General features: G+C 40.9%; 1 protein-coding gene across 2 annotated transcripts; it reads left to right on the top strand.

The window, feature by feature from the left end:
* The first annotated feature begins 13,580 nt into the window (after nucleotides 1-13,580).
* ppp1r16b (protein phosphatase 1, regulatory subunit 16B) lies at nucleotides 13,581-114,025 on the top strand. Of its 2 annotated transcripts, none has more exons than XM_080461691.1 (11): nucleotides 13,581-13,724; nucleotides 48,340-48,756; nucleotides 77,821-77,891; nucleotides 89,305-89,450; nucleotides 92,058-92,161; nucleotides 102,114-102,238; nucleotides 109,766-109,891; nucleotides 109,987-110,062; nucleotides 110,456-110,585; nucleotides 110,904-111,051; nucleotides 111,562-114,025. In XM_080461691.1, the coding sequence occupies exons 2-11, from the start codon at nucleotides 48,486-48,488 to the stop codon at nucleotides 112,030-112,032; spliced, it is 1,668 nt and encodes a 555-aa protein (XP_080317817.1). In that variant the 5' UTR covers nucleotides 13,581-13,724; nucleotides 48,340-48,485; the 3' UTR covers nucleotides 112,033-114,025. The 2 variants fall into 2 exon arrangements, with proteins under 2 accessions (XP_080317817.1, XP_080317818.1); XM_080461692.1 differs by lacking the exon at nucleotides 13,581-13,724 and adding an exon at nucleotides 45,797-45,962.
* The last annotated feature ends 5,462 nt before the right edge of the window (nucleotides 114,026-119,487 follow it).

Here is a 119,487-nt window from a genome sequence, read left to right as displayed (position 1 = left end):
AAAAAAATCTATGTCTGATGTTTTGCACTTCAGAGTTATTTTACTTTTGGTTATGCGGTTTTGGCTCTTTTTGCATAGATTTTTGCTTTTTTGCTGACATTTCACATTTTAGCCTTTCTCAAAAATCCCATAGTGGTCACTTGGTGTGTCTCACTTTGTCTTTATGTGCATGACTTTTTCTGTATAGCGATTTCATGTTTTTTTTGGTTGCAAACTCCACACACCATCACGTCACTGTATCAATCTTATGATTTGAGTTGACAGTTAAATCAAAAAAAATAGGCTCCAAGTGTTCTGTGGCCAAACTTAGCTTTCTGGAAATTTCATTGACGTTCACCATCACATGTATGTCATCCGTGAAATTGGCAAAAAAAATATCCTCTATGCTGTGTGACACATTTGACACATTTTCTGTCTGTCTTCTATTTCCATGGTCAAAAATGAACTTTCAAGCACTCATTCAATGTGTCATCTGTTTAACAAGGCCGTCTGACCCAGATTTAGACCACAACTTCCTTAAACACAATCGCAGCTGGATAAAAATGAACAATGTTTGTTATTCTAAGTCACGCTCGCTCCATGACTCCAGGGAACGCTGATCTTTTTGGTCTCGCTGTCTGGCCGCTGAGCCGTGGGTCCAGACTAAAATATCTGACCACCTGCTAATGGGATTAAGATGAAACTTTATACTAGCGTTCACCCCCAGAGGTTAACACTTTGGCTTCTGGGATCACACCTGCAAAAACCTAATACTGCTGATACTCTTCACTTTTTGTTTTATTCTTTAAAATGTCAATAAAAACGCTCAATCACTGCAATAAGTACACAGTAATCTGAATGTATTCTTCACTTCTACCTTCTCTTACCTTTGTTGCCAGAGCAATTAATCACCCGCTCAATCGACACAGTAATGCTGCATGAGCAGTTTATTTATCGCATTCCCAACATAACCCAGCGTGAGTCATTCGCGCCGCCTCTGCATTGTAGCTGCAAGCAGGTTTGAGGTGGAAGATCACTCCTCCTGGACAGATAAAATTCATCTTGCATCCTGTTTTTGTTTTACTGACCTCTCAGCTTTCGTCGGGACAGTCTGCCTCATTACAGGACTGTGAATGTGTGTGTGTGTGTGTGTGTGAGTTTGATCTAGATAGAGAGCGAAGATCTGCATAGCAATAGAGAGCACAGAGGTCTCGTAAAGCATCCCGCTCTCTTCCTGCCATTGTTTCGTCTCAGGGAGCAACATGAGTCTGAGCTGGGCTGCCCCTCCTGGACGTCAGCTCGCCCACCCCCCCCCCTCCATGACTGCTGTGCGTCTCCATGGAGACGGAGAATATGCCTGCAGATGATTGCGTCCCCTGCTGAAAGGCATCCCAGCAGACAATAATACGCTGCACATCTTGAAATTGTGACTGTTCAAGAGACGGCAAGGAGATGATTGCCATGTGGATTCAGGAGAAAAAGCAACTATTCAATTTTACATGTATGAAGGGGAAATTATGGCCATTATTCACTGTGTAATGTCCTGCCATACCTATGTCACTAACTATCTTACTGACTTTTCTTGAAATTGTGAGGACAAAATGTTGAAAGTGGGTTTACTATGAACTGGTTTACTTTCAAACGGTCAGTCCCATCGCTGACCACTATATAGAGGAGTGTTGAGACATTAATAAGGCTGAAGCCTCGAGCCTGTAGAAACAAGCCTGTGATGATTAAATGCAGATTAGTCATTTCTGTCATTTTTTAACGTAACTATGTAACATGTAACAATTAACCAACAGTTTATTACAGAAGTAATTCAATTTCATGTTAAACAAAAGCCCCGCTGACAATAATATCAATACATGTGAATATCCATAAATATCCATCTATCTTCTTAACCTGCTTGAGGCAACTGTTGTGGGGTGCTCAAAGCCGATCCCAACTCACAATAAGGGAAGAGAGGTACATTCTGGACATTTTACATGTCCATCACAGGGTAGACAGAAAGTAAACAGACACTCACACACGCTCACGTTCTCAACTCTGGTAATTTAATGTTAGGGCAACTAACCTCACATGGATATTTTTGGACTTTTCAAGAAAACTAGACTAACCGGAGAAAGACGCATGCACACGCATCTGTTTGATATTATATCGTAGTTTATTCTCGTGTCTAACCCTTTTTGGCATGCATTGTATTTGTTCATCAGAATGAGATTAAGTCACTGTTCAATGATTTGCTCATAATTAGTACCGAGCAAAGGGTGACATGCCTTGCGGTGTTGGTTTTGAAGGATTGTGAACATGCTGGCATGCTGGCCATGTTGATGCACATAGCCGCCCCGCAGAGCTGCTGTGTGGTCGCATTTGAATGACAAGGCCTCAAAAATATGTTTCCACAGTTTCGGTGTTTACAAATCCTGGCCTGTCTCCCGCATGCAATTACACTGCACGTGTGCACACGTGCCTGGCCTCGTTACAAGTGTGAGAAATGACTGAAACACGATCTGGACTGAGGAACTTAACCTGTGTTAATGATCACACCAGCGTCCACTACAAGCCACATTAGCTGTACTTTCCCAACAGATAATAAAGTGCATGTTTGTTGCTCTGTACACGCACAGAATAATTCTTAATATCAGTGGTTCATTCTGATATGAGTGCATTATGCTGGATTCCTAAAATGATTTACGGCCTTTAGCTTCGTCCCAGGAAAAGTGCCAGGCATCTGACATGTTGGTAACAGTGTCTCATGCCACAGCAGCACGTGACGGCTGCCCTGTTTACAGTATCTTGACCATAATGAATTGTCCTGTAAATGCACGGCAAAAGGACATGTTATACTGTATGAAGTAGTTATAGTAGACGTGTGCAATTAAAGGATATCATTGTGTCCTCTCTATCTATTCTGACATATAGGAACATACCTTGCAATGTACGGTGTTGCAACTCATCAAGGAGCAAAAACAACTGACATTTCTGAAACTAACACTCCCAATAATGGACATTTTTGGGGGTTTGATAGAGCCAAACATATTCCTTCGCTGCTGTTACTCAGTTGAAATGATTATTCTTTCTGCTTTTGGATTACAATTAGGAGGTTCAGTGAATCTGGTGTGATTACATAAACGTTAAGACAATGGTAGCCATTCAAGTACAGCTCAAATCGCCTGCTATATTTAACTAACCCCTTCGTTCATTCGTGGTAATATCCTGCTTTGGGATTAACTCTGATTTGAACTGGACAACAAAGCAACATTGGTGAGCAGTGAGCTCAGCAGCACGAGTTGTGACGATTTTCGGCAGGAGAATTCGGTGACGTGAACGTGGGAAAGAATGATAATAAACAGTCCATGTAAACACGCTTACATGAACCTACAAAGTAATCTCTGTGAATGTGTCATAACTCACAACTCAGACTCAGATGCTCTTGTTTGTCATCAAGTTGCCACCGAGGTGGTTTATGTTTTGCAGCTGCAGATTGTGATGACAGTTGCTATAGCTACTCCTTTTTCCTATATTACCCAAAGAGCAATATCAAATATAGAAATAGTTCTCATTTGTGAGATCTGTCACTCCTCTCGAGTGAAACTGTACGGTGCCGTATAAATAATACATAATCAGCTTCAAAGTTTAGCTAAATATGACCTTAATCAAACCTTGACACAAACTCAATGCAGATGGATTTAAAACTCATTTTATAATAGAAGAGGAAGTGCCAAAGACAGAAAGGACATGACCATACTTGGAAAATGACACATTACTTCTTTTCTACCAAACCGACCATTAAAAGTGGATGACCGTTTGAAAAGACAGATGAAATAGGGTTTGATAAGTTACATGTCAAGCATTTTTGCAAAGTCAAGAATTTTAGAACGAGTGAAAATGAAAAAAATGCAAAAGACTTCTGCTTCGCTTTTGCATCACGGATGTATTCATACATCGAACAATGAACACATTGTTGTGCCTTTTCTTTTTTCTATCAAGTTGATATTTGATTCTATTTTCTATATATATATAAATGAGGTGCTTCTTCTGTTGGAAAAAAATAGCAGCAACTCCACACACCTTTTGAGGATAATTCCACCAAGTCCATTTTTTCTTAACTTTTCCACCTTTGTCCCCCCAAGGCTTTAGAAATTAGTGGCTGATAGTGCACTTTGACTGTTGCCCTCCAACGAGTCCAGATGAAGTGTCCCAGTTGTTTGATGATCACAGTGTTGTGCAGCAGAGCATGTCCTTCTCACCCTTTAAAATGGCCATCGGTCCCTCAAGCATCAACATCTGGGAGAGCAAAAGCTAAAAATGACCTGAGCGTATAAATCACAATGAACTGTCCAAATAACATGTCTTCCATTTGTGGCTTGTATCTTCTCTTTGAATTTTGTTGCATCCAGAAATACAGCAAACTGACCTGACTTTGGCAAATCTGCCCAAAAAAATCTGAAATCCTATCTGGCACAGTGTTTCCCCTCAAATTACAGCTGGCAAAATCTGTCAATAGTGTTTCTCTTCTCACTGCAGATGATTTCTGTAAACCTCAACATCCACATTTTAACAGTTTCCCCTCACAGTATGACTTTAGTGCTGATGCTCCTTCTCTAGAAATGTAGTAGCTCACTTCAATCGTCACTGATCTCTTAGTTCAGGTCTCAGTATTTTCTTTGGTCTGCTCCTGCTATAACAGTGAATACAGGGTAAATGAATAGTTCATTTATCTTGAAAAAAGTCAATTTAACTTGTTGCTTTTAATGTTAAAATCTTGCAAAGTTATACCAGCGGCAGGGTCGGACCCTATGAAGAGCCAGTTTTAGGCCGATGGCCTTATGTTTTTACACCCTGCTTCTATAGAGACAGCACAAGTGGTGCTGACTTCAATTCATTCTTCAGCATTCTGTTTATTTGTTGTTTTTTCTTTTAATTGTCGATGCAAGATACCGAAACGGTGCAGGCTTCCTTATTCAGCAGCTTATTAAAGCTGCTGCTCATTTGTTGCTGAGCTCAGTAGAAACTCTCCCACATGATATCTGCAATGCTTTGGTGTGCATGGCAAAAAGCCACAGCAGCACCACCATGTGTCGCAATGTGGCTACTGCAGAGATTTTGGAAACTGGTGCATTTTAAGCAACAATTCTGCTCGCAAAAGGACACATAGATAGTGATCGATCGTGAAATTATATGCATGTAAAAAAACCCCAGTCAAATGTATGTTTATTTTTCTGCACCATTTACTGTCGTTGTGACAATTGGGTCTGATTGTGTGTTTTTGACGTAACCACTAGAGGGCGCTCTTACCTTTCTGTACACAAAGATGCACAGTATTTGAAGGGGAAATAAGCATAACTTGCAATATTACTTTTTACCTGCAACGGGGGTCTTTCAAGAAAGATTTTTCGAGATTCGTTCAATACAAAATATCAACATTCAAACTGATGAATTAGAATTGTTTTTCAAAAATCAATTCAAAACGGAGAGCGATGAAATTCATTGAGATAGAACTTGTCTGTCATATTTCCCCCAGACACATAGATTGTCTACTGCACCTCTGATATATAGGAGCATCAACAAAAGAAAAGGAATATTGCACAAGATCGACTTCCTTTTTTTTTTTTTTTTGCTTCAGAGAACTTTAAAACTTGTTCATTGTGGGTGGAAAATAAGGATCTTTTTTTTATTTTTACTTTTTTTATTTCATTGTTGCCAATCTTGGGCTTTTTTTTTATCCAGGGTATGGTTGTTGAGCTGTGGTCAGAAAAGGACTTCCTTCACATTTCAGTGGTCAATCAAAACTCAGGAAAAGAATTCTCAAAGCTTTACTAAAAGTGGCCCGTCAGTGTCTGCACACTATCTAAAAACCTCAGTGGCACTTCCCAGCTTTGCTGCGGAGTCAGACCGCACCAGGCCTCCAGCAGAGAGGGAATTACCCCTCTGCTGTTATTGCTGGCGGCTGTTTCGAGATCTGGAAAGCTGCTGTGTCATTTTCGTCTATGCTGAGATAGAAAGCAGCAAGTTTTTTCGTTGTGCAATTTCTAAGAAACGTAAGAACTTCTTTGTCCTGAGAAGAACACAGGTTTACATCTAGAGTATTACCAGTTACTGGCATAACATGCAAGAGACAACCATTCAATGCCAAGAAGTGAAAAGACGCCAGAGGAAGAATGACTGTTATTGCTGGCAATGCAGATGAAAGAGAAAGAGACCTTGTCGCCAAAAAGGAATCACACAATTTTCTGGTCTGGGTTCAAATCCTTTGAAAGGAACACTCGGGCCTTGAGGTCTTTCTTCAAAACCATGTTGTTTGTTTCATTATGACATATGTGTGGAGGAGTGAACTGGTGTGACAGGATAAAAAAGGATTCATTTTCAGCTTAGATATTTAAATCTGACAGATGCAAACCGAATATAGAGATAGACTGACCCATCAACACTGTCCGTCAATCTGTCGTTGACCCTCACTTTATTAATTCAGGGGCTGCAGGGAGCTGAATGGAGGCGTACACTGTGGACACTGTGACAGTCTTCTGCAGGTTCAATGCAAAGAGACACACAATCATTCAAGTCTATAGGACTACCGATTGTCTACCTAAAGCCTACTGTCTCATCCTAATCATCTATTGTAAGATTTTTCTTTTTTTTTTTTTTATCATTATCATCAGAAGTGATGTGTTTGTCTGTCTGTGAATTGTTTTTTACTTTTTAACATTTAGTTTTGACAAGTCAAGAAAAAACGGACACAATTACTATTTGTCCTGAATCGAGGTACTCTGGAGCCCTTGAGCGTGATTTTCACTTTCAGAACTGCTTTAATCATAACCAAATCATAGCCAGAGAGGAAGCTGATCAAGCAATAACTGTTCATGGATCGTGGATTCATGACTGGCTGCATGGTCGAGTGGCGATTAGCGCTCACATGCCACATATAGAATTCCTGGTTTGAGTCGGACCTTGGAGGCCTTTCTGAAAGGGTTTGCATGTTCTCCCTGTGTGTGTGGGTATTCTGTGTGGGCACTCTGGTGCTTCATACAGTCCAAAAAACATGCATTTATTTTGAATTTGTGAGTCTCGATTGTGTGATTGTGTATGGCTGACTGTCTTTCTGTGTTTATCCTGTAATGGGCTGGCGACTTGTTCAGGTTGGCTTGATTCATAATCGGTTACGATCCTTGGTTGTATAGTATAATACTGTACAGAAGATGGATGGATGGATTCACGACTATAATTCTGTCTTTTAAATGATCAGAGAATTTATTTTTAATTTGAGATTGGGGCCAAAAATAGAATGAAAGACTATTAAAACATCTACACTTTTGTTCAATCTATTTGAGAGACCTTGGTTTTTGTTTTTCGTGATGATCTTTATGGGTTGAAGTGGCTCAGATGGAAAAGAGTCATTTCTATTTCCATTTATGATCATATTAGTCTGTGTCTAACAGCGCTCAGAGACATATTTGGCGGTCAGACAAATGTAATGAAATCACACCCACACAGTCCTGCTGATGAGATTCTTGAACTCCAACCGCACCTCAAGTGACGTCCAGTGACTCCCAGTCCTTTCTGCTCTTTTTCTGTCTGAATGTTTCTATTGACGCACTCAACATAGTGCTGTCTTCACAGAGTCATTCTTTTATCTTTTAAGAGGTTTAGACCTTAAACTATAGTTATTGGGTTTTACACATATTGGTAGCATTCATATATACTAATATTGTACAAGTTGACCGAGAAAATGTTGTGTATTTGAATTGAATTATATATTTATTATTATATATATTAGATATATTAGATATAAATTAAGATGAGATTTTCAAAAGTTCCTCCATAATAATGATACAATTAAAAAACATGATCACCATGGTGTGTTTTAGGTGATGAAATTTGGAACTCAGTTATGTTTGTCTGGTGAGAAAATGTTGTTCACTCCTGCTTGTATTTTCTTTACTGATGTGAGAAATGCAAGATCAAGGACAGATTCGGCTTGTTTTAATTACATTTTCTCACAAATGTGAAAAAAATGTTAAATGACACCCCCCCAAAACCCCCCCCAAAACAACCATACCTAAACTACATTATAGAAATGCTCTTAAGACTGACAGCATTTTAGATAATGATTCATAAGTGTTTTGAGGATGTATGCATTGATGTCGCGACCACATGAAACATTTTATCTGCTAAAAATATGGATAAAAGGAAAAAAAAAAAACCCAGAGAAATACTGCATCCAGCTCAATATTTTTGTATCTGAGTGTAAAGCCCATTATGGCATTGACGGCCGTGTTTGTTCAGTCAGAGCTGTAAACCACAAGAGGCAGCTCGATACTGTAAGCCGCAACGTCCTTCAAAAAACGGGGCAGAGCCCCAATTCTGAAGGTAGATTTTGATTGATGATGGTCTGATTGAAATACAATTGATTGCAAGAAAATAAAGTGGTTGATAATAAGCGCATACTCCACCCTAGATGATGTGTTAATATCTTAATGGGGCCTTTCAGCAGTATGGACTCACTGTGGCAGTTACTTGGCGTTGATCCAGTCCTCACAAGAGAAAAGAGACAAGACCGTGACAAACATAGGCACACACACGGGTCACTGCGAAGCGGGAACACATGCTGTGTACCGATTTATAATGTCGGATTTAACAGCGTCGCATGAAAAAAGATTGTCTTCTCCAGGCGTTCTGCTGCAGTGTTTTCAGTGTTTTCTCGAGTGTGTCTCTTTATCACCTGCTGATGTAAATCACCCAAAAAAAGTGATGATGGAAGGCCTCAAGCTACAAAACTGACTTTTCAGTCTGCTGCCTAATGATCAAATTAATCATTTCCAAGCACATTGGAGTCGACAGACTCTCTTCATCATGGCAAAAGGAATAGATCAACGTTTTTGGCATGTTCTTTAAGAGGCTTGGATGAAAACATTGAAACCCCAGTCATGCGTGCACACCTATGGTAATTAGAGTCAAGTTATCATAACAAGCAAGTCTTGGGATTGCTGGATGAAACCGTCACAGGCAGAGAGAGAACATGCAAACTGCACATGTAAAGGACCCGAATTGAACCCATGACTGACAAAATCTCAGTTTTTATCCATTTTGGTTAACAGGTTTTTTTCTTGCCAAGAAAGTTGCAAATTCAGATGTCATGAGGTAGATAGTGTGTAAACACTGACAGGGCACTCTTAGGCAGTACGCTGGGTGAAAAGAGGATGAAAAATCAAAAGACGGTTAACTTTGGATTTTGGGTGGAAGATGGGATAACAATGACATTGATTGAGTAACACGTGCAAATTTTAATCTGTCCATTTATTTTTTCAATCTCCAAGTCTATTTCAGTCTTGATTTGCTCAAAGAATCAGTGTGTCAACTGAAAATTGAACAAAAACCTATTGGCTGGTATCTTTCACAGTCCAATAGTGTCTTTGATAACAGCCTACAGGGACAAATAAAAACTAAATATGAGGCCTTTTGGACCACATCAACCGTATAGAAAAAACCTTACAAAGAAATGACAGCAGCCATTGAATTGGTGTGACGCCATGCATAGCGCCAAAAAAAAAAAAAAAGAATAAAAGCTGAGAAGATGAGCTATTATTTTATAGACTCCAGGGAATCAGAATGTTTACCCGAAGAACTCAAAGGAAAATTTATAATCCTCTGATGCCACAATTGGCCGTGAGTTTTGTTTTATGCCACCATTAACTAAACAGCCAAGTCGTTCTGCTCCGCGGGAGAAGTGGGCCAAGTGCAAATCCATGAAATATGTAAAGAGCAAAGTCTTTAGCCTGCACACCATTTTCAACTGTCATGGGACCAGGAAGATTGGGGTTAGGATGGGGAAAAGGGGGGGGGGGGGGGGGGGGGGCACGTATGAACCAATACTTGACTCCATCAGTGAGAACTGCTGACCCAGATCCCTGCTCACAGTGTATGATGTTTAAACTTTTAGCCCCCAGCATGTGTTTTTATCAATGTGTGTGTGTGCTTCAAAACATATTTACACATAAAACTTTTGGCACGAGCCCATAAATATTTATGATTGTAATAATGTTTTCCCAATATGGACAATATGTGCGACCTTCGGTTAAGTGTCATCAGTCGCTTGGTAAAGTTTGCATTTTACACTTAAAGAAACGCGTGACTGACAAATATTCCTGCTAACAGCAGCAGAGTCACATGACGTCTGCAAGGCAGAACAGTGGTTTTGTCTTGTGGGCAGCAATGATAACCAACACACTGAAGGATTAATAATTTAAAAAAATGAATTAATAAATAAAACACCCAGACAGACATTCTGACTCTCTGTGGATACACATCTTAACAGAGGGGGGTCAAATCCTAACAGGACCTTGAAGGACTGCAGAGTCAGATCATAGTCCCCCCCCCCCCCCCCGCCCATGTTTGAGATTTGTGTACACCAGGAGATTAGGTCAAAATCTTCTAATCTCTGTATATCCTCAGTCTAATCTGCCTCATCATGCATGATGTTATCAGGAAACGTATGGCTCCGTGTTTCAATACAGAAGCATCTGCTGGTGCTGAACAGTCATGTATTAACGCGCTCTACAGCATATCTTAAGCACCAACCTCCATGTGCACATAAAGGTTTTTATTTCTAATATTCATTTTACTTTATGCTAAATATTTGATTTCCCATATATTTTAACACTTTATCCATCATGCTTATTTCTCACTTTGGGTTTTCATGTCAAACCAGAGGACAAATATTCCACAGATTTCTTCTTGTGTGTGCCTGAGGTTTGATCAATGAGGGACAGGACACAAGGGGGATGTTATTAAGGCAAATATACAGAGCAGAGGAATGAAAAAGAGGAATAGTTGGGGCGGAATCCGATGGTTAAATTGTTCCTGTGCTACACAGGTCTCTTCTTCTGTCTCCCGTCTCACCAGTGGGGCGGTGCACACAGAGCACAAATTTTTCAGCTGAACTGTATTTCTCACACCTCAAGAGCATTGAGACAAGTGAAAATAGCACTAAATAAAACATTAAGACGCAAAAACAAAAAAAAAAGTTGTGTGTGTTTGGAAACACTGTGAATTTGAAATGAGCTCTACTAAACAGCAGTTCTTGAATCATTAACGTCTGGCTGATATACAGCCTGGTGACATAGTTGAGAAACATCATAACCTTATTTTAATTCAGAAATAGTACAAAGCCCCCCCCCCCAAAAAAAATAAAAATAAATACTGAAAAATTTAAATCAGCATTAGCATACATTTCAAAATATGATTATTATTATTCTTACAGTTGCTATATTTTATGTTGCCTTTATATTATTTACAGTAACATTTGGAGTTCAAATGGTTTGTGCATTAACATATTCAGTTTTTATTCTACTTTTAAAAGAACGTCCCAATTCTGGGGGGAACCGGAGTTGTAAGTTAAGGAAACTAGCTGTACGCTTTTTCCCCCCAAACTTTGTTTAAACAGAAACTTCATGGTTGAGTTAGTGTTGACAGATAAGAAGGAGAACTGCAAAGGTTTGACATCAGCTTACACATGCACGACTGTAATTAGTTTTTTTCCAGCTGGGTGCAGTAGAGAGCAAAGTACAAAGCTGGACCTTGGATAAAAGTTTAACTAAGCAACATGCCAGATTTTTAAAAGTTCTTAAAGTCCAAGATTGATGCATCTGATGTGCGGCTGATCAAAAGGTGGAATAGGAGGCACGGGACCACACAGTGGTTCAAGCAAGAGGATGCAGAGAGGATTGAACTGCATCCTGCACCCAAAGCACTCATTAGCAGAAGCCGTCATTTTACTGCTGAAGAGCCACCCTGAAGGCAGGACGACACGGAGCCTATTTAAGCCATTTTATTTGTTTAAGTAACCCTTCGGGACTTTGGTAAACCACCGTCTCCACTGACCATCTGTCGTGACTGGGATATCATCTTAACCACTAAACTACAGAGAAGCACTAAACTGAAATGTTTTCTTTGGGGGGGGGGGGGGGGGGGGGGGGGGGGGGGGGCAGATTCATTCACTTATTTAAATAATCTAAAGTAGAGGTAGACTCTCTTGGAAGTGAAAGACCACCGTCCCTCATTTTTTCATTGGCTTCCTGCTCTAATGCGACCAGATTTTACGGACGTGTTATCGTAAAAAAAAAAAACCTTGACAATGAGCCACTTCATAATCAGGTGTGCTACGTTCAGCATATCTGTTGGTTCGACCCAATCATTGTTCACACTTTGAACCCAAATTTTAATTGACATGACTCACGAAATAAAGAAGTGGTTCCTTTTAAAAAATGTCCTCATTTCTTTTCCTCTTCATTGATCTCCGGTTGAAAAGAACTGCAGTTCCTTTTTACCGGCTGAAATACCTTCAAAAGGGTGACTGCAGGATAGAAATGTCACATTTCCATTCCAAAAAGTAATAGCTGTGCCCATCTTCTCAAATAAAGAGTTTACCTCCGGACAAGATGGCTTGATTTGATTCTAATTGTTATGTTTTATACATAATAGCTCCATCAGATCATTGTAGCAGTAGTAAAAGAGACAATACAACCTGAATCCCAGACTTCTTTTCCATACAAAACTGGATTGCTGCTCATAGATTCTTACTAAAAGGTTCTTTTTAGACTCAAGACGTCTCAAATCTGCCTTGAAACATTTTATTTCCCATACAGAGTGTAATTTCTTCTTCTTCTTCTTCTTCTTCTTAAAAAAAAATAAAATAAATTTTAAGCAGCAAAAACAAAAAAGAATCTGAGAAGCCACTTCTTGAGATGACTCAAAGCAAGATAATAACCTGAGAATTACCCTAAATGCACGTGAGAGGAAATAATGGGGCCCGTTTACACATGGCGTTAATGTGGGTGATCCAATTGGGTGATCCGATCGCATGTGGCGAGCCCTCAAGACAAATGTGAACAGGCACCAAAGAGCTTTCAATCAAAGCACCTCTCAAGGTGGTCAGGGACGCGTCTGACCACATAGGCTGTGTCTTGTGAACAGCATGCGTCGCAAATGCGTTCCGGGACGGCGGCGGAAAATGATACGCATTAAAAATACGCCAATACGTCAATACATAGACATCATTAGTGCGTGAAGCGTTTTTGTTTAAGGGACTGAGCTGGTCTGAGTTATAGAGGCTTTAAAACTTTCCAAAGAAACTATGGAGAAGAACATCGACGTCCACGCCTCAAGTGGTTAACCCACAGCGCATGATGCTGACAAGTGTGAAGTCTGCATCGGGGCTCACCACATGTGAGCTGATCATTCAAAGTGCATGTTAATGACGGGTGTAAATAAGTCCATCATCTTAGGAAGAAAGACAAAAGGGTAAAAAAAAAAAAGACGCAAGACCACCCCTGTATCCTCCACCACCGGCCCTTGTGTGCGCGCCCACCTCACGCAAAACTCGTTTGTGCTGCGTCAGTGCTGAAAATTCCTTTGTTTGTGCTGCTTTGATTTTCAAGATATAAAAATTTTCATGGAGTTTCGCGTGGGGTGGTGGGGGCCAGCTTTGCCCCTGCCCCTCTGTGCGCCCTGCGCCTCGTCCCTTCTGTGCGCGCCCCTGCGGTCCGCCGTGTCTGTGTCTCCTCCTCCTCCCCTTCAGCCCCGCCCCCGAGAGAGAGAGAGAGAGAGAGAGAGAGAGAGAGAGAGAGAGACTCACAGTGAGGTTTTCTTCGCAGCCTGCCGTGTCTCTCCACTAACGGAACAAGTTTCAGCCTCCTGGATATCTCCACCTTTCCTCTCACCTCCACGTGAACACTTCCACCCGGACTGAGGTGAGTGCACACATCTGCACATGTTGCCAGTTTCTTCTTTCTTTCTTTTTTAAAAACATTTTTGGAGGGGGAGCTGCGGACCAGAGAGGAGGAGGAGGAGGAGGAGGAGGAGGAGAAGGAGAAGGAGAAGGAGAAGAAGAAGAAGAAGAAGAAGAAGAAGAAGGGGGATTTTTCTCAGCAGCAGACAGGAGGAGGAGGAGGAGGAGGAGGAGGAAGAGGAAGAGGAAGAGGGGCATGTCCGTCCGGCTCCTTTTGGAGCTCCTTTACCGGCTTTTCTGTGTTTCCAGTAAATGTTTTGAATGAAGCGGAGAAAAAGGCGTCGTTTCCGCCCCCGGGAGCCCGAGAATGCAGCCAGAGTGTGAGGGGAGCGGGGCGGCTGGAACATCCCCTGGATGTTGCCATTACGCCGCATGGCTTCTCCTGCGGCTCCCGGTCTCTCCGCTCCAACAGTGGATCCTCCGACAAACTGTTGAAGCTGCGGGGATTCAACAACAACCAGCTGACCCAGGTCCCCAAAGGCGGAGAAAGCTGAAAATCAGGAGTTTGTGGAAGGGGGGGTCTCCATGGGAGTAGCAGTGTCTGATCTCTCAACTTTTCACTGAGAATTACGCGTGAGCGCGCACTTCTTGCAGATCAGTTATTTCATGGCTTTTTCATTCCTCCAACTAAATACAGAGGAATGTGAACGGTGCACACTGTGGCTCAATTTAAACCCCGTAAAGTGGATTTTCTGGCCGCAATCACGAGAAATGCCCAGTGCATACGCCCAGATAGAATTTTGAAATAACATATATCCTTCATTCATAATTGATAAATGTGTTTTTGTTTTTTATTTTAGTTGTTGGTGATGCTGCATTGTGGCCTAGTGGTTAACTGCTGAAGCTTTCATGTTGTTCTTGTGCTTTCCTCCAGGTACTTGTGCAAAAGAATCATGGGAATCAGTTGTTGACTCTAGTTTGACTGTATGTGTTTTGCCTGCCATGGACTGTCAACCTGTCCAAGGGGTACACTGCCTTCAGCCTGGATCAGGTCCCCTGTGTCCTGATAAAGTGGTCAACAAATGGATGGTGATCCTAGACTGGCCATAGATATGTGTGTGTGTGTTTGTGTGTGACTGTGTTTGCCCACGCTCCTTCTCCTGTCTATGACAAAACGGGGCTTAAACAAAGAGTGATGTTTTTTCAAGTTCTTTCTATTACACATGAGTTAAAATCCTTACATTTTTCTGAATTGACATACAGTCCACAGATATTTAACTTTTTCTCTCACATTTATCTAAAACTCTAAACATTCCACATATAATACGGAAGGAAGTAGCAAGTCCTCCCAATTTGAACAACTGGAAGTCGGATAATTATTCAATTATCAAACTCTCGATGATCAAATATTAATTTGAGCATTTGTTCCGGCTCTGCAGTGGGTATTAAATTAGCTGTTATCTCATCCCACACAGTAGGATAACAGCAACAAGGTTTTCAAAGTCATTTATTGCCACTGAGACACAGTTTGAGATTTCTGGAAAACCAATGGTTCGAAGCCTAATAAGGTTCATTTTATGATGAGACGAGACGGACGAGAGCTGGTATATTATACAATGGCACCTCAAACCAGAATAAGAATCATAGATAAATGATGTTCTGCCGCTAAACAAGGGTCAGCAATAGAGTTTGTAACTGTAATTGTTTGCTACCAATGGTAAATGCACCAGAAATTTCACTTTTGTGTCCCAGCGCGCCGTCTCATGTTCCACCTCACCGGTGGTTGGTTCCATTTAGTGCCACATGTACGCTCTTTGTTCAGGCTGATGAGATCCTGGCCCGAATCTGCTGGTATTTCAAAAGTGTTTCATGTGCGGAGACGTCCTGAACGCTTTCCCCTGCTGCTCCTCTCGGCATCTGTCGGCTCGTGTTAGAGAGATGATACAATCTGCCCTCATGCGTGCACATTTAGTGTAAATACATGCAAGTACAAACCAGCAATGAAACATATCCATGCATGCAAACATGTAAATACCTGAAAGTGGCCTGCAGGTCCGCTCCAGATTGTCATATTTGATTACATAGAGGTGCCTCCTGCTATGGTTTCACATCTTGTGTCGTATTCTTGAGGCTTGACTTAATGCTGTGTAGTTTCAGCTGACATGTGATGTTCACATGTGGAGCAGCTTTCACTGCAGAGAGGAGAAAGGAAATCATCAAAAAGCTCAAGTGGTACAAGGTGTACCAACTCAGAGTAATGGTGTATATTTCCTTCTCCAATCTATGAAAGGGAGCAGGAAGGAATCTCAAATACAGACTGATTCAAGCAAAGAAGGTAGTGGTCCTCATTTAAACATGAGTCAAAACTAATGAGTTTGACTTTGAGCAACGAAAACTGCACTTTATTTTCAGATTTATTTATTGCTATTTCAGGGTCTGTCTTTTTGTGTCACATTTTAATCATTCAAATTTGGCTAAGTGGTTAACAAATGTGCCTTTTTTCCGATTTAACAAACTCAAACCAGATTCATCACTGCTTTTCATAAAGATATTTTACCATTAGAGTGAGAGTCTAGTGATGTGGTTGAGGACTGAAATATTAACTGTCCAGCCAGCCATCTCCACCCTGGGTGTAACTCAGGCTATCTCAGTCAAGACTGGTGGAGGAGGGTGGATCACAGAGAGACGGACAACCACACAAAAATCAACTTTCAAAACATCTCTGACAATAAAGACAAACTACCGACAGTAGCTTTTCATTGACCTTCAATTTATATATTCTATTGATTGATCAGGGGTGATGTGGTGCTGTAGTGTTGGCACAGTTGCCTCACTGTTTATACAAGAGTTCCTAGTTTGAGCTTAAGCTACTTAGCTTGCAAGTGCCTGTGTGGGTTTTTTTCTGCAGTTTGATTGACTTCTTCTCTTGCTGTAATGAGAATAGATTAAAAACACTGCCACCTAGCTGCAGATGAGAGTGAACACTCATTTTTCAATGATGAGTAGCAGCTGGTTTCGTGTTACATGTAGTCATGTTACTATTGGATATTTTTGTGCGATCAGATCGTTTGGTTTTGCTTGAATATCAATGTTGTGCTATTTAATTATAATTTTTTTAAATAAATTGTTAATAAATGAATTGACTCAACCTTGAGCGAAGTTTATGTACTTTGTGGCTTTGGACCGTCTACATTTACTTCTTTCAAGAAAGAGCTCTAAAATATTCTGGGAAGTGACTGGATGTAGTTTTTCGATTCAGACTAAATGGAAAAGAGAGATTTGTGGGTGCATTGCACAATTTGAAACTTGAGGACACTTTCAAGGAGCCACTTGTCGTTTCCTGGACCGCGGCATAATTTGTACTATTCACCACCAAACGGAGCAGAAAAAAACCCTAATTTGATACAGAAATTGATACAGAGTTGGAAATGAGTTTCTCCTTCTGAAGTCAAAGTCATTTGCAGATTCGAGGTCTTCTCTCCAAACAACAGCCAGGCTGCGTGTTGTGTGCTGTAACTGATGCTTTTTTCATTATGTCACAGATGACAATAATCCAATCTTCTCTTGTTTAGCGCGCAGATAAACAAGCCCCGGCCCATCAGGGTTGCACTCCTCCACATTTTAGCCAGCCGTGGCTCTGTTATTTCAGGTGATAAATCATGAGGCTGTGTACAGTGTAATGGTACTTTCCGTGTTTGAGCGAGCCATCTCTGATCTAAGAGGAGCCCCGCTGCTCCCCGTCGTTGCTCCCGCTGCACTGATGAGCCTCCTCTGTAGTTCTGTACCCTAACTGATGTTTAATTATTTCAACGCGGTGATTTGGTTGTTGCTCATGAAATATTGAAACGCGAGTGGCCCTGAAGGCAAACTGTGAGACACCAGCCTCTTTATCCTTGATGCCGGAGTGGAGCCGGGCATCAAGGCAAGTCAACATAGACGCACATGAAACGAGATGTTTGATGACGTTTTTGCTCCAGAAATACAGATTTCCTCTCTCCCCGTCCCCGCAGGATGCCTGTTTCTTTGTATGAACTGGAAATCCGTTATTCTGACCCCCCGCTGCTTAAGATGTCTTCCCCGGAGTTGAGCCTGAAGCCAATGTGCCTCCCTACTATCGAAAAGCGATTATGCAAGATCAGCTTTCTGATTACAGCACGCGGCCGGGCACCGCCTGCTAATCTGTGCTCCTTATACTGACACAGGCAAATCTCTGGGCAGCTATCAAGATTTCTTACAAGTACTCCGTTTACAGCACAGTTTGATACGCGGGTGTTGATTTTGTCTCCGTCTCAGTGATGATTTTGGAGTGAGTTCAGTTCAGAGTGAGTACTTTTCTATTGTATTAAGTTAGAGCTATCAGGGGTGGTTCGATTCTCTTTGCCAGTGACTGATGTGTGTGATTTTCAGCCTGTTTGGATCATAACTCGATTCATTGTTTGAGGCATGTTTATCTTTTTTGCAAGTGCTCATTATAAAGTAGAAGATACGGCATGCAGATGTCTAGTTGTGTCTGAGTCGCAGCCCTAAACCCAGAATATATTCAGCTTGAACATAAATATTCAAGATGTGGTTAAATTGCAACACTTGAAACTATTTTTGGATTAAAAAAAAAAAAAAACCCACCCACCAACACGTAAATGGTCATTTATTTAAAATTGAGCAGCTTCTGCATATACAGTGATTATGCTATATTCATCTTCATTCTAATTCTGAAATCATGGTTTTTTTTTAGGCTGAGTACAGACTTAAATGATCAGTGGGCCTAATGGTGGCTCCCCTGCTGATGGGTGCTGGGATAACTGAACCACTCGCTGTGAGGATAAAACTACAAACATCAATGTTTTTTTGGAGCCGAGCTTCAGCCGCTTTAGCGCCATGCGCTCCAGAACCATCTAGGCCACGTGTGCAGATTTGGTCTGCCAAGGCCTTATCTTGCAAACAGACTCTGTCCAGTTAAAACATGATCCGATTAGAGTCGAGTTCACTTGTGCAAAGTTGATTATTTTTTGAGCTGGTTATCAATAACATGCATGAAAGGAATCAGCAGTGTCTCTCATCTCGACAGCCGCTGAGTTACCAGGAATCTTTTTTGCGACGCTTTCAGGTGTAGTTTTGGTAAACCGGCAGCAGCTGGTCTGTGCTAAACTATCCTAATGTTTAAAACTTTCCCCAAAGCAAAGACAAGGAATAAAATAAGCTTTTAAATCTCTTTAATAGTGCAGCTTTCTCTTGTATCGTACATGTCTTATTTATATCCACTGTTTATTCCCATGTAGAAAAACAACTTGCTGGTGCTGGACAGTATGTGTGCTGGGAAAGACTCCAGTCTGACGGTTGTATCTCATGGCTGGTTAGTGCTGATTTCTGCTTCTACCTCGCGGCCGTCCCAGACAAAAGATAACAGTGGTGAGAGAATTGTGGTGATAACTTTAGTCTAGGCTCTAATTTGGTGGTCGTACATCACATTTCTCTCCAAACACATGAAACGCCACAAGGGCAAAGGCTCCATTCATGCGTGGCTTTTTCTTTTTGTGGATGGATGCCACACACTCGTGACGTTTTATGATTTATGTTGACGTTTATTCTTGCTTAATCCCGTTGACTCGCGTACATAGTACGGTAAGCTGCGATTCAGCTTGAGTGTTGGCACACTGGAAACTTCACGTCGTGCCCAAAGTTATTGGATTCATGCCGTATATAGTAGCTCGCTGTGAATTTATGACATTGTTAAAATCGCACAGTTTGTTGTCGGCCTAACACACAGTCATCGAATGTGTCTCTCACAGTGTGTTGCCATGAGACCTCAGGTTTTTTTTTTTTTTTCCTCCCCTAGAAATGTTGTTTCATCTGGTGTTGAAGCAAAACCCGTGACCCATCAGGTCTGTCACTGACGGTCATCACCTTACCCATCTATCTTCTTCCATTTCGATCTTTCTCCTCCGCTCTCCTTCCTCATACCGACCATGTCCTCCCTCACTGGCCTCCTTGTCAACGTTGTTTTCCTGACACAGCCATCATCTCTGCTATATTCACGACCAAACCATCTCAACCGCGTCTCTCACTCTCCCAACAAACTGTCCCAACACGAGCTGCTGTTTTTTTTTTTCAACCACCCTCTTAGTCTTTATCACACTTGTTTGAATTATTTCTACTCATGTTTTCCAGCTGCAAGAGACGCTCCTCATGTCATCGATTGTCTTCTGACGGGCTTGATAATGACTCTGAGCATGGCAATGAAAGAGTTGGGCTTGCTGCTTTTGTGGACAGCAGAGAAAGTGTCTGCAGGCTCATAGTGAATTGTTGTTGAAGGTGCCAAATCCATCCAGACGTTGATTAAAAATGCATTAAAAATGTATAAATCCTTATTGCTTTGACTTGGCAGAAGCGCCGGCTTGCAGGAGACTGGCAGCCACTGTGGCCTTTCCTCCGATACTCATTACTGTCTCGCTCCATTGTTCTCTTTTTATTAAGCTTGCAGGTGGAGCGAGGTTCAGCAGAACCTGGAGGTGTATTTAGTGCGTGAAATGCAACTTCAGCAAGTTCATAACAAAGCCGCGTTTCTCAGCGTTCCGCACCGCTGACGTCCACGCAGCACCGCGTGCGTTGTCTTTTAAATCCAGAGTGAAACTCGCCTTTATAGGCCGTCGTGCTCCGCCGGTGTCCTCTATGACTCGCAGTGTGTTTGCACCTTCTTGTCATCTGATTTTGTATTTGAAGCTGATTGCACGTTTTTCTGTGTGTGAAGCGCGTGCGGCTCGGCGCGTCTTAAGAAACGGAGCCAGCAGTCGGCACCAGTGAAGCAAGTCCACGAAGAGGAAGTGAGCTCATGCCGTTTGTGGCTCGCTCTCTGTTCAGGAAGGCGTTAGACTGAAGGGGGGGCGGTGGGAGGTTGTAAAGGTTTTTCCTCGTATTGTTGTGTAAAGCACAGCAAAGCTCTCTGGTCCAGTTTCACTCCAGTACGGCGGTCTGCTCATATACACGTGAGATGTCGTAGAATTTTCAGCACGGTGCTTGTGAATGTACAGAAACCACGAGCGATTCTTCTGCTCGATTGCAGTATTGTTTATTTTCATGCGTCAGTATTAGATGCAGCATTTGAAGTAAAAAATCCCCCCCTATCTAAAGAGTCCTGCTTCTCTTCTGCTCTCCTCATGAGCACAAGGCCTCTCAGATTAGACGAACACAGCTGCTGAACTTCAAAGGCAGATTTCAGCCGGCGCTGAACGTGTTCTCCATGTGTGCGTTCACGCTTTTTGATGGCCTCTTATTTATTTATTTTAAACATGAATTCTCCCTGCACTGTTTGAGAGATGGGCCCTTTAATGTCTGGTTTGCTCTGTCTTTGCCTCTCTCTTGTCTGCGCTCTGCACCCATTGGTCTCACACTGTGACCGCGTGCTCGGGTGCTTGGCTGTGCCTGGCCGTGCCCAGGCTGCAGTTGCAGGGTGTTTGTGTGTGTGTGTGTGTGTGTGTGTGTGTGTGTGTCTCAGTCCTTTGTGGTTTGTGCTCATGTGTTGTTCTGTTTCTGTCGGCCCTGTACATGCAGGAGTGTGCAGTAAAGTGTTATGCTGCGGTCTCTTTCTTCAGAGCATGGCAGCTCGTTGCACACAATGTTTTGCCCAGCAGTGTTTTGTGGGCTTGAAGACTGATGAGAACTGGTTGGTGTTATTTCACCTTTTTTTTTTTTTTTTTTTTTTAAAGTGCAGCATTCCTTATATATGTTAACAGTTGTATCTGTTTAATTATTGATGGGTGAGCACATTTTTTTTTTTTTTAAACCGCTTCCTTTTGAGGAAATCTCTAAAGGAACCAAATGGTAGAAAGTGAATTAGTGTCTAGACATGATGATCCCTGTACGTCTCATTCACAGCAGCAGGGGCAGACATTTTCAGAGCCACAGGTTCATTTCTCTTTCACTGGAGTTCAGACTCTGCAGAGCTTCGGGCCAGTGATCCAATCACCTCCACGAGGGATGTTATGTTTTTCTGTCCTGCTTTGACGGATGTCTTAAATCATTTCACAGACTTTAAAAACACTTCGATAGAGTTAAGTGTTTAAACTTTACTGTGCCTCCACTTTCTGAAAGCCCATTGCAGCATTTAAAACATTACTTTTTTAATTCTTGTTCTGTTGTTAAGTATAACCACAGTAATACTTTAAATCTGTGATTTATATCTCATTAATATAAGTGACTTCTCTATATTATATTCCATGCCACATTATTCAACTCGGGGCCGTAGAGGGATGGCGCTGATCCAAACTGAATATGAGCAATTATAGAGCCACCAATTAATGTCAAACCCATATTTTTGGACTGTATGCACAGGGACAACATGCAAACTCCACACAGAAAGTCTCCTAAACTCAGACCACTGATATTCCCTGTGAGCAGAGCGGGGCAACCACTACTACACCATCCAGCTTTAGATGGGAGAAAAAAAAAATCCAAATATTTACTCACATGGAAATGATAAATTTAGAGCAACACTGCACATACTTTGCTGATGTGTGTTCTCTGAATGCCCTCTACGCTGACATTGATGAATATTTAGCTGTTGGTCTCACGGATGCATGAAATACATGTGAGTCGGTGATATTGTTGCTGTCTTCAAAGCAAGTTCGTGTGCAACCAAGAGTTGCCCCTCGCCGCCCCTGTTCCACTCTGTAGCGTGTTTACTTTGCTCTGCCTCCATAAAAGTGCAAGTTTCCATTACCAGAATATGTCCGAACTCTTTGAGATATGTGCATGGAAAAATCCCAAGAATGTACAGGTCAGGCTCTTCTCCCTTTTGAAGCATTGCCCAGTGTTACTTCAAGATGGGCTCTTTTGCTTTAACAGTGCGTTGGGTTAATTTTATTGTTTACTAGAAGATTGTTTTCACTCACAAAAGGTTTCAGTGGCTTATTATCACCCCAGATTTCACCACCAGAAGAGCGGCAGAGAAGTTTAGGACGACCCATAAAGCTACAGGATCCACATAAATGGGACAAAAACTAGTTTGAAATAAAACGCGAATTATCCTTTAACAAACCCCGAGGCGACCCATGAGCTCACTCATCTGACAGTGACTGCAGAGCATCAAACTGGCCAGCAGGAAAAACAGATTGCGGAGATCAGCAGCTTCTTCCACCCTTTATTTCTCTGCCTCAGCTCGCCTGAATCTAACTCATGCAGACAGATCTTTGCTTTGTGGAGACGCAAAATAAGAGATCAGCGTGTGCAGCTATTTCTTGTACTCAATCCATGCCTGCAGTCCCTGGGACTGTGCGGACAAACTGCGCAGTCGTCTTGGTTTAGCAGTGGATTAGAAGTGACACTTACTGCAGGCTGGCTGATTCTAAGCCTTGTTTACGCTGCCTGAGTCTCAGCCAGGGAATCAAACCATCATTAGGCAGTGAAGTGACTCAGTGGTGGGACAGAACGCCACAAAGGCAGGGAACAAAGAGGACTAAAAAAGGTGGACAAAAGGATTAAAAGGAACTTTTCAGAAAAGGAGGAGAAACTTAAAAACTGAAGATACTTCCTGAATTGGAGTAAACCGGATGGCTGCAGCGGGGGGAGGCGGAGGGGGGCAGATTGAACCTCTAGACCAGGGTGTGGAGTGGTCAAACCCTTTTACAAATAAATAGACAGACTGTCCTAAAATAAACACCAATCACTCATGTCAGTGTGGAGCAGATGGACGAATAACCCCACCCAGGACCGGGACAGGACAGTGGGCTGTAAACACAGGGAGGTCAAGTTTTCCCTACTTTGGTGTGAGGCCGTTTTCTTTTTTCTTTTTTTTTTTTCTCAAACGCCTGCACCAGAAAGCAAATTCTCCATTCCAGACAGTTAGCCTGTTCAGAACTGAGGTAAAGGAAGGAAAATCAATGGGATGTTTTCTCAGAAGAAATTCGAGGGTGGACTTTCTCTCTCCGGTACCTAGAAACACTGTTGGTAGTCATTATAGTGCAGCCTCAGATCTGCATCCGGCAGATGAAAGTGTGGAGTATCCTGCACAAGGAGAACATGCAAACGCCACACAGGATGGATCCCATGACTAGACTTGAACTGTGGATTTTCTTGCTCGCAGGCATTAGAGTGCAACACTACACACAGTGCAGCCCTGTGTATTCATATAGGAGAGGGTTTAAAAACAAAGTCTATAAGTATATGCAACGTTCATGACAACGAAACTAAGTAAGAAGCATAATCAAACTTTTTTTTGGGACATGGTTGGACATAATAATCTTTAATGAAAATTGCCTTTTGATGAAACGAGGTGAATTGTAACCCTTCAAAGTTGGCCTAATGGACTGTAAGACAAGAATATAGATGGCGCTCCCCGCAACTTTCATAAAATTCTGTGCAAATACAAATTTTTATACTGTTTCTATTGTATTTGCACACCAGGTGATTTCAATAGATTTCCTACCTCCTAACTGAAAAAACATATATTAAAAAAGGTTGCTAAAATAGGTAAAAGTGCTTAAGACTGCAAAACCGTTAATACATTATCTGTTGTGTTATTCTCATTTTAAAGATGAAACCTGACTTGTTGCTCCAGCCATTTTTTTATTTTTGTTTGATATAATGGGTAACTTTTGCTCTTTTGGCCATTAAGGTTCCAGATCCCTGTCTAAAGAAAAAAAGATGTTCAATTCATACCAAGTGGTAAAGAAACCATGTTAAGCTGCACAGATGAGCTTGAGCCAGACAGGAAGTGCCCACATAAAAGGCATAGTTCTTCCATCTCCTATACTGATTCATCCAGTTCAGGGGCACGAGGTGCCGGAGCCAATCTCGGCTGACTGTGTGCGAAGGGTACACCCCGGACATGTCATCTGTCCTTCACAGAGCAAACACAAAGAGCAAACACAAAGAGAAAGAGACAGTCGCGCATACACATTTACAGCTTTACACCTTTAGAGTCCCAGATTGGGAGGAAACCAGAGGACCTTGAAAAGCAAAGCACTCAGGGGTAGAACAGGTAAACTCCACACAGAAAGTTCTCCACTGGACTCAAAGCAGTGAGGAAAGACCACAAACCGCGGCACCACCTGTGGCCCAACAGGCATGGTATTTATTTATTTTTTTCTTTCTTTTTAGATGAACATCCCGTGTTGAATGTTAGTATTTCGCTCTGTTCATTAAACAAATATCTGAGACAGGTCAGACATCAGAGGCACAAAAAGCAGTTAGTTTGTGACAGTCTCTTTACAATTCAGTGAAATGTGTGAGGCTATCATGAATGTTCAACTGTCAGTAATAAAGACATGTTTAAAAACATTTCTAAGGTATGTAAATGTATAGTTCAGTGATCTTCTTAGTACTTGCTATGTAATTAAATATAAGTACTCAATGCTACAAAAAAGTGTTATTGGTGCCTTTTTAACCCACACACACACAGAGGGAGAAGTCACAAAGACTCATACAGTACAGGAGTGTGTGTGTGTGTGTGTGTGTGTGTGTGTGTGTGTACAAGATGTGACATGAGGCCCGTGAGACAAGGTAATCAAAGACGTCGAACTTATTCGCAGAAGTTTTTGACCACTAATGGTTCAGTGGAGCAACTTTCCCTGGAGTGGGTTTCTATGTTTGTGTAACGCACAAGGACGAGCGTGCAGGTACACGGTGAGGCAGAATTATGGGTAAAGCGTCTTTCAACACCAGGGTAATTGAGGGTGTTGCGTAATAAAAAGTCACATGCAGTACAGAAGATTTCAAGCCTGAAAATGGTTGAAAAATGGAAACATTTTATTATTACAATTTTATTTTATTATAATGTGAAAAGCATTTCACTTGTAAAGATTAGTTCAGAAAATTCCCAGAAAGCAGTTTTGTTGACTGATTTGATTTAAAAAAAAAAAAAAAAAAAAAAAAAAGATTGGTTTCTAGCTCCAGCCAGAGCAAGCAATTGGATGAATAGACAATTATATATAATTTAGATTTCCTTGTGCTTTCACTGTAAATATAATTCACCCATTCAACCATCAGCGGTGACGTGGCTGCAATGCAGGGTGCTGGACGTCTTGTCTGTGGACTGTTGGCAAATGAACAGAAGGATCTGCAAATCGAACTGCTGACTATGCACTGCATAGATAACTGACTCTAAGACTTGAGCCTCACACGCCTTCAGTTGCTCAGAAATTACAGTTGTAATTTTTTTTCCCACTGATTTCACAAAGTTTCTGAACTGGATAAACAATATGAATCTATAATTAAAATAATCTCCCAACAGTTTTCCAAAGCTTTTGTGACGAAAGCAAAACTGAAGGCTGATGCCCTTCTTAGCTGGCAACACACTCTGTAAAGTGATCATGGGGAAAAAAATGCACACATTCATCACCTTGTGTCATTTATAACCGCTGTTTACCATAAATACGAATGTAGCTGATAAAGCGTATTTAAATAATTGACAAATTTCGCTTTAGACTTTCAAATTTGAGTATATTTAAACTATGCTTCAATTGATAATAGAAACAATATCAATGAATACTCAACTAACTCCAGTAATACTGATGCACAAAGTTGGAAAAAAAAAAAGGCCTTTTCAGAATTTTAAGTGGTAAAATATTGTACTTTTTGAATTGTGCTACAGTGATGGCTGTAGAGACCTCTGTAATAGAGGGCAACAGAATAGTAACATCATTATTATTATTAGATATAGGAAGGAACAAATCTCGATCCTGCTGGCTTTGTATGGAGGCAGTAATTGACAAAATAAATTAGTTTTCATCCATTTTGTAATTGATCATTGTCCATGTTGTTGATTTATTTATCTATTTTCTTCCTGAAGGCATAAATGAAAATAAAACACTGGGCAGGTTAGAGTGGAAAAGGAATGGCATTGAAATAAACAAAAAAATGTCATTAAATGTTTATATCATACTAATTTGATATTGTTACTGCCTTTTTCCACACACAGTGGTGTAGCGGCTATCGCTCTCGGCTCATGGTAGGAATATCCTCAGAATTGAGTCCAGGTCCTGGGTCCTCTCTGTGACGTGTCTGCATGTTCTTCCTGTGCCTGTGTGAGTTTTCTTCAGGTACTCTGGTTTGCTCAAACAGTCCAAAAGCCTGCTTTTTAAGTATAACTGACTGTAAAATTGTGAGAGGTGTGAATATGAGTTTGTTGGTCCCGTGATGAACTGGTGACCGCTCCACAGTTTACTCTGCCTTTGCCTTGCTGGCTCCGCCCCCCCTGCAACCTTGAGTTGGATAAATGCAGGATAGAGATTGATGGATGGATGGGCGTTGCCTCTTTGTAATTGAATTAGTCTGCTGAGTTATCACAACTGATCCTGACCCCTCGCGTCCTCTCTGAAGTATCTTTATTGAATCCATAACCCGATAAAAGTACTGCTGGAATAAAAAAAAAGAAAAGATAAAAGGTGGAATTCATTTTGAAGCTTGCAGTTGCAGATCTGACTCTCGTAAACAGCGGCGAAGATAAAACAAGGAGCTTATGAGTCGTTCTGTTCGAGTGCTCTAAATCCGTCAGTTTACACACTTGTCTGCGGGGCAATCTGAGGCTTCAGCCTTCCTCTGACTGTGACTCTTTGGTGGCCTTGAGCACGGAGGGAAAATCTTTTTCTCTTGCTTGTCTCAGTCTCGGCTGACTCAAAGTCAAATGGTGAAACGGTTTTTGTGCTAATAGTATTTGGATGACTTCAAATTTGAATAACTGATTCAATTGTAAAAAGAAATTAAATAAATTCGGGGTTATTCAAATTCTTTTTTTTTGGGGGGGAGGGGGCTTAAATAAATCTACAGTTCTGTGATGAAGTTACCTGCATTTCAGTCATTTAGATTCCGAACAATCCTGCTGAACTGTCAGGGAGTCGTCAGGCTGATCCCAGATTCATTCAGCATGAGGTCACTGGCTCTAAACATTCTTCCAGAGTTGTAAAGATTGATTTGTCGCAACAGGAAATAAAAACTCCTGCTGCAGATTGTACATTTACCTCAGTATCTCCATCGTGACGCTACAGAATCTCGTCTGTGACAGAGGAGACGGAAGGTTACATGTCAGCCTATGATCAACCCACCGACCACGTCCCTGTCTGCATTGATAAACTCAGCCGAGTGTAGCGAGCAGAACTGCTCCTGTTTTAATGGCAAATACTATTTTTTTTCTGTTTGCTCCTCTTCCTGTGACATTGAGTGATAAATAAACAACTCTTCACGGATCCCCACTTTCATGTTGGTGCTTATAGAAGCTTCACAAAGTGCTGTATGAATATGAGATTCAGGATATGACCTTGGTAAAGAATGGCAAGTTATTAAAAAAAAATTTTGTTGAGGTGGTTCACACACACTTTAGCAGGATCAAAAGCTCAGATTAAATAAGAAGCAAGACATTTTATAGAGCCTATGCTTGATTAAAGCTGCGTGGGGATGTATTGCTTTGTACATTCACCTCACAGCTAAAACGTCAGCTCACTGAATCCATGTTGTATACCTTTCTATCCAGTTTATTGTTGAGGGGTGCTCTGCAGCCGAACCCAGTGGGTGAAGGCAGGGTACATCTTGGACAGGTCGCAAATCCATCACATGACAAGCAAAGGCTGAACTCATTCTCACGCCTACGGGCAATTTTAGAGTGACGAAATAGCCTGAAACAAATGCTTCTGGACGGTGGGAGGAAACTACAAAACTCTCAGATGCAAATGTAGAACTTGCAAACTCAGAGCATCAAGGCTGTGATTGTAACAGGGATTAATCTTTCTGCATTACCATGGAGTCCACTGCAAGACCCTCCAGGTTGTCATGTTCTTTCCTTGTATACATCGTTTTTTCACCAGGCGCCCCGCAGTTATCATCAGGAGTACAGCAGACCTCTCACATTGGGCTTCTGTTTACATGATGTTTATTTGTATCCTCAACTGTCACATTTCGATGGTGGGTAGACGGATGATTGGTGAGAGGAAGATAAAACGGTGTGAGCTGAGAATTTGAGAACAGTCAAACTCCGACTAAACCGGGAATGCACAAAGACATTTTAAGAGTTTTCTCTTGTTTTTTCATTTCACATCAAACGGCTTCATATTGATTCGCAAAGCACATACGACACTGATCAGTGCAGCTCCGTATTTAAGCAAGAGGTTTGCTCGTCTGTGCAGAACGTTTGGCTCTCATACTGACTGAAGACAGTGAGTGGTTCTGGTGTTTGGGTTGCAGGTCTGAATGCCCGTCTCAGTAATGACTGCTGACACCTGCACGTGTTGAGATATGAGATTGTCAGACATTCGCAGGCTGTCTGAGATCTGATGTACGTGCGGCGTGTCCCGGTTTGTTTGGATTTTTCTGTGGAAACGCGTGTTGCATTATTTGTTGGTTGTTCTGTTCTACTGTTGCTCTAAATGGCAAAGAATCTCAAGGCAGGACATTTTTATAGTCTTGTGTTTTATTGCATGAAAGATAGTTTGAAGAAAATGTGGAATTAACCTCGACTATATGGACAGTGAAATCCATCATGTAACAAGTATTGCTCAGTGTTGTTTCCAGACGTTATCGTTGTATATACCCGACATACTGTACAAAGGTGCCAATCCCAAAAATGAACTGCAGTTGTTTTACTGTGAGACACTGGTACAATCATGTTTGACTCACACAAAAGTACTTAAAGTCGATGAACCCTCCTAAATTGATGCTTCCAGTTTGGCTTTGCTCTATTCCTGCTTTCAGGATTTGTCCATGAGGAGAAAATACCTCTCCAACCTTTTTGCTTTTGGAATCTGAGACAAGTTCTGGTTCTGATCTGGTTCTTGACCTGTTGCTGCAAATGCAGGATTGAATGAACTGCTGATGCAGCGCTGACCTGGCTGTATCAGGAGGGACCAAGAACAAGCATGAATTAGGTTAGCGGGTATTATAATGTGGTACTTAGCATGAGTTTGTTGCCAGCAGTGTTGTCCTGCTGTGATTAAATATGTTGGTCAGTAGGCCCTGAGGGGTCAGCCCTCGCAGAAAAACCATGATTTACTGGAGGATTTGCAGCTTAGCTTTTGGACATTGCATAAACCGCTGATGTGGACAGAAGCTAATGTAAGTTGGGTTCATATGAGTAGAGTTGATGTTTTTTCGCCTCTCTGTTCTGTTTGCAGCCGGTTAGTCGATGCATCCCGCAGCACCTCAACACCTCGCTTTTATGGATGTGCTGTGTGCCGTCTACCTCTGCCCTGGTTCATTACAACAAGGGAGACAACGACCCAGAATCGAGTTGACCTGAGCGCTTTAAATCAAGGCTCCACCGGAGGAAATAAATTCTCTCCCCAGCAGCGCGCCCAGCGCCAACTAGGACAAGTAATCCAGACAGAATAAAAACGTCCTCTTGGAGGACGCCGAGGGAGAGAGAGAGGGATGAAGGAGGGAAGACATAAGTCCAAAGGAGAGAGAGGAGCTGGACTATTGACTGGATGGATGGAGAGGTTGTAGATTGTTTCAGTGGCTCACTTTTCCGTATGACATGAACACGGGTTATGGTACTGGACATTGATCAGAGCGTGTCTATAAGAAGTGGGTTAAACAACAAAACTGTTTCACAAAATTAGAATTAGGTAATTTGATGTCCAACCTCAAGACTCGGTACTGAAAACTGTATGACCACGTCTTGTCACACCAACAATACTGTTTACTGCTTGTTTGATCAGACATTGCCTCATTTGAATATCTAATTTCAAACAGCATTTTATCAAACAGTGTCATGTTGTAGGCCTCTCCGTCAAGACTAAGAATGAACCAGCCTCTAATCATGTTCAGGTTTAAGCTGCTACGTTGATGCATGTTTATAGATTAACCCATTTAATGCGAGATCAACTGGATTTATTTCGATTTCATGGCTGTTGAAGCGTCAAAAAATACACGACGAGTGAGGGCTTCCGTTTCTTTTTCTGAGATAACTTCAGCTTTCAATGCCTGGAAGTTCTTCAATATTACTTCGTTCTCGATGGTACTCGGAAGCTCATTTCGCAAACGTGTGACACGCTGGTGGAATTCTGGTGATTGCGTTGTCGTGCTGTGGAAGTCCAATGAGCGTGTGAATGGGGTGCAAAGCTCTTTTTCACTGCTTCCTGGCATCTTTTGAACTTTGGAGATAATGTAAGGGTTTTTTGAGTTTGCATGCCAAATCCTGTCAATGGTGACACGATAGGAGTGGAAATGTTAACGAAAAAATTAAACAATATATGTTAAGACGATTCCTGTTGATGCTTCTTTGACTTACTCGATAAGCAGTCCTGTGGCGCAAACCTGCATTGTGAGACTAAATGGACACAGGCAAAATTGAATTACTTGCTGATTTTGTTAGATTCCTAAAATGACTTGCTCTTGGAAGATGTTTCTTCCCTTACGTTGTTTCATTGCTTCATGTCATTATTGAAGGCAGAAATATAGCAGCGGTGAGCGCTGTGGCTTCGAAGTTGGAAGATAACTGCTTCATTTCGGGTCTCAACTGGTTTTTCAGTGTGGAGTTTGCATGGCAGTCCAAAAAGCATGCGTACTCGGTAAAAACCTTGTGTCAAAATTTCTTTTAAGTGTAAATGTGAGTGTGTGTGGTTGTGTATCTTTCGGTTTTTGTTCTGTGTTGGACTGAAAGTCCACCCAGGCTTTGTGCTGCCTTTACCAAAAGTCTGGTGGGATTGGCTCCTTTTAACTTAATACCAACTTGGGTAAAGCAGATATAAGATGTCGATGTCTGTTGCGGGTTCTTTCTGAATGCTGTCGCAGTCCAAAATGTTGTTGAGTGATTATACATTTTGACTAGATGCAGATGTTGTCTGTGGTAGATCTGCCATGGATTGTCAATGGTGGGCCCCTCTTTTCACGAGATTTTGTGCACCCCCCTCCCCCCACCACCACCCCCAATGATCCTGTACAGGGTAGAATAGTAGAATAGGTGTAGGTGATGACTGGGTTTTATTGAAGGCAGCAGAATTTCAGCCAGCTGCAGCTAAAAACCACCTGTTGCTGTATTTTGCTCAAAACATCCATTAGGGCCTCCTCATCCCAGTTTAAGCTCCGAATAGATCTTAAGGAGCCTTAAAACCAGACTTGTGTGTGTGCATGTCTGTGTGTGAGTGTTTGTGGATATCCATGTGGCTCTCCATGCCTCGCTGAAGCCTGTTCATCTTTGTGTTTATCTGTTTACATTCAGCAGCAGCTGCTCCTCAGATTCTTCTTTCCACTCCTCTGCTCTTCTCTGCCTCTGCAAAAGGAGCTTTTCTTACTCTTTTTTTTTTTTTTTTTTTTTTTTTACTGTCCTGTTCCAAATTGCTGTTGTTGCTACTGAGGGAGCCCAAACAGATGTCCAGTATACAACACAAAATAAAATGTGTATGAATGGGTTCATCCAATCAGAATCACTCTTTAATAATTCAATAAAAGCGCAAAACAATTTGGTCAACTTCAAGATGTCATATTGCTTCTTGATTGTCTTTATCATTGAAGAATCGGAACAGAAGAATCGGCACCTAAACACATTTTAAAATGACAGTGTCAGATCAACTGCATAGTACTAATTCTTGCACAGTATTTTTTTGTAAGTAGAGGTCGGTCTCAATCAAAAGTGGTCCAATAAAGGCAACAGGATCATGGGTGCCCCTAGACTCATTGTTACACTTGTTGCTTGAAGGCCATCCCTTGTGGTCCAATACAACAGATGAGTTACTGTCGCCCAGATTGCTGCAGAGCTTTGCTTCCTCTGACAGAAAAGGTGTGAGAATACACAATTCATCACAGTTTGTTGTGCAAAGGGTGCATAAGACTCATGTGGTCATAATGTCAATGCTGATTGGAGTATGTTCTATGTATCAGTGACTTTTCAGTGGTCAGTTGTGTTTTTGTACTGGAAGAATGTTTCCAATGTTTCTGCAGGCTGATGGAGCTTGTTTGATTGGGAGTTTGCATTTCCTACATCCGACTTTCTTAGTTTTTTTAATTCTGCTGTCCTCTACAGTCAAAAGACATGCTTTTTGGGTGAATTGGTGAGTGTAAGTCCCATTTCAGATGTCTTATAGGAATACACAGGACTCTGAAATCTGCTTCTTTCTTTGTGTTCTATAATCAAATAAAACAATCTCTTTCATGACGAGATCTCTGCTGCTTATTAATTGGGGTTGGACAGTGCCTCCCCCTGTCTTTGAAGGTGTGACACTGTGCGTATGGGGGGAGGTTTCCAGGTTCCTGTCTGTCCAAACACGCCTGCTTTCTGTCACTTTGACTTCACTGACCTTGGTTTGACACGGCCAAGGGGTCGTGTTTCTGCTAATGAATGCGGCTGTCTGAAAGGTCAGATGTCATATCTCAGTGTAGCAGTCAAAGCCAACTGCTTCTTGTTTTAATGGCCATGTGCTGTGTCATTAGCAGTGTGTGTAGTGTTTCTTCAACACGGTCCGGGGCCCCGGAGTAATGGGTCTTGTGTTATAATGAGGCCTTTAAGGTGAAACTAAAATCTCAAAAAAAAAATGAAGTCTAAACACCGGTGTGACTGATTATTAAAAAAAAATAAAAAAAATGAATGAGCTTTTTTTCTTTTGCCTGCTGTGCCATCACATATCCGCTAACATTTTATTGTGGCCATTTACATTATTTTGTATAATGCAGCCAAACAATGGACAAAAGACATTTTATTAAATACTTACTGAATAGGGCTTTGTAGCTCACAGCAGCAGCTTGGATTTTGATCTGCTCCATATTTTATTTTTTATATTTTTGCAGTTTGAGGCGCATTTAAATCATTTGAGAAAACTTGAGCTGCAACACAAGACATAATTCATTTGGACTAATTTGCCCAGTTATATGTGATTAACTACACTCCGTGTTTACGGGACTCATAATGCTTTTCTTCTATGCTCCTCGCACAGTCCTTAAAGAATGTGCCTAGAATCTCAGCTGGTATATGTGGCTCATGCTAAGATAAATTATGTTGATGACCATCCCTGTTATGAATTATTTAGATTTTAATGCTGTAAAATTGCCAAAAGATGTTCCAAGATACCGTTAACTATTAATATCGGGTAGTTAGATCATATTACTGTGGTTTGTTTGCTCATGTTAGAAATATTGCATGAAATTGGAGTGTGCAGAAATTCTGTGGGCCAATGGATGGATGGGAGGCATATGGATATTGATGAAAAGCTCTATTTCACTGTTTGCTGGTGGTTTATGAATTTAGAAGTAATAAACTGTCTCTGACAGTTTGTTCAATAAGTGCCAGATTTGATCAAGTGTAAATGCCTGTTAGTAAACAGTCCTTGCTTACAATATTTGAGAAACTAACATTTTTTTCCTCATAACATGTGATCATAATTCTTCGGTTCGTCATGCCAATGTGATCCGAACAAAGTGTATCTCCATAAGACAAAGCCTTGGGCAAATGCAATGCAAACTTTAAAGTCTGTGATTTGTCCACACGTCACAAAACTCACACAGCCCATCTGCCAACTTGGAATTAGATGTTGCATTATTTTTATTTTGTTTGTGCCTCCAAAATATATCATTTTAGGATGGAGGATGCAGTCTGTGAAAACTCTTTAGGAACTTCTGGTCCAGGATACATGGGTTTGAATTTTCCATTCTCAGTAGACCCTTTCAATTTTGCAAATATCACAACTAGTTTCGGAAAGTAGTTTTTCCTTCTATTCTATTCTATTCTATTCTATTCAATATTCCCCTTGATCCCAGGTTTGAGTGAGGATGGTGTATGAATAGCTGAATTTCTCCATAATACAAAGTCCACTGTAATTTCTGTAGAGGAGTCTCTCCAGACAGACCAAGTTGACTGAGAGGTCAAACATTTACATTAGACTGTAAAAATGGTATTTCTTAACACATAAAGAAGTTCAAACTTCTACAGTGAACCTGCACAGTGGAGACAATGCGTTAAGAGTAGCATGAGCTATTGTGTAATCTACAAACAATATTTACATGGCCTGTCGTATCAGGAGCTTTTCCAGGTTTGCCGTCTGGAAGCGTTGCAGTAACAACCTGATGATGGAGGGTGAGCAGAGGCACGGATGTGAGGACTGGATCCTGCACGTCTGTGGAGGAAACCTCCAAGCGAACCTATCTCAATTTATAGTGGTGGTCAAATGTGGAGAGATTGTTGGCAGCCAAAACCAAGATAGTGCGGGTCATCATGACAATGACGTCAAGATCTACTTCCACGGCTTTGTGGAAGAAAAAAAGCTTCGGGAAATAGATTGAATATAATTACACTGGCTCCCGACATAAAATTCTGTTTTCTGGCAATTTTTTTTGCGTAGTCAACAGAGAAATCAGTTGCCAGGAACGTCTTTGTTTGTTACACTTTAATACTCAGCCCATGCGTGTTCTCGCGCTTCAGAAATGTGGAACAACCAATGAATAGCCGATAGAGGTGTGGGTGAAAGCTTTGAATCCTTTGAATATAAAGTGGCGTTTGCGATTTTCAACTCACTACCTGAGAGTTACAACTCAAAGGTAATCTTTCGAACGGTGAAGAGCATATGATGAAACATATTTTTTCTTATCTTGTTTCTATCTACCTGTGCCAATGGCAGATGCAGTTTGCTTCCAGGGATTGCTCAGTCCCATGTTCAGGCTTTGTTTAAATGCTTCTCTAATGCCTATAATTCTTTTGTATGGCTCAGTGATGCAGCCGGAGCAGACGATCGCTTTGTTGCTCATCTAAATCACGAATAGAGTAAACGTAATTTTATTTCTCTCCATGCGGCTGTCTTGCTCATTTCAAACATGGAATTGGATTCGGCTCTTAACGGCGCAAATGCCCTCACAAAGAAATAGCATTACACTTTTCCAAAAGTGGTGCACAAAAAAAAGTCGACACCTATTGAAGGAGAAGCTTTCAACGGCTGTAACACACTCAATTCTTCATTTCACGTTAAGGCTCGCACAAATCCTGTAATAAATATTCCCATTTTTTTCTGTAATTATTAGCGAAATTGCTTCTTTCGCTTCGTGACCCTGAAACCCAGTCGGTCGCGGATGGAGGACCTGTGGCGAGACCTACGGCGTCTGTAGGAAAATGCTTGTATCAGTTCAGTGACTGTCACTCCCATAACACTGCTGAAGTCCTGCTGATGTCTTGCTACGTGGTCTGGTGGGCTTTTTTAATCAGCTTGGCCCACCTGCAGCATTAGTAGGTGATTAAAAGAATTAGCCCAACCGGGAGACGCCAGAAGTGGCCTGGAACAGAGGGTCTGTGGGATTCAGGGGGGGCCACAACGTCAATAAGAGGCGAGGGGGGTGTTTAAGCATATCACCACAACCCCCTCGTCCTTCTGCTCAGACCCCCGATTCACAAGCATGTGAACACAGTGTACACACACAGACACACGCACACACACACACACTTTTTCCTCATGACATAGGGAGGTTTGTACAACTTGCATGAACACACGCACACGTAGATAAAACGACGACAGACACACACTCTGTCAGACACACTGGGCTATTGTGTGTGTGACAGTGTCGCCTCTGTGTCTCAGCGTCCCGACACAGCACATGCCTCCTTGCTGCTAAATGTCATGCAATGGTACTTTATTGGTGAAGCGGGCGAGTGTCTGTGTGTGTGTGCCTTTGTGTGTCAGCTGTGCATTACTTCAAATTGTTGTTCTCTAAAGACGACAAAACTAATCTGAACCTCAAAGCTATTTACTCGGATTCACTGGATGTTTTTGTATTTTATCCAAGTGGCTTGGTCATCTCTAGCCTATTTATTTATTCATTGACTTATCTATCTATCTTTTTTTCTTTATATGTACTCCATATCTGATTTTTTATTTTTTTTTCTGACAATCTTGAGGAACACAATCTGAATCTTTTTCCAATCAAATCCAGGCCAGTGTCACATGTGGTTCTAAATCGCACAAATCTAAATCCAACGTTTCTTTAATGTTTGAGCATCCTCAAAGCCCCATGTGAAGTGAGTCGCCACATCCCTCTTACCTCCCACACATTCAAATTGTGTTCTTGTTCTTCTTTCTCTATTAATCACTCGGTTTTTAGTTTTGTCATCTCGGATTGTACAGAAACGTCCATTCGTGCTTCCTTTGCGAGTGTAAATTTGTTCAAGCATTTCAAACCTTGTCATTTGTCACTGTCTTCATACCCTCGTATGTTTCTTACTGTGGTGTGGTTGATAAACAACAACGAACGTAATGAGTGCAGAATACGGATAAAAGGCTCCATCCATGGTTTTTAGTGTCTCGGGTGTTGAGCATACAGTAAATGGACCTTTAATTGAAGCTGTTACGTCTATCTTCCATTGTTACATGAACACAGCGCTCTGTGTTTGATGCCATGTCTTCTTCTGCTCATGTGGCTCCGGTCAGTTCCGTAGACTTAATGTGATGTGTCATCAGTGTTATTCATCTTCATCAATTCATTGTTATCATGAGGGCATGTTGAGTTCCACTAATGGTATTTCATCTTCATATTATATCCATGACTGGTGATCAACAGCCTGCAAAACCGATAAAATATTTATCTAAGAATCGATGTGTTGTCTTTAAATTGCTCATTTTGGTTCAAAGAATACGGAGCTCAAAATGGTACATACGATCTGGAAAAGTTTCCAAGATTTAAAGCTGTCATTTTATTAAATGTAGGCTATTTTAAAGAGTGAAATTACTCAAAGACCTGATGGCACCTCATTTCTTATTAGAAAAACTGTTGTAGTTTCACTGGAAATTTGTCTCTCGTGAACTTTACAACTTCAACAGTCAAATCTTAGTTACACACAAAACCTAAAAAAAACAGATTCAGTTATGCTTATATTGATGGCTGCTGAAATCCAAGACATTTTTTACTGGGTGTCTTTTTTTTTTTGGTAGTTACTGTGTAACAACAACCCCGACTTTGGAATGAACTCCCACTCGACCTGCGCTCTCTGGACTCAGCGGACATCTTTAAAAAGTGCCTGAAAACATATTTGTTTGCCAAAGCATTCTAGTCTAATCGACCCACGCTGCCACTGACTCTCGGCATTTGTTGTGTTTTTTCTCTTATCTGTTTTTATTTGTTTTTACTGTGAAGCACTTTGTGACTCCGTGTCTGTGAAAAGCACTATAGAAATAAAATTTACTTACTTACTTACTTACTTACAACTACCTGAAGGTAGGTGTAGAGATGAATTTTAGCGTTGATGAGAAGGGTCACGTATGATAGTGTTGGATTCAGTGTGGAAACCTGAGTGACAACGGTTTACATTTACCTTTGACCGAGGGAAATGTGTACCCGTCATAGACGACCTGTTTTATGATGGACTGAGGGGCTGTGAAAGGACCTTTTTCAACATGTCAGTTTTTAATTTAGTTAGGTATATTTAATTTTATTTTAGCAGATCATATCCTATTAAACTTTAAGTATTAAAAACTTAATTAAAACTGCCTCTATAGCTTGGTTTTTAGTAAAAAAAAAAATATGTATCTGAGGTTCCATTTGCTTGTTTCCTTTTTATTGAGGTGTTTTTAGTGTCTTCTTTTCGTATTCTAGTCTTATCTTATTTTTGATATCAGTTCTAACTTTCCTTTGTCACATTAATACTGCATCATCTTAAGATTGTTCTTTAAATCAATTTTTTCAATTTGTTCTTAAATATTTTTTGGTTTGATTTAGTTTTCATCTAAGATTTTCTATATTGGGCACCTCCAAAGAGTGATCTTTTGAAAGGCTTTAGATTATCTCATTTGGTCAATCTTCTTGTAAAGAACTTTAATAAGTTCTAAACTGTACGAAAGTTTGTCATGTGAAAAAGTTCCTTTAACTGTACCATGAAAAACCAAAAAAAAGAGAGGTCATATTTACGTTTTCTCTTGCTGGTGCCAGGCATAGACGGACAGCATCAAAAGCCGGTCTCATTAGAGAGACGAGGAGATGATGTATAGCGGGATTCACATGAACACAATGATGGACTTCTTTGTATGGCGATGTGTTGGTTGACGAGGTTGTGGCCGCGGTGGGCGGAGCCTACGTCTTTCAGGCCGCAGCTTGTTTCTTCAATACGGCCCCCAAAAAGTTGTGCCTCTTTTTTTTTTTTTTCGAATTGATAAGCTGAACAGGAGAAGTAAAGATAATCTGTTAACTATCTGAGAAATGACGATTGTAGTTCTGTTATGTGTTATTCTTGAAAGAGCTCATTTTCTAAAGCTATGTCATGATGGAGGATACCTGCTGAAAGTGAGACCATTAAAGTCCATCAGCTGAATAGAGAGGTGCCTGATTAAAACTAAATCGTGTGTTTTCAATACAAAAAACATAGCCTCCGCTGATTCTGTAGCCGTCCAGCATCCTGTCATTTGGTCTTCTTTCAAAAATGAATTAGAAAGAAACGATGAGCCTAATTCATCAGGATGTTTTAATGAGGCGTTGAGGATGAAGGCGGAGAGGCGGTAGAAGAGAGGAAAGCCTTTCTTAGTGGTCTACCTGTGGACTTCATTTCTTTAAGCCTCGGATTCATTATTTGACTGTCTCTGAAGACGTCTGTACGAGGACACTGATGATGGTGGTGCTCGGACCAGAATATTCAGTGCGGATGATTGACTTCCGCTTAAAAATTCAAATAGATTCACTTGGAACTTTAATATAAATGCGAGTTCTGTCTTTTCCCTGCACAGTGAATTAATTCATGTTTTACTCTGCTTGAACTTTTCTTTTTTTTCTCTTTTTTTTTCTCCCCCACAACACTCACAATGACTGTGGTGGGTGTATTTAGGTGGGTGGGAGGTGGAGGACTTTCATACAATTAGAGGAAGCAGAGCCTTTAATTACAGATAAAACATTCAGCTGGCTCCAGCCTGCTGCGTCTGCTCACTGGAAGTTTCTGTTGTCACTTACAATGTTTTAGGAGCTGTTACTGGATCAGCACTGATAGTCTCTGTGCTTTTCTTCCAAGTTGGTAAAACTGTAATGCTACAGATTGGAGCTCTGCTCCTGTTCATGCCTGCAGTTTGCTTTTGGTAACAGCAGCGTGGTTTTAAGGACAATAAACACTCATCGAGCTGTGGGTTTGTCAGGATTACAAAAGGACGAGAGACAATGCTTTTGCTTATAGTGAAGCCATAACAACCCAAGCAAGTTGTTTTAAATACAGACAATAAAAATAGAAGCAGCTGGATCTGATTTCATGTTGCTTATTTTGCAAGTTTTCCCATTTAATGACACGGCTCGATAAAATGTGTTGCTGCAAAACATGAAAACAAAGTTTTCTTTGGTTTGTATATACATATATATATATATATGTATAAGTAAATTGCTGGAAGTAGTAGTAGTAGTTCGATTTACATATTCACTCGCACACTAGTAGTGATTGGCTGCCAAGCATATTGCTTGCACCGTTATCTCATGTTACTAATGTGACTAATGTGACATGGTGAATGTTGTCCTTGATTGGACAGTCAGATTCAGGGTCTGCTCGGGGCACGGTAAAGATGAATAAATGGATGTTCTTTTTGGATGATCGCGATAACAAAAGTTGATCAAAAAAAAACCCCCAGAAAAATGGAATGACTTTACCGTTTTTGACAGAACTAATGTCACAGCAAAATGGAATGTCGAATCTGTGTGAATGACTTTTCTTCCTTTAACATCACTCACTGAAATCTGTCGTATAAAAAAACAGTTGACGCTTCTCTATTAGGTGTATCATAAAGCCAATTTTGGTGTTAAAAAATAGAACTGTAGGCACAGTAAAGTTTTTAATCATTCACACATCACGCACATTGATTCAACCGAGACGCAAACAAAACATGATGAAGGTCCTCCGGACTTATGTTGTTCATTTTCTTGTATTGGTAGTGGTTGGAGAACACACACTTTAAATATTAAGCAACTTATTGATTGCTTCGCAGCATATTATATGATATTTCTCAGGATAGAGGTGTCCCGTCATGTTTTATTACACTACTTTCGTGTGCGTTGGAGTTCAATAATGATTTTTCTCAGTCATTAATTAAATATATCAGCGACCTGAACTTGTTGTAGCTCCTGTAAGTCTGATCTCTATTTTGATTTCTCGTTAGTGGGTCTCGAGTCATATCTCTTTGTTAAATTAATTAGAACAAATGTTCGTTTCTCCCGGCTGCTTGCACCAAGACAACAGATGCGGACAAAATTCCGGCAGGACATTTAATATATATAAAAAATTGACGGGGAATCTTGCCTGTGGTGCATTTGTCCTGTACTGCCAAGGTCTATACGTCTGTAGTACATCGCTCAGTGCCAAATCACTTTCATAATGATGATGGAGAGCACAGAATGACCTCAATCCAGCTGGTTTGTTGTGATATTAGTGATTTAAAGCTGATGTCAGCACCGCACGCACGCACGCACGCACGCACGCACGCACGCACGCACGCACGCACGCACGCACGCACGCACGCACGCACGCACGCACGCACGCGATGGTTGAAGATGTCCAGGCTTTAGTTTTGCGCAACACTGGAAAATGTGCAGATTCATGGAGGGCGACATAACCTAAACTTAAAGCCTGATCCATCGCAACGGAAACTCATTTTATCCCCGTCTTTTGGACAAGCCTTCAGATTGAACTGTTTTAAAAGTAAAAGGCTCCCACGTGGTTGTTAAAAGAAATTCTCACATGCACAGAATGTGTCTTTAATACCTTCTGGGGACAATGTCTTAACCTTCAGTGAACATAGTGTTAACTAGTACGTGCTAAAGCCTGAATTTATCTTACTTTCCAACTAACACCCATACGAAAGTGTCTTCAATTAAAACAGGAGGTTTTCGTCAGGGGAACTTATGTCCCTACGAGGAGGACAAGTCCTTGTATTGTGAGTGTACAAACATATTTTAGGTTTAATGTGCCTCCATAAACACAAAAGTTTATTTAGTGCTATTTGTTAGGCCTACTCATTGATGCAATGCCTCAATTAAGAGCCAACCCCGAATACAAAGCAATGCCCAGTTCTCACATATTAAATTGGATACACAAGCATACATGCACTCACAGCTTCAGAAACTAAATGTACCTCTGATTCCAATCCACCACATGAAGTATGGAAACCTTTTTTCTCACACACAATATCACAGTCTGTGCTCTAAAGACAGAATTGGATCGCAGGGCTCAGTGACCCAGACTCCGACGTACAGATGAAATGGTTTATGGTAAGCTGTTGAAAATTTTATGATGGTTGTTATAACCTTTTTAAGTTTAGAAGGCCGTTAAAAATCATGTTTGAATATGGTAATCTAAGTGAGAGGCGAAGACGGTCCAGGCTCAAGCTAAATCTCATAATAATCCCGTTTATTAGTCGATCCTAGTTCAAATAAGAATACCAAGGTTTTCGCCTGATATTATTGATGTAAAATATTTATGCAGCGTCATGCTGCACTGTTCATTTTGTCTTGTTCCAGTTTGTTATATGAAAACAAACTGTTTGATCAAATCTTATCCTATATTCCTACTTATTTCTTATCCACAAACATACGCAGGTCTCCCCAGGTTCCTATTGCAGTTCACGATGCGCATCCGAACCAAAAAAATGAAACACTGAATGTTGGAAAATGTTTTGATGGCGTATAGTATTTTTGCCATTCAAGATATACTTGTTTCTAAAATTTTGCTTCAGCAGATCAACAGAAGATGGATCGTTTGAGGTGAACTAGTGAATCCACTTCAGAGCAGGACAGAAGTTGTCTGTTGTTTTCCTCCAGCAAAAGAAAAAGAGTTTTGATGAATCCAGAACATTCAGATTTGATTCAGGGAGTATGAATGGTGTCATTTGCATATTTGTGACCTTATAATTGGAACAAAAGTGGGTCCTTTGTTGTAGAAACTGCCAATTTATCAAAACAACAGCCTGAATAAATTCCGAGGCAGAACCGAGTGTAAAGCTGTTTGTAATTGTCACTCTATTCTGGGAGTTTGCTCTGGGCATAAACAGTTTGCTGATAACAGCAGCTGTTTGATGTTCATTGTCTGACCTGCTTTTTATCAGTTAATCGGTATGAAATTCAGGCTGCGCTTTCCTCTTTCCACAACAATATTAAACACAAAGTGAGTGTTACATTGGTTCCTGCAGCCGGGGGGGTGGAGGGGGCGGGGGTGATTGAGGTCAATCTGTGATTTGCTGCCTTGGCCTCGGGGACCGGCTGTGAGATCACCGGAGGGCTTACAGTTCCCTCACAGCTTCCCGTCTCTCACGTATCTTCACTTTGTCTTCGCCTCACGTTATGACATCGCTGCAACTACAAGTGTTGCCTTGTGGGCAAGAACCCCCCCACCCCCACCCCCTCAGGGCGACACATGATTTATTCTCTTCCATCTTCAGCTGCTTATAAAATGCACTGACATGTATTTCATCTTCACCTGCTTTTAATCTTACAGCAACAAAACCGGCATGTGGGCCAAATTTGGAAATTTCACAGTTTGTCTCGTCTGTCAGAGAGCCGTCAGTCAGACTATGGGATGGAAAACTTGTTCATTGCCTCTGTGTGGCGGCGTTCAGGATGAAGCGTGGTAAAATAGAAGCTGTCAGCATGTGATGCACAGTGAAACTCGCCGAGCGCTTCAGGCACTTGTTTCCCCATCGTTGTTGCCCAGCAGCTCGTCAGACGAGTCCCTCCTGTGGTTTTTGGGGGTATTTGGGTTGGAAATGTGGTTTATTATTTTTGAATTAATCTGCAGTATTCTTGGAAAAAATGCATCATTTATTCTGGCAGCATCGCCTTTGCTTATATTTTCCGTGAGTAGGTAGTAATCAGGATGTTGAACTAGAGCAAGAAAGCAAAGAAATGTCACCATGATTGAAGGAGTAGATTATTATTTATTAATTTGTTTTACAGCTGTCTCTGTGATAATGTTCATTATCAAGACTGAAAGGAAGATTAAGGAAGTTTCAACTCTAATCTGCAATTACTGATGGATACCTGCAGATAATATGAGCCATATTGATCTGCAAGTCAAGATTTTTATTTTATTCTTTATTGATTTTCTCTGCGATTTTTATCTTCAGCTGTCCATCATTTATTCTGTTTTTCCGCTTTATCCCCTTCACGGTTGCTGGACCTGATCCTGGCGGACTATGAGCTGAGGCAAATGCACAGAGAGACGCATGCACAGTTTTGTACTGTGGGAGAAAACTCAAGAACCTGGAGAAAAACCCAACTGCACCAAGATAGGAGATATTCTTACTTTGCGGCCATGTTTGTATAATATACATAACTATTTGCGTAAAATATGTCAAATGTTTTCCATCTTGACTCAATCAGAAAAGTTAATATTTCTTTTTACATATAAGAAAACCTGCGGACTTCACTCTATGGAAGCCTTCGAAGCCATTCTGCTGTTTGGAGTTAGTGAGTTTGAAAAGCAGCCAAGATTAGTGTAAAGCCACTGAGGGCTGCAGTTTTGTCTTACTTTTACAGATATTCATTGAACTTCGTACAGACAAATAGAGCTTTTGTATTACCAATATTGACAATAATAATACATGACAGAGGACCTCGGGACACAACCATGTTAAACATTCCTGATATGAGCATCTCGGAACCACCAAACATGCACAGTAATATTTGAAGCTTCTAAGATATCTAAAGTAAGTTACATTATGTTATGCGCTCATTCTTGGCACGTTTTTTGTTCATGACAATTTTACAACCATAAATCTAAAACAAATCAATTCAGTCCAGTACTTAAAGGATTGCTGTCGGCGCCAGACAATCACTGAACATCAGGTGTCTGTTTGACTGCAGCTGAGCACATCTCTGATGAGAACTTCCCCACCGAACAAATGTCACGAAACGCTTATTCAAATGTGTAGGAACTGAGAATGACGCAGAGATACTGAAGTCAGATTTTAATAGATTTGTGCCGTGAGAATCATCAGATAGACATCAGATGTTTTGTGTATCGCTGACCGGTGGAGTCGTCGTGGGGCTTCTTCGTTATGCTGCCTGTGTCATTTCTGTGATTCTCTGCTTTACTGTTCGGTCGGTACATACGTGTAACATCGTTACCTCCAAAGTGATTTGATCACCGGTACCTCCTGGGTTTCATATTCCCTGTGCTAATGCTATTTACCATCAAAGACACTAAAGAAAACATTGGATGTTGTTTGTCACATGTCCTGTGTGAAGATAATTCACTTTGCCTGCTGCACTCGCATCTCAAAGGGAGAGGGTGTGCCGCGTGACATCAAAACGGAACATTGTAATATGAAGCGTGTTGTAAAGTAAATTGGCTCGTGTAAAAAAAAAAAACCCAAAACAATATAGGTCTTTAGTTCATATTTGTTTTTAGGTATGCATTGCTTGTTGTAAAACTTTATCACACTTTATTTATACCTAGTTGCTTCAAATAATGAAATCTTTAACAGCAGTTATGTCAAGCCAAAAGTGAAATAAAGAGTTCACCCAAAAACGGTCCACTATATGAGTTTATTACCATCCCAGGGTAAATGCACACTCGTACGCACGCATGCATAAATGCATTTCAACAGTATATTTAGAGTCACCAACTTACCTCAAACCTACGTGTTTGGGCTGTTAGAGGAAATCACAGTACATGAAGAAAGCCTTTTTAACAATAACAATTAGAAGCCCTGATTCTATTAAAAATCTCATATTTATGTAAATTTAAAAAAATCTAAATTAAGTTACCTGTGGTGGAGGCTGTCTTGGCTAACTTTTCACAGAAGACAAATGGCAAGTTGTTGGCTCACACGCACGCACGCACGCACGCACGCACGCACGCACGCACGCACGCACGCACGCACGCACGCACGCACGCACGCACGCACGCACGCACGCAAACGGCAAATAGCTTTTGCAAACTGGAGGAAGACCTCTGACTTAAAAAGATAAAAGAACATTTTGTGGTTTAATGAGCGAGTTTTAGTGTCACTGATAAAATGAGGCTGTAAACTCAGGAATCTTTATTCACCGTAAACCATAAATTTGAACATTAGCGACCTCATTAAGGCCGCAGTGTATTATGATTTTATATAATTATTCTGAGATGAGGTTTGAGGGTCTTTACACATCATCTGTCTTCTGCCCAGCGTGATGCTCTTCCTGCTGAAGCACTGACGCTGCATTAAGATGAACTCAAGAGTTTTGTTTGTTTTCTCGAGTGGATTTGCTCCTGTGAGGAGGAGCAGCGTGTCGGCAACAGATGATACTGACAGCGATAACAATACCACCATATTCATGTAATGCTCTCACAGTGCTGTGTGGATCACCTGTGGTGCACTGGAACATGTTTACATGCACGGCTTTCTGAGGAATTAACCACAGCATGATGCCTATAAAGGTAGATATAATCCATTTATTATTGCTCTTTTACATGTTTTTCCTGTTTATCTCACATGTGAAGTGGGGAGAATATGATAATATACCATTATCAAGTTGGATGTTTTTTTATTATAGCACATAAAGGTTTTTTTTTAATAATTTTTTTTATATATATAATTGTGATAATCTTATTGATTTCTTCAATTGAGTGTTCTGAGTATATCGATTTTGCCCCTAAAATAAAGGCAGGTCTTTTAGTCATGTAAATAAATATGCACATTTTTCTTTTTATTCATGATTTTGACTCAAACTGTATTGTCATACCACAACAATTGCCTTTTCTCAGTTTATTTGCGAAACCTTGACCACAGCCTGCGTTTCTGCATCTGCTGTCTGTTTTTCCTCGAAGGACTTAACGGGGAGGGAAAAGTTGCTGACGGCACCGGTTTGAAAATCCTGCTGAATAGTTTGAAACTCTGCTGTTAATCCTCTTGTGATCAACCTGCTGGGTCCCGACCCGGTCTTTACAAATCTCTCGCTGTAAACCATTTGGCTGTGTTGGAAATATTCCCATTCACACTGAGTATACGGTCTCATTCGCCACTCGTAAATATTTTGAAATACGTATTTGTTTTAAAGAAAACTGAAGTTTTCTGTCCTGGAAGCAGTCGCTTAACCGTAATCTCTGTTTTGGATGTTACACAGAAGCTATACTGAAACTAATGCTGTCGGAAACGATGATGCTTCTTGTTTCCTGTCCATGTTTTGGTGGCTGCTCGCAAAGGAAACGTAGAATGAGGTCGGTGGCAGACTGACTAGACGCAGCAGCAGGCTGTGCCGTAGAACCAATCGGTTTCATCAGTGTCAGGCTGCAGCCAGGAAGACAGATTCATCATTGCTTGTCAAATAGCGAGTACCAGGAGGTTTCATGCATAAAATATATTGATTTCAAAGCTGCTGAAATCTTACAGACTGTCATTTACTTTAATGTTTATGTTTGTGATTAGAAAAGGGCCGGACTTTCATCAGGGGGAGGTTTTTTTTTTGGCTCCGGTGTCCAAATGTCCGCACATTGTTAAAGAGTGCTGTTTCAAGGAAGTAGACTGAATAATCACCGCAGGCTTTCAGCCACTCTCTGTGTGTATTTATGCCAAATCCAGCATTTTCCATCCCATTTCAAACTGTTGTGGCCCTGCTGTTGATCATTAGATCCTAACAAAGCAATATTTTCAACTTTTGAGGTGATTATTTTGGAGTGTTTTCATACACTCGCTGAGCGAATCGGCTCTCCCTGCTGGTCCCTGAAAATGAAAACAAACTGAGGTTCTGGCTTTGTTGGCTGACTAATGGTGTTGCTTTCAATTGTCAGAGAAAAAGACGCTGTTGTGCATGTTTGCAGCCAGAGAGAGGCAACATCATCGGAAAAAAAAATCCCCGCTTCAGCTTGCTGCCCCACTACTTTTTCTTCTTCTCTGTATCAGTTGCTCATTATGTCAAACGTTTTCTTCATAGCAAAGAGGAAGTGGTTAACCTTGTCGGAGCCTGGCAGACGCGGCTCTGCAACGGCTCACAGAGTGAATGGAAACAAGAGACCGCAGCCCATGCTCAGCCATTTAGGTGAAAATTGAAAAAGTGACCCCCATTCTCATAGGGGTTCATTTATCCCACCGTTTACCTCCCGCGTTCATACTTTTGGTGAGGAAACCATATGAAGCACAATGATGGGCGGAAATTGAATGTATGGGAAAAAAAACAACCAAAAAACAAGGTTGCTCTTATTGTTGTTTCACCTTTATGATAACCTCAGACTAATGATATTTATATTTTCATGATAGTAGAAATACACAAACAATTGAAATGCAGTTACTCAGCACTTTGTGGATGTGATCTTTGGTTGGTGTAACTAGGCCACCGAAATGCGGCTCTATGCATTTTGTTGTTGTGCATCAAACCTAAGCTCATTTTCAGACGCCAGCATTTCCTGGAAAGACTTCAGCAAACAGCAAAGTGAATTTACTTGAAATGACATTTTGCAATTTCCACTTTTTGCTCACTGGCCTGTTTTATTTAAGTTCCAGTTAGTAGAAGTTAGGTTTATGTCAACTGAAGTTTTTTTTTTATTTAATTTTTTTTATATATTTCATTCTTTGAAAATGCATTATTGGGCAACACGTTGGTCCAGCAGATCATCTGCTTCAAACAGCTTCTGTCTCCTGTTTCCTCCTCCCATCAACCACATGTCAATGTTCATGATCTTCACTGGTTTTTCTCTTCTCTTATTTGGAAGCTTCATCCCTCCCTATGAAGCCATCTTCTCTCCTACATACATGACATACATTTCTGCTCACTCCCAGTGAAAAACTTGAACCGACTCTCTATCTCGTCTTCTCCCTCAGGCTGTTTGCTGCTACTAAAAGGATGATGATGACGATAATGGAAGGAGGCCTTCGCCGAAGGTGCAGCCCACGCTAAAGTCTCGACTCACGACCACTCCTGCTACTGCCGTCCCCCCCCCCCCCCCCCCCCCCCTCCCCCTGCCACCATGGCCAACCACCTGGAGCTGATCCAGGAGCTGCAGCAGCTGGACAAGGTGCCCAGTCTGGAGAGGCTGCGGGCTGCCCAGAAGCGGCGCACTCAGCAGCTGAAGAGATGGGCCGTGTACGAGAAGGAGATGCAAAACAAGAAGCGGAAGGCCGACAAGAAGGGACGCAACGCCAACAACCTCCTGCAGTCCCACGAGTCCAAGAGGCACGTGTCGTTCGCCGCCAGCGTGGCGCTCCTGGAGGCGTCGGCCAGGAACGATCCAGATGAAGGTAAGAGCTGGACATCCGCGATGCGTTCAAGTTCAGCTCATACTTTTAACAGTTAACAGACAATTAGAATGCTGCCACTTTGGATTCTTACCAACTATAATGAGGCAGCACTTTGAAAGTCAGTGCGGGTGTTTAGTTGGGTAGTTCAGAGTTAAAGTCGACTTAAAGCTCGGTGTCGCCACATTTGAATAATTACTCCAATTCCAGCCTCACCTCACTACTTCAGCTTGATATCAAAATGCCAAGGTCAGGAAAACGATTAACTGGGCCTGCCCACTTAAACTGCCAGCGGAAGTCACTCCATTTGAATTGAATTTGTTCTGCTAGGAGACTGGTTTATCATTGGGAAATAATGGAGTTGTCACACTGAGATGAAACTCTGCCAGTCTTTTAATTAAAATTTCTACGGATGGTGCCCCCCTATTTGGAGATAATAATTGTTTTCCTGCAGTACAGGCAGTCCCACAATGCTGCGGCAGTGCTAACAGCGTGTCCGCGATGCGGGGATGATAACACGCTGCTATCTTTCAGATATGGCATCTAATTTAACGTCACTTTAACCTGAAATTGGATTGAACTCTACATAATAAGCAATACAGCCCACAGCAGCACTACTGTACATCCTCCGCTGGTGCAAGCTGTCTGCACAGATAGGAAACACACCACGAAGCTGATGTATTTCCATGGTAATACTCACAAGGCAGAGGCTCTGCAATGCACACACACACACACACACACACATACTGAGATGTGCACACACCTGCACTTTGAGCTGTCTTGCATTAGCTTCTGCAGGAATGAGAGACAGTAGAAGTCTTGGGACTTGTAATGTGCACACAGCCTGTTGGATTTTACTATAATACTTAACCTTAATGAAGCTTTAATAGAGCGGACATGCACTGCAGGGATTTTAATTGAGTGACAGGATATGCTGGCTTCGACTGGCTTCCGATTGAAAAGCATTTGTTATGAGCTGCTGTGTGTGTGTGTGTGTGTGTGACCCCCAGAAAGACTTTTTGGAGCAAAATACTCCTAAAAGATGTGATCTTTTAAAATCTTCAAATCCTCTGATTAAAGCTTGATTTAATAACGAGACATTTATCATCATCCGAAAACTATTAGTAAGGGCCCCTCAAAGGCCAAATTGACATTCATTATGTAGTCAAGGCATTTAGAAAAAAAAAAAAAAGTGTGAATGTCAGTGAGTTCACTCAGTTTTTAGAGGACAGACATAACAAAAAGAAGTGTTACGCTGCTTGAGTACAACTTTTTTTATTTTTTTATTTCACCTTGAAGAACAGTTTTAATGGAACAGGGTTTGAGGACCATCTGGCCTCCAGATACACACATTTGCAGCTTGTAAAATAGAAATAACATTGCTGATTTAAGCAAGTACCTGAAGTTTAATTCATGCTTGGTTGAATAACAGATTACAATTGTGTGTATGTGGAGGAATTTGTAGGGGTTGATGCTGCAGAATGAATATATATATATATATATATTTAAGCACTTTGTATTTTGGATTAACTTGTGGGTAAAGTCCTTCGAGTGCAACAGAACTGTGTGAACAGGATTTCAAGGTTCTCCTTAAAAAATAAATAAATAAATCTAATTAGTTTCCCGATGTTCAGATATTTCCAGAAGCACCATCACTGTCAACAGATTTTGTAAATATGAAAATGTTTGGATGCTGATGCATGGCCAAACAGTGGAGTAAACACATTTCGACAACAATCCCAGTAAGAATTGAACTGCATGTCCTTCATCGAGGATTCACTTCATCTGTATTGGACTGCGTTCGTTTCAAATGCGTGTGTGTAGTTAAACACCTGAGAGCAGAGGATACTGTAGGTGGTAACGTAGAATCATATTATATTCATGTTATTATATGAGCTGAGATTGAGTTGAAGACAGTAATATTATATTTGGATTTAGGTTCAGCCTCTTAAAAGTCTTCAATTGAGTACAATGTTTGCATCTGGAAAATGACTGGACGGTTGAAACGGCTCTGTTATTTTCCTTCTGCCACTCAGTTGCCATATCCATATTACTGGGCTTCAGCCATGGGATTTTTATTATTATTATTTTTTTTTTTTCATTTTATTTCTAAAACTTGTTTGACATTTTGTATTGGTGTCATGATTTTGAGCCGAAGAAAACTTCACTTTAAGAAGATTTCTGTTAAAAACATGGGGGGGCAACTTTGATCATTGTGAAAGCCACAAACACCAATTTCACATTTCCCAGAAGGACTGATATGGATGATAGCAGCTAATTCAATAAAAGCAATTTATTGTGTATTCTTTCATTTTACTCTAACTTATATAGAACATTATGAATATTTTTGACAGAAAGTGTCATACATTGTATAGACGTCATGGCCAGACACGCCAAGACTAATAGTCTTCCTCCTCTTATTAACGAGTACTAACCACTCCACAGCCGGGCCAACACGCTCAGCTTCACTACTGAAGATTATTTAACAAAATAGTTGTTGTGTTAAAAAAAAAAAAAAAAATGCAATCATCACAATGGTGATCTGAAAATCTTTGACGACTTGACAACTATTGTGATGTTCAGTTTGCTCGTGTGGTGGCAGTGTAATGTGTTGATGAGCATGTTGCCTCCGCGAGAAGATGATCCTAGTTTGAGTTGCGTGGTCCTTCCTGTGACAATGTTGGATGTTCTCCCTGTGCCTCTGTAAGTTAAAGTCCAAAGACATGATTGTTTACTTAATTGGAAAAAGTCCAGCTCCTTACCTTAGTTCTGGATGGAACAGGTGTAGAAGATGAGTGCTACTGGTCTTATTCCCCTGTCCATACTGTCCATACTCTATCTCAGAAGCTTTCTATCCTACCTGACAATGCCAGAGCATGGATGGCTATTCGCGTGGCAATAGGATTTATTTTGATTTATCTTTCGATCTGTAACATCAATGGTAATAAGGTAGTTTCACACCTCCTCTTCCAGAGCCATTCCTGTAAATAATGAACTTTGCCTGTCAGCTCAAGCCGTATGTTCTCACCTCATCTATTTTTCACACACCATAATAAATGTGCCACGCTGTATTTCTTCAATCCGCAACATTGGATGCAATGAGAGCACTTCTCTTTGCTTTATTTTGAGTGTTTTCTGATGTTAAAGGCTCTGCCAGTTCTCCTTACCTCTGACAGTGCCTGGGCAAGAAAACATTTGCTATCACCGCTGTTTAATGAGGGTGACCATGAAAGCCGTTGCAGAGATAAAAAGGGAAAGGAGGGCCGGGATGTAGTGGTGCCCACACAGCTCCAGTGGCAGCTGGCGAGCTCAGGAGCCTGATAATCTCCTCTCTCATCCCCTCTGGTCCCCAAATGCTCGTTCGGGCGTCATGACTCCACACGCCGTGTAGTAGACTGCTCGCAGGCTGCGGGCATCTTGCACAGAAATACTACGTGACAGCGATGTGGATTTTAGTTGTATATTCGTTTTACACAGAGTTATATAAAAGGCAGGAAGTGGATTTATGGGGGAAATGATTCTGAGCGTCTTTGACAACATGGAGTGACTTTTGGGTTGCCTATTAAAACTCGCGCTAATGTGCATATCTGCAAAACGGATGACTAAATCTGAGTAATGCAGTGCAAGGTTTGTGATAAACATAAGCAGTCAGTGTCGGTGAACAAGCAGGATTGAGATGCAACGACGACAACACAGAGATTGACTCTGACCTGAGGCTGACTCTGCCGGCCTCCAGGCCATAATAAGATGAGAGGTTGGATCCGCTGCTCGAATTACCCTCATTGGCTGAAGTGGGCGATTGGTTTTCCTGTGTTTCTTCTCTTTTTCTTTATTCGTCTCCTTCACTGCAGAAGCAGCCAGAGCTGCAGTCGGTTGACCGGAGGCGATGACTCTGTGCTCAGGCCTGTAAACATCCACGGGATTATTGGTATGCAGGTTTCATGTGTGCAGGTCTCACCGTTTCGTCTGCATTTTGTGACTTTTTTTCTTTCTCTCATAAGCAGCAAAGTTTATACATTTGTTTGGGACGCACTCATACGTGTATTTGTACGCGTGTATGAGTTCATTTGAATATTTCGGGTTTCATGAATGTAAATAAAGTTGTTAGCATGCACCTCCGGTTGGAGAAAAGCAGGTCTCTGTGCGTGCGCTTGTCTAAAGGGATGAGAAAGCTTGAGAATAGTATTTAGGAGAGGGCTGAGTGGAAAGGGACGCATCCCGGAGCCCCGGGCCCATTTCTCTCCGCCCCACGCCTGCCACTATCCCGAACCTTCTGCCCCCTCACGGTGATGAGGCTTGATGGCTGTGAAATTACGGTGAAGCACCTCGGTGGCTTTGCCTGCGTCTCTCTGGCCATTGAGACTGATAGGATTTCTCTCCTCCAGAGAACCGATATCCTACAGAGGAGCAGCGAGTGGGGTCACAGAGGACACCACACACACACTGACCTGACATTTCCTTTTAACTCGCTGCGTTATCTGATGAGGTCGTCAAACAACCCAGATGTGATTGAGGCAGTCGAGACTTTCTGACAGAGTGAACCTGAAGCGACTCGGGTTAAAAAGCTGAACACTGTGAAAAATGTACCGTTTCTCCATAAATGAAATGGTTGCTTACGATTGCCAACTGCAAGGAGAGTTTATCGAAACTTGCTTGCAAAAATGCCCTGTGGCTGTGAGATATTTAACAAGGTCAGAATGTCACTGAATGAGGGTTTGATTATTTGAATTTCTCTGAGAAAAAAAAAATCTTTTTCAAGACATAAAACTCCTTAACACGATTCATATGTTCTCAGCTCACAATGCACTTTCCAGTCGTTCTCTCTTGTGAATGATAGAACACAATTTTGATTTGTCAATCAGTATACCCCTCGAAATTTCCATCCAATCAGAATACGTCTGATACAGGTGTCCCACCTCCTCCTCCGAAGCAACTGTTTGTCAACTAGCTGTCAATAAAACATTTGCATAGTCCACCAGATTAAAAGTATTCGAGTACTGCATATATAAGTTAGTTAATATTATTTTTCGAGTGTTTTTCTCTGTAAATTGCCCTGTTTTTTTGCTACAGTATCGTTCCGTTTCACAGCTTTTGAAAGAATAAAGTTGAAAATATTCAAGAAGACGATGTGGACGTGCTTGTGCATAATATTCGATTTTCTCAATAAAGACATTTTTTAAGCACTTCTTCATGGAAAGTATCCATGTAAGTAAATCTTGCTAAACACGAGTAGCTCTGCATCAATTTCTTTTTGTAAAAGAAGCTCCCGGGAGATAAGATGTTGGGGAACCCCATCCTAAACACCGCAATGTTGAATGGAAAGCTCCTGATGCTGGGGTCAAATTACAAACCAAGTGTAGACGGGCTCACAGCTTGTTGAACACTTTGTCATTGTGAACTAAATGTAATTTCAGGCCGTAACTGAACTGAAGCTGAAAAGAATTTGTTTCAGAAAGAAATGTGATGGAAAAAAATGGGTTTTTTAAAAAAAAATTGTAAATCATAAAAACCATCATCCAGAGGAGTTAACATATAAAGATAATCGTATCCTTGAGGTGATTAGATGATTAAAAGTGCATAAAAATAATGGATGTTCAGTAAAATTCTTTCGAAGTGTCTCTGAGGAAAGCAGTAAATCCTCCGTGAAGATCTGCTCTCTTGTTTTTGCCAAAGTTTGAGAGATTTATTCTTTTTTTTTTCATGTGACGCGGTATCTAACCTCGTCTGAAGGCAAAAGTGTTCATAGTAAAGATTGAAGAGCACACGCTGGCAGAGAAGGACATGATGATTGTGGATCTCATGAAAGAAGTTCAGAGTTCAACCCATCTCCCTGTATCTCTTGGACATGCGGCTGTCTCAGGTGTTGGAATTACATGTTTGTCAAGCTGTTTGATCGTCTCGGAGAAGCCAGCAGATACCGCTGACGCTTCGGAATGGTTTTGGTTTAGTTTTACTGCATTTTCTATTTTCACAATTGAATACATTCATACTGTTTTAAAATTTCAACGTTCAAATTTGATATAACCTTGTTCTATTGTAGTGGTGAAGAATCAAAAAGCTCAATGAGATTTTTTTTTTAATATTGTTTTTATTACTCAAACAACTACATGCTTTGAATTGATGGTTGGATTAAGGTTATGGTGTGATGACTTGTTTATTAGCTTTACTTGCTTATTTCTTCCCTGGACAAAATGAATTACTTAATTCCATATTACTACCTGTTATTGTGCATCTATTATTTGTTAATAACATAAATATTTTAAAACTAGTGTATAATGAAGCAAAAATTAGGAGAAAAAAAGGCCTAATTTGTTCTTTCTAAAGGTCCAAATGCTCCGCTTCGGTCATGTGACTGCAGAGATCTACAGTTGTGATCATGGGATTGGAAGCAGCGACAGAGGCGGCTGTATTTTGCCTCTCTGTGAACCCACTCTGTGTTTTCATGTCACTTTCCCTCCCTCCCCTGAACTCCATTCAATCCCCCGCTCACGTGGCAACAACCGGCTCTCTAATTACCACGTATCCCCCACCTAAAATCACAACTTGTAGCGCCGTGTTTGAGAAGCCGCATTCAAAATCCACGCTCCACATTTAGCCCTGCGGCTGCTGCTTCTGGTTCACCACCTTTTTAAATTTTTTAACATTTTTTTTTTTGCCATTTCATCACCGTCAAAGTGCAGGCGAGGAAAACGTTGAGGTTCCAGGACAGAAGCTAAATACACTTCCAGCGGGTAACGCCTGTTGAAGGCAGGATTCACATGTGGATTTATGTTTTTTTTTTTTTTTTTTCTCTGACTCATTATTTATTTGCAAATGAGGTCTCAGAAGAGCGTTTGTCTTCCTCTACTGCCTTATTAAAGTGGTGCGGCTTTCCCTTCAGAGGCCCAAGATAGGCTTCGCTGCTCTCGGGCATATGGTTGTAAATAAGTGACATTAATATAATCAGTTAAGGGAGGAGTGGGGAGACGGCACATGCTTTAATGTATCATAAGTAAATATTGACTTTTGACAGTGATATGCTACTTTTATTTTAAGTGTTTCTTCCATGTATACTCCAGGTTTTCAGTTTAATCTTTAAAGAGTAATTCGATAAACTGTGCAGAGGTTTTGCCAAAGTTTATTTGACTTTCATAAAAATTACAAGAGCTGAGGCACTTAATGGGATTATCACGTTGAATTTTTACAGTCCGCGACCTTCTCTGTGTGAAAGAACGAGATTCTAAATATTTTCAAAGTGATAAGACTTCTGGCAGAGTACTGCTGGGATAGAAAATGTGAGGCGAAATGGACACTTTAACATACTGAAATGACGAAAAAGAATGAATTCCACCAACGAAAGAAAGATATGATACTGCACTGATGTGTCATTATACCGCAACAAAACTTTGCGACATCTAATTGCAACAGAATGATCTAACGCAGCGAGGGTTTTACAGGTTATTACATCACGGTGTCGAGATTCAACACATTCCTCAGGATGGGACTATTTAGATTTTAGTTTCATTTGTGTGCTAATTCAACTCAGTTATGTTTAGGTGGGAAAACAAATCATTTTAAAATGACATAATTAGTGGTACCTTATTGTATAATTGTAAATGAAAGCAGGACTTTAACCATCTGGGTTCTGGATGAAGGTTTATTCAGCTGCTTTTCAACCAACATGCTGCAGAAAAATCATGCATTGACCCTATTTTATTCACTACAGGAGGATGCGATAAAATAAATGTATTGCTTTTGTCGCTTCAGTAATCTACTTAATAGAGGTTAGCGGGTGCACAGCAGTCTGAACATCGCTGGTTTAATTCAGATTTTTTTTTTTGTTTGTGTGGTTTGTGCTCTCTTTGTACGTGTACACAGGTTTTTGTTCGGCTACTCCCACTCTAAAGTCCTGCTCACCAATTGAATTAGTTTCTCTAAAATGAATGTAGCTGTGAATTTTTGTTGTCTTTTGTCGATAGACTTGCAGCCGTTCTTTGTTGCACACACACAGTTGTAATCAGGGGCCTGTGCAAGCCTCCTCATGACTCTTTTTGACATAGTAATAAATATAGAAGATGGATGTAAAGATGAATACAATCTGTTTATCTCATTCCCAACCGTTTTAAATCATAGTCTCCAATATAAAAACTTATTATGTGTTGTTGTGTTATTTGGTGAAATTTCCTGAAAAGTTCAAACTTCCTTTTCAGATTTGCTTCTAAATGTCGGCTGAAGTTCATCCCTCACTGTTGTACCGCAGACGCAAAACATTTGTGGCTCATAAGAGTTGTAATTTCCGTCCACGGTCCATAATCTGTAATGTGAGTTGGTCAGTCCCCACTTTCTTTCATACCCCCCCCCCCACCTGTCTGACTGCCGTGACCCCCTGACATTTACTGACGCCGTCATGATGTTGACATTTATAGTTTCCAGAGCACGTCTCAGGAACTATTCAATGGATTGCTGAGATAATGATTTCAACTTCTCAGCTAATTGAAGTTTTTAGGAAGTCTCTCCAGCTTTGCTAATTTCTGTTCAGCTGTTAGGCTCTATTCAGGCTCTGTGGCGTCCATTTGGTTCCTAATAACTCTGGCAGTACAATGAGAGCAATTTTCTTCGTAAATTCAACAATGCACTCATATTTAATGACATCATCTGCACATATCAGCAAAACGATTGTCATTTTTTAGAAACATTTCTGAGAAATCAAAGGAAGTTAACAGCAAAAAAGACAATATTAGAGTTTAGTTTGAATCTTTATTGATAAAATATTTTTCATTAGACTTTCACTCAGCACAAACACATATTTGATAAGTGTTGTTACAAATAGAAGAAAGTAAACAAGGTGTCAGGGTCCATTTAAAGCATGAAAACAAACTAAACAACAACACAAAGTTACTAATATTTAAATATCTAAAACGTCTGTGTGTTTTATCTTGACAAAATATAAACAAAGAAATTGCTAGAAAATATGATTAACACTATGTGTTGTTTAAGAAGATGTCCCATATGACAGAAGATTGACTTTACTAATTAAGAGCAGCGTCATCAGAGCTTATTATAAACAGATCATTTCTTTAGCTATCCCAGTTTACGCCATCTTTACCCCTTTTCACTTGAAAATGTTGTTGTGTAAACGGGGCCTTAGAATCGTTTTTATTGAGCACAAAACGTGAGACGATCCATCTTTTTTTTGTGAGTAAAATCTATAAAAGGACAAAAAGCCAGTTCTTTGCTCAGTTCGTGGTCACGTGTGCCTCTTGTCTCTGTGGTGTTTGAACCCAAATCCTGTCAGGGGTTATATCCACTAAATGACAGCATGCAACAGTAGAATAAAAAAAAAAACCTCCAGAACAGGCGGACTTCACGCTGCTCGTCAGATGCTGTCATTAATATGTGTTTTTCATGAAGATGAAAGCCTAATGAGTGCAGCACATGAAAGAAAACTGGGATGATAAACAAATGGGGCCGAGCCGGGCTGATGTAAGCTGCGCTGTAACATGGTGAGTGTTGCTGCTCCGTGTCAGATCGCGTTGCCATAATGTTGGACCAAGACAAAAGAGGACTGGTAATCTTCAGACGATTTGCACTCACAGACATTAAAGTATGGACTTTTGAACCAGATCTACCCGCCTTTGAGAGCTGCCTCAAGCTTGTTATCCATCGCCTCCTTTCAAATGCGTTCAAACGCTGTAAAGCTGTGGCTCTGCGACGCAGGGTTCATTTTAGGCAAACAGTAAATGTGTCCTTCATCTCTTTGTTGTACATTTGCTTTCCTTCTTTTCTCTTGCAACGCGTTTCCTCTGCAAATAATATACCTAAAAACACACGCACCTCCTTATTTAAAATCAAAGTCCTTCAAATGCAGCTTCTTTTTTTTCCTTTCTGATGGCTGGTAAATAATCGGCTTGCCTGCTCAGCACAAACTACCGAGCCATTACAAGACGTTGTTTATTCACCTGTTGGGTTAATCTGCGGTGACCTTTGACAACTGCCGTGTAAGCTGGTTGGTGCCTGTCGTGCCTCATATGTAGTGACACAGCTCACTGCAAGTGTGTAACAACTTCACCCTGAATAACTCCACTCAATCTACCTGCCTCTGTTATTGAAGTAGCTTCTAAAACCAGACCTTTTTTATGTGTGTGCGAGAGAGAGGGTGTAATTATATCTTGGAAATCTTAATTAGTGGGTAAATAAGAAAATATAATTAGTTCTTTGAAGTTATTTTGATGATAAAATTGAAATAACAAGAATTTATTGGATTTTAATCCTTACATGTGGGAAAAAAAACAACAAAACTAACAAAAAGAGGACTGTTATAATTGCTGAGGAGATTTTTCCTTTTCTTTTCAGGTCATTTTGGATAACGTTATAAATAAATGGATAGATAAGATCTTTAAATCGCCTTTATATTGTAAATGAAAGCCCAAACGGTTGTTCATGGTGCACCAACCTTCACTTATCGTCAACGGCTTTATTAACATTATCAACATTAAGATTAACTGGGGACTTGGAGTATTGTCATTATAATCTTTTGACATGCCTGTATATTTAGTATATTTAGCATGTGGAGAGCAGGAATGCAGCTGAACGCTAAAAGCAATAAAATAATATAATGGTACCAACAGGACCAAGTAAAAACCTGAATAAGTTCCTAGGTAAGCTGAAATGTCCCCAGTAAAACAATGAAGGGCATTTTTCTTGCCATATCATTGCTGCCTGTTGCTGTTTGAGTCCATTTACTTTTGATTTGTGTTGTTAAGCTTAAACTCCGGAACAAAGGGGAATAATAAATCTTCTGAAGAAGCAGTGCAGTGTCTGTGTGTGCTCTTCTCAGAGCTTTTGAATTAGTCATCTCTCTGTTAAATCTGTCAAGCAAACATTTTGCATTAATTGCATCTCATATCCCAACGTTGTAACGCACCATATGGTGTCTCCCCCCCCCCCCCCCCCCCCCCCCCCCCCCTCGTTTATTTTTCATTTTTGGGAGATTCATCGATTCATTGACTGCAGTGAGTGTCATCACTTTTACTGCGTTTCATCTCATCTGATGACAAAATTAGGCCACTTCACTTCAGGCCAAATCAAAGCTCCTTCACTGCCAACTCTTTACATTTTGCCCTTTTCCCCTTCGTCGTCTTCATCACCGTTGATTTTATGTGACATTCAGAGCGGGTTGATTACTCAAGTGGGAGTTGGCATTTCATTTCCCTGAGCAATGCTGCGACGGAGACTGGTGCTCTTGTGCGGGAGGCTTCTGTCGAATGCTCCTCTGATTAGGAGGGCGAGTCTCACTCCCCTGACATCAGTGCATTTGAGAAGCTGTCTCTTTATTTTGCTCTCACCATCACTACAGCTGGACTCTGAGGTTTTGGGCTTTTTCTTTTGTCTGTTCCTGTCAGCCCCATTTGTGATTAAAGTAGCTTTCAAGAAGTCTCAGGCAGCCTTCAGGTCAACAAAACTCTTTCTCTGTTCTCTCTGTTGATCTCCCTGACTGCCCCTCTCTACTTCTGATCCTCCTAAATTGAGAATCCTCTTTGGGTGCCGTCAGGCAGAGTTCCTCCAGCCTGACACACACTGGCACCGCCGTCTGCTCCCCGCCACGCTGGCTCACGTGCCTGAACCGACGACTGACTCACCAGTGTGACTTAATTCAGGATTAACGATCTCAAAGTAGGAGCAATGTAACATTGCAAACTATCAATGTTTGGCCTGCAGTAGACCAAGAAACTATTCAGAAATTGCTTTGTTTCACATTTCTTGGCTTTGTAATGATATCATAACACAACACAACCCCGGCATCATTGGATGGTTCATTTTATCCACAGCCACACTTTCACTGAGTTTCTTTGAATCCCTTAAAAAAAAACAAAAAAATGCTCTAAGATCAAAAATTGCGGGATTATTATTATTGTTCTTTGCCGGTTTGAGAGCAGCTTAAGTGAGCCGTTCTGTAATAAGTGGTGGTCTGCCAACAGGCTTGCTGAGATCTTCCTTTCCTCCCTACTTTCACATCAGTCAACTCCCCGGGGAGAGCCCCGACTCTCAAGTTAACTCCTATTTCCATGGTAACTGTGGCAGACAGAGAGGTCCAGGCCGCCGTGGCCCAGAGATACTCAGCTGCAAAGGCACGATTAGTGCATCATCACTGCTGCCCCTGCTGCTTCCCCTGTTGCCCCTGCTGCAGCTGCCTTTCCTCATGCTCTTGCTGACCAGACTGTTGTCGCTTTTGCCCTTGTTTGTGCCACTTCTGCTTCTGCTGGCCCTGCAGCTGCAGCCAAACATTAATGACCCTGTTTGTACCGATTTTGTTGCCCTTGCTTCTTCCACTACTGCTGCTTGTGTAGCTGTTGCCACTCCTGCGGCCCCCGGCTTCTAGTGTCTGCTGCCCCTCCTGTAAACACTTCTACTGCCTGCTGCTTCCTCTGCGGCTGCAGCCAGTATTGCTGCCCCTGCTGCTGTTGCCCTGCTGATGCCTCTGTTGCAGCTCCTGTCACCGCTGCTTGATGTAGTTATGAGAGACCCCATCACTACTCCTCAAGTAAAACTGCCATAGGTGATTTGATCACTAAACTCTGAACACTAACCCTAAAACAAGATGTTTAGGGTTTAGGGATGTTTTAAACAAATAGATTATTTTGTATTTGAGATAGTTATTGACTGTTAACCCTAACCCATCTGGTACTGGTGTGGAATCAGAAAATGTTTCATTTCATAGGGGAAATATTTTGGTCTTTTTGTGGAAGACTTGGAATTGATGAAAAATCTAGTAGTTGTCGAAAACTCTTGATGGAAAAGCTGCCTCGTGCTGTGAGACTGCAGGAAGCACGACTGGAAACAAAATAAAGCATAAAAATAAACATTACACAAGAGTGAAAATGGTGACTGAAAGTAGCTAAATCCATCAGCAGGACTGAGTCTCATCAGCTGCTGAGATTGAAGCCCACCTGCCTGAATGCCAGCCCGGCCGAGGGAACAGTGTGAGTCGAGTTTGATCCACTGCCACCTATCCCCAAAATGCTTGTTCAGCACCCTGCTGCTCTGCTACTTTTTTTCTAATGTGTCTCATACCATCTTCTAGTGTCTCTCCACCAGCGCACTGACCCATCGCATGACCAGCAGCCCATCATTAATCCTGCAAAAGGAGTCTGGATTACCCAGAAAGGAATTGATCTCAACAAACAAACTGGAAAGATTACAACACTTAGAATGTTTGATTGTGTGCCTTCAAATTTTACAGTTACATTATTTTCAATTGATTGGGATCTTTTGATGTGACTATACCTACGTATATATATATTTTTTGACTTTAAAACCTTCACAGATCAGAGAAAATATTGGATTTGAGTTTCTGATTTGATAAAATACTATTATTAGATATTGCTGAAGCCATAAAACCCAAACTAAGGCAGTGGAGCAAATCTGAACAGCCAATAGGAACTCCTGCTGCCCGTTTCAGCTTGAGAAGCTTTCTATCAAACAACAAATGCAAAATATACAGTCTTTAATCCTGCGACGCTTTCAGTGGACCAATTATAGACAGTTTATCCTTTAGCTGTAATACAACCCAAAGTATTTTACGGTGCCTTTGAATGAACTGCAATCAAGTTCATTCATCTTCCATCCTGCTTCATTCAACCACGCTGGAGCCAATCACAGACAGACAAACAATCACATGCTCTTGCCAACAGGCAAATATCGAGTCATCAATTAACCTCATATGTATATTTTTTTTAATAGTTTTCATACTTTGGGTTTAAATCAGTCCCAACACAGAAAGATGCCAAACCAAACTCGAACAGAGGATTTTCTCACTGTGAGGATGGAGTGCCGACCACTACGTCACTGTACAGCTCTCTCCAGCCTCTCTACTTTAGAGGCACACATGTCGGTAGGCTTGTATAATTTCCATTAGATTATAGGAGTCTATAATGCTTTCTATACTGCTTCATCCTCAAGTTGGATGAAGCAGAATAGAAAAGGGATAGTAGGTCTAATATTGCTGTAAATAACACGTGCAGCATATAAATAATTGCATTTGGTTCAGGTAATTTCTTGCAGGACAACAGTCATGTCTGCAGATTTGGACCTTTGTCTTCAAACAATGGTTCAGTGTCCCCCAGTCAAAAGAATGGGGCCAAAACTTATTGCATTATACTTAAAATGACTTTTTTTTAGCTTTTGTTATTCTCATTCTATTAGTAGATTTTAGTCTACATTCACATTTATTTTTGCAGGCTAAAATACAGAGCCAGACTCTTGGCGATGCCATAGTGAAATAACTTGATAAACCTCAAAGCTTATTATAGACTAAATCTAAGTTTGTCTTGATGTGAATTAGATTTTCTCTTTGAGCCGGTGAATATTTGCAAGCCAGAGAATGTCTCCTGAGGTCTTTCTGTCTGTCTGCATTGTCAGCCCACCACCTGAAGCTCTGTCTTATTATACCTTCCTGTCATGTTTCTAAATCAAAACGGGATCAGCAGCACATCTTATATTCCTCCTGCTTTCACAGTTTGTTCCCGTTGACCTATAGTGCACCCGTCGTATTAAAATACACAGTTTGTTGTGCTTTCCAATTGCCTCTCTTGCAATGCTGTCTGACTACATCAAATGAAGCGGTGAAACATACAATTAAAACCCTTTAATAGCTCATCATGTGGAGGATAATTATAACACAGCAGAATGCTAATTATATCAATGATCTCCTCTTCTAGCGTCCTACTAAAACCAATGTCATTTAGCTGCTACTTATGGATGTGCCGAGTGGCCTACTTTGTGCACAGCCGGTATGAAGGCAGTACAGGCTGCGTTGCCTGGAGAGTATTTGGGACACAACCGTGTTATTTTGTGTATTTTGCTCTGACATTGTTTTGGGCTATTTGGTAACTCTGAAATTCGGGTATCTCATTTGTGGAAACTGGTGCGCACCGATGAGTTCGTGCACAACATCAGCTTCTCCCCATTTGCTGTAAATTAGTGAAAAATAATGGAAATGGGGACATTGCGAAACCTAATGAATGTAGAAAAAAATGAGTTGCCATTTTTCTTTCAATTAGCAGAGTACTGGGAACTGAATGTACTTGGACAGAAACATTTGCACGACGTAATCACATATATTTTTTTTTAACCCAGCTGAATGTAAAAAAAAACAAAAAAAAAAAACATTCCAAGTTTAATCATGAGCTAAGGAAAAAAAAAATGTTATTTGGTTTTAAATGGACCTATTCAGTTTAAAACTCTGGAGCCTTAGTTACCCAAAGTCTCAAGCAGCCACTTAATTGAGACAAACGTGCTTTATACGACGTACAAGCGGTAAATAAATAGATAAAGGCTGGAATAAGACCACCTATACTGAGAACATAAATACTCAAGTAAAGTGATATCAAATATATAACTAGTAATGCGTCATAAGAGCATAAGTCAGGAATTAGTCAAACAGCTCTACAAACAGAAACAACACACAGTTTATAAAGGCAGTAGAGCAAAGGAGCGTGAACAATTAAGACGAGGAGCTGTTTTTTTTCTTCTGCTCGTCTTCCACATCATCGCGGTTATAAAAGTAACCTACTGCTGCATTCACAAACTAATCTTTGATCAAGGCTGGCCAGATAAATCAAACACATGGTGGAAATAGCTCATTCATTTTAAAGGTGTCATCACCTGGTTTTCTCGCGTATCCACTCTCACTTAAATTGTCTTTAAATAAATTCTTAAAATGGATCAGAAAAAAAGAAAAAGGGAAACACATTGCTTGTTCATACCGCGTTTCATATCCCAGAAGTGGGCTTTTCATATTAGCCTCCAGTGTTGACCATAACAGGAGCACAATCAAAATCTCCCGTTTAGGGGTGAACATTGTTGTACGATTCTGGTTTGAATAAAAAGACCAAACCAAAAAAAAAAACAAAAAAAAACAGCCACTTTCAAACTCCACATTTTCAGGCAAGTTTCAGCTGAGATCTAAAACCAGTATACATGTTTTAATAAGGAAAAATGGGATTTCCGCCTGATGACTCCTTTAATATTTCACTGTCATCGATTTGAATTAAAATGGAAAAAAATCAACCCACAAAAGCAACAAACAAGGAATTTGATAAAGTTTGTCACATCATAATGATATTCTTCAAGTACCCCCTGCTTCCTGTGTCTTTCTTTTGATTTTGTGGCACTAATATACACGTTTTGTGGGTTCTACGTCGCCAGATTGGCTAGTTTTTCACGACAAAAGATATCAACTGAGTCAGAGTTCCTGGGAAAATGAAAGAGAAATGAAATAGAAACAACATTTGTTATCTTCGCTATCAAGGTTTTATGATACAATACAGAGAATGACATCGCTTTAGGTTTGCCCGAGAATCTTTGGCCTTTTGTCTTTAAGAATTTAAGTCAATGGACGTAACCTCGTGTGCACACTGTGTTGGTGTTCCTCCTGAACCGTTCCACTCTGTTTTACTCTGCACTTTGTGCTGCGAAACATTGCTGTGTTCATTACATTCTGCTTCCCAGTATATCCCAGTTTTAGAGGTGTTATAAACCACTCAGGCATGTCAGGTATATCACATAAACCACACTCTAATCGCTATCGGCACCTCAGCCTGATTTAAGAGCCCCTGTGGCAACTATTATAACAGGACAACAAATATTTGTCTCCTCAATATGACAGAGATACACTGGAAGAAAAAAAATAAAAATAAAAAATCAATCCTTCACATCGACTCCGCTGCACCTGAAGTCACGCGGCGCGTCTCATATCATAATCTTTACTTGATCTTCACTCCACCGGTGATTTCCGACTTATCACTGATGGGCGGCTGTGAGATATGAGCCCTCAGGGAGACCAGTGTGAGTCAGCTGAACCCGGCAGCATCCCTGCTATCAGCTGCACTGTACACATCCTGCAAGGGGACTGTTTGTCAGCACAGAGCTTTGAAGGTGACATGTACCATGTTTCCTCTGTCTGCTGGAGAATTTAAAGGCTCCATCTGATATGCATTTTGTATGAGGCCCACCCGTCGTAAGACGAATCCTAAAATGAACCCGGAGAGAATCCTAATCGGTGCAGTCGCAGAGCTGGACGGATGTTCAAGAGATTCACGGTGTAATCTGATTTGATTTGTGAGACCACCTCCTTGCAACCTTGTGACAACACAGCCGAGCCCCGTGGAGGCGTTAAATCTCTGAACCTGCTGCAGTGAATGAACTGCTACTTATCAACTGGTTGACACTGACGTTTGAAAATATGTGACAGAGCCACTTTTTTAAACACCGCTCTGCTCTGTCATGGTAAATGAATGTGGGGGGAAACCGGAGGAATCTGAGAGAACCCAAGCAGACATGGAACATGCAAACTCCACACAGAATCTAATCTCACTGTGTCTCACTGTCGCATTGCAGCTTACAAAGGTGTGATCACTTCCAACACACAAATGATCAGTGCTTTTCTCCGAATGCCTCTTGCGGACTTGCCTGGAGACTCGCAGATGAGAGAAAGAGAGGGCGAGCGTGTTTTCAATGCTCCCTTCCAGGGTCGTCGCAGCCGACCATGTGATCTGCATGTTTGATTTGGCAAATGTTTTACGCGGGGATGATGTTCCTCACAAATCCTCAGCAGTTGGGGCTTAAGGGCCTTGCTCAGGGACCCACAGCAGTGACTCTGTCGGCTTCAGTTACAAGCTGGCTTCCCGAACCTCTGGTTCATCGCTGCTCCGCACACTGCGTAAAGATCATCACATTTTTAACCAAGAACCCGGCAAAATCTGTTTCCTGTCATAGTTTGCTCATACTAATCCTAATATTGATCTTTACACAGCATGTATCAGGATTAATTGTTGAGATTGCAAGAGGTGCTTATAGTTCCTCAAAAAAGACACTTAAACCTACAGACCCTGCTATGGCATGGAACTGATATCAGCTTGTTTTCTGCCGTCCAAGAGGAGAGTATGAGAATACTATTATAAATGATAATGACTTTAGGAAAGTACCAACAAACCTGACTTTACTTTTATCCACACAGAAGCATGTGGTTCAAAGCAACATGTTGTATTCGTGGAAAAAATATATTTCATTTATTCTACATGTTCTTTATTCTTGTATCTTTCAATACACTTTATTCCTTCTTTTATGTTTATTTGAAGTGGATCGTGTGCGTGCGTGCGTGCGTGCGTGCGTGCGTGCGTGCGTGCGTGCGTGCGTGCGTGCGTGCGTGCGTGCGTGCGACTGGGCTCAACTCCAGCAAACCATGACACGGAATTGACTAAAGCTGTGTCGAGGATGGATTGATTCATGGCTCTTTTGTTTGTCTACATCCACACTGCTGATGAATATTGATCAAAATGCTCATATTGTAATTATTGTGTTAAAGCACCAACAGTCTTCAGTATTCGTATTAATTTATTTTAAAAGAAATGTGACATTTCATTTCATTTCATCCATCACTGTTGCGTGTTTTGCATGTCTTTAGTTTGCCTTTATCGATCTTACCCTGCCCTGTCCCGTCTGCACTGAAGGACCTTTAGTGCAGGTATACAATGAAATATCTGCTCCACTTCCAGATGTACCACACCACTAACTGTTGGGACCTTTTGCTAGTGAAGAATGTCTCTCTGTTTCACCTAGAAATCTGCATTCCTACTGCTAATGTCTCCTCCAAAGGTCGGTGTCACTGTGTTGTTACAACGAAGAGGATTTACAATTTTAATTAGAGGCACCTTAGAAAACTAAAGAGTCCTAACATTAGTATTCATGACTCTGGTTCCACTTCAGTGTTCACTGTTGAACAACTTCTTAATAACAATCAACATTTGGGGAAGTTATGACCCCCCTCGGAAAAGCTGCAGGAATCGTTGCAATCTCTAACATACAACTAAACACTGACGCACGCTGTGTTGTTGAGGCACAGCATGATAACAGGAAGGAAGGGTGGGCTTCTCTTCCCGTGGCGTTATTTGTTGATGGATCTTTTATCTTTTTGGAGGCATCTCGTCCAGCTCCAGCTCCTCCCTCACTGGGAATTTATGGGACCTGCCCAGGAAGGCATGCATGAGATTTTGTGCAGCGTGGTGCTGTTGGATTGTGAGGCGGCAGATAATCACCATGGTGATTCCTGGTTGTAATGCGCTGCTTTTTTTTTTAAAAGATTCGCGTGTTTGCGTGTTTGTTCGGTCCCACAGGGTGTTGGCACAGACAGATAGGGATCACATTCATGCTTTATGTCGCCAGCGCTATTTTGCTTTCTGACAGTTTTCGTTTTGGTACAGTTCTCGCCATCTGTATAATTTGCAACTGCACTTTATAGCCATTCTCTGCTTTTCGGGGTTTTACAAGGCATATTGTTCACATTTCTCTTTACTTTGCAATTTCATAACGTGTGAAAGGTAGGATTTCTAATGATAAATATATATTTTTAGCTGCTGTGGGGCTTTAAATCTGACTCCACTTGATAGTTGCTACTCCCTGTTGTCACGGAGACGACGTTCAACAATAAATCGAGGGTGGTGTCGGGGGACACGATTGGAGGGGTACGATTTTCAAAGTCAGACATGATCCTCATTAGCTGTCATCGACATTCCCGGAAGGATGAGCTGAAAGATGATGATCGTCAGAGGATTTGTGTTGTTTACCCTTTTACTCCACTCCTATTACCAGCGACATGATTTGGCATGCATACTTCTCATAATTCAAAAGTTTTGTGTCCATATATTATAGTTGGTCGCACAACTTCCTCAGTCGGTCCAACACAGAAAGGAGAGAAAAATTTGTGGGGGTGTCTTCATTTTGTAGCACAAGCTTCGTGGTAGTGTTAAAAACACAGTAAGAACTGCCATGCATGGGAAGTTGAACTTACCTTCGAATAGGATAGAGTAGAAAAACATTATCGATCCCAGAGAAGAGTTCTTCAAAAAGAATGAAAAAGAGGCCGGAGTTCTCACTGATACATTTTATAAATCTACAACCATTAAATCAAATTGAATCCATTACACTCAAAGAACCAGAAATACAAAGCATTGGAGCCTATATTTTGTTCCTTAAAACTTTTTCACAACGACTTTGTTACGTGTCGTAAGTTTTTTGCATGAAGTCCATTGTGTGTATTCGAGGATCAGACCACTTCCAAACTGCAGTTGACCGACAATCAGTTCCGTACCCGAACCAATCCTCTGTTGAAACACTGAGGAAGAGCCACAGCTGTTGTTAAGTACGCAAGCATAACACAATCGGCATCTTAAACAAGTACCTCGTTGACTTGAGCCGTTTGGGACGTATTGGAAGTGACAAGCTCACCACAGCTGCTAATGAACTTTTAACTGTTTGCAATTGTAATTATTTGAATAAACTTTCAATTATGAGGTTTTTGACCATATTATGTTGGCTCTTAAGATTATTTATTGACTTGCTATTAATGTTTGTGCCCGTTTGTTGTTTTGATCTTATTGCACACTTTCTCCGTTTTTCTTTCGAGAAGATAAAATGCCAGTAATCAGTCGATCTTCCGAAAAGGTTTGAGCTCATCCAAGTTTTTGTAACAAATCCCTCGATAGCGGTTTGGACAAACCAACAACAAATTGTCAACAGATCTCACATGATTATTTACCGTGTCTGCCAAAACCAAGTAAAATGAAGAAAAATGTTTACGCAAATGCATTCAAACAGATGACTTTACACTGTGAATACACTATTTGAAAATGTAATTTGATTCTGTTTGAAGTTTCAGAAGTGCAGCGCATGTTCCAAGTCTTTGAATAGAAAAACAAATTCTGAGTATTGATACATTTCTATTTGTGTCTGCGCGTCGCTGTTCTGACATGATAAAGGAGTCTGTCACCGCTGTGTTATTACCCTGCGTACACAATGCACCTCCGCGCTATGGTTCGCTGCAAAAGAGATGGAGAATCTGAATTTCATGAGCTTTTTATTGAATGCTGTTTACCCAAATTGAGTTGGACGGACCAAAGATTGAAAACAAAATAAAACAAATATTCCAGCCCGACATGTAAAAAGACGAACAAACAAACCGTGGCATAGAATATGCATTAAACGAGTGTTGAAACAAAACAGCCAGAGAAACATTCATAAATATTAAGCGAGAACATGGCCATATATAAAGTGTTTGTCAAACTTTGCTCTCACTCAAAGGCTTTTCCCTCGGGCTGTTTACAGCAGTCTCGGTCTTGATTTTCCTTCGCATCAGACGCATCACACATCATGACTGAGATTCATTTCATCTCGACTAATGCATCCTCGGCCGCCGTCTCCCTGAGAGAAACATTCAGCACCAGTGCATTCATTTTGGTGCACTCACGCCTTAAAAAAAAACAACAACAATCACTCGTCAGGCTTTTCGATGGTGCGGAGTCTGTCCGTGCCACCTGCATGTGCATTTCATAATTCAATATCCTTCAAAATGTATAATTTCCATCTTGAAGAGCTTACCTGTCACGTTCAGGATTGCCTTTCCAAACAATATGGGGGCAGCGGTGCTCATACATCACTGCGCACATGACCAGCGTGTTAGTGGCGAGAACAATCGGCACATGTGTATTAGAAATAACGTGCGCGTAATCGTCTCTAATACCCTGCGTTCAGGTGTAATTGTGTGTGCACAAACATTAATACGGTCTCTCAGACCGGCCTGGGCTGCAGCTTTATATTTATAGCGTGACGCCGTGTTTAATTAATAACGGGGGAAGTCAACAGTGTTTATCGACTGCTGGAGTTCACACAGACTGTCACTCTTACTGATTATTTTATTCTCACACCCCTGTATTATTTATCTTGAAGCTGACAGCCTCCGGATTATTTTCTGTCTCGGAGAAAAGTAGCGTTTGTTTGAGTCGGGTGAGAGGAAAAATGGTTTTGTTTTGATTTGTATTATCTGATCAATTGAGTGAGTGTTGTTGTTTGGGGGATTTAAGTTCTTATTTACTCAGAATAAAGCTTTCCAGATCTCGATTGAAGACTATCAATATATTTCATGGTTGGCTTCGCAAGGCCTAAGTAGAAAATAAATGCAAGGAGGAGATTTTAGTTAGAACTGAGAGTTTAATCAGAGAGTTGATCAAAGGTGGCATTACAGTTTCTTGAACATGTGTGATTATAATGGTTAAAAGCACACAATCTAAGTTTGTCCCATTAAAACCACGGTCGCATCCAGTTTCCTCCCAGAAGTTAGATGCTCTTACACTTTGGTTTGAAGCTATTGTCAGTTCAGCTAAGCAGTGGTGAAAGTGACAGCTGAAGGTAGGGACTGAGGACAGTGGTTGTGTAACAAACACCTCACATCTCTGAAAAAATGTATACAATAATATCAACTGTCATATCCTGACTTCAGCCATTCTTATGTCCAAGAATCGTCATTAAAAGCATTATAGCTGCCAGGTGCATGAACGCATTCGGTCAGCCTATAGACATCCACAGCTGTTTTATAAATTCTGTGTGTTGCACATATTACTGTTTGCCTTAAACAATGTGAAAACGCTCCCTATTGAACTTTGGTATACTTTTAATTGCCCATATTCAAAACAGAGTTTCTTCCCTTGCGGTAGCAGTACAGGCCTGAAGCCTCTGACCACACTGCGTTTTCATACCGACAGCACTGCACTTTCCAATTCAGTTGCTCATGTGCCGACCTCGCGTGCAGAAAAACTAATTAACAGGTAATGCAGTGATTGATGTGTTTATATACCAGAAGAAATATTATCAGATGTGGTGAACATGACGAGTTTCACGATCCCACACGCTTCCAAGTCCAAGAGATTTTTTGAAAATACATTTGATTGACAAACTGCTTGGTAGGATAAACTTACTTGCTGTGCTTTTAACTACTATGTGAAGTCGGCTCCTTTCACACTGTTTCAACATTTCAGAAACATCAAACAAGACAAAGCTTGACGGGCCCACTTTGCCACAAAAGAAAATAAATGAGTTTTGAGATGAACACTTGACATGAGCTGATGTTTTGGACAGATCATATTAATGTCTTTGATGAGGACTATTTCCTTGTTAAAAGCAGGACTATATGGAAGCTTGAAGATGGGCTGCCGTGTGGTTATCAATGTACTGCTGGCCAAAGTATAGATTATAGCGGGGTTTGAAGAGGCCTTGAGAGAAGAAGTTAAAAGAAATGGAGATTCTCAAATGCCAAATGCCACACAACCTCAGGGATTTATTGAAAAATAATTGCTGCAAACCTCTGAATACAATGATTCACCTTTTCATAGCAGCGTCCCAGAATTAATTACAATCAATTTTAATGCCATTTTCATTTGGTCAATTTCTATAGTAGTCTATCACACCTCATTTCCTCATGATGTTAGGAGCAGAAATAATATAATCTACATCACATTTCCCATATTTGCTTTTGCAGATTAGTTCTGAGTAAATGTAATTCACATGCAACATGATTGGTTTGTTGGATTAGACTTGTGTCGTTAGTATGTGCAAGCATGTGTTGCTGTAGTGAGATCTGGAGCATGTTGTGTTTTTCCGTGGAAATATAAATCCTCCAGTGAAAACCCAGTTCTCTTTTTACCCAGATTCTATTTTATTTTGAGTGGAAGTTCTGCATTTATGTCAAACTTTGTTTTTATTTTCAAATGAATTCCATTGTGTTGTCAGCATAAAGGGTGGTATATGATAAACACATTAAATCACTAAACTTTAGAGAGAAAACGTTTAAGTCATTAACTTTTTTTTTTTTTTTTTTTTAAATCGGTTCTAGTTTGTAGTCGTTATGGCCGATGCTGTTGGGCTCAAAACCTTCTGTTCTGTTGTTTTGAGACTTTTTTGAGCCAAAAATCCAATATGACAAAGTCAGAATTGATGCCAAAACATGGCAGACTCACAAAAATTATCATAGTTTCCCCTGAAAAAAAGTCTTTGATTTGCATTTTTCCCCACAACATCTTGTTGATTGCAGCCAATCACGTTTTCGCCCAAATAAATCCAGTGTTTCACATCATTTTTACCACATATAGGATCCTTTGTGTGAATACTTGCGTATCACATTCCAGGATCTTATGCTCTCTATTTTATTCAAAATTATACAAAATGTTAAAGCTGCTATATTCAGTTATAGACACTGAAAGCTCAATTTAAGAAAAAGTTTATGAAGTTAGACATATTGATCCATCCTTCTTTAATAGCAAACAAATTAAGATTATATTGGACTGGAGCTATACTATAGGATTACGCTGGAGTACTGGTGCATGAACTGGAAGAACTTGTAAATGGCCCCGACACTGTACTTCAACTGGGGATCCCGCTGTGAGGCGCCAGTGCCAAAAACTACCCAAATTATTTAGCTTATATGTTTATTTAATCAAAGTGGCTGCATCAGCCCTTGAGGACGGATTTTACTGCAAAATAATTTCTGAATATTTATTCTGTTCCCGACACTGCTGGTTGTAAATACTCTCATTCTCAACACCAGGATTCTGGGGACAAAACTTGTTTCACTAAAGTAAAAATCAAGAAAGGAAAGCTTAAATAATGCTACGACAGAGCTTCGAGTGAATTAAAGGCTCTTTTCATTTACATGCTTAATGTTGATAAATGCTTCTCAGGATGTTATGGGGTCGAAAATAGATCTCGAATGTAGTCACTTTGTTAGAAATATTGATTTTTCCATTAGCTACGTTTTTTTTCCTCCTTTTATTGAATGTAAACAAATAAAGGAAATGACGCTGTAGTTGGTCTGTCTTTGGCTCTATCCAAATCTAATTATGCTCCATACATGGGTTTTTTTGGCTTCGACTGCCCTTCTTTGATCCACTTTTTCTCAGCGTGAACAGTTTGAACATGGGTCCGCATTTAGTCATTACTTGGATTGCTTCTTTGCATAAATATTTTAGTTAGGGAGCTGCGGAAGTGCATAATTATGATGCAATAAATTTTGTTAGCAGCTCCAACATTGTCCTGGTGAATTTTGTATTCCTTTTTTTTTTTTTCATTTTTATTATCACAGCAGTTACAAAAGTCATCCAGCGGCACTGAACGCATAGAAAATACAAGCAGAATATATATTATATAAATGGCCTACCTTCGGGAGGATGCACATGCAACAAGGGAAAGAGTCTCTTTTTCTTTTAGCCAAGGTTAATCAATTGGGCGGCGGCATAATGGTGATGATATGATGGATCACATTGGAATCTTCAAAAACAACATGGATTAGTAAATGTAAGCCAACAAGCATTCACTACTGGAAAAACATGCAACATGCACACTGATTTTCATTGGATATTTTTGGCATACCGACGGGTCAGAAAATAAATACGACAAAGATCAACAACTAAACAACAGACAGCAACATTATGTGTGTAGGGAGGGGGGGCTTCCTTCCTCTGAAACTGTTGCACTATGAATCACATCTTCATAACAACTTAATGAATATTTACCACAAATACTTATTCATTATATGTATGGGCTCGTTGCCATCCTCTACAAATCCTCCATTCAAAAGCAGGTTGCAAGCTAATTTGAATTCAGTTTTGGTCTCCTCAGGCGGCACAATGTGACATTTGGTCCCCTCATATTTCCAACTTCCAGACATGTAATTACAAGAAAATCACAGAGGATGCTGCGTAAGAAGATGTTGGCACCGCAGCTCCCCTGAGATTGGCTGTTTACAACTCGCGTTGTTCCGCTCTTGATTTACAGCACTTGCCTCTGCGAATGCAGGCGGGGAAGCAGAAATGCGTTGTGACATTTATTGGATGCAGTCGAACTGAACTTGCACTCCATAACCTTGGATCAAATTCTCCCGGGAGTCGCCGTAACGTTTCGGCTTTGTGCTCGCTCAGATCTGGCAGATACTTGGACTCCAAAGGCTTCCGATGTCGAAGGCGTGATAATGCAGAAATTGCGGAGACAAAGTGAAATATGACATGTACGCATTGTTGACAGTCGTATTCATCAAAGGTCTGTTGGTGCAGAGTACAGGAAGTTCTATAATGCACTTAGGTTGATGACGGCTGCCCCTTTCATCCTTCAGCTTTATTTTGAAAAGAGCAGCCTCTTCACCACATTTTTGCACAATGTGCCTCCATAATGACCAGCTGCCAAGTTTTGTCCTTCACTTCAGGGAAAAACTTCTGCAAAACAAACCCGCTGGACAGAAGAGCTGAACTCTCTCCTGTTCGGTTACCTTCAAACTCCTCTCATTGTCATGACCTCCCCTTCCAGCACAAACTGCCTCCCTTCATCTTGTTTCGCTTGTCGTAATGAAAATAGAAGTTATTATCTGCGGAGTCATACTTTTCTAAACTGGGGAGATTTTTCTCAGAAAGAACCAGCTGCAGCTCCTCCCAATAAAGCTGCTTTTTATCCGTCTCATCAAAGACTCTCTTGCAGAAGTTGTTTGGCGGAATCGGGCAGGTGTGTGTTCGCTAAAACAAAACATCCAGCTGCAGCAGCTTGATGGATAAAGCAATATCTCATCCTCAGAGGTCACAAATAACAATGGGTTCCCAATACACTACTTGGGTCCATTTTTTTGGGGTGTCTCTGTTTACTTTTCCTACTTAATTTGAAAAAAAATGTTTTAACTTTGGAAAAAGATAATAGAAAATTACAGCGACTGAAATCTAAAGTAAAGATGTCGAATTGTTACTTTTCCTAAAGTCTTTTTCAAAACAAAGTGTTTGTATGTGAGCATGTTTGCCAGCTTTGCTTTTCAGGTTTGACTCTCACAGGCTTACACACGTCACATTTTGTTTCCATTGATATACTCCTCAAAAGCTAGAATTGAACATAATATTGCGATAAAGTTCGTAATATAAAGAAATGGGACATTTTCTACTGTAAAGGGCAGGCATGTCACCAACGGTGATAAAACATTAAAAAGATGAGAAAGTTTAAATGCTCTGTTAAATTATAGGCTGTGTTGCTCTTTCTATGCAGCAGGTATCGTTAGTGATGCGCCGTCACACAGCTTCATTTATGCCTCATGGGTGAATCAGTCGAAGCTTCACACAATCTTCACAACCGCCAAATGATGGAATGGGGAACATCGTTTTTCAGAAATCGTCTATGAAAAAGCTTTGATCCCATTTTGTCCCGTGTCACAGACACGGTTCAGATGCTGTAAAAACTTTAGGTCCCATGCCGGCATGAAGGTGGCCCCTAATTTAACGCTGATCCAATAAAAACTGTGTGAAAACAGAAATCACAGCGTCAAACTGGAGTGTGGGCGTGGAGGGCTCCAGCACACAGACGGGCATGAAAACAACTTGAAAACAGATATATAAAAAAAAGACGGCGAGAAAGAGAGCAGACAAACAAACAGTCAAGAGGTTGGGGTGTATAACCACAGAGGAATGAGTCCTCGGCGATTCAGGGACTTTTCATTCACATAATTTCCCCTTTTTTCTGTGTTCCTGCTGCTCCTGTTCGTCTCAAACTGGGCCAGATGATTTTTTTTTAAATTGTTTTTATTTTTTTCTCCGCTGGATTTCTACTTTTGCTTCCTCTGTCTTCTGAGGAACCTGTCGGATTTCATTTACCTCTTAATGAGAAGCGGAATAATTTCAAATCACAGAGAGAAAACACTGCTGTGAAGACAAAAAAACAGTTTTCCTCTGGGTGTTGCCTTATTGTTTATATGTGGTTTGATTTATAGAAATGGTCTGCTCATAGAACCACTTTGACACTCATCTATATTTTTTGAAGCGATATACAGAATCCAGAGAAATAGTGACAGAAATGCAAATGATCTTTCCATTTTAGTTTTTGCAAGAAATTGTCATTAAGAGAAGTGTATAAGCAGTGTTTTAAATGCAATTATTTAATAAGCACATATTTCTAGCAAAAAATGTAGTCTAAATGAAGGCAAAAATAAATGATAAAATAAGCTGTAGATAACAATTAGTGTAACAGGTATGACAGCTGAAGGTCTTTATTTAAGGACCGACTAACTCACCTTCACTTTTAAGGTTAAAGCACAAGTTTCTTCTCAACCTTTGCATCCTCTATCCACAACCGACCATTCAAAATATATTTTTAAAGAACAACATCAATATCATAAGTATTGCATGTGTTACATTGTTCTGTAATTGTCAACCTGTGGAACCAGAAATGCTATTGCATGTGCATTCCTGGCAAATTCATACAATCCAGGTTCATGTATCAGATTTATTTAGTTTTTATGTAACCGGAGCTTTAAAAAAAGTTTTTAAAAGTTATTTTTATAAACACGTGTATTTGTGACATTCCGTGTTCTTTCATGGCGGATCTAGTTGATGTGTTTGGGATGGTTTTCCTGCCAGTTGATGGGACAGATGTGGTAATTATAATCCCAGATCCCGCTCATATCTCTTTCAACATCTGATTTCAAACCTGATTTATGCACTTGCCCTGTTTTTTTTTTGTAATTTTTTTGTATTTGAGAGTGAAGCCAGATGGCAAAAACAAAGGATAATAATGACATTGAGAGGTGCCCTACGTGACTCCACCACTTCCTGTGCCGGCTGGCAGGTTTTCTCCGCCCGGCAGCTGTCCGGTGTTGGTACTTTTGAGAATCAGAGCCTGAGCCCGGCGCTCATCTGTTCGCACTGCGAGGCAGGCCAACGGTGTAATCCCGAGCTTCATTACATCATCCTCCCTATCCCCCCTTCACCCCCTCACCCGTTCATCTATATTTCCAGGGTCATTTGGTTAACATCCTGGCCGGGCTGATAATTTGAGAGATTGAAGTTCCTGCAGCAATGCATCACGACTCTGCATCACGATTAATGGATTGCAGATTGATTGGTGATGTCACTCAGAGAGGAAAGGTTAAGTTTAGGTGCACACTCAGAGGAATTAGGCTGCATTAGACCTCCCGGTACTCTTACTCCCCCCCTCTGCGGCTCAGGCATTTTTAATCTCTCTCAAATATTGATAATGAAAAAGTAGCTGAATCACATTCCTAATTTGTATGCATGGACAGCAAGCTGAGAACAATTCAATCCTCGCTTTAGAAAATACAGATACTTGGTTGTAATTACTTCTGAACTGATTTGTTAAAGTGATGCTTGAAGTGGATCGAGATCTAATCTGTTGAAATCAGTGATTCAAAGAGGTTTCTTTTTTTTTCTTCTGCTTTTTCATCAGTTCGTTACCTGCTGAAGAACAACGTGAGTCCAGACCTCTGCAATGAAGACGGTCTTACCGCTCTGCACCAGGTGAGATTATTATTATTTTTTTTTAAATCTATTTGTCTTTCTTTGATTTCGCTGATGCATCAATGTCATGTACATTTTCTGAAAAGGTTTTCCTTTCTCTTGACTCTGAGCCATTTGTTTTGATCGGCTGTGCAGCTTTTACGCAGCCCGGTGTAAATCTGATCGCCGCGCTACGAGCTGAAACAACATTTCATTTTATCTGAAGTTTAATTTCTCCCGCAGCGGGATGCCCACGTTGCTCGTATTGCTGACGGTGCGGTTTTGTTTGTCTCTCCTAAACTGAAATGTCAATTGCCGCAGAACCTTGAAGAGTAAAGTCAGGATTTTATTTGTGTCCCTGAAGGCCTGCGAGGCATCTTTATGGGCAGGAAAGGAGTTGTTTGCAGTGCAGTGGACATAAAGTTTGCCTAACCCCCATCACGTAGAGTCACATTTTAATGGAAACTAATTTAACTTCCCGATAAATCGGCAAACATTTCAAACCGATGTGTTCATTTATTACAATTTTTTTTCCTTACAGTATGTCTAATTTTACTATACCTCTGACAGTTTGTGCCCTTTCTCCTTCTTCGCCTCTTTTCATCGCGCCTCAGCTAACACGGCCATCTCTCTTTCCCTCCCGAGCCGTTCAAAGCCTAATATTCAGACTCCTGCTGGGCGGAGGCGAGATGAACAGGGCGAGGAGAAAATTGAAGTCCATCAGTCACCGCCGGTGAGGCTGGTGTTTTGAAAGCACCGAGCTGCCAAGAGATCAGATTGACCTTTCGGCTTTGAATGTGTGCGCGCCCGATAATCCTCTATTTGGACAGGTCAGCCGGTACAGTGTCTTTAAAGATGACACCTTTTCACCGCTGCTGCGATATGACAAACGCCACCACACATGACAGAAACACACAAAGGACATCCACACACCACAACCTGGTTTTGTCACTATTTCAAGGTGCGAGATCAGGGACCTGATTGTCAGCACCCGGGGGTGGCAGAAGCTCAAAATAACATTCAGCTTTTGGCAGAGAAGATTTGGCAAATGTTTCATTTGGTGCTACCCACAAGACTCAGTTCTGCTGCTCATCCCACAAATGTGTGTTCCCCCATCAACATGGCAACATTTAAAAAGGGAAACAATTAAGGCTTTGAGTGTTGATGAACAGATATTATCTTACTGTTTAGGCTTAATTTATAATTACTGATAAATGAAATAAACGTGAGACACCAGATGAGGTACACACACTTTTGAATATCCATGATACGACGTTACATTAATTCACATCTTTTTGTAGATGGCAGGAGGCACGACGGAGTTCTTGGGACGTCATTAAACACATTAAGGTCATAAAACTGCGCTTCGTACACTCGTATCATTTGTTTTTGTGCTGGACACTGCCTCCCGTGGTGCGAATGTGTCTGTGGTTGTCTGTCTGTCTGTTTGCTTCGTGATGGACTGGACAATAAGTCCAGAGTGTATTCTGCTCTCGCCCTTAGTAAAGTGGAATTAGCTCCAGCGCCCCGCGATCCTGCACAGGATGAAGCAGTATAGGAGATGGACGGGTGTTTCATCGGTGTTGTCATAGTGAAGCTTGAATATTCTTCCAATAGCTGCTAGTCTGAACAAAAGGTACTTTCCTCCACAATCCATGACTAAATTTGTGTGAGAGTAATTTTTCTTCTCTTCGTGTTAGCATACAGATGGACACCATGAGTTAATATTAGACGCTACAATGTTTTCTGCAGCAATTCAAACAAACGTGTCTCGAATTAAAATGTAGTTATTTACTTTATTTGCTCCTTTTGAGCAACCTTGCAAACAGATGTAAGTCTCCACAACACCAGCAATACCACACACACACACGCGCGCACACGCACACACACACCCGCTTGCGTCACATGACATTGGGTGAGATAAATGAAACAAAGCGGCGGTGATGTTCCCCTAAATGAGATGTCACATATGTCCAGGGCTCATCTCACCTCACTGATATGAAACATTAATCAACAGATGGCTTTCAGGGTCACTATTTATTCTCGGCACCACAGACAAAACACACACGCGATCATAACCGACACCTCAATATTTACTGTGTCAGTCCTGTAAAGGCTTCATGAAAGCACCTTGATTGCTTTAGTTTGGATGATGTGACGGACGATCGGCATCAAGGCCGCGTGTTGGTGCATTACTGTCTTCGTATAAATGAGTGTGCAGACAGCTGAGCTGTCATCATCCACAAAACAGCCACAGTCCTTCATTTCTGTAAAACCACTCTGTTGGAAATATGAGGGCGCAAGTAGAGATGGTGAAAGTATTTTGGGGCAAAAACGTTCTGCAAAGATCAGATTTCACTTCTGTACAGCTTGACGTCACCCAGTCGAATTGAAGTGTAATTACACTGACAAGCCGAGTTTGAAGTTGTACTTCATGTAGTGATTTGCCGGATTGTAAAATTGAGGAATAATTTGAGGTGACCATGCTTTTTTTTTTTTCTTCTTTTTTTTTTAATTGTCACATTGATTGCTTCCTCTGTGCTTTACGACCACCAGATGAAACTAAGAGAGAATTCACGTTTCTTTTTAGGTCTTTTTGTTGCAGTTCTTTTTTTCTTTTTTTTTCTCAATCACATCATCTAATTGCATTAATTCTTCAGCAAACAGCAAATGGACATATAATTTGTTCCGAGAAACGCTTTCTCTGGAAGCTTAACTTCAATACTTCACTAATCGCACTAAGTTGAGCTTTATTAGAGCGGATTTAACTGCCGAAATAGGTAAAGTGCTACAGCGTGTGTTGGGCTTGCAGTGTATTGTGTGAATGGCAGAAAATGTGTACTTGTGCGACAATCAACCGTCACGTGGCATTTTATAAGCATTAGTTTTGGTTTTCTTTTGTTTTGTTTTGAAAGTACTGGAAATCGACTTTTGTCCACACAACCTCTTCTTTTGCCATTGTTAGGATTACCAGAGACTGTCATTCAGTAACCTGTCTCCTTTATGCTCCTTCCTCATGTCAGTCGCCTGCATGTCCTTTCACTGCATCCATGAGCTTTTTCCCACCACGACTATCATCTCTTCTATACATACATGATGAAACGATCTCAACCTCATCTCTCAATTTCCCACACAACTGTCCAACCAGTCCCTCGAGTGTTCTTAGTCTTCATCCTGTCCATTCTCCTCATCCTCGTCATCCTCAGCTCTTCCACCTTCAGTTCAACTTTCCCTCCTTAGGTTAGTGCCACTGTTTTTTTAAACCATACAAGAAGGTAACCAATGGGGTTTTTTCAGTTTTTGTCTGCCAACTATTCTGAACAATTGATGGTGAAACAACAAGAGATATTTATTTCAGGGCCTAAATCAAATCCTGTTCATAACAGCAGCTCTGCTACCTGTATACATCGATAGAAGTGAGAACCCACTTTTTGTTTACGTGGGATCTCGTCATAAACTTTAGCGTTTGTTTAGCTGGAAAAAACGTTGTTGGAGCTATGCGGAGGTATTTTTGGTTTGAAAGCATTCCGAGGTAGGTGGAAACAGTCACCTTGCCAGCGGGATGCTTCCTGACACACCTGCCTGGTGTTGTCTCACATTCGGCCGAGCTGCAGCTGTTAACTGGCTCCCAGCTCTGGCGTTTTGCTCCGGGGCACCGGTGTGGGTGAAGTGGGCTTGATGATCCAGAAAATCTCCATAGTGCCGGAGTCCCATTTTAAAACATTTGATGTCGGTGATATTACCGCTCGCATATTTACGTAGCGATGGGTACAGAGATAATTGATTTCCATGCTCTAATCAGTCCGGCAGTGAACCTGATCAAGCTGTGAGGGTGAGAGTTTGCATTTCTCTGCGCTTCCTGCACTTTGATTAATCCTTCAGAGCTTGGTTACTTCAGCTTGGTTGGACTCGAGACCCTCCAGCCTTTTGGCAACATGGATTTACATTTGGGTTCTCCAAATTAAATGGTGATTTATTCCCGTTTCTCAAATAATCCCATTTTTTTTTTAATCATAAAGCAGCTTTTATGGCTTATTTAATGTGCTTTTTTGGAATCCATTTTCTTCCTGTTATGAATGCATTCAAAGAACTGCTGCTAGTTACATTGTGTAGGTGACACTGAAGAACTAAGAGAACAGATGCAACTGAAAAAGTTTCCCAAATGAATTAAATCGGTGGAGACAGAGAGGAGCTAAACCCGAATACTAATAGCAAAATACAAATAAATGAGCACCATTAATCAGAGGTTTTCGTCTGGTTTGACCCTAGACTTGAGGGCCTTTTGGTGTTTTCTTTCCTCACGCCGTCCAAAAACATCATTGGTGACTCCAACAAAGCCATAGATGTGAATGTGATGAACTGCAGCTGGCTATCTTTGTGTGTAACTGTTCACATGAATGTCATTCAGTACTTTAGTAAGTGCAGATTGTTTTTCCCGCCATAAAATCATAAATTAGTATGAAAACTGCCTTTTCAACAATCTTACCTATAAAACATAAAATCCTTTAATTATTACTTACAGATGCAGTGAAAGAATCTGCCCTCAGTAAAGTGAGGCTAATTTCAGCCTTTCAAATTTTGTCACTGTTCATAACGGTCTGTAATTGAAACTATCAGGTTAACCAGCTGTTTGGTACCAACATTTTCTCAGATTTGCCACCTTACCGAACTTGGAGGCGGTGATATCTTAATGCTACATTTATCCAGTTTAACCATCACTTTGCCTCCTAATGATTCTGTGTGTGTGTGTGTGTGTGTGTGTGTGTGTGTGTGTGTGTGTGTGTGTGTGTGTGTGTGTGTGTGTGTGTGTGTGTGTGTGTGTGTGTGTGTGTGTGTGTGTGTGTGTGTGTGTGTGTGTGTGTGTGTGTGTGTGTGTGTGTGTGTGTGTGTGTGTGTGTGTGTGTGTGTGTGTGTGTGTGTGTGTGTGTGTGTGTGTGTGTGTGTGTGTGTGTGTGCTTACACACTCTGACAATTGGAATCTGCAGATATACACATATAAAACAGAAAAATCACCCAAGTGTACTCCGGCTCTCTCTCGTTTTGCAGAGAAGTGAAGGACAGAACAGGAGAGGAGCCGACATGCAGGAGTGGTTCAAATTGTCATTAGCGGCGACACACGACGCACCCGGAGCTGCTTGTCGCCCACCACATTCAATTCATTTAGCCGTTTAGGTCTAATTCTCAGCAGGTGAACTCTGTGTCTCGGGTTTATTCGCTGTGTCTCCTTCCCTCTCTGTCATTTGCATGAGTCATTTTGCTCTGGTAAAATGTCGGCCCTCTTTTTAACCTCTGACCGCCTGCAGTCTCTCGGCTATACTCCTCGCCACCTGGCCCTGCTCTCGCTCATTTAACTCAGTATTTCAGTGTTTGCTCGGCCTCGTCAAATTTCATCTGTCCAGAGATTCCTTTTCAGCTTTATTTCCTTGTCTTTTGGCTTCTCAACCCAGACTGCAGTACTTTCAGCCCACTTATGGGTCACAGCAAGACTGTTGCTGTTGTTTTCCAGCCGTACGGGGATAATCCGGGTCTTTGTCTGGGCCACACTCCCATCGATGTATGAATACTTTCCATGAATAGCACATTATTATTTTGCTGGCTTCATTGTTTTTTAGTTTACTGGCTAGTTTGCATGTGGGTGAGAGTATGTGTTTTTCCTCCATAGGAGAAGCTAAGGGATTAGCCTTGCAGTCAGCCAGCAGGCGGGTTAAAGAATGTGGGTTTATTGAGCAGGAGGAGAGATTAGCCTGCTTGTTGTGCTGCTGTGTAGGTTGCAGCCTCGACATCCGTGGTGCCACTGCTGCGGGCTGGTGCTGTGGAAGTCCATCCACACATCAGTGTATAGGATGTCTTTGACACGCTTATGTGCCTCTGAAGAGTCTTGTTCTAGTCAGTTTTATGCGGCTTGAATCATATCTTCAAACTTGTTTGCTTCCTGCAGCGTAATAATGGTTTTTCTGATGGGGACGTCACATTTTGTTGCCATAGTGACCTGAATCCCCACGGTTTGGTGTGCAATAAGATTGATGTGCTCACGGCAAGAACAGTAATTTCTCATACACGTGGTTTCATGAGATTTGTGGACATGGCATTGGCTTACATTCATTTCCTGCACTCACTCCGAACTCCGCCATAACTACCATAAACATAAACCTAAACTGTATCACCTTAAAAAATTAAGGAGGTCAGGGGGATACCTTTTTCTCACTATGATTTGAGGAGACATAATAAAATAAAATAAAATAAAATTATTAATTGGGTGAAACACATTATTATAACTGAATGTAATATAGTTATAATGGAGGTGAATTCAAATGTAATTTAAGTCTTGCAAAACTGTAACAGTTGCAGAATAAGAATTTTCCTTTTTTTTTTTTTTTTTTAGATGAAACCTCTACAGAAGAATTCTGCGTTTCGATGGATCTCAGCAGTTATTAACAATTTTATCTTGTGATGTGAAAAATGTCAGGAACGCTGCAATTCAATCACATATGACTTTATCGAGAGGAACGATGTAAAGCACATGAGGTGGGGTGTGCGATGTGGTTTGAACTCCCTCCACCTCTTTGAGAACCCCTCCGATATGGAGATCGAGCGTGTGCAAACTAATTTAGGTCCCCAAAACAGTAATATTCAGACACTTACAGATTATTATCTTGGATTTAATTTGGTACCTCCAAGAAGCTCATGAAGAGCTTTTTGTTTTCCTGCCGTTTCTGCTTGCTTGATCTATATATATATATTATCGGAGCACACGTGACTGTAAAGGTCTTCTCCACAGTTGCACTAATAAAACTGAAAACTTTACATAGATGAAGACAAAGTTCTTTCATGCAAATCCAGTTCCTCCTAAGCTTTTGAGTGCACCTCCTCCTGTGCTCGGTGACTGGGTCCAGCACCTCCAGACTGCAACCTTCATGTGATTCTTTTTATTTTCTCGCTGCCTGGCTCCTTTCAGCACTGCGCCGCATCTACATATCACAGATAGAATAATGTCATCACATCAGATCATGATGGTGAAATTCCTCCACAAGACTCCAGGAACGACCGATGGGGCATGCGGTGTGTGTGTAGCAACGAGTTCGATGATCACCCTGAGCCATTTTTAAAACTCGATGTTCAGTCTAAGTTTGTAAAAAAACAACACGTTGCTTGTTTTACCTTTGAGATCAAACCATTGATATCTGGATCTCTGAGGAGCGAGACAAACTCCGTGAGCTCATAAAGTTAATAAAAGGGAGATGGAAAAAGTTTGCGGCAGCGTAAACCCCAGAGTGTGCTCACATGAAGAGAGGAGGATGTCTCTTTTTATCAAATAATTGTAGCAGTGAAACAGAAGTGTCCTCCAGTGAATAATTGCACTTCATTACTTCATTTATAGAGCTTTTTTTCATTCTCTCTAATATTGAAAAATCTCTTTCCATTTTATTTGACTTTCTTTCCATTTTACTTGACTATTGCATTGTAACACGCACGTACGCACACACTCACTCACGCACACAGTGTAATTACATCACTGCAGTTATTACATTAGTGCCCATTTTACATTGTTGGTTGCAACATGACTCATTGCTTTAAATAAGCTCTATTGGTAGTCTAAACCTGTAGCAGCATCAATAAGAAAATGGTCCAATCAGCCCAAAATATAAGTGAATTTCTGTCGAGTTGCTCTTTCAGCAAGTCCCTGCAGATTGCATTTTAGAATTGTATAAGCTTTATGATTGAAGTCCTTCCTGCTACAAATAGCATTTGAACCACGGTCCCTGACACTTAAGGTCAAAATTCAACCCGATGCTCCAACAGGGGAACCAGACTGAACTATTGAGCCTTTTCAAATGTGGGCGTTTTAAGCAGAGATGGAGTTTGTCTGTCACATACAGTGGATCCTCACGCAAATTTGCCTTCAGGTGCATTCACTTCATCTGTACAAAAAGCACAATGGTCGCATTACAAATTCATGCATCGGTAATATATGTGAGTTCATTTTAGTTTTGCTCTTGGGGGAAATTGCTAACTATTTGGTTAAGATTGTAATCTGGTGATCTTCACCGATCCGTCCCCCCCCCCGACAGGATGTGTTTGTCAGCCAGTCATGTTTCCAGTCATTAGTTGTTTTTTTTCCCTCTGCATGTATTTCACCTCTTATCTGTCTCGCAGCGATCTCTCCTCCGCATCTGTGCAGTAATTTCATTTCCTCTCCTGTGTTGCAGATTAATTTACGTACTCCCCCACCACACTTCAGTCTGAGCTGCCTTATCTGAGTAGCCTTGGAAGTCGAAGCAACACAACTCCAGAGAATGTTTCTCTTTACGTCAATGCGGTTTAATAGCTTCATTTCTTTTTTTTCTTTTTCTTAAATGGTTGTTTCGGCGTTCAGCTTAAACATTTATCAGGCTCGGTAAGATTTGGGGTGTAACTGAGGGAGAAGAGAGACTTTAAAGCCAGAGGGGTCTTGTATTACTGCAGCTGATCGTCTGAGTCATCAGATCATCACACAGTCACAGCTACATTAAGCTGGATTACACTACAAGCTGATACTTGCTGCCGAGGGTATGTCTAGTCATAAAAATAGCATTTACTGTCATCTTGTGCATTTACCTACCAGAATGTAGTTATTTTGTTTAATAACCTAAAGGGCTCGATGCAGTTTTGAAAGCGTGGGCTGTTAATTGGTGTAAAACCTCTTGAAAGCAGAAACTAAATGGAAATGAGTCCGACAGGATGCTGAAGAACAGAGGCTCTGCGTTTGTTGTTTGTTTTTCCCAAAAGTGGCTGTCTTCAAATCAACCCCACCACCACCACCATCATAACCGCCTCCTTCTCTTCTTCTCCTGGCATTTCCCTGCTGTTGCTTTATATTCATGTTTGTCTCTCTCTCTCTCTCTCTCTCTCTCTCTCTCTCTCTCTCTCTCTCTCTGTATTATTGTTCGCTCTGCTCCCGCTCTTTCTCTAAGATACTTGAAACCTCCAGAGATTGCACTTCAGCTCATTTTCCATGTAAATCCACCAGAAAGAAAAACTGTCTTCGCTCTGCAGCTCAACTTCTCAAGGTTTCTACGGTGAACAGGTTCACAACGTGGGAATACTCGATGAAAAGTTTTTCCACCCTTCATTAAAAAAAAAACCCCAACAGCCCTGAGATGGAGAATAATATCAATAAGGACCAACCAAATGTATTTATTTATCTATTGTTTTGTCTGTAGGAACCATTACTTGTAGATCTGTCAACAATTCCTGGCGTACCAATTGTACCAACGTTGAACTGAGGCACAAAGAATCATGTAATATTCATAACAATTTTCAGTATTTTTAATGGTCTAAAACTCAAAAAGTTTTTCTTGCATTTAAATGAACTCAGGTAACAGCTTTTTTTTTTCTTTCTTTTTTTTTTTTCCCTCAAGCAAACTAGACTTTGACTACCAAGAGGACCTTTTGCATTTTTTATGAGTGTCCCGGTCACCGTAGCTTCTCTTAAAGTGGTATTACTAATATTCGGTTCGCTGCACATTGCCACCTTGAAGCCCCTGAAGTCTGAACACAGTCCTTTTTGCGTTTGCTCTGTCCCAGGAGTTTTAAAACGGAGGGTGTTTTACTGTGCTCCTGTTTCGTTGCACTGGGTGAAACATCTTTCCAGAATCAACAATGAAACACACAGCCAAAACATCCAATAGCTCGTAAGGAAATTCAACCAAACAGTCATCAGTTTTTTTACGTGGCCTGCCACTTTGTCTAATATTTTAATCAAACTAACATTCAATTAAAAACTTCACACATCATTTGCTTCCATGTAAAAAAAGATTGGATTCCCTTCACAGTATTGCTTGTGTATCACCTGCATAGATTTTTATCTGTAACAAACAGTAGTTGTAGTTTTTTTTGTTTGTTGTTAATTTCTAACTCAGGATCATGGAAAAATACCCACATTAATACCTCCAGGCAATTTTAGTCACCACTTAACCTTAAAAAAAAAGAACATGTTTTTAGACTATTTAGAAAACCCACACGGAGAATGTTCAAGAAAGGCCGCCACTTCTTCGTATTTATTATTATTTTAGTTTAAGTTTCAAATAATATCTATAACAATAAAATTCATTTTGTGTTTCTGTAACAATTAAACAAGTTACAAGCTGTTCAAAAAAGAAAACAAGACGTTGACCATGTTTACTGTATTTATAGCAACATGAAGGGACAACATGTTGAAAAATGGGAAAAAAAAATACAATCCACTCACTCCATTTATTTATATCGTACATCATTTAGCTATTGTAGCTCACATAAGTAGCTGTAATGGTTTGTTGGGTGGGGAACAATCGTTTATAAACCAATCTAAGGACTTTAGCCGTTAAACCCTGCCCTGCCTTCCTCACAAGGCATTTTGGGATTTCCTGCAGTTTCCCAGAAGCTTTAGCAGGAAAAGCTCATGAGTTCATAAATTCCATGTTTACTGGACTCTTTTATTCCCTGTTATCTCTATTTTCTTGCATGTGCTGGCAGTCTACTTATCCTCCCCATTGTTTAATTCCTCAATAAAGCACACACGCTGGCTCTATAACAGGATTACGTACAGCCTCTTATAATTTTTTTTTTTAAAACTATTATATTGTGACTAATGCCTCATTTAAATATGAAAGTAGAGAGTTTACAACCCTCACCCAAAGGTGTTGCTGCGCTCTGACATAGGAAAAAGCATGTAGCAAAATCTGGATGGAAAAAAACAACCAAAAAGGGTTTTTTTGCTTTGAAAAGCGACTGAGCTTTGATTAAAGATGTCAGAGGCTTTAGTTGACCTTTCACATTCCTCAGATTTACTGATTTAATTTTGAACCTCCCACTGTAACAACATCCCGCTCGGTCTTTTTGTTCATCCATCGGCATGGTGCTGCCACACTCACACCAATTAGAGCTGATGGAGAAAACTGCTGCTGCCAACAGCAGCCAGATTTGTAGGATCGTCCTGATGTTAAAATTCTCCTTCCTTCTCCGCCCTGCCATCACACCCAGTTTTAACAAGGAGAACCCTTTGTGTCCCTCTCTCTGTGTCTCCTTGCCTGTGTGGATGGGTGTGTGAGTTGTGGCTTCACTTCTGTCCGCCTCACGTCCAGGGAACAGCCCACACAGTGGTTTGAATGTCAGAATGACTGTATACATCACTCCACTACTTGTTTCAACACAGAGAGCACGGCTTCTGCGTGGACGTCTTGTGCATTTGTTTCCTATTTTTTTTTTTTATATTTTATATAGTTCTTCTTTTTGCTCATGAAGCTGTTGATGCATACAGCACAGAGGGGTGCCCAGTGTATAAATTATAATGTGGTGCTCCTTTTCGGGCAGCATAACTCAATAAAATCCTCTTTTCTCCATCAGTTTTCTCTCTATTTGAAGCCGAGAAATGTTATATATCCGAGTCTAATCTTGTCCCTCATCTCTTTTTTTTAAGTGTTGTATTGACAATTACGAGGAGATGGTGAAGATCCTGCTGGACCGAGGAGCCAGCGTTAACGCTCAGGACAATGAATTATGGACGCCGCTGCACGCTGCTGCGACCTGTGGCCATGCGGGACTCGTCAAGATACTCATTGCACAGTAAGACGCGCATGTGTGCTACACGACGTTTAATTGCCTTGCGAATGCTTATCTGCCTCCACATGTGTTTGACTGAGATGTAGGATGTGAGGGAACCGAGATGCTGCATTCACGGCTTTAAAACTCATGCAGTGATTGTAAACAATTAAAAAAAACTAAGCGTCCACAGGTTGTGTAGCGTTGCGTGAAAGCACTAATAAAGCCGTTAACTAGATTAGCGGCCTCAGCAGAGTTTGTTAACCAACTAAATTCATGTTCGACTTATTTGAAGTTCGCATTGACTCGTTTCAATCGAAGGCCGTCAGCAGATGGAGGGATGAGCCGAGCCGGCCACCTCCACACAGGTTTTCTGAGGATAACACTGAAATGCACAACCGTTTAGAATTCCCCTGCATATCGCCGCGGCTGCAGACAGATTTTCAGGTACAAGCTTGTTCGTGGTTCCCGGTGGGTCGCCGAAGGCAATTTGTAGGAGCTTGAATTAATGTGTAACTGAGTTTTAAACAATAGATTTTTCCTGCTTAAACCACAACAAATGATGCAACCTTGAGGGGGTAAAAAAAAAAAAAAAAAAAGAGATTGGAATTCACCTGACAGGGGACTCTTGTTTCAAAGCACAGAAAGGCGGAACTTTGTTAGAAGTTAAGTTTTTTTTTAATAGATGAAAATAAAGACCTGAGGTGTCACGTAAATGAGACTGTCCTCTATTTTTCCCCCACTTTAGAATATTCTAATTTACTCTTTCACTGTGGTTTCTTACGTACTAACATAAATAATGTGTCTCTGCATGTATTAGAAAGATTTACTTGTACTTTAGTTTCCATTTTTTATGTTTAATTTTTGGTGTGTCTTTGTAGATATTTTCCCTTTTAGTCATTTATGAATCACTCTGACTTGCATTTCATTGTGTGAGAGGTTTTATTTAAATAAAGATTGATTTTGAAAATACGTACATAAAAGATATCCCTTATTATGCCAATTACACTCCAACCGACAGTCGGTAAAGGATAATATTGAATTATGTCCAGCAGCAAGCTGCATAATGATGCACAAATGACACACAATGACTCGTGATCCATCTTTATTATGCAGCTGTTATTAAACACGATATGACCTATGTTCCTCTTTATGTTATATGACACCTCTGCAAATATGTCGCAGGAGTTCATACGTTGCTTAGTGAGGACTTAATTGAATCGTAATAAACGTGTCAGAGCAACAACAGGAAGAGGCAAAGCGCTTTAACATGCTGAAGGTTTACGCACTCGAGCTGGATCGAGTGGAAACCCACATTCAAAGGCGTCATAGGGTCTCACTGCTGCCGTCTGTTGATGTGCAGAGCTCGTCAAACCGCTTGTGTTGTCTCTTGGACTCATTATCCAGAGAAAAATAACCACTGATTAAAAAACGGGCTGCCAACTTGTTTTGGGCGGTAAGAATTTAATCAGCACCATTAATTATGTGACTAACAAAGATTTGTTTTGTCATTTCTGTCCAGCACTTTGAGTTATGGATCAGCAGCTTTCAGCTTTCATTTTTTTTCTACTAAATCACAAACATGACATACAGGCTGTTGTTTTTTTTTTTTGGACAACTTGACTGAAAATAAAAATTACATCCATGGGCCATTACAAACTGATTACAGACCTGTGGTTATCTGTCTTAATTTTCCTAATAGTTACATTTAAATATATGATTTCAATACCTTATCTATGGATATCAGTGACTTGCTGTGTTTACACCGACCGTAGGAAATCTGACTAAAAGCTGATCCGATTGAAAATCACCTTATCTTAACACTTAACACACATACAAATATCAGATTAGTTTGAGAAACCGATGGAAGGCGCTGGCATAGCCCTGTTCACGATGTGATCTGAGTCCCTTTAAATGGCACTCTGGCTTACGGTTTAGAGGAAAACAGGGGTGGTGACCACACTGCTCTTAAAGAAATCATCGTTTATTCCTGATCAGACTCTGAACAATGTGCTGCAGTTTCAAAAGAAACACGGCACGCTTGATTAATTTATCTAACAAATCTGTCAATACTGGATGTGTGCGACGTGCAACATCACCGTGGAAGTTGTTACAGGATTGATCAACCCTACCGGTGATGTTCTTGGTTGCTCATAACCACACATCTATCTGATCACTTTAGGTTTTCATGGAAACGGGAACATTTGGTGACTCAAATAGGAGTGACAAATAAAGGGAGCATGTAAAGCATTGTCATTGTGTCACTTGCTCACACTTTGCGTGGCCACACAAGATAAATAACATATGCAGATGCTGGAGAACACATTTGAAAATATATTCTCTCCATACAGTGAAACCATTTATCCTTGTGAATTCTTTTTAAGATTTCTTTAGTTTAGTGTTTATTACAGCTGTATGTAGGAACTGTTCCCATAAACATCCTGAATTCTGACTGAATGTGTTTCACTTCATTTTCCCCTTTAATTGTATTTGGATGACAGATAGTGCCAATTATTTTAATGTATTAAACCCTTTTTTTCCAAATGTCTTTTACTACCATGAATAATTCAATTAAAAAAAAAAAAAAAAAAAGGTAACAGATTGATTTCTCCATCTGCTCGTCTCCCACAGTGGTGCAGATCTGCTGGCAGTCAACTCTGATGGAAACATGCCGTACGACCTGTGTGAAGACGACCCGACACTGGACATCATTGAGACAGCCATGGCCAACAGAGGTACGGAATAAAATGTTCCCAAAAATACGACAATGGTCGACTAAAGAGTGCCTGTGGGCAGAATCGTTAGACTCTCAGCTGATGAGAAATTTCGTGAATAAATCGTGGCGTAGAGTATACTGTGACTGCTTCCTGAGAGTTTAGTCTGACTTGTGAAGCAACTATTTCAAGGTACAGTGTGTAATATATTGTGATCTAAAAACTTCTGGCTGAGTTGGACAGAGTGGTTTAGAAGATGAATGGGTGACTCTTTAAAAATCGGCTAATAAAATAAAACTGATGTCATGATGCCTTTTAAGCTTAACGGTTAACTGAGTTTATCACATCTTGTGTGGTAAACACAACAGAAGTTGATAGCTGTTTTTTTTAACACTACTGCCACCGCCCTCACAAAAGCCACATACTGCACCATTAATGATTATACTTTGCTACACCATCACAGTTCAAGTTATGAGCCACATTCAAGACACACATGTACCGTTGGAATTACTGCTCAAATCTGACCTGTTGTCATGGTAGCAAATTCACCTCTAAATTATTACTCGTCACGATAATCTCAGAGAAGGCAGCATTTCATCTTCGTGCAAAAACTGACACGAGTGGATTTTAGTGTCTCGGCTATAACTCGGTAGTTAAACAAGCCATCCATTAGTTTCGGTTGAAAACACAGTCCGCATGCCTTAATGGGGGACTTGTTTTAAAGTCTGTGAAATGGCCCCTTCATGGCTGCATACATGACGCAAAGCTGACAGGCGGCAGCTAAATGATCCACTCTAAAAGTCCCCTTCTGCATGAGTTGATGGTCCTTGAAGGGGTTCGTGTGAATAACGAGACTGCTCGGATCTGATACGGCTTTGTTGATTTCCAGCATTTGTGTATAACAAAAGAAAATTCGTTCTTAGCTGATATACTAGTCTATCATTTAAAATATTAAAGGAACCATCATTTTTATTTTGTTGACAAATAATCATGGAGGATGTGACAGTGTATTGCATAACATTGCACCGCTTGTTGAATAACGCTGATCAATTTAACAATTGAACTGGGATAAAACCCATAGGTGGTATTTTCTCCATTTTCACTCATTTAAGATGTGAACTGGAAGCGTGAGTAGGAATGTCTTCATTTGTAAATAGATTTCAGGAATTTAGCTCTGCCTTAAAAGTCCCAAAACGCTTTACATTGTCAGTGACATTCATGCATTCAAACACACCATGACAGCATGACACTCAACTTCCATTGGGATCAATTTGGGGTTCGGTGTTTGGGCTAAGGACACTTCGGCACATTGTCCATCTGCAACGCTGCAACCGAATGACGACCCACTCTACCAACTGAACCAGAGCCTCTGTGAGGTTACTTTTAAACCACTCGAGTCACTTTTCATTTGAGCTCTCGGACACAGTGTGTACCTCCAGTATCAAAAGATGGTGGCTTTCCTAAATTGTTGCGATTCCACACGAGAGTCTTGACTTTGGAATACTACATTTAAAAAAACCAAAAAAACAACATAACAATGATGCAGTGATTCCAGTATCAAGTCATCATGTGCAGGCACTTGTTTTAATGTCGTCTCACCTTGTGCCATTTTACAGAAGCTTGACATCAACCTCTCAGCAGAGCAGCGACTCAGTGAAGGAGGAGCAATGTCAACTGTCAAATAAACCACAAAAGTAAAACTGACAAATTCCCCGATTGGTTGTCTGATCATATATTACTGACTAAGTGGTGGCTCAGATGATGCTTAGATGTGAATTTGCAACTACATGATTTGAATAAAATGTTACATCACACCCAATTTAAATCCTTATTTAAATCAGGAATGGCCACACTGCAGAAGCTCCCTGCACAATAGTAATAGCCATGATTTTACAAGAAGCAGCTCGTTGAACCTGATTTGTCAGGCTGCTCAGAGGAGACCAAGCCGGGAAGTCCAACCAGAATGTCATAATAAATCAAATCCGTCTTCTATAGGTTCATTCAGCTCATTCCCAAAATAACAGATTTTATTTCGAACCATTCATTAAACGTTACCTGGTGGCATCTCTGCAAAGACCTTTTATTAAAAGCAGATTCAGCGTCTCTTTGAGACCTGCATTTATTTTTCAGAATACGCAGCCACGACCTGCCGTTAAAAAGAAGCAATTATTAAATATTTCAGTAGGCTTTTATTTATGGTTTTATGGTACTAAAAATTGAATAAAGATCAACAAAAAACAGAGGAGCTAGTGCTTGACTCATATGAGTCATGTAGATGTTGCTGAAATGATTAAAAATCCATTTTTTTCTTGTCACTCAATACCGTACCTGAATGCTTCATGTGTCCAAATACAGCTATGCATGTTAATCACTAAAAGGACGCCCAAATATGGAGACAACCTACAGCAGAGGTTTTTTGATTCCGTCTGACAATATTCAGCATTTTACAGCTGATCTATTATCAAATTCCGCGATTTCATTTGCATTTTCTACAACGACGTACAATCGATCACCAGCGTTCAAAGAAGGAAGCTGCGATGCTTCCTTAACCTTTGCTTTGTAGATTTATTGACAATCCTTTAAGCCTGCGCACCACAGAATTGATTGCTGAAGAAGATGGCGGCAGAATCACGACCGCAGAAAGCACTTAATGTCTCGCACACTTTAAAGATGGACACTTGGAATAAATCTGAGATTCTGGCGGCTCTTCCTCCTGATTTGTATTCCGATACTGTATATTCCCGCGGTGTCACTGTAAACAGCTGCTGACGGTGGAATTTATCTCTGTGACACCAGTAACTGCACATGAAAGAATCTGAGAGGCGGTTCTGCGTTTCCAAAGTGTCTGTGTCACAGGAAGAAAGACTCGCTCAAACAGACTCGGGGTGAAGTGGAGTGAAATCAACCTTCTTAGTTTAAGCTCTTGTCAGTGTTTTGGTTTTGCGTCCCGATAAAGCGTTTACATCTTCAGGCGGGCATGGGCGCACACAGCTGCCAACAAAGCGGCCACATCTGGCCGCTGGGCTTTTTATTTTTATTTTCATTTATTCTTTTCCAGTTCAGAGAAATTTTGTTGTGTGACTTTGCTTCTGAAACAAGGGATTTCTGAAGGAATTCCACAAGGAAAACAAACGGGAACAAACAGTAATTGTGCATCAACACAGCATTTCATACAAGATATTAAGTACGAACAAAAAAAAGCAAGAGAATTTGTGTTTAAAAAAAAAAAAAAAAAAAAAGATTATTTCTATTTTAAATTGTGCGTTTGTGGTATGAGAGCAGAAAACCTAAGAACTGTTTGTGGGTTGCACCCATGGCAACTTTGCCAAGTCTTAAGTGCCAGTGCCAAACATATTACATACTCTGCATAGTGATATCAAATAGCTGTGACACTGAGTAAACAAACAGAACCACCCTCAACATATTGTGAAATGGGGTTCAAAATGAATAAACAAAATAAAAGTACATGAGAAATAAAATATCAAATGCAATCAGGAAATAATGACAGGATTAAATTATTATTATTATTTTTCTTTTTTTTTACAATTCCAGCATGTTTCATTACTCTTATTGACCAGTAATTATGTGGGACTGTATTTAGGTGTAGTGTAAGCTCTGATATCTCACAACAGTTTCAAATCCAGTTGATGCCTTCCTGTGTGTAGTTTGCATGTTCTCACAGTGTTTTTCTCCAGGTAATCCAGTTTCCTCCCACAGTCCAAAAACATGTATCTCAGATTAGCTGGTGAGTCGGAGTTGCCTGCAGGTGTGAACGTGAGTGTGTGTGTGTGGCTGTCTCCTCGTTCGCCCTGTGATGGACCGACGACGACCTGTCCTGTTTTCAAAGTTTAAAGAGGCAATTGAAACAAATCTGTCAACTTGCAGTGTGTTAAATTCCGTGTTAGTTTTAAGACTGTTTGCCGCTCCGACAGCCAAGAAATGGTCTGGCATATCACGACCTGTGAAAAAGGCTCAGTTGTTTTCTTTGTACTCATTTTTGGGAAAAGAAAAATAATGTTCTCCACTATGAGCTTTGCTTGTTTGCTGGCAGGCTGATATTGTTAAACGGAGCAGCCTTTTCTCATTTGCAGTCTGACTGTTGAGCTGCTCAGTTAACAGACAGTAGCTTTATATTTACTGCACACACATCATGAGGTAGCGAACAACACTGTCTGCACCCTGAAGTTCTGGGTCGTACGCTCACATTTTTGCCCTTCTGAGTTTGAGTCATGCTTGTTTTATTGTAAATTCAGAAAACGCTCACTCATTCGATATCGTTGGTCGATGGAGAGGAGAAACGTGAATCTCATTAATGTCCTGCTATCTGATGCCAGATTTTCACTAAAGAGACAACATGGTCTTACCTCAATGTATTGACACCATGGATTGAATGTTAGTTGCACAGGCACGTCTGCAGTAAAAGAGTTAAGGCGCATGTACTACATTTAAAGATTTTATATTTTCCATTCAGGATGGAAATCAACCCCTCTCCCTCAAACTGACCACATGATATGTTTCATAAATCGACAGATTTTCTTTCCACTAAAGTTTATGCTTCATTGCTGAATGTGTCCTGATGTGTCAGTCTCACCTTATTAGTGTTCACTTACCTTCTGCATGCATCTGCCCAAATTCTCTAATGATTTAGTAAACATTGGTCCGCCAGGCTAATCACGGCTGACTATTGGCAAAAGCAGTGACTCTCATCAACCAGTACTCAGTGTGTGTAGACTGACAGTTCATCACAGGTCGATGAACTGTCAGTCTGTCAAACAAACAGTCAAACAAACACAGACAAGCGTGAAATGCATATTTTAGAACTGTTGGAGAAAACCCACATATGCACTAGGAGAATATGCAAACTCATCATAGAAAGATGGATAAGCCTGGACTCAAATTCTCACAATGAGATGGTTTCCCATTTACCTTTGGTATTTAAATAAGCACAATTTATAATTTGGATTTAATAATTTATCTTATAGCTCATAATTAAGCTGGTATTTACAGTCAGAGTAAAAATGAGAACAAAGGTTTGAAGCAGGAGCAGAAACATTGAAAAGCATAAAAAGTGGTGTAAAACCTGTTCAACATGTATTTCACTCCTCTATAAGATGCTCACACTTATCGATGTTACAGTAACCAAACCTGCGCTTGCCTCGCTGAGCTGCATAAAACACAACCTTTACCCAGTTCAACACCCAAAGTTCAACCAGGTTTAAGTTTGGCAAACGTCCCCACAGACTTTGGCTCGCGGCTGGCAGTGTGAGCTGGATCTAGCCTAGATAGAGGCTTTTGTTCCCAGGTAAATCATCAATATGGCACTCAGTCTCAAATAGGTATTAATATCCATCCATCTTCTACGCCACTTTATTAAACTGGGGAGTTGGAGCCAATCAAAGGTGATTAACAGTAAATGCAGGCTGTGTCTTTCACTCTGCAAGTGAATTAGATTCGCCAATTAACGTCAAACACTTGTGAGAGGAAACCAGAGTTCCTTGAGAAAATACACACATGCACCCCAATAACATGCGACCTCTACTTACAGGCATCCAAGTCCAGCTGGTGACAAAACTCAATATTAGTAGAGATTTCTAACCACGGCCCCACTGAGTCGCCCAGGTGTGAATATAAGAATGAAAAGTAACATTCTATTCACACAAAAACTATAAATCATATTCAATCGTATTTTGTGTTATTTCATTGTATTTACATATTAATATTTGTGAATTTTTACCACTGTTTTGCCAAAAACTCTTTTGTACACTGGTGCCACATGTGGCATCAATTTGACAATGTTTTGAGACCACATGCTGCTTCAACACACTTGTTGCCTATTGAAGTAGTTCACACAGATTTTTGTTTGCGCGTGTGAAGCCGTGGCTTGCTGTTCCGTGTGTGTGCATGCTCAACGAATGAAGGCTTTCTTTGGTGAAGGTGCCCTTCAGCATTGCACTAAGGCCCGAATGCATGAGTGGAGACGAGCCTTGTAGTAAACAGAAGCAGGGATCATCATAAGAGCTTTGTTGTATTTCTCTGGATAATAAAAGGTCAGAAAAAGACCTGGTTTATTAAACACCGCTCTGAAAACATATACAGGCTTAATTATTTTAATAGATTTAACATAGAGAATGAGACACGTGACACCGTAATTTGTGGGTTGCATCCTGGATGAGAGGCAATATGAGCCCCACATGCATGCGGATGGGGGAGCCTGGAGGAGAAAAACAAGCGCCTGAAAATGAGGCTCTCCGCTTACAATGGGATCTGTGGAGCTGCAGAGTGCAGATAGCGGTACAGTAGGTGAGAAGAATGATTATTAGGCTGATCAAAGGGAGCGCGGCGCTGCTAATTGCTCCCGTAATGTTGCCAGCAGTGTAGTGGTGGATAAAGCGCTCTCCGGAGACGCCACAGGGAAGGGTGTGCGGGCAGCCACTCTCACTAACACACGTGCACGCTCCCACACAAACACACACACACACATTATGCACAGCACTTGATATGCAATATCAACTAATCAGACTGCCTCGATCCTCCCCTGTAGAGGAGGCCAGTTTGTACGTGATGAGCTGCAGTGAAGATCTGCTCACATGCAACTGAAGAAGGTGAATCGAGCTTTTAAAGCAAACAAACCGCTGCCTGCACAGCTGATTTCTGTTTATGTCCCGTCGGATTCAAAAATATGCCCTGGGATAGTAGTGAATTGAAACAAAAGCCATATAACCTATAATACTCACTGCAGTGTTTTGAAAGGTCCCCTGAGTGAATCTCTGTGCTTTAAGAAGTAGACGTCCTTACTCTGTTTTAAAAATGCATGCACGGCAGAATGGTCATTTAAAAAAAAAAAAAAAAAAGAAATTCTCTCTGATAAAAACAGACAGCAAATATGAATTCCCTCTGTGCCACACAGTATTTTATGAATGACTGTGACAAACGAAATGATACCAGTGAACAATCTGTTATTTTATTAAAGGATTATGATTTTATGCTGCTTATGTTGACACTGCAAAGTAAACATAATCCTCGGTAGAAATCAGTCTACATTGTGTGTGTGTGTGTGTGTGTGTGTGTGTGTGTGTGTGTGTGTGTGTGTGTGTGTGTGTGTGTGTGTGTGTGTGTGTGTGTGTGTGTGTGTGTGTGTGTGTGTGTGTGTGTGTGTGTGTGTGTGTGTGTGTTCAAACATAGTCAACAAGGATTGGCTCCAGCCCCCCACAACCGTGGCAGCGGGGTGGGGGGGCAAAGCTGTATCAAAGATGAATGGAAGAGACGTACATTTAAAATTGGTGATTTTTAGTTTTCTTTGTGACGTAATGAGTCCGTTACAGTTTGCCGCAGCTGTAGCATCTGCAGTTAAAGCTCAGAAACAATGCAGCATGATAAACTGTTCATGCCACAGCTGTTTGACACTGTGGTGATAAGTTGTTTGTTTTCATGTTTATAACTCTCCGTGGTGAGACGTGTAATATGTTTACATTTCTGAGCTGAGTACTGGTAATACCAAGCTGTGGGGCATCACTGCAGTGAAATCATAAACAAAGTGAAATTCACGACATTAAGCATCAAGATCGGCTGCTGCTGTCAGAAGCAAAAGAAAACAGCTGCTGGAGGTTTTTTTTCACGAAATCACCAAAACACGGTCTGTCGTGGCCTTGATTTCTGAGCCTGTAAAACAGCCTACAGCTGTGAGTTTAATAGTTGATGTCGCTTGTGTGCAGGCACCTGCTCGCGACAGGAAGGTGACTCCGAAAGTGGGGAGTTCAACTTTAAAAATGGTGGACTGGAATCCGGAGACACCAGAGGAATAAAGGGGAGACTTGCCTCCAGCTTTACTCTCCCAATTTATTGCTCTATGTCATGGGAAAGGTCGTAGTGCTGAAATCCTGACAATGAAATATGCACAGTCAGGTGACGCCTGTCTGCCTCTGCAATTTATGTCAAAAGTGACCATTTTCAGTGGATTGACCCCCCCCCCCCTCGTCTAACAGAAAAGGTGTTCTTGTGTGAGTTATTACCTTCACTTTTCATTCAACCTTTACAGAGGCAAATCAATGAAAACAATTTTGTATTAACATTTGGACTGATTGGAGGTGTTTGTAGACCAGATTCACTCTGAAGCGCACCGCAGCTCGATCGCGCTGTGAAAGGGTACAAGAGTCCCTGCTCTGACTGACAGCCTGTTTCCACCATTGTTAATCTGACACTTCTTTCAATTTGCTGGGCTGCACAGCACATTACCGCTGAGCCGTGTGAGGATAAGTTCTTCACTGGAGTGTGGCGGTCACAGTATTGAGTCCTACCTTGCAGAAGGGCGGCGGATTAAAGGAGGAAATTTAGAGATGCGGTGACTCACCTGAGCTCCCGACTGGGCCAGACTCGACAGATATCTGCCAAAGGACGGCGAGAAAACGCTGCATGAAAGGAAACTTTATCGATCTAGTTATTTCTTCACTTGAAAAATACTCAAAAACAAACTTTTTTCTTTAAAAAATACAGCCTTGTGCAAAATTCCCACTTTACCATAGCTACACATGAAACGCCATTTGAAATGTTCTGTTTCCGGCAGATGGCTTCACAGTACGGAGAATTACTATCATCTGACTAACAAAAAAACTTTAATACTCTGCAAAACAGTTTCTGTGTAACATTAAAGGCTCCTGCAGGTTAAATTAGCCATCTTGTTTATTTCCTTCTACGCTGTGCGATTGGGGATTTGTACCTCAGCCACGACTGGACAATGTTGCACTCCTCTAATTTGGTGGTGACGATAGCTACGTGATACTAATAACTACTTTAGCCTGTATTTCATCTCGCATACTCGTTTCACTATTGCCTTCATAAAAGAAATGAACCAGATGATCCTTCTCGCATCATTTGTGTTCACTGAGATCATTTCCAACTTAGAATTTCCCACGGGTGAAGCCTTGATCAGCATGTCAGATTGCTGCATTCTGCAGCATTTCTATTGGTTGTTAAAGGCTGCAGCTCCTATCAGCAGGGGCTCTGTGCAGTATAGCGAGCAGTCCGAGAATAATTTACTCCTGTCTGTGGATGCACAACTGTCTCTGAGAACCCTTCTCACTGTATGACACGAGACCAGACGACACAGGAAGCAGTTCAAAACATCAGTCGGCTGATTATTTCTTAGCTCAAAAATCAGAGATTGATTTTTGATTTCAATAAAAGATTTATTTAACCTTTCATTTACAAAACCCACAACAAGCAATGCGCCAAATACTTACTTTTCCTCCACTGACAACATGTATGAAAGCCAACTATCAGTTTATTTGCAGCCCCAAAATGATGCCTACTATTGCTGTTATGGTACAATCTGTGCTTTTGGCAGCTGTGGGCTTTTTGCCTTGATGATTTGCGTGAGAAACCCCAGCTATGTTGATCCTGCTTTGCAATACAGGCTTGAGCGCTACAAGCTAAATAACTTGAATATTTATTATTAAAACAAAAGATCTCTTAAATGCAATTCTTAATTAATTGTCTACCATTTGTCAAAGAAATCATAGCCTGTATAAAAGTTAAATATTGATATAAGCGTTGTATGGACAAAACATATGTTGGGTTCTCATGGCTTTCATCACAATATTATCACTCTGTTTCTGTCTGCTGGTAAAACTTAGAAATGTCTCCTTTGTTTGAAGCCTGAATTCTGATTTTCCTCTGCAGATAAATTGCTATTGTAGAAACCATAAGATGCAGCCAACAGAAAACATCCTTTGTAATGTAAAAGAAGGTGTTGGCAGCTTTCACTATATAACTCTCGCTCTTCTAATTTGTTTTCCACGTGTTGTATCCCTGCTTCATCATCCCCAAGACGTCTTTCTGTCCCTCCGTGTGTCTCTGATCATAAACTGTCCATGTCACCTCGCTGCGGTTGTTTTCTGCGTATCAAAGCTGACAGAGGAGAGGAAAACCAGTCTCCCTCATCATTAACTCTGCGCCCGCTCGTTTGTTTGACTGACAGGCATCACCCAGGAGATGATCAACGAGACGCGTGCGTCAACGGAGAGGAGGATACTGGGAGACATTCAGGAACTGGTGAGACAAGGGGAGGAGGTCAACCAGCAGGACTCCCTGGGAGCCACACTGGTGAGAGTTTGTTCATATTTTCTTTTCACCAAAACTCAGTTTGAGACGAGTCCCTTCATCATTTCAGCTGTAAAACGAACGCTGGGGTTACTTTCAGCTCCCACGGGGCAAAGAAATTCATTAAAACAGAAAACAAGATATACAGGCGTAAATATACAGTATACTGTGGACTTAAAGTCATAATAAACATGATGTAGAAGACGTTCTGATAATTTACTGTTAGTGCAAACACTAACTCAGCTTCCTCCAGCTTTCTTAAGATGTTTTTTCTTTTTTTCCAAAGGATAAACAATAGATTTGTGCTTCGGAGCTATAAATATTCTTTAACTGTGTGTAGCTTCTGCATGTGTGTGTTTACCCACAACTTCTCCATCCAGCTTCTGTGCTAGTGTGATCTCACTAGTGGGGTTAGTGGGGTGGTGACACTCATCAAAGGTACCGATGGGTTAAAACTGAGTACATACTGGACATGGTGCCAGTCCATCACAGTATAAACACAGAGATAAAGAGAGATAAACATGCAAGTTCAGACTCTCCAATAAGTTCAAATGCAGGTTTTTGGACTGAAGGAGGAGACTATAGAACAAGCACAGACACGGCAGGCATGGTCACCAAAGTGTTTCTGCACAACTGCATGGCCACTAGATATTTTACACCTGTGACCTATTTATGCCATTTAAAAAAAACATCGCTGTCTCCATCATAAACGTTTGGAACACTGGTGAGTTATTGTTGTCTTGATAAAGTATCATGCTACAACCGCACCTCTTTTCGTGGTAAATACTGCAAAATATGCATCCTATAAAGTAACTGATTATGGTAACTGTGTCACAAACTATCCATATTTGAGATCAGCACAAATATCTTTTATTGATCAAGAAATGGAGTCCTACTTATGCCTTATTAAAATAATGGTGGGAGTTAAGCTTTTTATTCAATCGTGCCATATTCATACATTCTATTATGTTACAGTACATTGTCTGTTCTTCTCATTGTAGTCTCTGCTATGCATATACTTAACTATGTACTGTATGTATGTGACAATACAAAAGCAAACCTATACTAAGGCTGCTTCAATATTTTAATAATACAGCCAATAATAATAGTAATGATAATAATAATACAGCTAATAACCTTACATCATTGGCCATTATTACACTGTTGGTTGCCCGACCGGCTTGACGGCCAGCTTAGTCTAAGTCGCTACATTCAGGTCTAACATGCTCATGTGTGCTCAGCACACGTAACTTTGCTGTATGAAGAGTGAAGGTGCATGTAAAAAAAAAAAAAAAGAGCAGCTGCATCGGACTGGAACCAGCTAAGACTGGCGTTGTGTTTGAAGCCTGTGAACTGTGAAATGGAGCCTTCTTCCAGGTCACTGTAGTCGTGTTATTCGAGCTAAATAACAACCGCTGGGACAACAAAAGACGGGATGATGATCCTCTTTTTGTTCTCTGTGCTGAAGCCAATATTTTCTATCTTTGCTTGTTTATAAGTACTGAACCAAGTGATATAGAAATAATTAAATGTTGTCGCAGGGATTAATACCGAGGGGATATTACTAAAGCGTCACGCACGCATTATGGAATTTGCTATTTAAAAAAATGACGTCTCATGAGGTTGTGAACATTTCAGGCTAATCACACATTTAAAAACCCATTAAAACCTTTTTAAGGCATATCCGCTGTATCATTTTATGAAGTTGTGCTGATATACGACTTAACTTGTTGTGAATTCAAATCATAGACGGTAACGTAACAGTGATGATTTACAGAGCACAAGACTGCAATAAACCTGGAGTGGCAGTAAAAAGCACATTAAGAGGAACTATAACAAGATTAATAAAGGAAAAAAAAACATCCTCTGACTGAAAAGCACGACAGAAGATAAGACTGGAAATGTTATTAAAAAAGCCATATTCATGGAATTGTTAATCATTGTTCTGTTGTGTTACTGTCAAACTCTCAGGTAACGATTCAACTTCTAGAAAACTCACATTTGAAGGAATTAAGTCTCGTAACACTCAAAAATTAGACTCAAGATGTGAATCTTTTGTTGCCCGTGTCACCTTCCAGTATATTACAGTATATATTTTATTCATCAAAAATACAGTATTGCGGACTGTATTTTAATGGAATCATTGGAAAAGTAGGTACAGTTCGAATCCTTTACTCTGAAACTACTGTCATCTGACCTCATCTACATTGTTATTCATCTACTATGTGCATCTGTTCTTCCTACTTCATTTGGTTTTGCTAAAGTCTATCACTTATTTTATAGTAAACTTTTTTAATACAACATTCACAAGTCCATGTATCCCCTGTACTCCTCAGCCGACTCTGTGAGGATACTGGACAGATCAAGAGATGATCAGAGGGCAAACAAAATCACAATCACTCACATTTTAATATTCACTGTACAAGCAAGCGTAACAATGATTCACAAAGAATATACACAGAAATTTCAATGAGTTATGACATTATGCAATGTTTTGCTGTGTGGAGTAGATGAAGTCCTTCACCAATATTTGTGTCAGCGGAGCTATTTGAGTCTGCTGAGCTCCACCGAGCCTGCAATGAGTGGATTGTCCACGATACAGCAGGTTGTTCAGTGACCTCCCGCACGGACTGAAAAGTCTCCAGACACTTCCTGCTATATGGATAACTTTGTTGACCCTGGTGATGTACCTGGCACTCATACCTCAAGCAGACCTCCTGCAAAAAGATGGCAACCAGAGGCTCGTGAAGTATCGTCAGCATCTCGCTGCGTACGTTGAAATCACGACACCAAGTGTCATAGAGAACTTCTGCAGGTGGGACTCGGCTTTATTAATCTTCTTCATAAAACATCTTTGAAATAAAAATGAGCCACAAAAAACTTTGTAGAAAGAAGTGGACTCCCAGTGTTGATCTGAAGTTTGCACTAGTGAGCAGCGCAATAAAAACCGTCAGCATGTAATTTCCTAAGTAGGGTGTTTAATGTCAGCTGGATTAAATGAAGCCTTTATTATGTATCGGGGATTAACTCCACTGGGGAAACACAGTGACGGATCACTGGATGAAAATAGCCTCGGGGCGGCAGTTTCCCAAAATAACCTTGTTGATCTTTAAAGTCTTACTACAGATCGTCTGATCGAGCTGCTTGTCCCTTTTCTTCATGCGTTCACTTAATCTTCATTCGAGCATGATGAAGCAAACTAGAGCATGCCTTATTAAAATCGCTGGCAGAGCAGAGTGGAAGGGACCTGGAACCGGGAGGAAGTTACGTAACCATAATCCTTTGTTGTCCTGTGAGATAAATTCTGTGGCCTTGTTTTGAGGTGCAGGAACAGTTGGGGATTTTTTATTTTTATTTTTTTGGTCAAGTGCTTGTAAGCTGATTCATCAAATGCCAAGAGACCAGAGATTTATTTTTTTTCCAATGTGAAATCAGAAAAATTTAAATGAACAGACTTACTGGAAAAATATAAGTAAAATGAATAATCAAACAAATTAAAAAATTTCCTCAAAAATGTGGACGATGTGTAAAGAGAATGCAAGGATGGAGGCAAATATCAGAAACTCATTTTGTTTAGAATTAAACAATGACAGCATATCACATGTCTGATGAGACGACACCATCGCTGATGTCGTCCCATTATTATCTGATGTTTGATGTCGGTGGTCCTGTGACTCCTTTATGCCGAGACACTTTATTTATATCAGTTCAACACCCAGACCCTTCTACTACATGGAGCTGCAATGGAACTCTGTAAAGCAAAAAAAAACAACTAAATCTGCACAATCCTGCAACTCCATCTCGCTGTTCTGGAGGGACCCCAAGCTTCTCCCAGACCAACAGAGAGCCGCCAGGAGGCATCATTATTGGATGAATGACCTCAACTGACTCCTCGAGTGAGTCTCTCCCAGAATGTCAATCATCTCACTATATCACAAAAATGATATTGTAACCACCACCTTGCGAGGAAAATTCATTCAGCAGTCATAGGTAAGGTGAGGATGTAGGTAAACAGGATGTTTGCTCTGCAGCTCAGCTCCCACTTCACTGCTACAGTCCAAATCTGCAGCCGGTCTCCCAATCCGCCTTCACTTTACTCATGAAAAAATACATTGACATTCTTGATATTCCACTTGGATTTTTTTAGAGATCGAGTCATTTTTGGAGCGATGGGTGTTTTTTTTTCTTTACATGACACGGCTTTGGGTTTGACATTCAACTGCAGCCACAGATGATAATATGGTTTCTCTTTACCTTCAATCTCATCCGACAATGACTCACCTGCAGCAGAGTCTGGATTTTTTGCACGGCTCGTCCTGGAGCCACAAATCGCTCCTGCAGTGCTTCTTGAGACCTGTGAAAGAACTGTGATGTGTCGAACTCAATGGATATCCCGTTCAAAGAGATGTCAGTGAGAGGACTTCCTCTTCTCATAATCCATGTGTGGTCACATACTTTAAGAGCCTGAAACTGCTCGAGTGTGTTCGACGAAAAGCATGAAACCAGACCGAGCTCAGTGCTTTAGGAAAGGATTGGCCTTAGAATCTTTCATATCCCTCAAAAACGTTCTATTATTGTGGCACTTTGGTATTGAATATGTCAGGTACCTGAGAAATCAGCTGATGTCATAAATCGATGTGACTGATGAATTAATTCTTCATAGACGTTCCAAAATAAATAATCTAAATGAAAAGCGATTAGCCTTCCAAAAGGCCTTTTAAAAAGATGACTGCAGATATTTAGAGGAGTACTTCAGATTCTTCCTTCTGTGCCTTTTCCTGTAATACTCATGAAAGAAAAGCAGCATGATGGTCACACAAATGATGTGATTCTCTTTCAGCTGCACATCCTGACCTTATCAATCACTGATATTGTACATTCCTCTGTCTCGGGGTAAACCTGGAGCGTGTGTGAACCCACCTACCCTTTTGTAACAGAACTGATAGTAATAACCAAAACATCCCGTCCAGAGATTAACATCAGCAGCCGCTCGCACTCGGCTCCTTCCTGCAGTGAAACTCTGTGAAAACCTGCTTGGTTTTTCAGAGCAGGTATGATTCAGCCGTGATATTATTCCTCCTCACACACCAAAGCTTGAGTGGGGTCGGAGGTTATCGACATGGCAACCATCAAAATCCTGCCTTTCTTCATTTCGCAAAGATTTTCAAGTTAAGAGCAGAGCATTTCCCAAGAAAACTGAAAAGCTGAGTAAAAACACGACAGACTGATCTGCTTTTAAAACGCTACCGTTTGACGGGAACTGCAGTTGGTCTATCGGATTCTCATTCAGCATGCCATGTAAAGCTTTATTCATCATCTATTTACATCCCATAGAAGTGATCAGGAGCGGATTAGAACTTTTTCGAAAATAGTTTGAACATTTTGCTTGAAAATTTTTAATTTTTGTTTTGGCCTTTGATCAACTGGATTAAATTCCTCTACATTCTTGACTACGGGATTAACAAACTGAACAATCTGTGTCTTTCACAGAGAATTTGTCACAATTTTTTGACTAAATAAATAATTACCAAGCACCATTTCATTCAGCCATTTTCAATACACCTTTTTCCTTCCAGGAGACCTGAAACTACTATGAGTGAAGGTAGGATCAATCTGGACAAATCAGCAGTCCCAACACAGGACAAATACAGAGACAGCCAGTCACACAAGCTCACATTCACCAATACAACCAACTTTAATGACAAATTATGGAGAAAACTCATGCATGCGGCAGGGAAAACATTGCAAACTGCATGTAGAAATGCTCCCAAACTCAGACTCTCACCAGACATGTGTGAGGCTAACCACTACCGCACTGTGCCACCCCAATCATAAGTCTTTATTGAAATTAAAAATATTTTAGTTGTGCGTAAACGCAGCTCTCATTTTGTTCCATTAGAAACACGATGATCGTAATGTTTAAGTAGATAACTGCAGGTTTGAGCTGCATGTGGCTTTATCAAATGAATCCAGGCAGTTCAGAGAGGGTTAAGAGTTCAGCACTGGAATTCATATCCTGTTTATATAGACATGATAAGCGTGTGTGTGCACTGATCCACTCTTCACAGCTCCTGGTTCTGTGTAATTGTTTCCTGCTACGAGTAAATTTGTGAGCTGCTGAGTGGGCCGTCTCAAAGCAGCAGGAGCAGGTTTTAACCGCAGCTGCTCACTTTGAGGCAGCTTCAGCTGCAGAGGTCGATTTTTTTTTCTTTTTTTTCTAATTTCATTTATTTATTAACCTTGATGACACCAGGCAAATCTCTCAGTGAGATTAAGAATCTTGGCTCCATTGCGGTCCTGAACAAGCAGGGTGACGTCACACAAACCCGTTCAAAACATAGAAGAGCAACAGTCATCGCAGCACAAAGAGTAAAAAAATCATTTGAATAACAAATAACTATTATATCAATTAAAAGATTTAATGGTGCTACTTGTACTTAATCGTTTAAAGCGTAAACTCGTGGTTCTCAACTGGTCTGTCAAATCTACTCAATGGGACAGGTCGCAGCTTGAACCCGACGTAGTCCAATAGACTATTATAGCAGGTGACCGCAAGCTATCCATTTTAATGATAAAGGATAAAATAATCAGTCAATGTAGAGAAAGAAATATTGATAATATTCATATTCTGTTGTTGGCTTAATTCTAAAGTGAAGCCGATTGTGTTTTCCTGCCAATATGACCTTTCAGGTCATGATCCACCCGTTGGGCATCATTATGTTAAAGCATGAAAGAGACCAACCGGCATGTAGTCAGTTCTTCCTGCAACTGATTCATGTCCGATGAAGAAGCAAACTGAAACAGAGTAAACAGTTATCCACTAAAAACCTGGTTTTCAAACATAATTTGTCCTGAAATCAGCTCTAAAACCATCTTCTTACAAAAACTGAAATTGAATCTAATACATAAAATGTATTGCGGTTTTGTTTTGTGTTTTCAACACGTCAACTACATAAAGACCGAAGTTGTTTCCAGGATATTTTTTTTCATTCTAACTTGCAAAGGAGTTTTGATACCATGAGGGTAATATGAGGACGATGAGACTGATTTCAGGTTTCTTTATTATTGCTCTTTCACGAGTTTTCTTATGGAAGAAAACGCAAGTAGAGTGCAGTTGGATGTGTCTCACACGACTGATTCACAGTGTTGTTAATGAGCACTCTGTCCAGGCAGTAAACAGCAGAGGTTGCTTTTATGAGTTCAGACGTTCTCTTCATAAAACAATCAGGAAAAGTGATCTGTCAGAAAAACTAAATTTGACTGCAATAGAATTAAACTGACCTTCTTTTCTTTTACAATGTAGTGACTTTAATTTCATGAATTATTAAAAATCCTTCCGGACATTTCCACTTAGTCAAAAGTTAGAAGCCACCATGAAGTCTGAGAGTTTTCCAAGGGTTTTGAGGTCAACAATTGGCAGTGACTTAAGAACCCTTTCTGACACCCACTTGGGATTTCAATGCATAAAGCAAGTCTATTATGAATCCTGTGTGCTGCAGAAATGTGAGTGCTCCTTCTCTGCCCCTGCAGCTCCACATCGCAGCGGCGAACGGTTATGTGCAGGCTGCAGAGCTGCTGCTGGAGGGCGGGGCTCGCATGGACCTGAGGGATTCGGACGGGTGGCAGCCTCTTCATGCAGCAGCGTGCTGGGGTCAGGTGAGGTAAAACACAGCAGGAAACGGATAAGCACACTCGAATCGAACGCTTCTGATTGTGAAGCCGTGAAGGCTAATTTGTTGTTTTTGTTTCAGATGCATGTGGCTGAGCTGCTGGTGTCTCATGGAGCCAGTCTCAACGCCAAGACCTTCCTCGACGAGACACCCATTGGTACGTTTACACCTCAGCACTCTGTTGTAAAAACAGACGGTGGGGGGGTTAAGAAAGCCGACATCCCGTCTCAGCAGGGGTTCATTTCCAGCTTCTCCCATTAGTGTCAGTGGAAGAGGGAGGCTAATTTCCCTCGAACTGCAGGTCAAGGTGTTTTTGAAGGGAAAACTAAAACAGTGTTCACGTCTACTTACTTTAAATGTTTTCACATCCAGCATTATTGATGACTAGTAGCTTTAAAATGGTAAAAAATATAAGAACTTGACCTAATAGAGGATTCTCTTTATTCATGTAGAGTTTTTCACTTGTGTTGTTAAACTAAAGGCATGAGAGCCAATGTGTGTGACCCACACTGAAAGCAGCTGACATCCGTGTATTCTCCATTCTTCTTAGATCTGTGTGAGGATGAGGAGTTCAGAGCCATCCTGCTGGATCTCAAACACAAGCATGACATTATCATGAAGTCTCAGCTCAAACACAAGACCTCCCTGTGCAGGCGGACCTCCAGCGCAGGCAGCCGTGGGTAAGTGCTGACATCTGCTGGTGCCTGCACGTACTACACCATTTGTCCCAATGTCCCACATGACGGCTCATCTGTCTTAACCTCGAGCTTTCAGGACCTGGGTCTGTATCCTTTTTGCAGCCGGAAGGACAATCAATGTAAAAACAACTATGAAGTACTCTAGAAAATGGACACGCTAAATACACATTGTAACATTCAAATATAAAAGCAGATGCCAAAATCGTGTATTATTAAGTCTTGATTAGCATTATTGAGGCTCTCCTCATGTTTTGATTGTAATTGCTTGGTTTGACTAAAGAACTTCCCTCGTCTCCACAGAAAAGTGGTGCGGCGAGCCAGCCTGTCAGACAGACACAACTTATGCCGGAAGGAGTACGAGACCGAGGCCATCGTGTGGCGGGGAGGGAGAGAGGAAGAAGACGAAAAGGAGAAGGAGTCCGATCAGGAAAATACTCAAGTGCTTAATGTAAGATTTGTTTTATTATAATTGCTGGTGAGCACACCATCGGGTCTCTGATTGTTCTGGGTCTGCCATGATTATTGACTGTTGTTTGTTTGATTTGGTGATGGTGCCAGTGACAAAGACTCACAGGAAAACGTACAGGTGATTGTTGGTACTATTTAGTCTCTTACTGTCATTAACTGGCACATTACCTTTGTATAATCTAAACACTTTCAAAAAAATCCAAGAAAACAGAATTATATTAAAGTGTGCTGCACGACGAAGTGCATTTCAGCTTTTTCTCATGAAGTAACTCTGGGGATGTGATGAAGAGCTGTTTCTTAGCAGTCATTTCTGTACAGTAGACAAAACAAATTGGCTTCACACTTCTTCTTTTTTTTAAATTAAAATCGATATCCTGGGAAGCAGATCAAAGATATCCGATCTGTGCCACAATGAGCAGAGCGACACTGTCTTCAGTGATGTAAAAGAGAAGCCTTGTGGCGCAAAGTAACGGTCGTTGATGTCCCGCAGGTCCGGCCTGTTGTAGCCGTGGAGCTGCCAGACAAGTCCAAGCTGCCCACCATCCTCAAAGCAGACAAGCAGAACGGCCTCATCTCCACCACCACGTCGGTGCCCCCTCAGCCGCCATCCAACGGCAACGCGCCATCGACTAATAAAGGCACCGTCATCCCCGGCACGCAGCCCTGCCAGGAGGAGGCGTGGCCCCGAGAGCGTCCGCAGACTCTGTCGGAGCTGAAGAAGCAGAGGGCCGCCGCCAAGCTCTTGAATCACCCCTTGTTCAACGGTCACCTTGGCAACGGCTCCACGGACTCCTTCGTCGATGCCAAAATGAACTCGGAGGACCCCCGCATGCCGCTGGTGTCCTCCAACGGCAACGCGGTTTACTACACGCCGGCCAGCGGCGACCCGCCGCTGCTCAGACTGAAACAGCCGGTGGAGGAGGAGCAGCCGAAGGTGCGGACCTGCTGCTGCGTGTCGTAGCGTCCCGGCTCGCCCAACTGGAAAGAATGAAAGGAAACGCTGGAGCCGGGGGGGGGAAGGAAACGGGGAGCCTCAGCATCCTCCTCCTTTCCAACTCTAAACTTCCACCATCGAAGATGGTGAAACGAGGAAGCTTCTCCTTGCACCTTCTTCACTTGTGACTCCTGCCGCAGAAGGAGACGCCTTCCCCGGACGCAGGCAAGTTGTTAAATGTAGCAGAGAGGAAGAGAAGGAGAAGCAGTGTCACTGGGATGCGCTCCCCTCCACCTTCATGGAGTTTCTCTTAAAAGACGGATTGAAACGGAAGTCAATTCAGTGGAAGCTTTTAACCCAGGAAGCGTCGGGAGAGTGTGAGACGATTGCAAGGTACTGCATGTTCTGCTCACAGACACAGACGGAAACAAGGAAGCCGTTTCTCACAACAAATGACTTCTCGTCTTGTCGTCAGGCCTCATTTCCTCCAGGATGAACCCCCGCCGTCGTCAGACTCTCTGCTTTGTCTGCCACATTCCTGACATTTCCAGATGAACAGGAACCTGATGGTCTAAAGATGCTGTGTTTACTCCGTGGTGAACAACAGGCTGTCGGGAACACGCAAACTGTAGCAGAAAGCGATTCGTGGCGACTTTATTTTTTTTTTTTGTGTGTTCACTGCCTGCAAAAGTAAAGGGAAGGAATGCCATAAACAGTGTTAAACCGTTGGATTGCTTTTACAGAGAGGTAACAGGAAGGATAAAGTTCTGCACTGGTGTTCATAGATGTCACCGTCTCGCCTCACCGTCCTCACATATCAAAACCTAAACTGACACGTTATGCTTTGTTTTTATGCATAATCCACTTTGCGCTCAATCGTATAGATAATTTAAGCAAACGTGGTTGAAAATGACTGTACATTTCTTTATTTATGAAATTGTTGTGTTAAACAAAAGTTTTATTATGATTCCTGATGTTGAGTGTATTTATTATTTTGAAGCCGTGTGAAGAGTGTGAATGTGAGATGAGCTGGGAAAAGAGAGAAAGAGGAGTTGTTTTTTTTTGTTTTGTTTTTTTCGTCAAGCACCTTCTGACATTAAACTTTTTAATCATAAAGTGAAGATGGTGTTACTGTGTGCTACGTGTGTGTGTTATAAAACATCAAACCGCCCTGCTGGGATGGAGAATTACTTGTGTCACTACAAATAACACTGTTATTTGTTTATGTTTTGTTTGTTTGTTTTCCCCTGGTGGCCATTGTATGGCTCGACCTTCTCCCAGTCACTGTATTTGTTTTAATACCAGAAACTTTAATTGTTACCTAATTAAGTATCGGCAGTGTAGCTTTGAGAAAAACACAACAAACATTAATGCCTCAGTTTATTTCAGCATTGATCTCCACATGTATTCGGTGTGTAGCGAGCCCATACAACTACATCAGGTGTCCCTGAATGCATCGCAAGTGCAACACAAAATACACATCTATTGTGAGTCTGAATAGTTTTTGGACGTAATTATTATAGGAACTACATGAAAAGACCGACGGCATACATGTCAATATGTTTAATGTGTGAATTGACTTGAGCAAATCAACCAAATCCGATAACACATACTTATTAACGTTTATTATCTCAATATTCAAGGTGTACTGGTTGTCATTCAGATTTGTATTTATAGTTTTTAAAGAAACACAGAGGGCCAAAGTGCTTTGCACAAAATTAAAAACAAAAACCAACTCCATAAACTTCCTAAATCTATCAAATAAATTAGAAAAACGCAACTACGTGAAATACAATGTACAGAGCATTAATGGGACTTGCCAGATCTTTGGTAAAAACAAGTGGATTTTGGCTTCCAACCGCAGAAAAAGCACATCTGGAAGTACTAACACAAACAACAACTCTGCTCAGGAAACACCTCCGACATTCTTGTCTCTTCTTTTCACAGGAAACAGTAAATCATTCATAGCAAACATAAATTTCAACAATGCAATGAGTACATTTTCAAATAAATAGGAGCTGTCCTGAGTCATTCTGGTTTTGAATTACAGCTGCTGCTGTGTTTAGACATTTTGAGACTTAAAGCCACAAACGGAAGCAATTTCTTTCTCTCTTACTCACATCAGTTCTGTCATTTTTTATGCACTCAGAATATTTCAAAGCCTCTTCACCATCTCTGTCCTGTTTTGGAAAAGTCATAAGGCTCCTCTGAAATACTGGTAAAATTAACACAAGTCAAATATTAGTCTGCCTTTGTCTCCACTCTCTAAATAACTGCTATAAGTAGTTTGGTTTTAGGAATATATGGCATTAATCTTATAATCTAACCCTCTATAAAAAAGTGAATAGTTCTAGAACCACTTCCCTTTATCTAAAAATGGCTCGTCCAGTCTCGTGAGTGCCAAAGAGTCTTCCGTGAAAAAACAACCTTTTTTCATTTTAGTTTTTATTTGCCATTTCTTTAGATATGTATTTCTTTTTTTTTTTTTTCTTTTTTTTTTGCTTTTGATGACCAACCCCCAAAAATGTGATTACCCACAATGCAATTCTGTCCCATTTTGTTCCCACATGAGCTGTACAGTGTCAAATATTTGTACAGAGTTTGTAAATATGTGTGTATCGGTATCGCTCTTATCCGTTCCCATAATCTGCATTTACACATCTGTGTTGTTACCTTTGAGAACCTTTCCAGGAAGAGTCGCTGATCAGTGTCGGCAGACTTTGACGTGTAAAGAGAAATACTGAAATCTGTGCTCAGTCGCCCAAAACAAATCCCGCAAAGTACACAGCTTATCCTCAGCACACGTGTTGATTTTCTCAGCGATTAGAGTCGAGTGGTGGAAATATTCTGCACAATTTCACTACAAAGGTCAGTTTGTTTTTCGGATCTATATGAGGAAGTACAATACATGTCAAAGAGATCAGAACTTCCTTTTTTTTTTTTTTTTCAAAGAGAAGGAACCAAAGCTGTGGTGTCGTCTAGGAATGAGTCAGCTGATATTCATTCAAATTTGAGCTCCTGTACACCCGCCCAATGAAAATCTCACAGCTGACCGGCGCTGAGCTGTGACTTTGAGCAGTGGCGGCCCGGCCAGTGTGAGTCAGACAGGGACGGCCAGCTGTTCTAAAGGAATCTATGTTCTCGTTGTATTCGCGGACCGAAAAAGGCTTGTGTTTGACTGCAGGCCTCCTTGTCTGTGAGGATGCAATTATGTAGAAGAAAAACTACTGATTTTGTAATTACTGGAATATATTGATGGTTGCATTAACATATTTTGAATAAATTGTATATTTTGAGAATTTTACACGGCCTCCTCTGAGTTAGTTTTGTCAGGTTTGCGCTGCATTTCACCCGACAGCGTATCCGAAAGCGTCGCAGCGCGGTGGTGGTTTGTACGCTGCCTCATATTGGAACATTGCGAAACTGTCACTAGTTTGGGGTTTTTCTGTGGGAAGTTCTCCCTGGGTTTTTCTGTGGTTTGAAGTTAATTTCAACAATTCACTTGAAGGAAGTTGAAAACTTTTAAACTTGGGAATATTTACACTTTTGACCAATAGCCATTTCCATCTTGCTCGGCATTTAATTCAGTCTGCAGTGAACATTAAACACTCACATACAACACTATACAAGTACACGATGGCACGAGAACAGGACAGAGGCCTTCCACAGGTTAGTTTTCTCATTCTTGCAAGCAAATAAATGTTTGTAATGTCAAAAATCTTAAATTTAATTCACATTTTGTGAAATTTTACAGCTGATTTGTTTACTTTTGTGTATTTGTGGATTGTGTACAAAACATTGTTTCTTAATTTGTTGACATTTACGAGGGCATAACATGTCTAGATATACTATCCAGCCATCTCTCTTATGTAGACAATTGTTTAATTCACTTTAGGGTCACAGAAACCTGCAGCAGATTCCAAACACAGTTTACATCCTGGACAGGTCAGTGGTCCATCAAGGATTCATGAACCTGCACCAATGGGAAATTAGAACCAGTAATTAACTCCAAAAGTTCTTTCTTTTAACTGCAGGAGCAAAGCGGACACACACACACACACACACACACACACACACACACACACACACACACACACACACAGAGGAAGATCATCAGATTCTGCACAGAAAGTCCCGAAAAACCATCTCAACTCTCTATTTATGTCTTTATGGTTTATTAAAACAGGATACGACAACATTTGAATTTTTCTTTACAGTTTGTTTGACATCTATGGAACTCATTTTTATTATTGTGTTGTTATGCTGCTCTTAAGTATCAGGGCAGGACCTCATTGTTTACAAAACAATTTGAATTGTAGAACAATGGTGAATGTAAAATATGCTTTTTTTGATTTCATGTTTGATTGCGTCAACAGCTCTCACAGTTTATACCCCAGGTTATTTTATTTTTCTGAGCAGAAACTGGATTGTCCTTCATGACATAATAGTTGTTGTTTTTTTAATGTATATATATATATTTAGTTTTTCCCCTGTTTTTCACTTCCTCTCATTCTCTGACTGCCGGGTCAGCAACGGTCACCATTTCCAGTCAGCACACATCAGGCTGTTGCTTAGATACATGTCAGTCGGGCTGCAGAAGAAACCAAAGGAGCCCGTTTAGAAAAAAAAAAAAAAGGTGTGTGTATGCTTTTTGTGCTCTAGTGTTTATTTTGAGTCACGGTCAGTGTGCACGCTCCACTTTAAGCCTCTGTTTAAAGACAGTTTATGTGAACAGCTGCTTACTGGTTCCTTTATGTCTGTTTAACACAGATTTTGAAGGAGTGCCTTGCTGATAGGGGTGAAGTGTCTTTATGAGGAATTTAAAAGTTTGCAGAGCATTACATGCTCATAAAATAGTATTTAGTTATCTCGGCAATGTGTAAAAGTCAACCAGCAATGCAAACAGTTGGTAATTTGTCAAACATTCGCATCAGGCCTTGATGTATATTACACAAATCGGCCTTTCACTTGGAGTTCCCTTTGGACACACTCAGTAGGCATATATAGACAGAAAGAAGCACAATGGTGGTAAAAACACATGATCCAGCCTGCATTAGGCTCCTCTGTGCTGCCTGGCTTTGCCATTGTGTCTTTGCTGTAGTGAGTGCGGGCCAGCTGGCTCTGGTCCCAGTTCTTCAGGGCTCTCCAGTGAAGGGCATACTGGATCGACTCCAGATAGCGCATAGACACATACTGACCACTCAGCTGGTTGTGTGCATAGAGGGACGCTGAAAGGAGGCGGCGGGAACCAGCCTGGAACGCAGAAACATAAAGCGAGAAAATGAATAGACGGCAGGAGCTGATTAGACACTGACCACATGATCGGAGAGGAGATGTTTGCAGTGAAGAAAGACAGAAGGCATGCAAGTGAATGGTTGTTGGCAGGCCGTTCAATCAGCCAGAGCTGGGAGGACGCCACAGCTACAGAGCGCCCTGCCAGCTCATGATAGAAGAGCTGGCCAAAATAATAGTGATAGATGGAGGGATGGCTCGGCGGTCAAAGCGTCTGCTCGGTTCCCAGGATCTGCCGGACTTAACAGAGCTTCAATGTTTCATTTGTCCTCAATGTATAAGACTATTTCCACCCACTGTGCTGATGACACAGCAGAACATGTGAACATCAGCATTACAGTCAAATGGCCTGTAGGTGTGTGACTGCCTGTCTTTCTGTCTTTGTCCTGTGAAGGACTGGATATCTGTCCTATGAAGATGGATGAATGGATGTTTTCTTGGAAGATATAGAACACAAAATAGATTACAGAAGTAACTACAGACCTCATTACGCCTTATCATCCCGAAAAGCCACAAAACAAATTGACCCTCAGTGATGGAGGAAACCTGACGAACTGTTGGGCTGTTTCAATAAACTTGACTTGCCGGTTTCCAGAGTCAACAGAGACATATTTTCCTAAAACAATAAACTTTGCAATTTTTAAGAGCAGGAATATGTCATGTTCTCGATATTTGGGTTATTTTGTATTCCATCCATATTTCCTGGTGTGCTTGTTGTTCATGTTGTTCAATTTCTAGTTGTAGTCCATCCCTGGTTTTCCCGTTCCCGGCCTGTGTACGGTTTAGTGTGCGGTTGTTTCACTCCGGTGTCCACGTCTGTGCTGCACGTTCTTCTGATTGATGGAGTCGTTTGAGCATTTTACAGGCCCGGCTTTACAATTGCGGTTGCACCCGCAGATTTAAGTTCTTAGCAACTTGATGACTTGACTGTATTTAAATGACTAAACTGACTTTCGGAGTGAATCGGTTTCCCATGTCCACACCCATGTATAGTATGACAAAATATAATTTCATTTTGCGTGAACATTTTTAAAAATTGGTTTTAACAATTTCGCAAGCGTTTTTTAGTTTGTTCTTTTTAACTTCCTCTCTTCCTGCTGAAGCTGTCACTTTGCATGTGTGTTTATACCCTAAACATGTCAGTTGTCATACCAGTTGCTTTGTAACTTGAATACTTTCTATCATTCCTGTCATACCAGTTTTCATTTCATTTCATTTGAAAAGCCTGACTCAAATTTGCTAAATGGCCACACCCGTTGAGAGAGGGAATTGCATTGAGAGAATGTTTCTGCTCAATGCAGATTGAGCAGAAACATCATCCTCACTGATGTTGCTGTCTGTTGGATATTAAACTAACTAATCAAACACAGGAGAATTCAGACAGCAGTCCAAAGTCAAAATAAACCCAGTTTGCAAAAAAAAAAAGAAAACTGCCTAAACCAGTGTCGCTGGTCAGCAGTATAACTGCCATAATGCATAATTGGTTGCACCTGCTGGTGACTATTATTGAAAAACTTCCTGGTTAACCAGCTATGTAAGCATCAGATCATTATTTACCTGCAAGGAATTTGTGTTCGTCTTTCTCTTATTCCTTACAACAGGGTAGAAAAATGCCATAGAACTCATTTTAACATCGATCCATCCATCTTCACACCTATGGACAATTTAAGGACACCAATTATCACATATATTCATGTTTTTGGACCAAAACTGTGAGAAAACAGGAGTACCCAGAGAGAACCCTCGCATACGTGTGGAGAACATGCAAACTCCACACAAAAAAGCCCGGCTGGTATTAGAACCTATGACCTTGCTATGATGCGAGAGTGCTTCCCACTGCACAACCATAATTCTAATGATTTTTGTGTAGACTAAAATAATTATGCGATATATCAGTAATTAAAATTGTTTTCTTTAGTTTGAGTTGGACGTAAATGGATTTAATTTATAGAACATATAATTTGCGCAGTCCCATAGATCGGGGTTCAAACCCACAACTTTGCAATTGGATGCCAACCCACTGAGCCGCAGCTGCCCACAGTATGTGAGCCGGCCTGTTTCTCATGTATTCATGTTGTATTTAAGGGCACAGGGACATGAGGAGACATTATTTTCATTGGGATCAAAAATTCACCATGTAATTTAGTTGGCACTCACATAAAAGGTACAAGATAAAAACATATTAAAACT

This window comes from Lipophrys pholis, assembly GCF_963383615.2.
Source record: "Lipophrys pholis genome assembly, chromosome: 4".
NCBI classification, from domain to species: Eukaryota; Metazoa; Chordata; class Actinopteri; order Blenniiformes; family Blenniidae; genus Lipophrys; species Lipophrys pholis.
The sequence above is the reverse complement of the archived record's forward strand: the minus strand, read 5'-3'. Positions and strand labels throughout refer to the sequence as shown.

Coding starts and splice junctions, on each gene's coding strand:
- ppp1r16b (XM_080461691.1), top strand. CDS start 48,486: ATGGCCAACCACCTGGAGCTGATCCAGGAGCTGCAGCAGCTGGACAAG. Junction 77,892..89,304: donor GTCTTACCGCTCTGCACCAG/GTGAGATTATTA, acceptor CTTTTTTTTAAG/TGTTGTATTGACAATTACGA. Junction 102,239..109,765: donor ACTCCCTGGGAGCCACACTG/GTGAGAGTTTGT, acceptor CTGCCCCTGCAG/CTCCACATCGCAGCGGCGAA.